This window comes from Phoenix dactylifera, chromosome 7 (assembly GCF_051530095.1).
Source record: "Phoenix dactylifera cultivar Ajwa chromosome 7, Ajwa_hap1_PhDact_Kaust_v1.1, whole genome shotgun sequence".
NCBI classification, from domain to species: domain Eukaryota; kingdom Viridiplantae; phylum Streptophyta; class Magnoliopsida; order Arecales; family Arecaceae; genus Phoenix; species Phoenix dactylifera.
Window position 1 is genome coordinate 20,387,131 of NC_143196.1, and position 144,179 is coordinate 20,531,309.

General features: G+C 40.5%; 5 protein-coding genes across 5 annotated transcripts in view; 3 read left to right on the forward strand and 2 right to left on the reverse strand.

Annotated features, from left to right (window-relative positions):
* Window positions 1-36: 36 nt before the first annotated feature.
* Window positions 37-3,035, forward strand: LOC103720270 (heat stress transcription factor B-1-like). Its single transcript, XM_008809886.6, has 2 exons — window positions 37-985; window positions 2,074-3,035. Exons 1-2 carry the CDS (start codon window positions 719-721, stop codon window positions 2,764-2,766), a joined length of 960 nt encoding a protein of 319 aa, XP_008808108.4. The 5' UTR covers window positions 37-718; the 3' UTR covers window positions 2,767-3,035.
* A 20,467-nt stretch (window positions 3,036-23,502) lies between these two features.
* LOC103719837 (glycoprotein 3-alpha-L-fucosyltransferase FUT11-like) lies at window positions 23,503-98,062 on the forward strand. Its single transcript, XM_039118463.3, has 7 exons — window positions 23,503-24,128; window positions 29,620-29,780; window positions 32,913-33,154; window positions 67,257-67,361; window positions 68,578-68,734; window positions 91,091-91,318; window positions 97,406-98,062. Exons 1-7 carry the CDS (start codon window positions 23,793-23,795, stop codon window positions 97,659-97,661), a joined length of 1,485 nt encoding a protein of 494 aa, XP_038974391.1. The 5' UTR covers window positions 23,503-23,792; the 3' UTR covers window positions 97,662-98,062.
* Window positions 39,957-43,242, reverse strand: LOC120105270 (uncharacterized). Its single transcript, XM_089924311.1, has 4 exons — window positions 41,699-43,242; window positions 41,481-41,614; window positions 41,317-41,392; window positions 39,957-41,224 (listed from the first exon to the last, which is right to left on the reverse strand). The coding sequence occupies exons 1-4, from the start codon at window positions 43,221-43,223 to the stop codon at window positions 40,200-40,202; spliced, it is 2,760 nt and encodes a 919-aa protein (XP_089780437.1). The 5' UTR covers window positions 43,224-43,242; the 3' UTR covers window positions 39,957-40,199.
* A 9,227-nt stretch (window positions 98,063-107,289) lies between the features above and the next one.
* Window positions 107,290-125,041, forward strand: NIR1 (nitrite reductase 1). Its single transcript, XM_039118464.3, has 4 exons — window positions 107,290-107,859; window positions 123,099-123,453; window positions 123,710-123,998; window positions 124,125-125,041. The coding sequence occupies exons 1-4, from the start codon at window positions 107,484-107,486 to the stop codon at window positions 124,875-124,877; spliced, it is 1,773 nt and encodes a 590-aa protein (XP_038974392.1). The 5' UTR covers window positions 107,290-107,483; the 3' UTR covers window positions 124,878-125,041.
* Window positions 125,042-133,162: 8,121 nt separating this feature from the next.
* Window positions 133,163-144,179, reverse strand: part of LOC148702956 (protein FATTY ACID EXPORT 1, chloroplastic-like) — an 11,449-nt gene continuing 432 nt past the window's right edge. The window contains 6 exon segments of the mRNA XM_088724335.2: window positions 133,163-133,199; window positions 133,201-133,248; window positions 133,332-133,372; window positions 134,941-135,068; window positions 135,071-135,103; window positions 138,486-138,665. Coding sequence (XP_088580461.2) covers window positions 133,163-133,199; window positions 133,201-133,248; window positions 133,332-133,372; window positions 134,941-135,068; window positions 135,071-135,103; window positions 138,486-138,665 — 467 coding nt within the window.

Consider the following 144,179-nt stretch of genomic DNA (forward strand, 5'->3'; position numbering starts at 1 on the left):
CGGGCGGTAGCCTCACCCTCTGCGTTATTCTCTTTTCTCCTCTGCCGCTTGAGAACGCTGGAAGCGGACAAGGTGCGGTGACGGGAGAACCCGGGACGGAAGCGTGCGGGACGGACGTTTGCCACGTGTCCATCGTTCCACCCTCGATCGGATGACCCTCGGTCTTGGAAGAAGCTTCTACTTGGAACGACCCAAGGCCCAAATCAAGAAGAGGAGAGGAGAAGAAAGCTAACGCCAAAGCTAAAGCGAAAGCGATCCCTCCCCCCCACCCACCCCAAGTTCTTAAGGCGCGTAGCCTTCCTTCTCCTGGGATCTCCTCCTATTGAGATCGCTGCTGCGCTCTGCTGTTATTGATCCTTCGATGGCCCAGGAGACGCTGGTGTTGGTGGTTTTGCCCTTCTTGTGAGACCTTGCAGGTCTCTCCTGGTTGGGTGGGAGGGAGGGGGCGGGACATGGAAGGAGAGAAGGGTGAGGAATTCGGCATCGGAATCGGAGCGAGAGGTGATGGGTGCTGCCACTGCGTGATCATCAGCGGGTTTTACTGCTGGGACTGGGAGTTCTTGACGGCTCTCCTCCTCTTCTCGCGCCACTAATCATCTTGTTTTCATCCAGTTTTCTTCTTCTTCCCTTTTTTTTCGAAGACAAAGTGAAAAAAAGGAAGAAGGAGATCTGTTAGATTTTGTTTGTTTGTTTAGTGGGGGATTAAGAAAACGAGGGGATGGCTGCACCAAAAAATGGTCAACAGAATAATAGTAGTAGTAGTAGTAATAATGGGGGGAAGGATAGGAGTCCGGGAGGGCCGGCGCCGTTCTTGACGAAGACGCACGAGATGGTCGAGGACAGGAGGACGGACGAGGTGATATCGTGGGGGGAGAACGGAAGGTCGTTCGTGGTGTGGAGGCCGGTGGAGTTCGCAAGGGATCTCCTTCCGGTCCAGTTCAAGCACAACAACTTCTCCAGCTTCGTCCGCCAGCTCAACACCTACGTACGTTCTCTCTCTCCATCCTCCTCCCCCTCTTAGTTTCTGTGCTATGTTAGCCGTTAAATGTGTGCATGCATGATCTGGTGGTACATAAGAAGTGCGTGATCCGTTTGATGGATCTAGAAATTTGATGATAGAGGAATATGGATCGTTCTACTTTTAATACGAATCTTGAAGATTAGGTTTTTGTTGAATTAATCTAAGCTGAGAACCAGTTATCGCTAGACTTGAAGCATAAGGGTTAGGATTGGTGGATGCAGTGGCATCTTATTGCGTTTGTTCGGCGTCATACTCTGGGCCGGGTTGTTTGTCCGGTACCACCCGCAGGTATTTGTTTGGCACGGATTTATCGGGTACGATTAGTTGTTGGCTGGGCGTACATACTGGCTTTTTTACGTAATTTATTCCCTCGATCACTGCCACATAACCCAAGTATTAAATGAGAACCCTCGATAATAATATAATGTCCAAATTTGACGCACAAAGTTTTGAACGTCATAACAGCATAGAGTTCCTCTCTAAATGATTCTTTCAACTTTTTTTTGTGCTGCTGCGGTTATGAAATTCGACACGTCGACGTAACGTAGATAGATGGTAATTCATTACTTGCTATGTCAAATGGCTAAGGTGGGACCTCCACTAAAAGCCGTGATGGTGTCGTCGGTGCTTTGCAAGTCTAAGTAGGCAACCAAAATTTCTCTATTACCGCGTTTTCAGACTAAACGTAGAATAGAGTGAACACTTTTGTCTTCTTACGAGACTCGCAACCTACTAGTTAGGCACTTCCACAACGCAACGGGTAGCCGTTCTCTGTTTGGAAAGAAACAGCATTAGATGATGTCCTACTCATCTGAACCACTTTGACCCTCCAACCTCTCCAACCCCAGCTGACAAGAAACGGCCACCCATCCACGTAAGAACGGTACAATTATAGCCAACCGGCATATGACACGTATCCACTTCTGTGTTTACTAAGCACGTCAGTCGCTGATTCGATGATGTCCGTGTTCTAGGCCTTTGAGGTAGCGGACTGTTTCAATGGTGTTTTTGTTTGTAATTTGACGTAAAAATTTGGCTCCACGTCTTGCCAGGGCTTCCGCAAGGTTGTGCCGGACCGGTGGGAGTTCGCGAACGAGAATTTCCGGCAAGGGGAGCGAAGGCTTCTATGCGAGATCCGCCGAAGAAAGGCTGCGCCGCCGCAGCCCCCGCTGGCAGGAAAAACCAACGCCGGCCTCGGGCACCACCCTTGTCTAGCTTCGTCAACCTCCAACTCCGGCGAAGTCCACAGCTCCTCCTCCACCTCCTCCACTCCGCCGCCACCAACGCTTCCACCGCAACAGCTTCTGGACCTGATCAACGAGAACGAGAAGATCAAGAAGGATAATAAGATACTGAGACGTGAGCTGGCAAAATCCAGGCAGCACTGCCGAGATCTCTTTGGCTTCCTCTCGAAATTCATCCACGTCGACGAGCTCGACATTTCTCTTTTAATGCGGGAAAAGGGACTGACAGAAGCAAGGATATGTAGAGATGAAACAACGAAGAAAAAAGACGTGGAAGAGGAGGTGGGAAAGAAAGAAGAGGGTCTGAAGCTTTTCGGTGTCTTGCTGAAAGGTTTTGAGGGAAAAGAGAGAAAGAAGAGCAGGAGAGAGAAGAGGGGGCGGTGTGACGGAGTGGGAGAGGGGTATGGGGCTGCGGAGAGACCCATGAAGATGGGCTTCGTGGCGCCGTGGATGGGGCTGTCGACGCCTGTGCGTCAGGGAAGCAGCAAGGTCTGCGACTGAGAGACATTTTAGTTGATTGGTGATAATTCTATGTCTAGGCATGCCTGTAACATGTAACAAGTAAATGACTGTATAATAATGTTGAGTTGTAGAGTAATGGCATAGAAGGTAGAGCTCAAGGAATGCTCCAACATTTTCTTCTCAAAGTTAAAAGGGATGGAGTGTTTAATGTATGAGATAGGGTGTGAAGTTGCACCACATACTAGTGTTTATCAGTTGTGTTTATTGCATATATAAAATAATCTCGTTTTATTGGGTGTTTCTGAGGACATCTTAGCTTCCTATGTTTTTTATCTGAATTTTCCCCCCTTCTTTTATCTTGTAGCATGGCCACGAGGCTGTTGCCAGATTGAGATCCCCGTGCGTTATATCTTTTACTATAATCTTACTGGGGCATGTAAAGAATTTTAGGCAGCGCTGTTGGTGCTTAGAAAAGACGGCTTTGATCTCAGACACGTAGTGGGAATTGATCGAGGATTTTGCTTTTTCTTAATCAATATATATATATATATACTAGTCTCAGAACCCGGATCCTCTCCATCGCGGTATTGAACTGGGAGCCGTACTGTAGAGCAGGGCAGCTACATGATTGTTTTATGTACAGCATGGTTCCACACAGTCTTGGTTTTTTTTGCCGTGCATGAATGCCCATTATTGATTAAGTCGCTGTCACGCCCCGAACCCATCACCCGGGTCCGGCACGCGACCGGCCGCATGAGCCCTAAAACAGTGCCCTAAAGATCATGCAAGGCCTAAGATAAACAAAAATTCCAATAAATCCATAATAATGTATTTAGAACAAACCAACTAAAATGTACTGATTTATTACATAAATTTCAAATGTCCATAAATAAAAGATAGATTAACTTCTGTCTATCCAGCAATCAGACTCCATGCTGATCTTATTTCTCGTCCCACCCGATGGACTCTACAAATCCAGTGCCTCTGAAAAAGAAAGTAAGAGTAGTATGAGCTTTTCCAGCCCAGTAAGAATCCCAACAGCCATACACAGTAATAATAATAAAAAAATCAAAATATCAAATAAATGTCATTTCATCTTTTCAAAAGCTCAATAAACAACAAGTGTATATAATCAGTACATATACACAAATCCTTTTTCACATTATGTGATCCATTCCTGTATTACTCTGATTCTCAAGTTTTCAGACTTTTCACTTCTGGCTTTGGACTAACCAAGTTCATGACCCAGTCCAAGACTGCACAAATCCCACGCATAAGCTCGTGGCAGCTATCCCACGCGTAAGCCCGTGGAGGCTATCCTACGCATAAGTTCGTAGAGGCTATCCCACGCGTAAGCCCGTGGAGGCTATCCTACGCATAAGCTCGTAGAGGCTATCCCACGCATAAGCTCGTGGCAGCTATCCTACGCATAAGCTCGTAGAGGCTATCTCATGACAAGGTTAGTCCAACCCATTTTACATGTCTAGTTTTACATGTTTAATCACATTTCAATCACGTCACATATTTTTATAATTTCTTAAAAATATGTTATTCCTTCCCAATTTAATTATTCCAATACTTTCATAATAAACAAAATGCACACCTCATAGTGTCATACAAGCTCAAAAACAAATAGCAACATACTGATAAAATATATCCAACGATAAAGCCAATATATGCATAAATAAAAGTGCTCAGATGTAGGGATTCTTACAGAAATTGTAGACTGACTCAAACACGGTCCGAATCACAACCTACGCGCTGGGGTGCTGAGTCCCCTGATCAAAATCTCCTGGCACCGCCGACTCTTCCTCTACAACATCAATTATAAATCACAACTAAATTATTTAATATTTAAATATTCTAAACCATAATTCACATCTACTATGGGGTCCATCACCAGGTCCCCAAACATCTCAATCCCTCCAGATCTAGGGCAGTCGGGGTGGCCCGACTCCCACTCCGTACCACCAGCCTACGTCGTCGCCAGCCGTGGCTGCAGCCACGCCGCGACGATGATCGGTCCCGTTGAGGAGACCAAAAGAATGGATGACTCCTCTCTCTTCATGGTTGGGAATACATCTCCCCTTCCCCATTTCTTGGCCCAAGGGCAGCAGCCGCCACCTGCCCAATCCTCGGCCACCACCCTCCCGACCCTCGGCCACCACTGGCCAAACCATCGCCGGCCGCCACTTTTGCAGTCGCCGGTGATGGTGGCCGGCCAAGAGAAAGGGGAAGAAGAGGTCTCCTCTTCTTCCTCCCATGAACCCGCAAAGGGGTCCCTTTTTTTTTTCTTCTTCTTTCTTTCTTTCTTTCTTTCTTTCTTTCTTCCCTCCCCTCCATCATCAACAGATGAACCACCGAGGTAGTGGCTCAGCCTCTCTCCCCCCCACACCCGACGGCAACCCAAGCTGCCTTCCCCCCGACCGCTGTCGTCGCCGCCGGTGGCCAACCCACGCGGAGGGAGAGGAGGAAGGGACGGGATCACGAGGAGGAAGGCCTCGGATCCGCCATCCCCCATCTTCAACAGATCTCTAAAATTCTCACAAATCTCCACACAAACCCAATCCACCCCATCTGCCATGAATCCCGGCCAACCGGCGGCCGGCGGCGGCAAAAATCGGAAAGAAGAGGCCGAAACAGGGGTACCCTGTTTCGGGCTCTTCTCCGACGATTCACCGGGCAAATTCCTAACCAAAGCAGCCCTAAATCTAGCAAATGACATGCAAGGAGAGGAGCCACACTTACCTCGGTCCGACGGGGTGTTCCGGCGACTTTTCCGGCGAGGAATCGGAGGAGGAATCTTGAGTTTTCATGCATGGATCCAAGGCTTCTTCGTGTGTATTCGTTGAAGGGGGAAGCTTATGGCTTCCGCCGCCCCTTCTCCGGCGATTGCCCTCCCCCGACGATCGGCCCCTTCAGGCGATCGCCCTCTCTAGCGCCGCTGCCCCCCCCCCCCCCCCCCCCCTTTTTTTTGTGTTTCTTCTCCAACGATCGTGCCTAGGGCACGATCATATATGGTGGATGGGCCCGGTCTTTTCGGGCCGGCCCGTCCACCACTCTTTTTTTTTTCCTGGGTATTACATACTCTCCCCCTTAAAAAAAATTTCGTCCTCGAAATTAACTTACTTGAAGCCTCAAACTTTAAAAATATGCATCCGATATATCATCCCCGAGATCTCAAGTAGTCTTCTTCTCGGATTACCTACTCTCAAGATTTTAACATACACAATCACAGCATCTCAAAACTTGATCCTTTCTATTTACCACACATAGTAAGTTCTTTTGATCTTCTTCGAAAGAATTCCAAACTCCCAACTTTGGATTAAAATGCCGTAATTATATCCCAAAGAAATTAATTTCTCTTGATTCTACATAGAGATCATAATTGGGTTGACAGAAATAGGAGATATCTTTAGTATCAAATGCTCTTAATAAACTATAATCCTCCTTTTCTTAACTTTGCCTGTGATTAAATGATCAACCTTTATCCTAGGAAAACCGCAAACCTGTTCAAATAGATATATTAACAATGTCAGAGCTAGGAGTCGAAGAACTATGTTAAATCATTCCAGGCCCAAGCTTAATTACAGTGCTATCAATCCGTTAACGCTAAATTTGAGATGCCCCAAAATTCTTCTTAGAATTATCAAAAATAGGAGAGCCATAACTACTTCCAGTAGGCAAAGAATCAATGACATTCCCCTCTACTAGAAAACTAACTCAAGTCTTCCATAATAGTACCTTTCAGATCAAGGTATTATTATTATTATTATTATTTTTAATCGGTTTCAAAATAACTCAAACCACTACACTTCCGCTGCGCACTCTAATCTAACTCATCAAATTCTCTAAAGTCACAAAATAATTTCTGACCAAAGTATCACTTTGCATCGAGACTAAGAAAATTCAAATTTTAAATTTTCAAGTAGAACTAGAGCAAAACCTCTAGATCTTTTTGTTCTTGATTTATATAGAGTATACTTACCATAACTAACCCCCAATCCTTTAGTCAAGTTTAAGGTCACTACGTGATCTCCACAACCTTTTTAGAATCCAAAAATATCTAGGTTTAATTTAAAGGGGTAATTCTTGTATTCCCTTTGCAATTTAATTAAAAAAAAAATCTACATTGATTTTCCTTCCAACAGAATTTACCTCAAACTCAATGGGTTAGAACTATTGAGCCAATATCACTATGAGTAGGAATTAACTCTATCAACCTCCAAATCCTTCTTTACCAAAATCCTTAATGTCTATGATCAATGCTACACATAATAACTCACATGAGCATCTCAAAATCGAAATTTCTACTCAATTTTGTATTTTACAATGACAAAGATTTCTAGTTAGATCATAAACCGAGACTTGAGTTCAAATTAACACATCCAATAGTCTCCAACAATTATAAGAAAAATTCAGTAGCCCAATCTGAATATACAAATTCAAATAATTAGAATTCTCCCATCAATATACGTACTCTATGGTCTCAAAATAATCAAATACATCCATAGGAAATAGACCTATTTGCAATATCCAACATGCCAATACCAGATATAATCCACATACATTTTCAACTTCGAAGAACGTTCCTTTCAATATTATGAAATCTCCTTAGCTTACTCCAATACTAAATCAACGTACAAATCTCACTCTAATAATTAGTAGCAAAACCAAAAGTACGATCATATCACAACCCATATCAAGTTTGAACTTCCAAGTCGTTTAAATAATATCTGAACATGGTATAACCGGTATGCCATTGTTAATTTTTCTACACTTATCTTAGGTCAAACCTCTCTTATCATGATCAAAGATAATTTATACTTTCCTTCCACACTCATCGAAAACCAAATCCGATGCAATGCCCATTGATCTTACACCTTAAGAACTGAATTTAATTGTCATGTCCAAAGTGATCATAACCTTAAGCTATGATATATTTCTGTCACGATCCCTAGTGATCTTAAACATATGCTCAGATTCCAACTGGTCACATTTTTCAATAATCTTAAACCTCAAACTTTAATGCCACTAAGGCCACAGTCCCTAGTGGTCTTAAACCTTAGATTATAATATCATTCTTGTTACAATCTCAAGTGATTATAAACCAAATCTCTGATAGTTTTTCTATCATAATTCTCCACTAATACTCACCTGAACATAAACCCTAGGATACCTTAACCTTAAACTCTGATACCACTCTGTCACGCCCCGAACCCATCACCCGGGTTCGGCACGCGACCGGCCGCATGAGCCCTAGAGCAGTGCCCTAAAGATCATGCAAGGCCTAAGATAAACAAAAATTCCAATAAATCCATAATTAATGTATTTAAAACAAACCAACTAAAATGTACTGATTTATTACATAAATTTTAAATATCCATAAATAAAAGATAGATTAACTTCTATCTATCCAGCAATCAGACTCAATGCTGATCTTATTTCTCGTCCCACCCGATGGACTCTACAAATCCAGTGCCTCTGAAAAAGAAAGTAAGAGTAGTATGAGCTTTTCCAGCCCAGTAAGAATCCCAACAGCCATACACAGTAATAATAATAAAAAAATCAAAACATCAAATAAATGCCATTTCATCTTTTCAAAAGCTCAATAAACAACAAGTGTATATAATCAGTACATATACACAAATCCTTTTTCACATTATGTGATCCATTCCCGTATTACTCTGATTCTCAAGTTTTCAGACTTTTCACTTCTGGCTTTGGACTAACCAAGTTCATGACCCAGTCCAAGACTGCACAAATCCCACGCATAAGCTCGTGGCAGCTATCCCACGCGTAAGCCCGTGGAGGCTATCCTACGCATAAGTTCGTAGAGGCTATCCCACGCGTAAGCCCGTGGAGGCTATCCTACGCATAAGCTCGTAGAGGCTATCCCACGCATAAGCTCGTGGCAGCTATCCTACGCATAAGCTCGTAGAGGCTATCTCATGACAAGGTTAGTCCAACCCATTTTACATGTCTAGTTTTACATGTTTAATCACATTTCAATCACGTCACATATTTTTATAATTTCTTAAAAATATGTTATTCCTTCCCAATTTAATTATTCCAATACTTTCATAATAAACAAAATGCACACCTCATAGTGTCATACAAGCTCAAAAACAAATAGCAACATACTGATAAAATATATCCAACGATAAAGCCAATATATGCATAAATAAAAGTGCTCAGATGTAGGGATTCTTACAGAAATTGTAGACTGACTCAAACACGGTCCGAATCACAACCTACGCGCTGGGGTGCTGAGTCCCCTGATCAAAATCTCCTGGCACCGCCGACTCTTCCTCTACAACATCAATTATAAATCACAACTAAATTATTTAATATTTAAATATTCTAAACCATAATTCACATCTACTATGGGGTCCATCACCAGGTCCCCAAACATCTCAATCCCTCCAGATCTAGGGCAGTCGGGGTGGCCCGACTCCCACTCCGTACCACCAGCCTACGTCGTCGCCAGCCGTGGCTGCAGCCACGCCGCGACGATGATCGGTCCCGTTGAGGAGACCAAAAGAATGGATGACTCCTCTCTCTTCATGGTTGGGAATACATCTCCCCTTCCCCATTTCTTGGCCCAAGGGCAGCAGCCGCCACCTGCCCAATCCTCGGCCACCACCCTCCCGACCCTCGGCCACCACTGGCCGAACCATCGCCGGCCGCCACTTTTGCAGTCGCCGGTGATGGTGGCCGGCCAAGAGAAAGGGGAAGAAGAGGTCTCCTCTTCTTCCTCCCATGAACCCGCAAAGGGGTCCCTTTTTTTTTTCTTCTTCTTTCTTTCTTTCTTTCTTTCTTTCTTTCTTCCCTCCCCTCCATCATCAACAGATGAACCACCGAGGTAGTGGCTCAGCCTCTCTCCCCCCCACACCCGACGGCAACCCAAGCTGCCTTCCCCCCGACCGCTGTCGTCGCCGCCGGTGGCCAACCCACGCGGAGGGAGAGGAGGAAGGGACGGGATCACGAGGAGGAAGGCCTCGGATCCGCCATCCCCCATCTTCAACAGAGCTCTAAAATTCTCACAAATCTCCACACAAACCCAATCCACCCCATCTGCCATGAATCCCGGCCAACCGGCGGCCGGCGGCGGCAAAAATCGGAAAGAAGAGGCCGAAACAGGGGTACCCTGTTTCGGGCTCTTCTCCGACGATTCACCGGGCAAATTCCTAACCAAAGCAGCCCTAAATCTAGCAAATGACATGCAAGGAGAGGAGCCACACTTACCTCGGTCCGACGGGGTGTTCCGGCGACTTTTCCGGCGAGGAATCGGAGGAGGAATCTTGAGTTTTCATGCATGGATCCAAGGCTTCTTTGTGTGTATTCGTTGAAGGGGGAAGCTTATGGCTTCCGCCGCCCCTTCTCCGGCGATTGCCCTCCCCCGACGATCGGCCCCTTCCGGCGATCGCCCTCTCTAGCGCCACTGCCCCCCCCCCCCCCCTTTTTTTTGTGTTTCTTCTCCAACGATCGTGCCTAGGGCACGATCATATATGGTGGATGGGCCCGGTCTTTTCGGGCCGGCCCATCCACCACTCTTTTTTTTTTTTTTCCTGGGTATTACAGTCGCCCAGTATGATTTAATGCCGAACTGAAGAGGTTCGGAATTCAAAGTTTCGAAATCTATATGGCCGCTGTTGAATTGGATAGGCTAGCCTCACAATCAAAGACTTGCATTATATAAGATACAAATTCTCTAATGAGTTCACCAAAGTCAATCGTACGGAGACCTACACTACAAAAAAAAGATTTATGATGTCGGTCACAACAGTGGCTGAAAACAAAGGAAGTACTTGGCAAATTCTTTTACTAACTGTGGGTACACCGTGGCAACAAGTGGCATTGCTACAACTGTTGTATAGGCAACTCCAAAGCCATGGTAGTGAAATATCCTATAACAACAGTCTAGAACTGTTGATATAGTTTGTTGTAGCAATTACAACTGTTGCTATACTTGCTAAATAAAGTGTAATGGAAATAGACAATCTCTCGCAATGATAAGGTAATTATTGGGATTCTATTATGTTTTGATAGTGACGACCACTAATATAAGTTTAGCTCGTTGCAACAGTTTTACCTGTTAATATAGACAAGTTACAAGTTGTAGCTAAATTTAATTCAAACTGTGTAGCGATCATTGCAAAGCGTAACTATTTGAAATTTATCATAGTGATACTGATTGCCCGTATGTATGTATATTTTACTAGTGGTTCCAGCCATTGCCATAAAGTCAAATAAATAGATATATTTTTGCTCGCCACTCGTATCATCATCAATGCAAGGGTTGTACTTAGAGGTGGGCATTGGGCCGGCCGCCCATGGCCCGGCACGAAGCGAGCCGTGCCTTTTGCTACAGTAACGGGCCGTACTAGGCACGGCTAATAAAAGGGGGCCGAGCTGGATTAAGGATTTCTGGCCCGTGGGCCGAGCCCGGCACGGCCCATAAAGGTCTGGCCTGGCACGATTCGTGGGCTAAGCACAGCATGACCCGCGGGCCAGCCTGAAAGAGTTGGTTTGGTGTGGTGACAATGAGGGAGGAAAGGGGTATTTATAGGACTCCATTTTTTTCACAAAATATCCCTCAAATTAGCCGTTTTATGCCTGTTGGGAGGGGCAAAATGGGTAAAAAGCCACAAATAGCTGTTATGAGCCCAAAAAATAGCCGTTATGGGCCACCCATAATGGCTATTTTTTTTTGCCCACAACAGCTATTTTTTTTGGACAGACGGGCCGTGCCGGGCACGGCCCGTCTTGTGCCTGGCATGGCCCGCCACCCCACGGGCCTAGGGCCATGCCGGATTTAGCCTTTAGGTTAAGCGTTGGTCTGTGGCCCGGTGGGCCTGAGCCGGGCCAGGCCCGGCACAGCCTGATGCCCATCTCTAGTCGTACTCGCCATATATGGTGACCTAAACCCATTACCAAATAAATACATAAATGACATTCCATTAGCATCCATATTGTTTGCTAAAAAAAAATAACGATAGTTTTCAAATTGTATATATTATATACTTATATTTCACTGAACAATAAAAAATAAATAAATCTATCTCAAATGCATACTCATTCAATTTTCATATGATCCAAACCTATAAAAAATTGTATACAAAACACATCCTATTTTGCTCGATTAATATAAAAGGCATAACAACCCAGAATTGGGTAAAATTCAGCACTAATTAAATTACATAGTAGAAAAGGAATAAAGGTACTAATCCCAAGTCTAACATACAACAGGCCACATGACAATTCATACCCAAACCAAATATTCGTCTCTGTTCTACAAAAAAGAGTAAAATTATAAAAGTATACAACACTAACAAAAAGAGAGGAACTCCATCCCGACTAGTCTGATATTGTGCATTTATCTGCAGAAAAAAATCAAAATAAATAGTTAATGAGGTCATAACTAAGAAAAATCTCTTTAATTGATATAATGCTATTAGTTACCTATATCTCTGCCATGCTAAGCATTATGACATGATTAATAAATAGAGAATTAGAGTTAAATTGAATAAAATATAATTTTTCATCCTCGAAATCTACTACCACACCTTAACAAAGTGACCTTGGATAATAAATGAAGAGTTACATTTTCCTTTTGAAAACTTGTTTTCTTCACCAGCAGAAGCAGAACAGGTGTGATCCAGGGGAATGAAAATTGATGTTATTAAATTTTTGCTTGACTGAACTAGATGACCAAAGCGTTTTCCTATGGAGTTTTTAGGGACTTATGTTTCCCTCTTGGTAAATGTTCAGTCCTCTATCTAAAATAGAGATACAACGGAGAATTCAACTTATTGAGCATGACTATCGGCCTAATCTAGAAAGATCACCAGACTTGATGTGAACCATTTTAGCCACTACTAATATTTAGGAGGATCACCAGACTTAATATAGGCTATTTTGAGCATTAAGAGTATGTAGGAGGATCACTATACTCGATTTAGATTATTTTAGCCACTATGAGTAATGCTGAATAGGATCCCGGAGCAAAAACCACCATATCAAGAAGCTGTATTGCACGTCAAACTTTTGGAGGATATAACATAGTCGTATGATGCTCGATTGAGATGATCTTTTTTTTCGATCGGATAACTTTTCGAGATCTATAATTAGGGTAAATCTCCGAAAGGGTTTAAACAAACTAAAATTTTATTATTTGGACCCCAAAATAGGTTGGTCAAACTTTTTTTTTTTTTTTTTTTTGGGGGGGGGGGGGGGGGGGGAGGGGGTGTTATTTTTCAATCTAAGCGAAAATAGGTAAAATTGATGTAGAAGATAAGATTACATCCTATACATCCTATAGGATTTTTTTTTAATGATTATTTCTATTAGTAATATTTACTTTTAAAATTTTAGTCCTAGTCGAACTAAGAGAAGAATCCTACCTGACTTATGCAAGGGAAGACCTCACTACGATTATAAATAGGAGCTATGTATATTAGTTTATAGTATCGATCATCAATGAAAAAAAAGAGGGACTTAATCCCTACTTTTACAATTCTTTTATGTTTTTCTAAAAAAAATTTTGAGAGATTTGAGTTGAGCAGGTTGAGAAAATTCTTCCTTCTTCCTAATCATATCAAGTTGGTATCGGAGAATCGTTCTTCCAGATATATAGGATCAAGTTGGTATCAGAGTCATACTCTTATATAGTAGAAATCAACTTGATCTGATCATATCAAGTTAGTATTAGATCTTCGGTCCTCTGCATATATGAAAGCCTTAGTTTGTGGTCTAGATATACGACTAATATAAGCAGACAAGATAAGAGCTATTCATGATTAAAGTATATTGAAGAATAAATGTAAGTATAGTTGCTAGTTTTACCTGGATGGATGATGAGATAAAATAACGCCTCACAAAATTGGAGGAAAAGATGGCCCAACTTACTAAGACCGTCTTGAGATTGGTATGCCTTCAACATAATCACCGACAACTCATGTAGCGAAGCTGCACCCACGTCTAGAGACCAAAATCTACCATATAACAAAAAAGACCAAAGATGGAAACAATCTCCAAGCAAAAATCGATTCAGCCATGAGATAGGGAAGCAAGCATTTCTGCATCTTTAATTTTGATTTAGTAGAAGTTCATCTCCTAAAAGAGAGCTTCGATCTAGAAGAATCATCAAACTTGATATGGATAATTTTGGCCACTACAAGCATTCAAAAGAATCACCAGTATAATAATGATTTTATCCTTTCAAAATCTAAATTATGAACTGTGATTTTCTTGGAGATGTTTGATTGGTGATGAGAAACATGAAAAGTCTTATCAAAGTTGAACTTTCCAATTGTATAATTTCAGTTATTATATGAAATTTCATTACACAGCCAAGCACCGAAATGTATAAAATCATAACATGTAATTTCAAAAACAAAAGTAACAAAATCATGATTTTGTTATACGTCCTACCCCACCTGACATGATCTAAAGACCCGGCATAGAATATGAGCGGCAGAATTAAGAAAGATTCAGTATCATGTAATCTTGCATGTGTGCAGAAGTGCCTGATTTTGCTGGCTGGAGTGGTGGAGGTGATGCTGATGGCCAAGCATTTCAGTGCAGTAAATTAGAATGTAATAACACCATTGAATGTAGCCGATGATCCTACCACTCTGCAGCAATTTCAGTGCAATCCCAAATCCATCTCAAGCCATGTCTGTGATCATGAGGCTACGCTTACACCTTTGCCTAGTTTGATTTCAATTATGCTGGCAGCTTTCAAATCTAACCATCTGAATCCTGGATTTGCTGAGATTTGCAATGCAAGATTCAAGTGAACATAAAGTGCGGAATTATAAGAGCATGAAAAGAGGCACGGATGGATTGGAGGGCTTGAATTTGCAAGCAGTTGAAATGATATATGCAACTACAACTGAGTCGAACAAAAAAATGTAATTTCAGATGAGCTGAGTTTGGTGTGACAATTACATCCTTGTTTTGAAGTGTTTCAGCAGATGAAAGAAACAGCAGGGGACTGTTCAGAGCCATTGAAATCAGAATAAGGATTTGATCTGATTATTCTGGCGTAGTTTCTCGTCTTCTGTAAGAGAATTGCTTTATGGCTACCTTGCTAAGTTTTGCTCCTTAAGTTTCATTAACAATCAGATGGATGATTTTGAAATCTTTGCATTGTCCCAAACCTGGGAGTTAAGCAAATGGACACCTGCCTCAAAAATCATTCATCTCAGCCATTACTAAATTGCTGATTAGGATTTTATTACTTGCATCCAAAAGCATTACAATATTCTTATCTTGTTTAGCAACTTAACTGAGTAGCCATCTTGACAGCACGAGTTGGGACCTGCTTTAGATAAAATTCTTTCGTAACATCACTCTAATCGATCCTTTTAGAGACAGTTGTGTTCCCATAGTGCTATATTCTCTTGGTCAGTGCCCAGATATTAGAGTAGATCAATGGCTTGTTTTATATGTATTCATTCATGCACATTTATTTTGAAAAAATCATTAAAGACCACCCAAAACTGCTTTAGTCCACCAAGAATCCAAGTTATATCTTTTGGCTTTATTGCTTAAGATGTAATCTCCTAATTATATTTGCCTAGTTTTTCTCTGGAGTGACAGTCTCCTGCCGTTTTTGACATGTATAGAGTTGCAAGTGAGCATGCTTGGATGTATTCATACTTTAGCGGTCAACAGATGAAGGGATCAAGAAAATACTTACTGCAGGGTGGTGTTGTAGCTTCCTTATTTGCAGGTTAAAAGTAGATAAGTGTGATAAACATCTCTATACAAGCCTGGTAAGACAGATGGGTCGTCTGTGGTCATATCTTATGTTTACTACCATACCTAAGAGCCATAAATATTTCTAGCTTGATCTTCTTATGTGAGGAGCCAGTCCATTGACCGGCCCGCACATGATTTGGGCCAGTGGGCTGGCGCTGAGTGGTCAACCTAACTCCTCACATGCACTGCACGTGAGGAAAAAGGGAGAGGAAGACTATGGTTTGGGAGTCTTCTTTCTCCCTCATCCGATCGCGATCCTTTCTTCTCCTCGACGACTCCAACTAGAAATCAGAGACCTAGGACCAGCAGAGCCTAAGGTCTCTTCTATATAAACATCCCCACCTCTCTTGGCCCTCTACCAAACGGCCAGCGAGCTCCCTTCTCTCTCTCTCTTCTCTTGAACTTGTGGTTGTCCATCTTTGTGTTCGCCATAAATCGGGGCCATCGGATGCCACCGAAGCCAAGGTAACACCCTGTCCTTCCTTCCCTTTCCTTTCTTTTCTTCCCATGACTTGGAATCATGGCCGCCAGCCGAGAAATCGGCCAGAAATCGCTCAGAAAAAAGGATCCCCTGTTTTGCTCTATTCTGTTTTCTTCTCTCTTTTTTTGACCGCTATCACCACTTGCGATTGTCGTCAAAGGCCTCAACCTGTATCAGCCTCAGGCTGGAGCCGGAGCCCCAACCATCGGCGAATGGGTTAGGACTTAACAGTGATCTAGCCAAGTCCTTGCCCCCTATTTGGCCCTATTTTGGGCTGATTTCAGCCAGCTGCTGGTGGCCGCCTCTACTGCCCTCCACCGCCCACTGTAGCTACTTTGTCGGACCACCGTGATCACAGTCACCAATCCGCCTCCTCCTTCTCATGTTTTGACAAAGAGAAAAGAGTGAAAAGAAAGAAGAAAAGTTAGAAAAGAAAAGAAGAAGAGAGTGAATCTCTCTCTCTCTCTCTTGTTTCTTCTCTTTCTACCTTCTCTCTGTTCTTTCTCTCTCTAAATAGACCCATGAATTCTAGTACAAGGTCCCATCCACCTATTCTACGGACTTGAATTGACCCCTGCAAAAAGGCCCTGAACCGCTTTGGTATTCGGGCTCCCTACCGAATCGATCATTCCAATCTTGCTGAATGTCCCTAAAACCATCATTGATGAATCCTATCAAACAATTGTGGCCCTAATTGAGTCCATACTCTATGATTCATTGATTGAGCTGCTTAGACATGACCTACCCGAAACCGCCGAACACTGTCACCCGACTAACCATCTCTATTTTTTATTATTTTAATTTAACAAAAATTATCGAATATAAATTAATATATCTTCTAATGTTTGTATATAGGTTTAGCAGATTTATCTAGTGAAGTTTGACGATCTAAGATGGTAGAGGTAAGTAGATCTTATACTTCTTATTATTTTTCAAATTATCATATTTTTCATGAATATGATTTGCTAGTAAAAATATCATATTTTTTATATAATTAAAGATTAGCATATGTATTACAAAAATTATATTTTATTATAAAAATAGTTCCATAAATATTTTTAATGAAATAGCTAGTTCATGAAATATAAATTTTATCATGCCATTTAGTATTTTTCCATCTACTTTTGTATATGTTTTACGAAAAAAATATGAATATTTCAAAGGCTCTGAGATAGCTATGTATAATCTCTAGAATTAAAAAAAATAACTTCCGGATCTAGCATCCATATGAGCACAGATCCCACCAACGGGTATAAAGTTAGCATACGAAAAATTTTTTTGTCGATTATGAATACGGGTTCTATTATGGGTATAAAGTAACTATAGTACGAATATCTGTGAATAATATTTTGAACTATGATATAGCTAAATGATAAAAGAATAATTTATAAATTTATTTACAATATGAATTTGTAACATGTTTATCAAATATGAATGATTTATGCATGCATGATTGGCTTTATGACTTGTTTTAATATATTATACTATAAAATGCTTTATTCTATAATATCTATTATTTTTTAAAAATAATACATTGGTATAAAAAAACTTATGCTTGTATCGTACATTTTTCTCTACATTTTTTTCTCCAAACGAATAGGATTGATAAGAATGACGGATGGTCCAAGCTTGGAACTCACTCTAGCAAGTTTGGCGATTTTTTATAGAAAAATTTTAGAATTTTAATTTACTACAAATTTATAGTTAATGACTTTCTGAATATTAAGTATTATGGGTTTGGAATTTATGTTTGGATTTAGATACTCTGAACCAACATTACTTCTACTTAATTGGTGATAAATTTGGATTCTATTTACTATATTTTGTTTGAAATAGATTTGAAAGCTAAATATAATGTTGAGTTCGTATTATCATGGATTATATCCCTCGATAGCATGGCCATGTCATGCTCCAAATTTGGGGCGTGACATCTTATGTTTGTTCTTGTAAAATTACAGGCTTGTTTCCGGTATGCTTTCAAACTTGCATGTCATGTTCCTCATTTTTATCGACAAATTTTGGCAGTATGTCTTTAATTTGATTCTTATTCAATTCTTATTCATATAAGGATTTAGTCTTCAAAAATATGTTAATTGATCTGATCAACTTGTGCATTTGTCTAGCATAAGTTCTGTAACAACCCAGGATCTCACCCAAAATGGTTAGCCGAAAGTTATTATTTGGGTTCCTTGATCCTGTATAAGTACCCAAGATTTACCCAGCGAATAACCGATGTGGGACTAAACACACGCCCGCACGAGTCCTCACATACTCCCCTCGTTCAAGCCCTGACGTCCTCGTCAGGCTAAGGGTTCAGATTTATTCAAATCTAATCACAACACCATGATTGGCCCGTAGTCAGCCCCAATGGATCTGTGCTGCAGTGTTTCCTAGTCCACATAGGTTATGGGCCGGATCCGCTCTGATACCATTTGTAACAATCCAGGATCTCACCCAAAATGGCTAGCCGAAAGTTATTATTTGGGTTCCTTGATCCTGTATAAGTACCCAAGATCTACCCAGCGAATAACCGATGTGGGACTAAACACATGCCCGCACGAGTCCTCACATACTCCCCCCATTCAAGCCCTGACGTCCTCGTCAGGCTAAGGGTTCAAATCTATTCAAATCTAATCACAACACTATAATTGGCCCGTGGTCAGCCCCAATAGATCTGTGCTGCAGTGTTCCCAAATGTCATGCTCCTGCCTATGCGGAGCACGTGAGGCATCTAATGCCACATGAGGGGGAAAAAAATACGGGGCTCCCCTGCCAGATATTGTCCGATTCTGAAGATTCACGCAAGCGTCCTTCACCCCTCTCCGATTTTGTTTTCCTCCCAAAATGCGTCTGCAGAATTTGGAGACACCCGCCTCATATGCCCAAGCTCTGGAATGAATCTTTCCGATGTGGGACTATTGGGCTTCACACCCTTCTCACCATTGGACAAGAGCCGTCCTCGGCTCTGATACCAAATATCACACCCCCGCCTCCGAGGGGCACGTGAGGCACCCAGTGCCCACGTGGGGGCCACATGAGGGAAGAAACACGGGGCTCCCCTGCCAGATATTGTACGGTTCCGGGGTTTCACGCCAGCATCCTTCACCTCTTCTCGATTTTGTTTTTCCTCCCGAAACGCGTCTACAGAATTTGGAGACACCCGCCTCATATGCCCAGGCTCTGGAACGAGTTTTTCCGATGTGGGACTATTGGGCCTCACACCCTTCCCACCATCGAACAAGAGTCGTCCTCGGCTCTGATACCAAATGTCACGTCCCTGCCTCCGCGGGGCACGTGAGGCACCCAGTGCCCACGTGGGGGCCATATGAGGGGGGAAACACGGGGCTCCCCTGCCAGATATTGTCCGGTTCCGGGGCTTCACGCAAGCATCCTTCACCCCTCCCCGATTTTGTTTTCCACCCAAAACGTGTCTGCTGGAATTGGAGACACCCGTCTCATATGCCCAGACTCTGGAACGAGTCTTTCCGATGTGGGACTATTGGGCCTCACACCTTTCCCACCATCAGACAAGAGCCGTCCTCGGCTCTGATACCAAATGTCACGCCCCCGCCTCCACGGAGTACGTGCGGCACCCAGTGCCCACATGGGGGCCACATGAGGGGGAACACGGGGCTCCCCTGCTAGATATTGTCCGGTTTCGGGGCTTCACGCAAGCGTCCTTTATCCCTTTTTGTTTTTGTTTTCCACCCAAAACACATCTGCAGGATTAGGAGACACCCGCCTCATATGCCCAGGCTCTGAAACGAGTCTTTCCGATGTGGGACTATTGGGCCTCACACCAATGTCATGCCCCCACCTCCGAGGGGCACGTGAGGCACCCAGTGCCCACGTGGGGGCCACATGAGGGGGGAAACACGGGGCTCCCCTACCAGATATTGTCCGGTTCCGGAGCTTCATGCAAGCGTCCTTCACCTCTCCTCGATTTTGTTTTTCCTTCCAAAATGCGTCTGCAGGATTTGGAGACACCCGCCTCATATGCCCAGGCTCTGGAACGAATTTTTTCGATGTGAGACTATTGGGCCTCACACCCTTTCCACAATCGGAAAAGAGCCGTCTTCTGTTTTGATACCAAATGTCACGTTCCTGCCTCCACGGGGCACGTGAGGCACCCAATGCCCACGTGGGGGCCACATGAGGGGAGAAACATGGGGCTCCCCTGCCAGATATTGTCCGGTTCTGGGGCTTCACGCAAGCGTCCTTCATCCCTCCCCGGTCTTGTTTTCCACCCAAAATGCGTCTGTAGGATTTGGAGACACCCGCCTCATATGCCCAGGTTCTGGAACGAGTCTTTCCGATGGGGGACTATTGGGCCTCACATCCTTTCCATCATCGGACAAGAGCCGTCCTCGACTCTGATACCAAATGTCACGCCCCTGCCTCCGCGGTGCACGTGGGCACTGGGTGCCTCACGTGCCCCGCGGAGGCAGGGGCATGATAAGTTCTACCTAGGATCATATCCTATGAACTATTGGTCAATTTGTAGGTTTGAATATGCAATAGTTTGCAACCCCCCCCCCCCAATATGCAATTTTGCATAAAAAAGTGTGAAAACATCATATTTTGTTTTTCCCTAAGATACTAAGCAATGCTCATGCCACCTTCTAGGTGTCAAAAAATAATATAAATGTTATATGAATATTTAAGTAATTGATTGTTTATAGTTTAAAAATATATGCTTATGCTACATTTTGAACTAGTAAGGTGTGGCATACATATATTTTGAAATCATAATTGTCCATTTATGCAGAAAGATATATGATAATGGATAAAAGTTGGATGCACATTTTTGATAGACGACTTCCTCAATAGGAGAAAGGAGTTCATGAATTTCTTAAATTTGCATTTAGCAATTTAGATGAAGGGACTATTGAGTCCTAACCAAATTGTTGTTGCATTTTTTACATGGACAAGGGACCAATAGTTCATTTATGAACACTTGATCAAAAATGGGATAAATAAGAATTATAGGCGATGGTTTCATCATGGAGAGCAAATGTATGAATCTGATGGAGAGAGTGATGTTGATATTAACAAGCATTGTTATGATGGAGTGCATGATATGGTGTATGACTTTGGACGTGCTAATGTTGACAATATCGAAAACCTCAATCTCAAATTGGGGGGACAGGAATCTATCAAAGTTAGCTCAGAAAGACCAAATAAAGAAGTTGATAAAATTTAGAGATTGTTGCGGGAATTGGAACAGGAGTTATATCTTAATTGTGAAAGTTTCTCGAAGCTATCATTTATTATGCAGTTGTTGAATATTATCTTTTTGGCTTGCGTGGCAAATCAATTGATGCTTTTCTTGCATTATTAACAAAAGCTTTTCCAAGTGGTAATAAGGTTCCTATGTCTTACTCTGAGGCTAAGAAAGTTATTCGGGATTTGGGGTTAGACAATGTGAAAATAGATGCTTGTGTAAATGACTATTGCATCCTCTATCGGGGGGGAATATGCTGAGGCTCGATTATGTCTAGTATGTGGTGCTTCTAAGTGGAAAAGTAATGAAGCATATGAAAATGTGGCCCCCAATCATGATAAAGGTAAAATATTTTCCAAAAAGTTTCTACATTATTTTCCTTCAACACCAAGGCTGCAAAGATTGTACATGTCCTCAAAGATTGCTTCAAAGATGAGGTGGCACAAGAAAAAACTTCATAATAATAGGTATATGAGGCATCCGGCTGATTCTATAGCTTGGAAAAGCTTTGTCTCACAATATCTTTTTTTTGTAGCGGATCCATGCAATGTTAGGCTAGGCCTAGCAAGCAATAGTTTCAACCCATTTGGAATATGATCACTTCCGACAATGCATGACCAGTTGTTCTCATTCTTTATAATTTACCATCTTAGATGTGCATAAAAGATCCTTATTGTATGATGCCATTACTTATCCTTGGTCCTAAATCTTCTGGTAATGGCATTGATGTGTTCTTACAATCACTAATAGATGAGTTGAAGGAGTTGTGGGAAAAAGAAGTGAAGACACATGATGCATCATCAGACTGCACTTTTCAGTTATATGGAGATGTGATATAGACCATTAATGATTTTCCTACTTACGCTAACCTATCAATTCTCTTGCGGACCATCTATGCAGTTGTAGTCCCCTACCACTAGGAGAAGATGACCTTGCTGAGTGATTTTGGTTAACTCCTCCTGATCATCCTTTCCTTATAATCCGTACTTGCATAAACAGCAGCAAGCATCCATGGTCTAGTCATACCATCTGATATCACCATCACTACCTCCTGGTCACACACATAGAAAATATCTAACTCGCCAATCTCCAATCTCCAATCTCCATGCAGCAATGATTCCTCCCGACAAACCTCGGAATTCCACAGCATATAACTCCTGGGATTTAGGAAGGGCTCTCCTTGCCCGTAGCAAACTTCTACCAAATAGCCGGATTTCGAATAGAAGACACACATTTGGACTGTGGACTTGCACCAGTCTACGAAAGGCCGGGCAAAAGAGGGCTTCCATGCCCCTCGACAATTTCATGGTAAGACTTTCATTGGATAACTAGAGAGGTACCCAGGATCCCCTCCCCATACCTTGCTTCCACTATAGCACTGATCTCCCTCCAATCCTCCTCATTCAAATTCTTGTCCCCCTAAACTCCCTGCAGAGCCCTCTTCAGGAGGCCAAAGAGCCTCACATGAGGGGAAGAGGCTCTCCCCTCCTGACGGGCCCTTGACTTCTAGGACGGGTGGTTGTGCCGGCACGCATGAACAGGCCCCGGCACGCTTGAAATTCCCCCATTCCTGCTAGTTTTCCGGAGAACGCCTCGGAGGGCGCCCCCAAACCTCCCCCTGTTAGCCCCGTGCCCTCCGTTGGGAGAAGGGAGGGATACTTACCGGACGGCAGGGAGTGTGTTGGCGCCGGCAGCGAGCCGAACCCATCCGGTTGAGGTTCTTGGCGGAACCGACTTGCCTTCACCGTCGTCTCTCCCCGTTGGAGGCGTCTGCCAGCCCCATCCTCATCGGACTCGGGAACGGCCTCCAGCTGTTCCGAGCTCCTCCGAATGCTCCACAACTCGCTGGCCTCCACGGAGTTACTAGGGTGAACAAAGTTAACCTTGGACCTCACAGGCTCAGAGCACCGTTTAGCCGCCCAACTCGGACGGCTTCGGCTTGCACCCAAGTCTGGTGAAGCCCCGCCAACCTCCAGTGATGTCGGGCCCATACGAAGCCCGCAGCCCATGCCAAAGTCGTGGACCAGAGCTTTCCCGCGTTGGCCCGCCCGACGCGGGCTCAAACTGCCCACAGATGCCGGGCCCGACTCAATCTGCCGCCCGCCCAGGCCTCCAATTCATCCTGGGCCTTCGGTAGGAGGGCTGGTGGCCCATGGCCCACTGTCCAAAGCCGGGCCCTCCTTCCGGCCCAAGAATGGTCCATAAAACGACAAGAAATAATAGTTACACATGAATGGCACGTGTAGAGGTCCAGCGAACTGCTTCTATAGTCCTCTCAGATTGGTGGACGGAGTAGCAATCCATCCATTAGTTTAAACTCGGTGACGATGGAGCAGCCATCCGGAGTTCCATGGGAGCTGTCTTGTGTTTTGCACGTGAAGCGCGGACTTGGCCGAGAATTGTCTACCGAAAGCGCTGGCTTCCGGTTTAGTTGGTAAAACAAGACCGGAGACCGACCAACCTCACCTGGCTTGAAGGAGGCCACAACAGCTCCGTTCGTCACCTGCCTTCTCCGCCATTTCGCTCCGGTAGAGGAGAAGGGCGCAAAGGAGAGAAGCCGCTACGGGCCGAACAAGCGGCGATCGATCCATGGGCGTCTCTTCTCCGAACCAGAAAAAGAGATGGCCGAGCCTGCTTCCCCTCTTCGTCGCCCTCGTCGTCGTGCTCGAGATCGCCTTCTTGGGTCGCCTTGACATGGCCAAGAACGCCGCCATGGTCCATCAGTGGACCACCTCCTTCTATTTCCCTTCCACCCCCACCACCGCCGGCTCCACTGCCACCAACACCTCCACCTCCTCCTCTTCTCCTCCCGAATTTCTAGATGATGACTACCGCCGCTGCCAGGATTGGTTGGAGAAGGAGGACGCCGTTCCGTACTCTCGGGATTTCCAGAAAGATCCGATCTTTGTGTCGGGCATCGAACAGGTTAGCTTTGCTTGTCAAACCTTTCAAAAATGTTCTCTATCATATATTTCAGTTAGTTGACTTTTATTTTTGAGCTTCTTTACAGTTAGTCATCCTTTAATGTTTATTGTTATTGTTGATTTGGGTGTGATTGGTGTCATTTGAATGGGGCGAATGAGGTTTTCTCGAAACTTGTATGTAGTTGGTTGGTAAGAATGTTGGATTCAGAGGGGAAACTTTTGTGAGACATTAGTGACTACGGTAAGGCTTGCATCGCAGCCTTGATAAATTTGTGGGGCATTGAGAGGGTTTATGGAAGCGAAAGATTGGGGTGGAAAATAGAAAGAAGAGTGCGGTAGGGGACATGAAAGATGACCTGTCGCAAATTGTTCTGGTTCATGTCATGTGCATATGTCAGGATCTGTGGTGAATTGCTTTTCTGATTTTGTAGAGAAGAAGTAGCTGGGAAGAAGAAGAGCGTGCACATATAAGAGGGAGAAAGCGTAGAAAATAACTTTTATTAATCTTTTCTTCTAAAAGACATGACACAATCTCTCTACAAACTCACTTGCTACTCACAGCTAGTAAGTGACATTCTCCCTAGATCCCTCTGTAGCTCTCTCTTAACCTAAGGGATTCTGTGTTCTAACTCCAAGTTCAAAGACACTCTCCAAAAGTGCTATGTGACCATGATATATAGCCATGCGTCAACTCATAGTCCTTTTTCCATGCATCAACTCATATTCCTTTGTCCTCTCATATTTAAACTCCTAACCACTATCTCACAGCTGCTCCATAGACTGGTCGATTATTCTGTAATTCCTTGGTATTTGAAAAAAGAATTCCTAGTGCAAGTTGAACTTTCACAGGCTAAACTCTATTCTAATCCTATTTGCGTTTAGTACTCATTTAAAGTAGATGATATTGAATACGAGGAATAGGAAATAAAACCTTTTACATCAACTGGTTCACACATAGACCTCACATTAACAACGCTGACTGATGCGCTCCTTAACTAACATATTCCATAATTACATAAATTAAGACCTCACATTGCATCACAGCCTTGATAAATTTGTGGGGCATTGAGAGGGTTTATGGAAGCGAAAGATTGGGGTGGAAAATAGAAAGAAGAGTGCGGTAGGGGACATGAAAGATGACCTGTCGCAAATTGTTCTGGGTTCATGTCATGTGCATATGTCAGGATCTGTGGTGAATTGCTTTTCTGATTTTGTAGAGAAGAAGTAGCTGGGAAGAAGAAGAAGAGCATGCACATATAAGAGGGAGAAAGCATAGAAAATAACTTTTATTAATCTTTTCTTCTAAAAGACATGACACAATCTCTCAACAAACTCACTTGCTACTCACAGCTAGTAAGTGACATTCTCCCTAGATCCCTCTGTAGCTCTCTCTTAACCTAAGGGATTCTGTGTTCTAACTCCAAGTTCAAAGACACTCTCCAAAAGTGCTATGTGACCATGATATATAGCCATGCGTCAACTCATAGTCCTTTTTCCATGCATCAACTCATACTCCTTTGTCCTCTCATATTTAAACTCCTAACCACTATCTCACAGCTGCTCCATAGACTGGTCGATTATTCTGTAATTCCTTGGTATTTGAAAAAAGAATTCCTAGTGCAAGTTGAACTTTCACAGGCTAAACTCTATTCTAATCCTATTTGCGTTTAGTACTGATTTAAAGTAGATGATATTGAATACGAGGAATAGGAAATAAAACCTTTTACATCAACTGGTTCACACATAGACCTCACATTAACAACGCTGACTGATGCGCTCCTTAAATAACATATTCCATAATTACATAAATTAAGACAAATAAAGAACACTAATTAGAACCGCCCCCCCCCTCCCCCCCCGAATAAAAGGAAAAAAAAGAAACAAACTTCCCTCCTCTGAACAGAAAATCAAACCTAGTCATTTTATAATTTGGCAACTCTGCCATTGGTCTACCCCCTCAAATGCCCATGCAAGGAGTTAGTGACGACTACCAACCTTCTCCCTTAGCACCTCACTCCTTTCTCATCGTGCTAAATTGCTATTTTAGCATCCAACTGCAACTGTTGTATATCTAGCTACCAAAGCTTCGAAACCTTGTGGCGATATTGGAGCATAATACCACCTTTATTTGCAGAATTTTACTATTGGGTGGGTAAAATCTTTGGTTGGACATACCCTGAAACTTTAGGCCAAATTCATTTTTGGGTCACTTCTTTCGGGGTTAATCCGACCCTCTTTCCCATGCATTTCTTAGGGCTTTTAGGTATACCATGTCGCATTCCAAATTATCCAGATGCTTATGCTGGAGGGAATGCTCTGAGCAGTTTAGGCTCTTATATATCCGTAATTGGGATTTGTCATTTCTTCTTGGTCGTAACAATGACTTCAAGCAATGGAAAGAACAAAAGATGTGCTCCAAGTCCTTGGACTGTTGAACAGAATCTAACTACACCAGAATGGATGGTACAAAGTCCTCTAGTCATTCATACTTTTGGAGAATTTTTTACTACCAAGGAGACGGAAAGCTATGTGAAGTAAAAGAAGAGAACGTTGCCGACTGCTACTAAGATAAGAACCTTATAGAATTTTTCAAAATGTGAGTTCTAAAACCACTTGTGTAGTCGGAGTTGAGAATTAGAGGGACGTGCCAATAATCATGCTTTGCAATAATCAATTGACCTATTTGACTTCTTTTTCACCTTTTAACCCCACTTCCTTATAACTAGTTTCACTCCCCTGAAAGCAGAACCGTTCCCTTGTTTTGTTCTTATTCAAAAAGTAGACCATTAGCTTCACTCCAATAGTTTTTCCCTGACTTCATAAACTCTTAAGCCACATCAAAACTAACATGGATCTTACGGTTTTTGGGTTACCAATCCATCGTATAAAATGTTCATGCCCTGTATGCCCTTTTATATTAGAGCCATTTGCATGCTTTGGCTCATCAATCTCAATCCCTTCAAGACTTGATCTAACCTTGAATTGATTAAGCTCCCATTGCTTTTGATCTTTCTCTGGATTTGATTCATCCTCTTTCCAATCAAACCCTCTTTGCATCAAATATTCTTCTTCAAAATATTCCTGCACTATATCTTCTATTTCCTAGGAATCTGGCAACATGAACTTATTGCTTCTCAAAGCTTCAATCATGGAGGTCATACAAAATCGTTGCGAACATTAGTTCCTCAATTGCTTTTAAGCCCGAACAAGATCACTATCTTTGCTACATTTTGTGCCACCATATAATTCGCCTATTGGTTCATAATCTCCTTCATTGACTCCTCCCTCACTTGTAAGCTCCATTACCATATGAGTAAATAAAAGCTGAATAACCTTGTTTGGGAGCAACCTTCACTTGATAATCAAGCTTCAGTTGGTTTTACTTCTCACAGAAACAGTGAATTGCTTGTCCACTAATGTGTGCGCTTTTATCACCCATATCACTATCACCTTCATCATATGATTTACCTTTGTTCTGCTTCTGTGTTCTTTTTCTTCCTTTTTTCTTCTTAGAGAATAGTTGTCCTCTCCATCCTAAACCTTCAATGTTCCTATCGTGGAAAGCACCATTTTATGGCTAATGAGAAAACTCTCTAGCTCATTGACAAAATGCTGCATCTCCCTCCTTGCAACACCTACCACGTACTTAGCCCACTCTAGGTGTAGGTCGATAGATAGAAGTTTCCCTGTCTTGTCATTTGAAGTTTTATTATTTAGATCCAACAATGACAACTCCCTATATGCCATTTTCATATCCAATAATGACAACTTCCAACTCTAAAATAGATAACTTACCTTGCTTTAGATTTTCTGCCTCCTTCAAGAGTTGAATTTGGTGGGTCTTGATTTTCTATGGAAAGCTTGAAAAGATGTCCCAAGTTTGTTTCAATTGTCTTTGCATCAACTATCCAAACAAATATGTCATCTTCTACTATTTGCTCCCTAATGACATGATTTCCAAAAATTATAGTTGGAGTAGTTAAGCTTTCATAAAAACCTGAAACCCTTGTAAGCAGCCATATTCTTCAATAAAATCTCTTTTGCTTCCAACATTGGTCTAAAATTTGTTCCCAACACCGCCATAGAGACGCATATTGAAGTTGCTTGTCACACACTGAACTTGTTGCAGATTACTGTCTCCATCATATCTGGGCTTTGGGATAAATGTTGAGTTATGTTTGTGACATTCCCTTATTGTGGAAATGTAGTAGAGAGGAAGAGAGAGAATGAAACATATGTTTACGAAACTTTGAGTATTGAACATAAAGCACTCTCTCCCGAAACTGACTGCCTACTCACAATAAATGCCTAAAGCTTTGTTTCTCTCTTGACCTAAGGGACACTGTTCTCTTAAGTCCAAGAAATGAGGGCTACTCTCTAAAGAGGCTACACGACCATTATATATAGCCATTCTCCAATTGATAATCCTTTTCCTTCTCATATTCAAACTTTTAATTACTGCCTGACGGCTACTACATAGGCAGCCTAAATATTCTCTATTCGTTGATCTATAAATCAAACTTTGACAAACTAAACCTGGCCCCTAATCCTATTATGCTCATGCTGCCACATACATGATATTAAAATAATTGGCTTTGCTGCAGAGTTGGAGATAAAACCTTCCATGCTACTTCAACTCATGCTCCAGTTAACTAACAAACTCATTCTATAACTGCTTAAACTATTACTTAAATAATGAATCCTAATTATGTCCCCAAATAAACCCTACTAATCTTACTTAAAGTAGAAGAGGAAACCAAATTTTAATGCGATAGACAACTCTGCCACTGGCCCTTCTCCTTCGATACCCATGCAAGGAGACAGGATAACTCCCAGCAAATAATGCTCACATTTTAGCCTTCATATTGGAAGGGTTCATGGACACATCAGATTGGTGTCGAAAATAAAAAAATGCTGTAATAATGTGATACAACTTCTAGGAGGATGGAGTTTGCAGTGAGTGAGTTTTTTGTAATATAGTAATTGACATATTGAGGATGTATTAGTGGAGACTGAGCTGAGATGCTATATACTTAATGAAAGATATTGGGAATCTTGAACAAAAAGGTTCTCTTGTGTTTGTGTTTTGGGATTGATATTGAAGAGGAGTGATGTTTAATAAAGAGGAAGGTATTTGCTAGAAGGGCATCATTCTTTAATTATATACTGGTAGCAAAACCTAATACACCAAACTAAATTGAAACAGGGATTATAATTATTATACTAAAATTTCCTCGTTAGTTCCACCTCCACCTATACTTTCCCCCTCATTTAACTGTAATAGATGGAAGTTGAAATTCACAGTTAGATAAAACTCAAGTGGCCCAATCTCATGTCAAGATGTTGTATTCTTGAGTTCTATTTTTTTATTGAAAGAAACTTGGCATTTTAATATTGATCATCAAATTTAAGCAATGCCCCTTTGCTGTGCTTATAAGGTCTTCTTCCATGCTTATAATTTGATAATATATATTACTGATGTTCTGTTTCAGGATTGGAGTGCATGCTCTGTGGGATGTAAGTTTGGGTTTGCAGCTGACCGGAAACCGGATGCTGCCTTCGGGTTACATCAAGATCCTGCAATAGCTAGTGTTCTCCGATCCATGGAATCATCCCACTACTATGCAGACAATAATATTAATTTGGCACGAGGGTGGGTAAGCACAATATGATTTGTTGAATAGCATTTGTCTATAGTGTTGATTGGAAAAATAGAAATGTGCATTATCTTTTGTTTGTCTTTTGTTTAATGTCACAGAATCAAATGCAACTCAGAGGTCAGCTTTGCAACATATATTGATCTGCAATATACATTAATTTTCACAAACAAAAATTATCCTTATTTTTGACTCAAGCTAGGCAATCATTTTAGTTAATTTTTGAAGACAGTTTTCTGGTATAATTTACTAGAAGAAACTAAGCAAGTATCAGGTAACACTCAAACACACACACTCTGGTATAATTTACTAGAAGAAACTAAGCAAGTATCAGGTAACTCTCAAACACGCGCGCGTGCGCGCGCAGAGAAAGAGAGATTTCAACAGATAAAATTAATTGCTAGCGAAATTAGTGCCACAAAAAGTATATCACTCAAATTGATAGGAATGCTTCCGCATTGTTTAGTAGGTAGCTCCAAAATCTGCTTTTAGCAGGCATTCATGTACTGGTTGGTATGGCGCTGTATTTTAATTTTTTTCAGAGAAAAGGTTTTAGGCATGAATTCATGTACCTGTTTTGTACAATCTATACAGGCCGGTATGTACACTAATGCTGGCCTGCATTGCTATAGGTTACTGGCTGTGCTAACCATTAGCTTATGTCTGCATGAGGGCATAATGTGATACATATTGTATTGGTCGGTGACTGTTATGAGCCCATACCTTGGTAGTTTTGATTTTCAGCTTAAATTGATCCTGTCTGGCTGAAATGTCTTGGTATTGACATGATCAATAACAAGGGATCCTCATACTTGTGTTCAAGCTAAAAGCTGATCAGTTTTGGTCTGTTTCAATGGTTTTGGGCCTTTTGGCTAGTTAGCTGAATCTGATCGAAATTGATTACGAATGATACATTTATTGATCATTTAGCTTTTTAGTGTCACTCTGAATTATCGTTTCAAGTGTGTTGAACAATTGATGCTGAATCTTGGCAATTTTTCAACCTTCTTGAGTTAAAAAAGTTGTTTTGACTGACATAGTGATATTCCTTGTCTATGTGCATTGGATGTTTTATAGCTTACCAGAGCTTCCCAAGGCTAATCATTCATCGTTTAGGAAATTACTAAGCTGAAGGGAATCATGTATCACACTTTGTCCACTTTTTGCAAGGGTATACATCCAACTTGTGAAGGAGTCTCACATCCACATTGAACCTCCTGGCTCTTTGATTGTAAAGTGAAGGACGATGGCCATACCAACATACTCATTACAGCATGGTGACTACGTGATATATATTTACCCATCAAAGACCTATATCCTAAGAAGCTGAAGCAGACTGTTGAGCTTTAGTTTGCAATGAGTTGGGTCAAGAAGAGTTGGCTTGTCGGGTTCCTTCCTAATGAGAAAAAGTTGAACTCTCCAAAGTTGAGGGGAACTGATGCAGTGATGGAGGGCTCCATTCACTCAATCAAGAATGTCTTTTTTGAGAGAAAAAGGCTAGTTTAGGCTTTATCCTATTGTATGGATCAAGGTTTGCCAGGTTGGTACTAGAGCTTATACTGGTCAGCAATAGGGTTGTTATGGTGTGGGTCTGTATTGTGCCGTGCTGGAGCATACCAAAATAATGAGAGGGAGAAGGAGATGGCGGGAGGGGGAGATGGTGGAGAGGAAGGAGAGGGAGGGTGAGAGAGAGAGGGGGGGGGGAAGAAAGGCCTCATTGAATGGGAGCTTTGAGAAGAGAGAGAGGGAGAGGGAGAGGGGGGGGAAGGAAGAGGGAGAGAGGCCGAGGCCTCGTCGACGGAGCTTTGAGAGCTCCGAACGGGGACCTCAACAGAGAGGGAGAAAGGACAAGAGAGGGAGAGAGGGGATGAGAAAGGGACAGAGAGAGAGGAGAGAGAGACTTACCAGATCCGTCGATAAGGATGAGGGCTTCGAAGGGGGACGACAACTTCGACGGGGATGAGAGCTTCGAACGAGAGAGAGAGAGAGAGAGAGAGAGAGAGAGAGAGAGATAATGTTTATAGGCTATTTTGAAGGGGGTGTGCCGTGCCAGTAATTGACTAGTTTGGTTTGGTACACTCTGAATAGCTGGTTACCTTGATATGGATTTTCTAATGAGTTAATCTCAAGGCCTGAAGTATGCAAATATGTTCTTAAGGTCCTCAAGTTACCAAGAGACTAAACCTAACTGTTGTAAAGGATTGTTGTCCAATAACTTTTGCTTAAAGTACTTTATCATATACTGTGGTTAATTTCGTGATTTAGTCTTGAAGTGATGAATATTTTATTGAATGAAAAAAGTTGTTGGATGAAAGAAATAAAACATATGCACATGAGAATCAATAATACCCTGGGTAGGTTGTATCCCTAAATGATGAATATTCTTTTGAATGGAGATGACCATAAATGAAAAGACTACAGTATACGTGCATGAGAACCCATACCACCTTGATAATGTGTGTCAGCTACATGGATTCTGGAGTTGCATAATTTAAAGTACACTGATATGGCTATGTGAAGCATGAATTTGATGGCTTAATGACTATAATGGCCTTAGAAACTTTATATCATCATAACTATAGTAAGTGAGATACCCAGCCTTGCAACCGCAAAAGTTTCAGATGTTTGAGAACTACATAACCAATGAAATGATACTCAGAAGCTGATCACCTTATATAATAATTCGACCTCAGGACACTGGCAACATCTCGATCAATTTAGAAGCAATCAGGAGAGCGGATAAACAAAGTACCTTATGAAAAATTGCTCTACTACTTTTGATTAAGTCAATGAATTATTTGGGACATTTCAACAATTAGCCTCATTTCTAATAATCAATCTTGGATACAGTACACTTTTGTTTAGAAATCCACAATCAATGTACATTATTCTAACTGATTCATGAAAGCATCACTTTAGAGCACTTCTATTGCAGCTCTGCATATTTGTTTTGGAGTCTCTGAAATTAAACAGACTGTTACTACTAATAAAAATTGTTCCTTCATTTCAGGCTTTTTCTGGGAAAGAATGCTTTTTCAATTCTGTAACTTTTAATACAGATTCTGCTGATATATAATGATTCTTTCAAAATTTAATTTGGATATTGATCATTCTGCTTTGGTTGATAGGAGAGGATACAAAATTGTAATGACAACTAGCCTGTCCTCTGATGTACCTGTTGGCTATTTCTCATGGGCTGAATATGACATTATGGCACCTATCCAACAAAAGAGTGAAGAAGCCCTTGCAGCTGCTTTTATTTCTAATTGTGGGGCACGCAATTTCCGTTTGCAGGCCCTTGAAATGCTTGAAAAGTTGAATATCAAAATAGATTCATATGGGAGTTGTCATCGAAACCGTGATGGTAGAGGTACACTCGAAATGCTGTGTTCTGATTCTTGCAGTGCTCTACATGAAAATTCATATTCAATACAATAATAGCAGATGATGGTTGATTTCTCTTTGCAGCATAGCATAGAGGCTAGATTGTTAAAATTTCAATTTGCAATTTTGATGCAATTGCTTCTGAACATTCAACAAGATGAATCATGAATGTGTTTTTCTATACCTTTAGCTATTGGTTGCTCCATTGTGGAGATTAATATAGGGTTATTTTTAATATATAACCTTTTAACTACTGACTTAAATCTTAAGAAATTGATTCAGTGAAGACATATGCATTAATAGTTGACTGGTAATAGAAATGGAATTTTCAATTCAATATGCATGTATGTTTTGTATATGTGTAACATTCCCTTTAGATTCTTTTTGTAAAAATGACTTTTTTCTGGATTCACCTTAGCAAAGCTATTCTAACTTCATAAAAGTATTTGTGTTTTATCTCCAACTACAGCCACAGTTATTTTCAAGAAGCTTTGTAGTTCATGTTTCTAAGCCTCAACTAGACAACAAGTGTACTATATAAGATTTTATCGCAATCTTCTTTATCTCTGTGATAATACATCTTTATTGCGATTCTCTTAGTTGTTGGAGCCTAGAATTGCTACATTGGAGTCAATCTTCAATATTCTTATTGAGGTTGACATTTATGTTCTTCTTTATCTGCAATGTTGTTCATATGGCTTCTTTGCATATATATATTGTGCATTCGAGTTTTTCAATCAGAGGCAGCCACGAGCTTAGAGTGATTTTTAACCCAGTATTTAGAGTCAGAGGCGTAAGTTAGGAGTTTAGATTCTTAAGTGAGGCATCAGCCTCAACATATATGGCATATGCATCATAAATTTTCTGTCCTATAAGAGAAATTTTGATAATTAATCAAACTTATGTAAATAAGTAAGTTGTACAACGTGACTTTTACACTTGCTTATTTGTTGAGCTTTGGTAAGAACACAAATGAGTGACCACCAGCAGTTCATTGCCGCTAATGCTGTGTGAAGCTTTAAGTGTAAAGTGACAACTTATGGCACCAATAATGTGTCATGTAAATCTGTATACAACATAGTCTGTTACTGTGTATAATGTAAAATCCCATATTCCAGGCACATGAAGCTGTCCTGAAGCTTTTTGTCAAGTGGGGCTGACCATTTTGTATATCTTTGCTACGTGTTATATGTAAAAGGAATTGGAAATTTGGAATTGGAGGTCTTTTCTCTCATTCATGAAACTCGATGTAGTCAAAGATAATATTCTATAATAGAATATAGGGAAGGTTGCAAGTTACAGAAACATCTTATTGTTACAAGTCAAGAGTTTGAAAAGTATTTATCTTTTCTAAACTATTGATGCTCATCTTTATTACCCTCCCTCAAGGTGAATGACTGCAGTTGGAAGGTCAACATGGATCATAGGTACTGGTATGTAGTCCTTGCATTGTCACAATGGACAATATGACCAGTTTGAAGTTTAATGCTGAGTTCATGTAGGATAAATGAAGCCATTCAATGCCTGAAGCTAATGATGATAAAGATAGATATTCTGTCTTGGTGTTAGATTTGAAAATTGTAGATTGCTTTTTAGCAAACCATGATATAATGCTGCATCCAAGAAATATATTAGAACCCGATCTAGATCAACATTAATGTGGATCCCTAGCCCAATTAGCATCATAATAGGCAATAAAATGGAGTGACTTGGATCCCTGAGTGTTTTGAACATAGTCTATAATATTCTTTTGATTTATTTTTATGTGCATAACAGTTTATAATTAGTTAACAAGGAAAGGAATAAATTGACGAAGCTAAATAATGGCATACTAGCATATGGACAAGAGTTCAACATTCACTAACATTAGGCAGTGGATCGCCTTCATATAAACAGGGTTTACTATTAGAAGCACTCGCATACTGATCAGTTTAGATCCATCCATTTTGAAGCAAGATAAGAGATCCACGGAATATTTCATTTAATTAAGAAATCACTTTAAGTTCGAAATCTTGCATGCCTAGAAAAATAATGATGATTACCCAAATTTTTCATGTCAAAGCGAGAAATCAAAGCATTGATTAACCACTCGATATGCTCACTATTACTCCGGACAATAATGATGTCATGCACATATATTAGGAGAATAATACGAGAGGTTTTAGTTCTTCAAATAAAGGAGGGTTGTAGTAGGTTGATGATAATAGGTTTGTGGGCAAGCCTAGATAACTCTGCCTTTGTTTTGCTTAATATATAATACTTTGTACATAAGCTGTCCCAAGCCCATATAAAGGAGGGTTGTGTTAGGTTGACAGCCAGCATAAAGCTATAGTTACAACCTATGAACATGAATCCTAAAGAGAAAATTTGTTGGGCTTTCCCTTCTAGCGACATGCTGTTTTCGAGTTTGAATGTATTAAGAAGTCGGCAAAGGTTAACTAGGCTGTTCCCCAAAAGCAACGTATCAGATTGGTGCCTGGATGTGGTGAGAAGTAGGCAAGGATTCTCACAAATTAATGGATGAATGCAAGTAAAGAAGATAGTCAAGGAATGTTGGATATGTTTGGCAACTTGGAATATATAGTAATTGATAGGGAAATTGATGTAACTAGTAGATACAATGGATAGGAGAATTAACATATGTTGCCTGCAAGAGACTAAGTGGATAGGAGAAAACCAAAAGAAGTTGGTAAGATAGGTTATAAATGGAGTAGGAATTCTTGTATATAAGAGTTCAAAAAATGAAGTTGTAGACATTTAGAGGGTAGAGATAGGATAATCTTGATAAAATTGGTTTTAGAAGAGAAGTCTATTAATATAATTAGTGCTTATGCTCCTCAAGTACAATTAGATGATGCTATAAAGCAATACTTGTAGAAGGCATGGAATGACTAATTTAAGAGATTCCTATTAGAGAAAGATTAATTTATTTGAGGAGTTTTATGGGGACCTTGCGGGTATGTATTAAGTCCCACATCTGTTACGGACTGGGTAGATCTTTGGTACTTATATAGGGCGAGGGAGCCCACATATTAACTTCTAGCTAGCCTTTTTTAGGCGAGGTCCTAGATTATTACAAATGGTATCAGCATGGAGCCGATCCATGGGCATGCATGACTAGGAGAAATTGGAGCATGGGTCTTTTGCGGTTGTCTCAGGCTGATCATAAATCGTGTGATTGGATTTGACTAGATTTAGATGCTTAGCCTGACAAGGATGGTAGGACTTAAATGGGAGAGTATGTCAGAACCAATCTGGGCATGTGTTGTGTTTAGTCCCACACTAGTTATGCATTAGCTGGATCTTGGGTACTTATATAGGGCTAAGGAATGCAAAATAGTACCTTCCTACTAGCTTTTTTGGGTAAGATCCTCGGATATTATAAGTTTTAATGAACACATCTAGAAATATAGTGTAGATTTCTTCTTTATTGGAAAGACTAATTGAATTTTGCGTAAAGATTGTAAGGTTATACTAGTGAGAGTTTAATCACCTAATATAGGTTGGTGGTTTTGAATGTATGTATTAGAAAATGGAAGAGAAAAACTAAAAATATGAACTTGAGGACTAGGTGGTGGAATTTGCGAGGAGACATAGATTAAGTTGGGACACAAAAGTAGTAGAGAACTACTTTGGTTTTATGCTAGGAAGGTCGACTATAGAAGTTATTTTTTTCTTTTGGATATTAATGGAAAAGTATAGAGAAAAGGGATGATATTTTAATATGGTTTTTATTATTTTGGAGAAGTATATGATAGAGTCCCTAGAAAACTCTTATTGTGGGTGTTAGAAAATAAGGAGTTTTCATTAGATCAAAGTTCGCTGTCTCGGTACCGGTGCCACACTAGCACAATGTCAGTACGGTACGATATGATTTTTTTTGGCGTATCAAGTATCGGTACGCCACCCATACCAAGTACCGGTACCGGTACCAAATGGGTATGGTACGATATGCTCCGTACCGTTCGGTTTTGGCCAGTACAACATACCATGCATTAGATCTATTAATGTGACAAAGGACATGAATGATGGAGTGGTTACTAATGTGAGAACTATTGGCGACGATATTGGTAAAATTTCATTTGTAATAGATTTACACCAAAGATATACTCTAAGTCCTTACTTTTTTGTGCTAGTTATATATGAGCATACTAAAAATATGTAAGTATGATGCTTTGGTACATGCTATCTACAGATGATATAATCTGAATGGATGAAACTAAGGTTTCTAGTATAATTTGAGAAAGTAGGTCTAAGATAATTAATGGAATGCAATTTTAATAAAATTAAAAATAGAGATGAAGGTGGAATGAAAATAGAGTCATGAAGTTATTCATAGTGATGTTTTTCGGTATTCAAAATCGATTATTTATGAGGAAGGGGGATCAAAGAGGATGGTATCAATATGATTAAAACAAGTTGGTAAAATGGAGAAAGGCTACTAGGATATTATGTGTTTGTATTACACTGCCAAGTTGAAAGAAGAATTTATGGTAAAGTGTATGACTAGCTTTGCTGTATGCTACAGAACGGTGAAAAGTTAGAAAATAATTATGCACAAGATGAGTATGGCTTAAATGAGTATTTTGAGATAGATGTCTAGTAATACAAAAGAAAGATAGTATAAGAAATAAATTTACTCGTAAAAAGGTAAAAATAATACTAGTTGAACAACTAGAAGATCGGATAATGAACAACTATTTCAATGTATATTTTTATTTGCTAGATGTAGCTCCCTACCCATCTGATAGTTTTACCTTTGCTCAATGATATTTATGTACTAATAGGCATTTGCTAGATCTGCTTGCTTGATCTGTTTCTAGGCAACCATCATCATGTGATAAAGGAAGCTCATCTATAGGTACCTTTCATGGTCCATGGTTCGAAGCATGGAGTATAAAGGCTTGATAGCCTTTACAGCCCTCTCAACCTACATCCAAAACTACTGGCTTGTCACCAAGCCCTCCACGTGGCTCCTCTCAGTGCCAGACCTTGCATATTTGCTCTTTTGCCACTCGTCACTAACAAACATCTGGTGCAAGCCTGCCTTTCTCTTAAGAAGGCTATCAAGTGTAATATTATTTGTTGCAAATCATGTAACATCTGGCCTCAATATTTCTCCTGTAGTGAGCTTCGTTATTAGAGCTTGAATCCATATGTGATTGTAGATAAATTTGGTGATGGACTGGGTTGTCTCGACGACCTGCCTGACCTAGTGAGTCATCCCAATATCCATCAGCATGAGGTCGATGCATTGTGCAACACATGGTGTTAAGAAAATGTGGGGCCGCCACTCCATCAACAACTCCCCAACAGCCTTATCCTATGGGCCATTATTAGTGACCACCTGCACGATGTTCTACTCTCCCAATGTGATCTATCAATAAGGTCTTTAGGAGCCATGCAACATTATCTCCTTGAAGAAGAGGTTTTTGGATGGCTTCTAGTTCATCCTAGATTCCTTTAAACTTCTTAATATAAGTGGACATAAAAGAGGGCAACAATCAAATAGCAAAATCTTAGCCACAAATCTGTCATTACTCTAAAATATATTTCACCAATATTTTTAAATATAAAATTATCAAATTCCTCATTATCATTGAAATGGAAAGCCTTTAGGGCAACTAAGTTTTCAATTTATGGACAATCACTAAAACCATATTAGATAAGAAATCTCTATCCCAAACTCTAAGAAGAATGCTAATTTAACATCTAGGAAAAGCAATTTATCTATCCATGTTCACAAAAAGACAAGTTTAAAAGAAATATTCTCATGTTGTGAATGATTCAATAGAAATACAAAAGTAAATCTTGCTCCAAGCAGCTTTCCTTTGCTTGATCATCTATCCATCTGAAGAAGCTACAAGAAGCCCTACCTCTATTCAATCTGTAATGGTAAGGAATAGGTAAGCTTTGTTGCCCAGTAGTAAGTAAACTGTCATAGCAAACCAAATAAAATAATGGTAGAAGATAGAAATTTTAATACTAAAATAGTTTATTTTCAAGAAGATTGTCATAGATGGCAAATTCTGTTACAAGAGATGCCGATTCTGATGAAAAGGTAAAGGGGTGAGCAAAATCTTAGACAAATTCCGCTGGTTGAGGAGCGAGGAGTTTATTCACGACGATCCGCTTGAGCTGGAACTGTTCTCTTTGATCTACCTTAAAAGCTTACAGAACGTCGACTTACATACAAAAAGTACTTGCTTTCCCGTAACGCAAACAAGGAGTTTCTTCTGAGACCCCTTGAACTGGACTGCCCCAAAATGGTACGGAGAAAAACATTCCTAGTCGGAGTGATAGTGGCAGTTATAGTTTCAGAAATGCTGATTATTTATTTGATATCAGGGATATTTGGAGTTTGATCTCTGATGACACTTTTTTAGTTAGGGATAGTAATGGTGACAGTTTTTCTGTATGTTTTGATATTGAAAATCTGATTTTTTAGATTGACAATGATAGTTCTTTTCTGAGTGAACTAGAAAGTTTTTTTTCTAGTTATTTAAATATAACAAAGAAAGTATTGGATTCACCTCAACCCTTTGAAAAGAAAACTCAATCTCAAAGAGTTTCCACAAAACTTACAAAACGTATTCTCTCTCGACGTCTATAAAATGGTTCTCAATGTTGTTCATGATCCATATTTCATAAGTAAATCAAGATGTTGTTGATAAACACAACCAACTTGTCTAAGAATGATTTGAAGCAAGGTCCGCCGTACCGGTCCGGTCCGGCGTACCGGTCGCCGGCCGGACCGGTACGGTACCGGCCGGGCTCCACGAGTCAGACTTTTTTTTTTTTAATGTTGTCTCTGTTGGATCTTAAATTAAATGAAAATTGATGTTTTTTTATTACTTTTTTCATGATTTTTGATATTTTCATATTTAAATTTAGGGTTGAAATTTGAAACATATATGATGCATGATTGCATGTTACGTTTTCCTCCCGTTCGAAATGATAAAATCATACACATAAAATATCTTCGAATTAAGATACAATCATTTACATACATTTAAAGTACTCTAGGATATCTAAAATCGGGACGAGTGCCGATGGCTCTCGTAGATATCTGGATCATAAGTATAATCAGGAGGAGGCAAATCAACCCAATCAGAAGGAACACGCGCCAGGTTATAAGAACTGTCGGATCTCTCGCTCACGCTCTGGCTCTGAGAGGTGTCCTCTGATTGTGTAGGGGCCCATCCAAATATGGCGGAAGCAAAATCCAATGCACCATATCCGTATTCGTCAGGCTGAGGCTGTGGATAATAGAATCCGTATCCGTATGTCCTCGGATCTGCAGTCGTATCCTGTCTTCCTGAACGACCTCGAGGAGCCCGTCTTCTATATCCAATAATATCCTCACGATCTCTATCAGGTGGTCGACCGTGGTCCGTATCCTGTGTAGCACCCATAAATTGGGACTCACCGGTGAAATAAAGACCACCCTCCGGCTGTGTCTCATGAGTACCATACTGTCCTCCGCTCCCTCCATGGCTAGAAGATCCATCACCACCAGAACCTTCATCGCTACTAGTCCAAGTCTCTTCCTCGACACTCTCCATTGGGATTCTTTGTTTTCCTTTCCTGGCCCTCTCTGTCTGGCTCCCCTGTGCCTGCGGCTGATCAGCTCTGGGAGTGCGTGGAATATTGCGCTCAGCCCATTGCTCTGGATCGACCCCAGCTTCGGTGGCTATGAAGGTAGCTGGTCGTGGAGGCGATCCTGGCTCGTCAAGCTCGGGCTCCTGCTGCTGGCCTACAAGCCAGCCGAGTAGTGGATCATCGTCATCAGCGGTGAAGGACCCGTAAATCGGATCTGTATACTTGAGCTCCACTTCCTCCTGGATGCACTTTAGCCTCAACCGCAAATTGTAATGCACATAAACAAGGTCGTTGAGGCGCTTTTGCGTCAAACGGTTTCTTTGTTTGCTGTGGATAAGGGCGAAGGTGGACCAATTGCGCTCACATCCACTAGAGGAGACTGTTTGGGAGAGGATCCGGATAGCTATCCGCTTTAGATTTCTCGCGGATCCGCCAAAATGCACCCACCATTCAGCTGCAAAAATATTTATGAAGATTACATATATGATAGTTCCATAATAGTAACTAAGTAACACCAGGTGAATGTTTTGCTGATGTGTCACGTACCTGGATTCATATTGTGTTTGCTGACGACAGCCGCTCGTTGGCCAAAACTGTAGCTGCCCTCTCTAAATAATTTGCTCTGTGAAAAATAAGCATAAGAAAACCATGTTAATAATTGAAGATGCTGATATACTTACACATGCTAGTAATTACTAAATCATAATTACCTCTTCAAGACATAGGGCCGCTTTTTCTGGATCTGCCTCCATCTTGTAAATCACATTACGCAAAGCATCCAGAAGTGTTTCATCCATACCAATTCCATCTATGCTGTACTGAAACCGGGGGTTTAGGTAGTATGCTGCACATATACGAGACTATCTTAGCATAATTATATAATTATATCCATCACTATAATTGTCACTATAATTATATCTTAGTTTACCTGCTAGATGTAATTCCGTACCCATTTGCGCTCCCCACCGTTGCTCAATGATGTTGATGTATGACCGGCCATGTGCTGGATCTGCCTCCATAATCTGATCCTTTGCCTTGACCATCATGTGATACAAAAATCCCATCTGGGGGTAGATCTCGCTATCTACGGCCCGCAGCACTTCATATAATGGTTTGATAGCCTTGACTATTGTAGTAGCCCGCTGCCAGAATGGTTGTCTCGTCACCAAGTCTTCTATCTTGCTCCCTTCAGAGCCGGCATAAGAATATCTACTATCATACCACTCCGGACTGGCAAACATCTGACGTAAGGCTCCTCTCTTCTCGAGTATGCTATCAAGTGCGATGAAGTTGGTAGCAAACCGTGTGACTCCTGGTCTCAGAATCTCTCCCCCTGCATACTTTCTCATCAATGAAAGAACCCAGTTATGGTTATAAATATACCTCGTAATGCGTTGGGCTGTCTCCACCGTTTGTTGCACCCTACGGATCTTTCCAATGTCCATCAACATAAGATCGATACAATGTGCAGCACATGGGGTCCAGAAAATATGTGGCCGCCGCTCCATCAAGACTTGCCCGGCAGCCTTATATTGCGGCCCATTATCAGTGACGACCTGCACGACATTCTCCTCTCCTACCAGATCAATCACATCCTCCATAAGTTTCAGCATGTACGAGGTGTTGTGCACAGAAGCCGAAGCATCAATCGACTTGTGGAAGAAGGTCTTAGCATCACAGTATGTCAGGAAGTTGATGATGCTCCGCCTGGTCGGACCGGTCCAACCATCGCACATGATGGTTAGTCCATATATGGGCCACTTGCTCTTGTAGGAGTCAATCCAATTCTCCAGCTCCTCCTTATTGTTGTCAAGAAGCTCACCGTATATATCCTTCGGGCCTGGAGGAGCTACACCGGGACCGGCAGCTTGTATGGCGGCAATGGCAGACCTGTAGTATGTATTGTCTGCCACATTCGCTGGGATGTGGCTGAAGTGAAACCAGGATCCAATAGCTCGCCACATAGTTTTCTTCTTATCCTTCATCCACATTGTGTCTACCCTCTGCTGCCTTGAATCTCTACTGGGGAGAGCATGCGGATCTACATCATGAATTGTCGCTCCTTCTGCAACTCCTCTAGATGACTTCTTTCGGCTACCAAAACCACCCAGCATAGATGCAATCCGGCCACGTTCTTTGCCGACGCCCTCCCTTACTGAAGTTGTCCTCAAGAACTCTGGATCTTGTCTAGTGCTTCGAGAACCGCCGCCCGACTCGTATGCAGAGGGCCCAAATCGAGCCCTATGCCTGGCCACCTCCTCTTGCTGCCACTGATCATCCAGGCTTGCATGCATGGCCGCCTGAATATCTGCCTCCTCCTCATCTAGATCCTCGACCTCCTCTGGCTCCCTAGAGTGATAGGAAGGTGGCTCTGCCGCTTGGCGATCGACCTCCGCCCTCTTCTTGGAAGCCACCTCCTTCGCTTCTTTGGCCTCAGCAAGATTCTGCCTCATCAGCACACGAATCTCGTTAGGACAAAATTAATATAGATTTTGTTCATTAACAAAATTAATGAAATAATATAGGATAAAAAAACCGCACCTTAAATAGTCTCCGCTGGATTTTTTGGGCAGGACCTCCTCCTCGCTATCTCTCAAATCTTTCCGTCTCCGCACCTTAAATAGAACCCATTTCTATCATAAAAGGACAACTTATCAAAAAATTAAGCTAATAAAGTAAATTTTTGCATTATCTTATTATTTAAGTAATTTATAAACTATTTTTTTTAAATAAATTATTAACAAAATTAATGAAATAATATAGGATAAAAAAACCGCACCTTAAATAGTCTCCGCTGGATTTTTTGGGCAGGACCTCCTCCTCGCTATCTCTCAAATCTTTCCGTCTCCGCACCTTAAATAGAACCCATTTCTATCATAAAAGGACAACTTATCAAAAAATTAAGCTAATAAAGTAAATTTTTGCATTATCTTATTATTTAAGTAATTTATAAACTATTTTTTTTAAATAAATTATTAACAAAATTAATGAAATAATATAGGATAAAAAAACCGCACCTTAAATAGTCTCCGCTGGATTTTTTGGGCAGGACCTCCTCCTCGCTATCTCTCAAATCTTTCCGTCTCCGCACCTTAACTAGAACCTCTCAAGTCTCAACCTCAAATTGTTTGGGAAAGAAGTGAGCCTCGTTCGGTTTTTATAACCGAACGAGAGGCTTAAGTTAATCCCAGATTAACAGAAAATCCCAGCTTAGTAATGTTAAATTCGTACGGAAAGAAGTGGCCGGTCGGCCGCTTCTTGGTTTTTAATGGGAAGGAGTGGCCTCCGGCCACTCCTTTTCCTATTAAAAAAAGGGAGAAAGCTGTGGCCTGTCGGCCACAGCAATTTTTTATTTTTTTTTTTTTCATTGAAAGAAGTGGCCGGTTGGCCACTTCCTTTACAAAACCACGAGCGGCGCGTGGTTTTTGAAACCACGCGCCGCGGTGGTTTTGGGAACCACAGCGCCTCGCTGTGGTTCCCCGAAAAAAAAAAAAAATTGAAAGAAGTGGCCCCGTGGGCCACTTCTCCCTAAAACCACGCGCGGCGCGTGGTTTTTGAAACCACGCGCGCGCGTGGTTTTTGAAACCACAGCGCGAAGCTGTGGTTTCGTTAAAAAAAAAAAAAACCACCCGTACCGGTGCGAACCGGCCGGTTCGCACCGGTACGAGTCCCGTACCGGCCGGTACGGGGTCCGTACCGGCCGGTACACAGATGAAAACCGGATATACCGGTTTTCATCGCTCTCCGGTACCGGTCAAGCACCGGACCGGTTCGTACCGGCCCGTACCGGCCGGTACGGACCGGTACGGCTTTCCTTGATTTGAAGACTCGACTCATTAAATACTTGAATGATGTTGGGGGTGTTAATCCATCCATAAGGCACAACTAAAAACTCATAATGGCCATATCAGGTTCATTAGGTTGTTTTAAGGACATCTTTGCATTTGGTCATGCAATACTAGTGCAAAGCCTTTTGCATAATGCTCAAACTGTGGCCAACATGTGATAAGCATGCTACTCTATAATATGTGTTACAGTGTCCAATGCTTGTAGAAATAAAGACAAGTTTCTCTTCTTTTGCACTTTTGGTGAACTATATTTCAAACTTAATGCACTTATGATGAGAGTCATAAAATAACGTACAAGGCTTCCTATATGTGATTTAATGCCTCATATAGCTTGACCATTGAGTCCGAAGGTGTATTTGGATGTTGGAGAGCCTTGCTTGAGGTGTGAAACAGGGAGAGCCTTAAATAAGAGCTTTTATTAATGGTCGCGCATCTAGGATATGGATTTGGTGTAAATGTTGCTTAATTGGACCTAAGAAATAATAGTTTCTAGCTGTTGTACTCTGTTGCCTAGTTTATGCTATCCCCTTTAGATTTAGACGAATATTTGAATTAAGTTATTGTTGGGTTGGGTTGTAAAAGAATGTTGTTAATGTACTTATGAAACATTTGATGGCCTAGATATGATAACTGATGACTATTTGAATTCTGAAATGTCATCGTTTGGACAATGTGAAGAACGAGATTATAAAATTGACTAACCACTTCATGAGAACCCTCGTATAAATAGAATTTCAACAGATAAAAGAAAAGAAAACATCTACAACAGCATGGCGCTTTCCTGGGTTAGAAGTTTCCTTCCTTAAGTATGAACCCAGATTGGGAAAGCAAAGAGATTATCTTCCCACAATTTCATGTCATTTGGGCCCCACAACCTAGTTTTGTTTGTAAAGTTGTTTCTTTTTTGTTATTTTATTCTATGGTATTTTTGAAGAGAAGTTTGAGTAGGATTTTTATTTTAGGAATTCTAGGAATCTGTAAGTATGGAATTTTTTCTGAGTGTGGTGGTAGAATTAAGAGTGCGAGGCTATATCAAATTGCCATTCGCATTTAATGTGTGCTTTCCTGCAGAATTGAAATTCACAACTTCTTTCTTTTAAGAGGATTTGTTGGTCGGCCAAAGACTGATACTGATTTGAAGATACCATTGTAAGAATTTATTACTAGTTCGTGACTGCTGAAGTGATTAAGGATGATCTTCATCTCTCTCTCTCTCTCTCTGTGTGTATGTGTCTTTTCCTAGGCCCTTCCATCTCTTCAGTTTATCACTTTTTTTCGTGGTTATTTTGGCTGAGATTAAGATTTCAGAGGGAATTTGGTTCTATATGACACAGTTTTGTTAGTTGATTTTACTGATTCAGCAAACCATTTGATGTGAGTTCAGAATGGATTGTTTTAGTTTTGATATTATTATTTATTAGTCAAGTGACGAAGGTACTTTCTGGAATTAAATTTAAATTTCTAATTCTGCTTTTATTAAGGGATAAAGAACTCTGAAATGCTTATTAAAAAGGAAAAAAAACCCTCTGAAATTAGTTGCTTTATTTTTGTTCAGAAATCATTTTCAAACAATCAGCATCATTTTTGTGTTAGGGTTTCCCAGTGCCCTAGGGCGCAGCGGAAGATACGGGATTATAAAATTTTCTTATAAAACCCATTATATGAAACCCTAATAAGCCAAGATCACCTTAATAGTATAACCAAATAATGTAGAAAATATAATCTTGGTATAGAAGAATACCTATCACGCTATATCCAATATGTCTGAAGATGTCCTAAGGTGCCCAAATGTTCACCCTCCGATGTTGATCCACACAGGAATGGGTTCAAGACTCTAGCTCCACCAAAACTTGATTCTAATTGTTCAATCCTTCCAAAGGATTTAATTGGCTGATTTTCCTTCACTTCTTCCTTTCTACCTCTAAAACATTCACTAGCCTTTTTGTCCTAAAGAAGACCCTCTTGTCTTGGGTTAGGACAAAAGAGAGAGGCTTGTAAGAAAGAAGGGATAAGGGAGAGAGAAGGAGAGGCTTTTTCTTGGATGATCTTTAGAACCCCAAGGCACCTCCTATTTATAAGAGATGGAGGGATGCATCATAAAGGGATGCATCCCATCCACACACCTCATCATGATGAGGCATGTGCCAAGAGATGCATCCCATCATGATGGGGTGCTAAGGAGAAGGGTGTATCAACTTCTTTCTCACATCTCCCTCTTAAATCCTGATGATCCAAGGGCCCAAATGCAGTGAACCAAAGCCAATGGTCCAGATCTAGGTGCCATCTAATGGTCCAGATCAAGACATCATCATCCAGGGTGCCATCCAATGGTCCAGAAGTAAGATGCCATCACCGATGGTCCAGATTCAGGCGCTGAGCAACGGTCCAGATCTTTCATCCAGAGAGCCATCCAGTGGTCCAGATTCAGGCGCTAACCAGTGGACCAGATCCTTCATCCAGGAAGCCATCCAATGGTCCAGAAGTGAAGGCCCTATCAAACCCAATCCAATTGGGTTTAACCAACTTAAAGAAAACATTAAACCTAATCAAATCAGGTCTAATTAAAGCCAAATGGGTTTCAACTCTTGGCTAACCCATATTAGGTCATGATCTAATCATATTAGATCAACCAAATCTAAGAATCATATTCGAATTTAATTTGAATCAGGAGCTAGGGTTTGCAACACGTGCTAGCATGTTCATCTTGCAAACATGATCTAATCCAATTAGACCCTTGATCAATTCCCTTGTGTGTGACCCATTGGGTTCCTTATCTTAGCCAGCAGTAGGTGCAGGTGCAAGTTGACCTAACCTGATTAGAATACCTCTAATCCAATTTAGGTTCAATTTAGTGCTAAACCTGACTTAGCAATCAGAACCTTTCTGATGCTTTGATCTAATCAAACTCTTTGATCCGATCAACCCACAAGACATGATTGACGTCTAGCAACGTATCATGTCTACCCGGAAGATGAGGAATGTATTGGACAAATCCAAACATACCCTTCAGTGGAAAGTTACTGTGCAATTCAATCCCTCAGTCATACTACATCCTGAATAAGTGCTCGAGCATGGATCAATATCAAACTCAATCACTTATTCATGTCTCTCTCAATCTTTTATATGATAATTCAAACAATGAAACATTAGAAACTCTTTCTAATATTCATTTTGCTTTGATCAAAGGCTTCGTGAATCATCATAAGATTAGAGTAAGTAGGATGTTACCTTCTCTTACTAGAAGTGACTGATTCCTTGTTGACCTACTCACAACCTTCGTACAAAATCCACCATATCCAGAATACCCCGTACACAACGCAATGTCGTGAATGAGGGTAAACCAAAATATAGCTTCAAGTGCACAAGGTACCATGGTGATCTCAGGTCTAAGGATCACTTGCACAACTCCCACTATGAGAACCATCTTTTGATAATTAAGTAAGAATCCATAAGATGTTCTCATGGCTGGTCATTTCAGTGAACTCATTCCTCTAATGAGCACCCACATCTTTGTATTAGTGTCTCACACAAGTGATTGTGAGATCAATCACCCTCTACATTGAGCATACATAAGATGTGCCAGTCTTTCCGGTAATATTGATCCCCGACTCAATATACCAATTTGACTGGGAATATTCTAAATTAGGATTTTAGGATTTTAGGTCTCACTGGTATAATCTCATCATAACCCTAAAATCAATGTCCTAATTTATGGGGTTCATCATCCAATAATAAAATAGATAAGCAGCAAATGATGAAACACAATGCCTTTATTGATATATATCGAGTGTCAAAGTACATGATTTGGAGGATTACAAAGAGAAACCCATCAAATGATTGGCTTATAGGGCATCTACTCTTTCAATCTCCCACTTGCACTAAAGCCAATCGCCCTTATATTTTAACCCCATACAATCGAGGTGACGATTGAATTGCTGCTGTGGTAGAGCTTTAGTAAATGGGTCTGCTATATTGTTCTTTGTGTCTACTCGTTCAATCTTGACGTCTTGTCTTTCGATTATCTCTCGAACAAGGTGGAAGCGTCTCAAAATGTGCTTGGATCTATGATGAGACCTTGGTTCCTTAGCCTGTGCAACTGCTCCAGTGTTATCGCAATAAACTGGGACTGGTCCGACAATCTCAGGAACTACACCCAGCTCTGTGATGAACTTCTTCATCCAGACTGCTTCCTTAGCAGCTTCACTAACAGCTATGTATTCTGCCTCAGTAGTTGAGTCAGCTACAGTTTGCTGTTTGGAACTTTTCCAACTCACAGCTCCACCATTCAAAGTGAAGATATATCCAGAGATTGACTTGCTATCATCTGGATCAGATTGAAAGCTAGAATCTGAATAGCCTTCTAGTTTCAATTCTGATCCTCCATAAATCAGAAAAACATCTCTAGTCCTTCTCAAGTATTTGAGAATGCTTTTCACAATTTTCCAATGATCCTCCCCGGGATCTGCCTGAAATCTACTTACCATACCTAAGGCATAAGCTACATCAGGCCTGGTACATAATATAGCATACATGATCGACCCTACTGCTGAAGCATAGGGAATAGAACTCATTCTATTCCTCTCTTCAGATGTCTTAGGAGACATCTTCCTAGAGAGTTGTATGCCATGTCCTATGGGTAAGAAACCTTTCTTACTTCCATCCATGCTGAACCTCTTCAGCACATTATCAATGTACCTAGACTGGGACAAACCTAGCATCCTTTTAGATCTATCTCTATAGATCCTTATACCAAGTATATAGGATGCTTCACCCAAGTCTTTCATGGAAAATTTCTTTGATAACCAAGTCTTGACCGATTGCATCATTGGAACATCATTTCCAATGACCAATATATCGTCCACATATAATATCAAGAAGACAATAGCACTCCCATTAGTCTTCTTGTACACACAAGGTTCATCTATATTTTTAATGAAGCCAAACTCTTTGACTATCATATCAAAATGGATGTTCCAACTCCTAGATGCCTGCTTTAATCCATAAATGGATTTCTTAAGCCTACATACTTGATTTGCTCTCCCTTTTGAGACAAATCTCTCTGGCTGTGTCATATAAACCTCTTCCTCAAGGTGACCATTAAGAAAGGCGGTTTTGACATCCATCTGCCATATCTCATAATCATAGTATGCAGCTATAGCAAGGATAATCCGAATAGATTTGAGCATAGCTACTGGCGAAAAAGTTTCATCATAATCAATGCCTTGTTTTTGCCTGAAACCTTTTGCCACTAGCCTGGCCTTGTAGGTTTCTACTTGGCCATCAGCTCCTATCTTCTTCTTGTATACCCATTTGCACCCTATTGGAATCACTCCCTCAGGTGCATCAACCAAAGTCCACACTTGGTTTGTATACATAGAATCTATCTCGGATTTCATGGCGTCTAGCCATCTGTCAGAGTCCCTACTCTTGACAGCTTCCGAATAGGTCAGAGGGTCATCGTTATCAATGATGTGGGCTTCATCATTCTCAATGATAAATCCATACCTCTTAGGTGCATTTCGCACTCTTTCTAACCTTCGGAGAGGAGTAGTGTGTAGTGGTTGTACCTCTTCCATGGGTACATCTGGTTGAGGATTATTATGTGTCTCACCTTGTAGGTCTTGAACTTCATCAAGTTCAATTCTTCTATCCTTGCCTTTTTCTAAGAAAAACTCTTTTTCCAAGAAAGTGGCATGCCTAGCAACAAATACCTTTTGTTCGGTAGGATCATAGAAGATATATCCTAAACTGTCTTTAGGATAACCTACAAATATACATTTGTCCGATCTAGCACTTAGCTTATGTCCAAAATTTCTTTTGACATAAGCATGACAACCCCATATCTTAAGATACTTAAGATTAGGTTTCTTTCCTTTCCATATCTCATATGGAGTGCTAGATACAGACTTAGATGGTACTCTATTTAATACTAATGCAGCAGTTTCTAGGGCATGTCCCCAAAAGGAAATTGGAAGATTTGTGAAGCACATCATGGACCGTACCATATCTAATAAGGTACGATTCCTTCTTTCAGCTACACCATTTAATTGTGGCGTATATGGAGGTGTCCATTCAGAGAGTATACCCTTTAATTTAAGATAGTCTAAAAATTCACTAGAAAGGTATTCTCCTCCTCGATCAGATCGAAGGATTTTAATACACTTTCCAGTTTGTTTTTCGACCATACTTTGATACTCTTTAAATTTATCAAAGGCTTCGGATTTATGTTTCATTAGATACACAAAACCGAACCTTGATAAGTCATCAGTAAATGTGATGAAGTAAGAGTATCCATCTCTAGCTTGAGTTGACATAGGACCGCACACATCAGTGTGTACGAGTTCTAACAACTCACTTGCCCTTTCTCCATGTCCCGAGAATGGAGACTTGGTCATTTTACCCATAAGACAAGATTCACAAGTTCCTAATGATTCAAAATCATAAGGGTCAAAGAATTTATCTTTATACAACTTATGTAACCTTGTCTCACTAATATGACCTAATCGGTAATGCCAGAGGAGGGTATTATTAATATTTTCTCTTTTTCTTTTATTATCTTTGCCAATATGAAACATAACATTATTAAGACATAATACTAAAAGACCATTTTCCATAGTGCCATGACAATAATACTCATTAGATAAAGAAATAGAGCAACCATTGCTCTTTCCATTTATTTCGAATCCTTTCTTAAGCAACAAAGGAATTGAAATTACATTTCTAATGATTTTTGGCATAAAATAACAGTCTTCTAGCTTCAAGAACTTTCCGGAGGGTAGCTCCAGTATGTAGGTGCCAACAGCTTCAGCCTGGATGGATTCTCCTCCAGCGCCATATAGCTCGAAGTCACCTTTCTTCAGACTTCTAATTTTCTGCAGTCCATACAAAGATTTGCATATGTGAGAACCACAACCGGTATCCAATACCCATGAATTAGAATCAGAAGAACTTAATGTCATATTGGCATGTAATAAAAACATACCTTTTGATGCAACACTTGCATCAGGCTTCACACTTGCAAGAAAGCTCTTGCAGTTCCTTTTCCAATGCCCCGTCTTGCCACAGTGGAAACAGGTACCGGGTCCAGAGATTTTCTTTCCCTTCTTCTTTTTGATGCGACTCTTAGGGTTTAGTTTTTTCTTTGAACCCTTGTTGCCCGACTTCTTCTTTGAGCTCTCACCAACAAGAAGGATCGGACCCTTGTCCTTCTTGATGTGAGACTCTGCTGTTTTCAGCATATTTAGAAGCTCAGGCAGGGAGGAATTCAGTTTGTTCATGTGATAATTCACGACAAACTGCGAGAATGAGTCGGGTAGTGATTGCAGGATCAAATCCTGACTGAGCTCACTGTCCATAGCAAAACCAAGTTGACTTAATCGAGTGATTAAGTCTATAACCTTTAAACAGTGGTCTTGCACAGATGATCCCTCGATCATTCTAGCACGGAACAACTGTTTAGATATCTCATATCTAGCAGTTCTGCTCTGCTCACCATATAACTCCTTTAAGTTAAGGAGTATGGAGTGAGTATCCATGCTATCATGCTGCCTCTGCAATTCATTATTCATAAAAGCAAGCATGATACATTTGACAGTCAAACTATCATTTTTCCACATACGATATGTGGCCAATTCCTCCTCAGTTGCATCTTCCCCTGCTGACCCTAGGTCAGGGGTTTCAAGAATGTAGGAAAGTTTTTCTTGTGTGAGAACAATCTTTAAATTTCTCAACCAATCCACATAGTTGGGACCAGTCAATTTGTTTGTATCTAAGATACCTCTAAGTGAGAGTGAAGATGCCATTTTTGCAGAATTAATCTATAATTACAAAGAACACTAATATAAGCAGACCAATCATGATGACATGTATTCAATCAGACAAGGACTTCTATCTAATTGTTACTCCCACTATTTTTATCGAATGTCATAACCCTCAAATATGATGAACGAGAAAATACTAATTTTCTTAGTGGGGTTGAGATCCAAATTCCTTATAAAAGACCTTGTGGGAATCACAACAAGCCCTTATAAGTTCAAAGGTAGGAAACTCTTTCCAATTGTATCCCATGCAATTCCCAACTTTATTCTGTCCTCTAGCACACATATAGTCTTGTGGGAATCACAACAAACTATTGTGTCTAGTTAAGTCAAACCCTTCATTTTTATACAGTCATATTTGAATAATGCTGCCCTTGTGGGAATCACAACAAGGCAGCATATTAAAATATGCCATATGCATCATATGCACCAAGATATTACAATATCAATCCCTAATACTAGCCTTGTGGGAATCACAACAAGCTAGCGTAGATATTGACATAATAATATCTAAGCATGAAGGAAGGACCTTTATAGTGTTATATCAGCAATTAGCTTTTCCATGAAGGTCAATCAAATAGTTGGCCAGGTAAGCAGATGGGAGGCTCTCCTTACTTAGTAAGGTCCTAATTAAATAACCACCTGTAGCCTCTTTCCTAGACACCAACTTAGTCAATTGATTCAGAATGGCTCAGCTTAAAGCAATTAACACTACGACTTAATTATGAATTTAGTGAGGGCTTTCAAATAATAGTATCTTACTAACATTAAGCTCAACCATAAAGGACAATCAAATAATTGGCCAGGAAAGCAGGTGGGAGGCACCCCTCACTCAGAGAGTGAGGTCCTAATTAAGTAACCACCTGTGGCTTCCTTCCTAGACACCAACTGAGTCGATTGTTCCAGAATGGGTCAGCCCAAAGTTTTCATACTACTATATTGGTCTCATTGCATATTCTATAATTTAGTACTAGCAATTATACTGTGCTACAACATGAATATAACACTATCTCATAGCATAAACTAATCATGCATACAAACAACCTAGCTATCTCATAGCATCAAGATAATAGCATGTATTATCATTTGGTTAAACTGATTAAGGGTGGCTCTGATACCACTGTTAGGGTTTCCCAGTGCCCTAGGGCGCAGCGGAAGATACGGGATTATAAAATTTTCTTATAAAACCCATTATATGAAACCCTAATAAGCCAAGATCACCTTAATAGTATAACCAAATAATGTAGAAAATATAATCTTGGTATAGAAGAATACCTATCACGCTATATCCAATATGTCTGAAGATGTCCTAAGGTGCCCAAATGTTCACCCTCCGATGTTGATCCACACAGGAATGGGTTCAAGACTCTAGCTCCACCAAAACTTGATTCTAATTGTTCAATCCTTCCAAAGGATTTAATTGGCTGATTTTCCTTCACTTCTTCCTTTCTACCTCTAAAACATTCACTAGCCTTTTTGTCCTAAAGAAGACCCTCTTGTCTTGGGTTAGGACAAAAGAGAGAGGCTTGTAAGAAAGAAGGGATAAGGGAGAGAGAAGGAGAGGCTTTTTCTTGGATGATCTTTAGAACCCCAAGGCACCTCCTATTTATAAGAGATGGAGGGATGCATCATAAAGGGATGCATCCCATCCACACACCTCATCATGATGAGGCATGTGCCAAGAGATGCATCCCATCATGATGGGGTGCTAAGGAGAAGGGTGTATCAACTTCTTTCTCACATCTCCCTCTTAAATCCTGATGATCCAAGGGCCCAAATGCAGTGAACCAAAGCCAATGGTCCAGATCTAGGTGCCATCTAATGGTCCAGATCAAGACATCATCATCCAGGGTGCCATCCAATGGTCCAGAAGTAAGATGCCATCACCGATGGTCCAGATTCAGGCGCTGAGCAACGGTCCAGATCTTTCATCCAGAGAGCCATCCAGTGGTCCAGATTCAGGCGCTGAGCAACGGTCCAGATCTTTCATCCAGAGAGCCATCCAGTGGTCCAGATTCAGGCGCTAACCAGTGAAGTGAAGGCCCTATCAAACCCAATCCAATTGGGTTTAACCAACTTAAAGAAAACATTAAACCTAATCAAATCAGGTCTAATTAAAGCCAAATGGGTTTCAACTCTTGGCTAACCCATATTAGGTCATGATCTAATCATATTAGATCAACCAAATCTAAGAATCATATTCGAATTTAATTTGAATCAGGAGCTAGGGTTTGCAACACGTGCTAGCATGTTCATCTTGCAAACATGATCTAATCCAATTAGACCCTTGATCAATTCCCTTGTGTGTGACCCATTGGGTTCCTTATCTTAGCCAGCAGTAGGTGCAGGTGCAAGTTGACCTAACCTGATTAGAATACCTCTAATCCAATTTAGGTTCAATTTAGTGCTAAACCTGACTTAGCAATCAGAACCTTTCTGATGCTTTGATCTAATCAAACTCTTTGATCCGATCAACCCACAAGACATGATTGACGTCTAGCAACGTATCATGTCTACCCGGAAGATGAGGAATGTATTGGACAAATCCAAACATACCCTTCAGTGGAAAGTTACTGTGCAATTCAATCCCTCAGTCATACTACATCCTGAATAAGTGCTCGAGCATGGATCAATATCAAACTCAATCACTTATTCATGTCTCTCTCAATCTTTTATATGATAATTCAAACAATGAAACATTAGAAACTCTTTCTAATATTCATTTTGCTTTGATCAAAGGCTTCGTGAATCATCATAAGATTAGAGTAAGTAGGATGTTACCTTCTCTTACTAGAAGTGACTGATTCCTTGTTGACCTACTCACAACCTTCGTACAAAATCCACCATATCCAGAATACCCCGTACACAACGCAATGTCGTGAATGAGGGTAAACCAAAATATAGCTTCAAGTGCACAAGGTACCATGGTGATCTCAGGTCTAAGGATCACTTGCACAACTCCCACTATGAGAACCATCTTTTGATAATTAAGTAAGAATCCATAAGGTGTTCTCATGGCTGGTCATTTCAGTGAACTCATTCCTCTAATGAGCACCCACATCTTTGTATTAGTGTCTCACACAAGTGATTGTGAGATCAATCACCCTCTACATTGAGCATACATAAGATGTGCCAGTCTTTCCGGTAATATTGATCCCCGACTCAATATACCAATTTGACTGGGAATATTCTAAATTAGGATTTTAGGATTTTAGGTCTCACTGGTATAATCTCATCATAACCCTAAAATCAATGTCCTAATTTATGGGGTTCATCATCCAATAATAAAATAGATAAGCAGCAAATGATGAAACACAATGCCTTTATTGATATATATCGAGTGTCAAAGTACATGATTTGGAGGATTACAAAGAGAAACCCATCAAATGATTGGCTTATAGGGCATCTACTCTTTCATTTTGTACCCAAGTTTATATATTTCTCTGTCTTATGTAGAGGATAAGGATTGATTCGTGACAAGAAAACATCTAGTTTTAACATTCTTATGCTAAAATAAGTGTATAAATACGAACAACCACTCAAGGTTTCGGGGTTTCCCCTTCTTCTATCTATTCAATTCATTTGAAGACTTTTTTCTTTCTGTTTCTTTTTCGATGGAGGAAACTTCAATGCCTTAATTTTGAGAGTTTCTCATCTAGTTCTTAAATGGAAAGTAAGTATAGTTTTCATCATTTCCTGCTTGTGACATCAGTTAGCAAAGATATCTGACATGCTACAAGGATTGCAGATGGCTAAGATAAGAAGGTGTATAATCCTTAGTGTGAGAAAAATTGGTATTTCTCATTTATATCTACTACATCACCACTGTCATCATCAATAGTCATGCAGTTATCATTTTGGCAACATGAGTTTGGATACTTTCTATAATTAGCATAAAAAGAGTGCTGTGTGATAGTCAACTTTAAAGACCACGCAATAGCACGTATCTGGTAGGATAGTGATTACGGGTATCGATCCACAGGGATTGGGGTACAGTTGTTTTTTCTTTTAAAAAAAATAAAATATTTAAAAAGGAAAAGTTGGTGAAGAAAATTAAACTAAGGAATTTTAATAAAGCAAAATGCAATTAAAAAGATATCAGTTTGGGAGAACCTAGGGCAAGGAATTCACCACTAACATCGGAACAAGGATTAATTATATTTTATTTTATTCTTGGATAAACATGCAAATTGGCTACAAGCCTAATAAGCATTTAACTAAAAATTCACAAAAGTAATTTGGGCATAATCCATCTTCGGTTGGCATGAAATGTCTACCCTAATCTAAGGTGGCAGCACATCGCATCTTCCCTAAGCATGGACTATCTTATATTTACTTAGTGATCATGAAGAACAGTTGTATAAACATCATATTTAAAATCACAGAAATTAAATATGAGATGAAATAAAATATTCATTAGAAGCAGAATAAAGTTTATACAACTCCAAGAATAGAAATCAAAATATAAAAACCCTTGGCCCTTTGTTAGGGCTACATCCAGCCCTAGTGAAGAAATCAGCCTTCCATGAAGTTGTGGGCGGCAGCAGCAGCACAGCAGCGGGCTCCCGTCTCTTCCTTCATGATCAGCTCCCTTTCTTTCTCCCTCAGCACTTCAATCTTATATTTTTATATACATGGGAAGTTATTCCCAAAATAACCAAACTACTCTCTCCCTTTACTTTTTCTTTCTTCCCGTGGGATTAGCCTCTGAGGGAGATGATCCGAAGGAGGAAAGCTCTCCTCCTTTTATAGCTTCACCAGCACCCCGGTTGACGATGAATCACGGAAAAGACGCAGGAGTGGTTGCCGTGAAGCTCGCAAGGATGAAGCTCGATCCGGTTGAATGCTGTTGGGATGAGGTGGTTCCGGAAACAGGGGAAGCGGAACGGCTTGAATGCTCATCCTTGGAGCTCGGGGATGGCGAGGACGTGGAGCAAGGATCTCGGTTGGGAGCTGACGACGTGGTTTGAATGGAGTTGATCCGAGAGTTGGGAAGAAGATAAGCTGGGAACGGATCACTTTGAACAGATGGCTTGATCGTTGGATGCAGGGGATTTGATGCTCATGGCTGAGATGAAGTTGGAGTGTGAATGCCGTTGGGAAGAAGCTGATTTGATTTGCTGGAGACTCGGACTCTGTTCGGCAGATGGGAGCTTGGATGAACTTTGTTCCGTTGGGAGGAAATGAACACTGGGAAGATCTCGTAACAGGGGAGTTATCCGTGGGTGGTTGTGAACGGGATCTAGCGGAAGCTGGGTTTTGGTTGAAGTTTCCGGTTGGATGCGGGATCACAAATGTGATGCAGAGGGAAGTTGGAAACCAATCCGAACGGGAGGAAGAAACCAATGGATTCGTGAGCTGGGGTTGGTTGGCAGATGGGTCTCGGAAGGGCCTTGAATCGCGGACGGCTTCTAGTTTGTAGGGAAGATCGGTTGCTCTGTTTTGAGGCTGGGAAGCTAGATCAATGCATGGGTTTAATCCGCACGCGGCTGGGAATGGATAAGGATGATTACTAACGGGATGATGGCTGAGAAGAAATGAGATGAGCCGTTGCTACTGATCCGCGGATGCACTGGAAACAGGGGATAAACTTGGATTCGGCTGGCAGTTTAGATGAAGAAGGGGAGTACATGCGGACGCTGGGAGGTGCGTGGACGGCTGCATCGCGGGATGTTGGGCTGAACTCGATTGAAACCGGAGAAAGAGGATGCTGTTCACGGTTGGTTGTGAAGTGATCGTGATGCTCGGGAGAATTTGTTGAGAGCTGGGAGGAAGTTGTTGGGAGATTTGGTGGTCGTTCGCAGCATACATCCCGGACGCGTGAAGGAAACTGAATTTGGTGAAGTTGGGAAGTGATGTGGAGGCTTTGAACGCGATGGAATGAAGGCTGATGGTCCATGATATTAGGAAGGAGGGATGTTCGGTTGGGAGGAAATTGGATATAGGGACGGCTTGGTTCTGGCTAGGACACGCATATGACTGAGATGTGAATGGATGTCTGAAACTTGAGGGAACTCTAATACGTGGAAGGATTAGATGGATAATTTATTTGCAGAATAATCCCACCATCCAAGTATTCATAATCTCCCTTTTTAAATCCCATGTACTTCGGCATATAGGCATGTGTCACTCGGGATAGCTGCCACGTATGCTCTAGTGTGATCAGTCTTCATGGTTATGAGCCAGACAAATGATGGGTTCGTCCTGACCTGCACACATTAATTTTGACCAGTAAATAAATAAGTAAAACACTAATTACCTTTAATTTATTAAAATGTAATGATGAAGGTAACACAATATTTTAGTTGAATATTTAAAATATGTGAATTAAAATGATGATAAGTGCTATGAATAAGATATTAATTTATGCATTATTTAGCACTTATCACACCCCCCAACCTACATTTTGCTAGTCCTCGAGCAAAATAAAAACTAACTCACTTTCGCAGGAATCGCGATTGCATTTACCGTATGCAATAAGGCTTTAAACCCCTAGGTGGCCCTAGTGGACGAGTTTTGTCTCGTGAGGGTTTCCGGCTCAGATACCCACAAACTGCAGTCGAAAGAATTTTATTTTATTGATTTATAAAATCTAATTTCAAATGCATAAGTGCCAAGAATTTCAAAAGCACACAAAGTTTTATTACTAAGTCAGCCCAAATCCTAGGTCAAGATGCAACTTAAGTTGAAGTCATTAAGTTTCCGTTAGAGAGTTGTAAGGCTAATTTATACTTGGGTGCTCGGTGATATTTGGACCATACACAAGCTAAGGCTTTAGATTCTCCAAAATACTGCTAAAACTAGTAGTTTCCAAGAATTGATCAGATAAGACCTAATCACTGATTCAAAATCATTCTATCTTGCAGGATTTCGAGAGTTGTGGATATTTACTTTAATACCTCATGGGCTTTATCTGTAATATTCCAGTTTACTCGAATTTTTACAACGATAGCTTTCATACTATCATCTTTTTTTCAAGGTCAATATTAAAAATTTTTTCTTTCATTTTTTTTTTTTTTTTTTTTTGAGATTTATAAATTACGCACTTTTACTTTTGTAATGATTCCTCCGTGTAGCGAGCACTCAGTCAACACTCCCACACCAGATGGCGTAAGGTGTTAGGCATCAAGACTCCCCTACGGACCTATGCTCGGGTTCATCATCACAAGCCCGCTGACCTTTGACAATAGGTAGCCCTTTTCGATGTACCTGACTAAATTCACTCTCTTTTTTTTTTAACATAAATACGGGATAATAGTGAATTAGATAGGAATGATTCATCAGGACTCAAGGTTGCTACTAAACTTAGTAACATAATGTTGAACCTAATCCTTAGAAGTGCAGGCCATGTGTGTTGTGAAATTCCAAAGTAAAAATTATCTTACAACTTGCTAAAAGAATTTTTAATGAAAAGAACTCAAATTGACTTACTCCTGACTAGTTATTGGGCCTTTTAGATTTTATATACTTTGTGTGTTTATCATTTCAGCACTAAAGCATAGAAATTAGGTTTTTTTTTTTTTGTTTTTTTGTTTTTGTTTTTTTTTTTTAAAATTCATTTTTTTTTTTGAGATGAAATACTTATTCACAAAATCAAAAATTTCGAAAAATTTCTTCAAAAATTCGAATCTATACCCCCCAACCTAGATCAGACATTGTCCTCAATGTTTTTTTTTTTTTTTTTTGCTTTTTTTTTGAATATTATATTATTATTTTTATTGTTTTATTTTTTTTTTTTGGACGAAAATATGATGCATATGGAGGATAGAAGCGTTTTACCGTAGTTGCATCAGTAATATGAGGGATCCTGTTAAGAAAATAATAAAAAAAAATGCGACAAGAAAAAAATGCAAAAATAACCTATGAAAATTGGGTTGCCTCCCAACAAGCGCTAAGTTTAACGTCTTCAGCCAGACGCAGTGCATCCTTAATCATATCATACCAGGTTCATGTCGAGTTCTCCAAGGAAGACAATTTGTGGAAAACTGATTGTCGGACACAAAGTTAACTGCTTCTATGGCCTTGTCTATATTAAAGTCAGAATGGGCCAAGCATGTTTTCAAAGGTTCATCTGCCAAAATATAGGGAAGGGCTTCTTCTAAAAGATCGTCCATTTTATCTATTAGGAAGCACTCAACTTCCTTTGCGGGTTGATCAGAGGCATGAAATATATTTAACTTGACCTTCATATTCCCAAAAGATAAATTCATCACCCCAGTTCTACAATTTATACTTGCATTGGCTGTAGCTAAAAAGGGACGACCTAGAATCATAGGGATCTGTTTCTTAAGATTAGGCACAGGTTCCATATCAAGGACGATAAAATCGACTGGGAAATAGAATTTGTCTACCTTGACTAGGACGTCTTCAATTGTTCCTCGTGGTATTTTTACAGATCGATCAGCCAATTGAAGGGATACCGAGGTTGGTTTTAACTCACCTAACCCAAGTTTCTCGTAAACTGAGTAAGGTAAAATGTTGACACTTGCCCCTAGATCTAAGAGTGCTCGATCAATGAAATTATTTCCTAAGACACAGGAGATGGTGGGAGCACCGGGATCTTTGAATTTTGGAGGGGTGTTGTGTTGGAGGATGGAGCTCACTTGTTCAGTTAGGAAGACCTTTTTAGGCACATGTGTCCTAGATTTTCGTTTTTGGGTACAAAGGTCTTTGAGAAATTTGGCATAGGAGGGAACTTGTCGAATAGCATCAAGAAGCGGAAGGTTAATTTTAACTTGTTTGAAAATCTCCATCATCTCCTCTAGTGAAGTTTCCTTTTTGCCAAAGGGAGAGGGTGAATTAAGAGCTTCAGGAAATGGGACTTTTGGAATATGAGTTTGGGCAGAAGCTGGAAGAGCTGAAGAAGAAGAAGGTTTTGGATTGTCATGTGATACATTTTGCTCTTCCTTTTTACCTTCTTTATTGTTACCCTCCCCAATCTTATTGTCTACTACACGTCCACTCCTTAGGGTAGTCAAAGCATTGGCCTGTTCATGATGAATTGTATTCGGTTGATTTTCTTGAGCCATGTATTGTCCCCTAGGATTACTCACTGGTTGGCTTGGAAGCTTTCCTTCCTCTCGCTTGTTCAGTGCATTAGCTAGTTGCCCCATTTGGGATTCTAGCTTGGCGATAGATTGCGTGTGAGAGTGCACCAATTGTGTAATGGTTTCCAAACCTTGAAGGGAGGTCAACACTTTCTCCTCAAAGGCTGTGTTTCTTTGGGGTGCTGGGGGAATGTGTTGAAATTGAGTCGAAGGACGGTAGGGATTAACAGTCTGGTATGGTTGAAAGTTTTGGGAATAAGGCTGGGAAGTACTGGAAGTCTGCTGCTTCCAAGAAAAATTCGGATGGTTGCGCCACCCCGGGTTATAAGTGTTAGAATATGGATCATTACCCGGTCGGGACTGTGTTTGGGCAGCATTTACTTGTTCTTGCACGAATTCGGGGAATTGTGCTGCCGAAGGACACTCAAAAACAGTGTGAGATGGGCTAGAACAGAGAGTACATACTTGTACTTGATGAAAGTTTACAAGCTGTTCTCTAGACATTAGCTGGTCCAATTTGTGGGATAATGCATCCACTTTCTCAGATAGACCTATGGACTGGCTAACTTCAAATATGGTTCCTTTTCTTTGAGAACTCGGGGGTGCTTGACGAGCGGAGGAGGCATGGTGAAGGGAATTTTCATTAAGGTTCTCAAACAATTGCCATGCCTCATGTTCACTTTTGAGCATGAAAGTACCCCCACAAGAAGCATCAACCATTTGACGATTTCGTTCGGATAGTCCGTCATAAAAGCATTGCACTAATTGCCATTTGGGTATTTGATGATGCGGGCATTTTCGGAGTAAATCTCTAAATTTTTCCCAAGTTTCATGAAATTCTTCTCCGTCAGATTGGGAGAAGCTCGTGATCGCACGCCTAAATTGGTTCGTTCTTCCTATGGGAAAATATTTTTTCAAAAATTCATGTTGCATTTGAGCCCATGAAAGAATTGAATTGGCTTCTAATGAGTGGAGCCATTGTTTAGCTCTATCCTTAAGGGAAAAAGGAAACAGCCTAAGTTTCAGAGCATCATCAGTGAAGTTCTGAATTTTGACAGTAGTGCAGATCTCAAGGAACTCATCCAAATGTTTATATGGGTCTTCATTGTTAAGTCCATAAAAAGAGGGAAGCATTTGGATGACACTAGACTTAATTTCAAAATGTGCAGCAGCGGTGGTATCAGGTAGTCGGATACAAGATGGAGAGGTATAAATGGAAGGAGTGAAGTACTCCTTTAGGAGTTTGGGTTGTTCTTCAGCCATCTTGATAGGTGAAGCAGATCCTAGGGTTTTATAAGTGCGGATTTTAGCTCGAAGGGTCCTAATAGAACGCTCTATTTCAGGGTCAAAAGGTATTAATTCAGGAGACCTGGAACGACACCCTAGCATACACTAAGACTCCTCTGATTAGTCAAATTCAGTCAAGCATGCACTAAAAAGAAAAACACATCAATTCCTTAAGTTCACCTTAAAACCACTAGACAGCTCCTAACTGGTTTGAAGAGGGCACCTAAGCCTCCAATCCGGTCTAATGACTAAGCTGACCAGGTAAGCTCCCAGGTAAGTGGGGGGGTCACGATGCTTTGCAAAGGTCCCACTTAAAAACCACTTGCCTCGAACAGATGAACTGTCTCCCTTAAAGGGACAAAGCTTGCCTAGACATCAACTAAGCCACAGAGCGAAATTGGTGCAACTTTCGGTGATCTTCGTCCTATTGAGCTCGAATGTCCCTAGGGGCCAACGTCTAATTGATTTTAATTAATGTGATAGCTATGTGAGAATTAATTCACCTAATTTGGGCAAGAATCTGGTGATGAAATCCAGTTCTTATCTTGTTGGGGTGATTGCCCTTACTATGTGCTGATTAATTGGTGTATGTGTATCAAGCATGCATTCACACTTTTGCTGAATTTAAAATCAAACAATCACCACACAAGAAAATTTAAATAAGAATGGTTTAGATGTTACCAAAGGGAATTTCCCCAGCAAAATTTTTTTATTTCAAAGCAAACCTCTACAGCCTCCCTTTTTCAATAGTTCCTATTTCTGATTGTCCCAAACTTCCTCTTTGGTTCCTGATCAAATAAAAATCAAAAATTAGTAAAGGAGAGAAAAGAGATAAGAGAGATAACAAAAATAGAAAATATTTTTATTTTTTTTATTTTTTTTATTTTTCGAATTTTTTTTTTTTTTTTTGAAAAATTTTTTTTAATAAAAAGAAAAACAACTATGCTACCAATCCCCGGCAACGGCGCCAAAAATTGATAGTCAACTTTAAAGACCACGCAATAGCACATATCTGGTAGGATAGTGATTACGGGTATCGATCCACAGGGATTGGGGTACAGTTGTTTTTTCTTTTAAAAAAAATAAAATATTTAAAAAGGAAAAGTTGGTGAAGAAAATTAAACTAAGGAATTTTAATAAAGCAAAATGCAATTAAAAAGATATCAGTTTGGGAGAACCTAGGGCAAGGAATTCACCACTAACATCGGAACAAGGATTAATTATATTTTATTTTATTCTTGGATAAACATGCAAATTGGCTACAAGCCTAATAAGCATTTAACTAAAAATTCACAAAAGTAATTTGGGCATAATCCATCTTCGGTTGGCATGAAATGTCTACCCTAATCTAAGGTGGCAGCACATCGCATCTTCCCTAAGCATGGACTATCTTATATTTACTTAGTGATCATGAAGAACAGTTGTATAAACATCATATTTAAAATCACAGAAATTAAATATGAGATGAAATAAAATATTCATTAGAAGCAGAATAAAGTTTATACAACTCCAAGAATAGAAATCAAAATATAAAAACCCTTGGCCCTTTGTTAGGGCTACATCCAGCCCTAGTGAAGAAATCAGCCTTCCATGAAGTTGTGGGCGGCAGCAGCAGCACAGCAGCGGGCTCCCGTCTCTTCCTTCATGATCAGCTCCCTTTCTTTCTCCCTCAGCACTTCAATCTTATATTTTTATATACATGGGAAGTTATTCCCAAAATAACCAAACTACTCTCTCCCTTTACTTTTTCTTTCTTCCCGTGGGATTAGCCTCTGAGGGAGATGATCCGAAGGAGGAAAGCTCTCCTCCTTTTATAGCTTCACCAGCACCCCGGTTGACGATGAATCACGGAAAAGACGCAGGAGTGGTTGCCGTGAAGCTCGCAAGGATGAAGCTCGATCCGGTTGAATGCTGTTGGGATGAGGTGGTTCCGGAAACAGGGGAAGCGGAACGGCTTGAATGCTCATCCTTGGAGCTCGGGGATGGCGAGGACGTGGAGCAAGGATCTCGGTTGGGAGCTGACGACGTGGTTTGAATGGAGTTGATCCGAGAGTTGGGAAGAAGATAAGCTGGGAACGGATCACTTTGAACAGATGGCTTGATCGTTGGATGCAGGGGATTTGATGCTCATGGCTGAGATGAAGTTGGAGTGTGAATGCCGTTGGGAAGAAGCTGATTTGATTTGCTGGAGACTCGGACTCTGTTCGGCAGATGGGAGCTTGGATGAACTTTGTTCCGTTGGGAGGAAATGAACACTGGGAAGATCTCGTAACAGGGGAGTTATCCGTGGGTGGTTGTGAACGGGATCTAGCGGAAGCTGGGTTTTGGTTGAAGTTTCCGGTTGGATGCGGGATCACAAATGTGATGCAGAGGGAAGTTGGAAACCAATCCGAACGGGAGGAAGAAACCAATGGATTCGTGAGCTGGGGTTGGTTGGCAGATGGGTCTCGGAAGGGCCTTGAATCGCGGACGGCTTCTAGTTTGTAGGGAAGATCGGTTGCTCTGTTTTGAGGCTGGGAAGCTAGATCAATGCATGGGTTTAATCCGCACGCGGCTGGGAATGGATAAGGATGATTACTAACGGGATGATGGCTGAGAAGAAATGAGATGAGCCGTTGCTACTGATCCGCGGATGCACTGGAAACAGGGGATAAACTTGGATTCGGCTGGCAGTTTAGATGAAGAAGGGGAGTACATGCGGACGCTGGGAGGTGCGTGGACGGCTGCATCGCGGGATGTTGGGCTGAACTCGATTGAAACCGGAGAAAGAGGATGCTGTTCACGGTTGGTTGTGAAGTGATCGTGATGCTCGGGAGAATTTGTTGAGAGCTGGGAGGAAGTTGTTGGGAGATTTGGTGGTCGTTCGCAGCATACATCCCGGACGCGTGAAGGAAACTGAATTTGGTGAAGTTGGGAAGTGATGTGGAGGCTTTGAACGCGATGGAATGAAGGCTGATGGTCCATGATATTAGGAAGGAGGGATGTTCGGTTGGGAGGAAATTGGATATAGGGACGGCTTGGTTCTGGCTAGGACACGCATATGACTGAGATGTGAATGGATGTCTGAAACTTGAGGGAACTCTAATACGTGGAAGGATTAGATGGATAATTTATTTGCAGAATAATCCCACCATCCAAGTATTCATAATCTCCCTTTTTAAATCCCATGTACTTCGGCATATAGGCATGTGTCACTCGGGATAGCTGCCACGTATGCTCTAGTGTGATCAGTCTTCATGGTTATGAGCCAGACAAATGATGGGTTCGTCCTGACCTGCACACATTAATTTTGACCAGTAAATAAATAAGTAAAACACTAATTACCTTTAATTTATTAAAATGTAATGATGAAGGTAACACAATATTTTAGTTGAATATTTAAAATATGTGAATTAAAATGATGATAAGTGCTATGAATAAGATATTAATTTATGCATTATTTAGCACTTATCACTGTGTGTGTACTTGTGGATCCAAAATATTTTGTACAATATATTTTAGCAAACTAAATTGGTGTCTTCCTAAATCAAACACATATTTTTGCTCAATATTTTTTACTTTATAGTTGATAGAAGTTATTACATAGTTGGTAGTTGGTTTTTTGATACTTAATACTGTTGCTTGTTTGTTGTTCGTTTATCTTGGTTATTGATTGGTAACTTAATGATTTAGTGGCAATGGTTTCAAGCATGGTCTGACGAACCCGCCCGTACCCGGTACGCCGGAGCCGTGGAAACCGGTACGGGCCGAACCCAGCCGAAGCTGGGGAAGACGAAGAGAAGAAGAGAGAGAGAGGGAGGAGAGGCCTCTATTGCCCGCAGAGGGTCGCGGGGGGCCGGCGGAGGCCGGGGGGCGGCGGAGCCCGTGGGGGCCCGGCAGAGGCCGAGGCCGCGGCCGCGTCCCCTAAGAAATAGGGGACGCGGACGCGGCCTTGGCCTCCGCTGGCCCCTCGCGGCCCTCCGCAGGCGGCCTCTCCTCTCCTCCCTTCTTCCCTCTCCCGCTCGCTCTCTCGTTCTCTTTTTCTCCGGCTCGGGCGGAGAAGAGTATTTCGGTTCGATACTGGTTTAAACCGGAACCGTACCGGTCTAGTAGACGACCAGTACGCCTACCGGTATCGGTACGGCGAACCTTGGTTTCAAGATTCAAGCAAATGTGAAATAAAGTTTTTGAGCATTACTGGCAGTTATATCATCTTCAAATATTAAATAATAGTAATAGTACACTTTGCCATTGATTTTTTTTGCTTGACTCATTTATTTTTCTATTGTTTTCTCATTGTTTTCTGTTTCTTAATTCTTCATATAAATAAGTTTCCAATCCAAAAGTTGTTGAAATGTTTCATTTTGGTCATCAACCAAAAGTGATTTAGCAAATAAGTGTTTGAAGTTCGAATTGTCATCTCATTAGGCAAAATTTGTACTTTCTTGTGATTCCAGTTATATTGAAATGGTGCACCTACATGTAATGATATTGTTTTCTTAATGCAGTCGACAAAGTGGAAGCTTTAAAGCGGTATAAATTCAGCTTAGCTTTTGAAAATTCTAACGAGGAGGATTATGTTACAGAAAAATTCTTTCAGTCCCTTGTTGCAGGTATGCTTATTTGACTGGTGTAGTATTAGATTTACATAATACTCTTTTATCTATTTAATATTTCTGAATTTTATCTATTTAATATTTCTGAACTTGTGATAGTGAGTTGGATACTCTTTTATCTATTTAATATTTCTGAATTTTAATTGTGATTATTTTCCTAATACTCATAGCTATATGACCATATAATACTTAAGTATGACAATATGATACTTCTGTTCATGGTTGTAATTTTAGTGGTATGATTTGCATTTCCAAACAATTGAACTTAATATAAACTATTTTAAAACATATACTATCAAATTTTAGCTAAATTAGATGCTTCTAGACTATAGATCAAACAAAACACAATATGATACCACTAAAATTGTATATTTTGTATTGGGGTGGCAATGCGTTGGGTCCGGTCGAGTGCAAGTGGGGTCAAATAGCTATCACCTCGAAACCAACCTATTTATTGAACGAGTCAAAACTCTAAACCCAAACCCGACCTTTTTATTAAACAGGTAACATGACTGACCTGCATAAATTGTTTAATAAAAATGTCAGATCAGGTTAAGTAGGTAAAATATGTTTTAAATTGGTTAAACAAGTCTTAAATGATTTAAATGGGTTAAACAGGTCCGAAATTGGTGGGTCGTAATCATGTTGACCTGACTCAATTATTAAACAGGTTGGAGTGGGTTGACAGGTGAGGATTCTAAACTTGAACTTGAACCATTTGATAAAAGGGATAAGTTGGGTCGACCCGTTTACAACTTGGACCTATTTATGTTATCACCTTTGGCATTCGCCTTTCGCCTTGGGCTTGAAGACAATACTCTACGAGTTGTCCAAATCTTGCTTTTGCAGCCAGCCAGCCACCCCTGGTTTTGCATCCATTTGATGCATTGGTAAAAGACCTTAAAAATGCTTGTTTTTAGGTATTTTATATATCGTAGATTTTGATCAATGGTGTGGATATCCATTTTGAGAGTTTTATTACTTTTCTTCATTGGGAAGCATTTGATGCTAAATTCTCTCAAGAGCATTCTGCCCCAACTTTATCTTCATGTGTCTATTTTGTACGAATCACTTGAAAGTTGAGATTTTATTCAGTGTGCATAAACTAAATTGCTATTTTGGAATAATCTTGTGGGTGATTTTCCTGATTTTGCAAATTTATAGCTCAAATATTGCATTCACAAAATGTTGTATCCATGTTAACAATTTGCAGGAGCTGTTCCAGTTGTCGTTGGTGCTCCAAATATCCAGGATTTTGCTCCTTCCCCTGGTTCAATTTTGCATATTAGAGAACTCAATGATGTTGCTTCAGTTGCCCAAACAATGATACACCTTGCAACACATCCTGTTGCTTATAACCAAACTCTGAGGTAATCTCCTCAAATCTTTTCAAAATTACTACCTCTATCTCTAATATCCTGAGATAATAATTTTGCTCACCATTTTAAAGCGCTGGAAATACTTTCGAGCACATTTGCAATTTTTTATGCAGGGGCAGCTGATATTTTCTAGTGTTACATCCTTTTTTGCTTTTCTTTTTAAATAATTTACGAGAACTAAAGTAGATCATTTGAAAACACAAAATTCAAATGATATGTGAGTTTGTACTTGTATTATCAATGAAGTGATACTACCAAGATCCAATGGAATGGTGGAAGAATTAAAACTTGGGCAAAGAATTAAAATTCTGGAATTAGTATCTGAACAACATGAAAAATAATGATCTGGCTTATTAATATGGTAATGTATGTATATTAACTTCTATAAAGGGTTAAACATTTCAAGAGTCTAATTCTTCTTTATCTATTGGATTTAAATGGTAACTATCATTATATGCCTGTACTTTCTTATGTGCTGTATGTGCACGTGCGCACCACATGCATGTTAATTGTGTTGTTATTTGTGTATGTGTCTGCATGCTTATGTGTGTGAAGCATGCGCGTGTGTGTCTCACTTCAATATCTGAGGGTAAAGATAAAGCAAACAACCAGATGTTGCTTCTCTTTGTGCTATGTCGTTTTCTGTTAGTTATTGGTTGTCTCCATAAGAATTATAGTTATGATAAAGACCAGGAGAAAATTACATAACTTGTAATATATTTATGATGGATTGGTTCCAAATTTTGTCATAGATTTTTCATGATAAGGATTATTGCTTATTTGGCACAATTAATGACACATCCATATGACCCTATATTGTCTTATTCCTTCATCAGAATTTTTCTGTTTTTGCTCCCTTATTTATTTCTTGAAGAAAGAATCTGAAAACCTCTTTAGGCAATAACCTTCCTAGCACATGACCAAACTATCGCATTTGTTTTCTTGATAATGAATCTTATAAATGTGACACTTTTCTAGTGCAAAGGGTTTAGGATGCGGCTAGGTTATAGATATGGATTCAGAAATTCTGTTTTCAGATATTGATTAATAAATCCTCGAGTTGTTTGGAGTATATCTGAGTTATTGAGCGGCTTTTGCCTATTGGACTTGATGAAACATGAATTTTTGGTTGAGGATTCCCTTTGCTCTGTCTTCTTTCCTACATTTTGAAGGTGATCCTAGAAATGAGTCATGATTTTTTTCCTAAAAATTTGACTTGCTCCGTAATCCAATTTCACTAATTTCCATGCATCTTAGTTTCTGTTAGTTTTAGGGGATAGTAACTTTTTAATATTTAAGGTTAAGGAATGGGTGGGGTGGTTGTGGACTTGAATTGTTATGTTAGTGTGGCAACTGTAAAAATTATTAGGTTTCTGATGGAAATAACTCTAAGATATCCTGCTGGATTTAACAGAACCTGATCTCCTAGATGATGGAATGGACTCCTTGCACTTTTTGGATGGTATGCTCCTTATGTTGGGAACTCCTCTTCCATTCTCTCTTCTTTTTAGAAAAGGGAAGAAGTGGACAAGATCAGAATATTTTGGAATTGCAATTGCTGGCACAACATTGGAAAAAGCTAATCTCAAAGGTTCCTATCTTTTACTAGGTTATGACTCTTCTTGGTGTAATGCCTGTATATGTCTTAAAGAGCAAGTACATCATATGCAAGCTGACCTGTTTAACTTTGTCAGAATAAAAATTTAGCCTGTCATTCCAAAAATTCAGGCCACACCCAACTCCCTCCTCTCCAGTGCCCCATAAAAAAGAACAAAAGAAAAACAATGACACTGAAGAGTCAATCAGAAAGGTCTGGGATGTTTGCTTTAATGAAGCTGGAAAGTTTTGAACTTCACTAATTAACAAATGTAAAAGAGTCTCATATTAATCTTTGGGACCATGTGCTTGGAAAGGTTGTTTTTTTTCGGTCTTGTAAGGTCAATATAAAGCAGGGTTGAACTATCACATGCTGGCTTGGCGTTGGGATGATGACTATCATGCCATTACAGTCTTGCATGTCGATAAGGCACTAGTGCGGTTTGTATTTTGCATGCTATGCTGTGCTAGCCGGCAGTTAAATTCCTGATACAACGATCCGAATGTTGTCTCTGTTCAAATTGAATATTTGATTGCCCATGATTGCCTAAGTCACCATTCACCAATCTACTGTCCTAGTTTATGAAAATCAACCTCTTGCTTCCCTTAGCAGTAGAATTTAGCAAATCAATGTTTATCTAAATCAAAACTTGTCTTTGGCTGCATGTGATTAACTATCAGCTGATTTTGCTGATAATTTTCCATACAGTAGTGGCTTGTGGGGTTAATCTAGCTACCATGGATTGAGTGTCACATGTTTGTTCCTGTTAACTCAACCAAAGAAATATTGGAAGATTATCTTATTCATAATCAGATTAATCTACTAATTGAACAACTTAGATGGGAGGTTATATCATATGGATATACCGTCAATACAATGTAGAAGTCTAAGTGCACATCTTTGTCATCTTTGGAATCCATTTCTTGCTGTGACCACAGGATGACAATAGGTAGGTCATGATTGGCTTTGTAAATTTTTGAAGTTTTGGCCTTCTATATATTCAGAGGAGAGAGGACGTTTGGAATCAAAGTATTAGTTATGAGGTGAATGGATTGACAGGAGTTTAGGGGGATTTTGCAGTGAAAAATCCATTTAATTATTAAATATGCAGAAAAGGGTACCTTTTCTCTTCAGATCCTGTTTTAATTTTTGCTAGACCATTGTATCATTACTTATGTCAACATTTTGCATTGCATTATGTATGCATCAATTAATAAGATGTGTGTATTAACTAAGGCAAAATTCATATGATGATTAATGGTCCAATAATGTCCAAGACAGATCATATCTGCAAAAATAGATAAGATAAATAATTGCATTCATTTTATGCAAGTAGTCAAATAGGTTGTTTTTTTAAAATTTCCAATAGGGATTACTTTAGATACACTTCAACATAAATTGTTGGTGTGAGAAGAGAGAGCTTTTTGTGCATATGTTCATGCATTTGCATGTGTATACACTAACCATGCATGAGAGGACCATAGATCATTAGAGTCAAGGACCATGGTTGGCATAATGTTGTTTATGCCAATATATAAATTTTTAAACAATATTGTGAGTGATTAACTTAGAGGCGGGCTTCATTGCAATGGAAATAGCCTCTCCGCATGTGGGGAAGGCTATATATATCTGACCCTCCCATTTATTTGTGAGAGATTAACTTAGCCAACATCAGTGATTTATTCTCTTTCTGACACAATCACCTGCTCATGTTGCCTGATAATTGCTAGATTTTGATGACTTCGTTGCTGGTTGGTGTTGAAAAGTTCATTGGCCTTTAAAATAACCTCATTTTTGTTGGACTTCTTGGTTGTTCCAAATCTGGTGATTGATCATTAGGATCATTGGTTAGGTGCTGGTATAGCTAGATTCAAGGTAGAATGTTTATGAGCAGTAACTGGTATCTTTGTGCATCTTTAACTCCTTTCTTTTTTTGTAATTTCTCCAGCAGTGACCATCATCTTGGTTACAATTTCCCTGTTTTTATGGCGATTTCCCTTTTCTTGCTTTTATTCTGTGGGGTAGAATCTACTAACTCACCTATTATCATAAGGAAGCAGATGTACCCTCTTTCATCTAATTTGGCCTTATTTGACTTTTTTCCCCTGGATCTTCCACACTAAATGATCTTATTCCTCTAATCTGTGATCCCACTCTATCTTATAAGGTTAGAAAAACTTGATATGAGTGCAAACCTGAACCAATACATATTGGTAATTTCTGTTGTAACCTGGTTTTGGTCCAGTATTTATTAAAAGTGTTCAAACATTACCTATATTTAAGAAAATAAAAGCAAAAGAATTGGAAGAGGAAAGGAAAAAATTCAGAAACTGTACAAACAAAAAAATATGTTGCATGCTAGCTGATTACGTTTTTATGAATATATCATGTGAATTCTCTCTAAATGACAAAGTAGCATGAACCATATTTGCTGGTATGGAAAAGGTGGGACCGTTAATTGAAAATAGGTAGTGACAACTAGTTTAGTTCTCAAAATAGTGGGAATATTTGGGATTTGCAAGTAAAACTTCTGGCTTTCTATGGCGAACACAATTAAGATACTATTACTGGTGTCTTATTGATGCATGTAGCCTCTCTCGCTGCCTTGGTTTATAGCATTCTTACATCCAACTAATGTGAACTCAGCTCGTATTTTGCTTGGGGCCAATAGGGGCAGGGCCTTCATTATTGGTAAGGCGTGGTCATGCTATGTGAAGGCAATCCTTCATGTAATGTCTTTAGGTGTTTATAGATATTTGTCCTTGGTTTCTGATTTTTTTCAATTTAAAACAAATATAGTTTTTAATATGGCCTTTTTGAAAACATTGACATACACCTTCACTACTTGAGAATACTTGAGTACACTAGGATACACTTGAAAAGACTTAAATGAATTGGAATTTGAAAACAATTTGTACAATGAACTTAATATCAATTTATGTAACCAATTAATATAATTGGGCATGGACTCAATAAGCAATTAGCCCACTAGCTAAGGGTTCGCTTGGACCAACTACTATACGTGCTGGTCAAAGGTCCACTGATGTGCAAACCATTCTAGCTGTGGGCTAGAGTTCACTGAAACCAACTATTATGCCCTTGGTTAATGATTTGCTAAAACCAACTCTTATACCTGCTGATTAAGAGTTGACTAGCTGACTAGAAGGTTCAATGTCATATAATAGGCATAAGAATTTTCATTATTAAGAAACATAATAGTTAAGAACAATACTTCTGATAATAACATATAATTCAATAATATGCTTGACTGTCATAGCACTAGTTCTGGTGGAGATGACATAGCTGGAGTCTAATAAATGTAGATGTCACTAAATCATTCAAAACACATGGGAAAAGTTTCCAAAATGAAACTGAATGGATATTTAGAAGAGAATTGAAAATAATACAAGATATGAGCATTTACATATAAAAAAAAAATCAGATTTTTATTTCCCCATTATAAACAAATGTTGAAATTCAATGTCTTTAAGACGATTCATAATTCAATAGGAATGAGGATTTTAAAACTGATATTGAACAAGGGATGGGAGGAACAAAATCGAATATCCACTATGTGAGGACACTTTCTGCGGATTTCCAAGTTAGAAGCTTCACACTACAACTTTCTCCTTTTGTTCTACCTGATTGCTGCTTTTATTTTTTTATTCTTTCTTCACTCATTCTTTATTCTATAGGTGGCTAGAATTTTTAAGATTTATGAATAATAATAGGAGGCCAGCATCTATGTAGTTATAGATGTTTTGTAAACGTCTGCTGAACTAGCATCGGATGCTAGTTGGTGATTGATACAGTATGGTACTAGTTCGGTATTGTATTGAGTGTCGATACACTGTGGCGGACCAAGTCTGTACTATTATACCATTTTGTTTTTCCATTTTTCATGTTTCATTTTTTTTGTTTTTTAGTCTTAAGAGATTATGATTGTGGTTGTTTACAATTATGATGCTACTTTGGTAGTTTTTTCATGTCCTGTTAGTCTTAAAGACAATATGACTGATTAGTGAAAGCAATTGTAATATAATTGAGTGCACGTGTATATATACTTGAATATACATATATCAGATGAATTTGAAGTACAAAATACGTACTTACATCTGATTCCTTGTGAAGTGTCTATGTCACTTGAAGACATCAAGATTTTAGTCATAGTCTAGGATTGAGATCTGACTCCAACCTAGATATTTTGCCCACCCCTACATTCTATAATCTAAGCCTCCTAGACAGCCATCTTGATAATGATCCAATGTCTAGTTCTAGGTTGGCCATCCCATTCGAGAGAAGATCGAGGTAGTGAATTCTGACTCGTAATTTGGCTAAGGCCATGGAAGATAGTAGCCAATCGAATATAATACCTTAGATGAAGGATATGATATGAGTTATCCAATAGCTTACCATATATGTACTTTGGGCCAGGAGGATCTACAACCTGACCGACTTTCTAAACGGTGTTGATAATAAGCTGGTAATACGTGTCGCCCATAGCATTGGTGGGGATGTGGCTAAAATGAAAATAGGAAATAGTTGCCCATAACATGTTATTTTTCTTGTCTTTTATAAGCATAGCATCAATCCCTTGCTACTTAGAATCTCTAATAGGAAAGGCATGGAGATTTTACATCATGAATAGTGTGGCCCCTTTTGGTATATCCCTGGATTTATTCTTTTTCACTGCTGAAGGTCCCAAAAATGGATGCATTCTACTGCCATCTTTTTCTACAATCTCTTTTATCGATTGGCTCTTTCTATAGCCTAGATCTATCCTAGTAGACCTGGAACAAGGATAGAATCTGACTCAAATTATGAGGGCCCAAATTGAGCCTTATACTTGACAACCTTCCTTTTCCATCGATCATTTCGTCTCTTCCATATGGCAACTTGAATCTGCAGCTCCATGTCATCTGGATTTGACACTTCATTGCTCTCTGTATCCTTGGAGTGATATGAAGGTGGCTCAGTTGCCTGATGTTTGATTTTTGCTCTTTTCTCCACATTTTGTGCTTGCTCTCATTTAAAATCGATGAAGTATTTTTGAACGTATGGTGGATCTCTTGTGGATATTTCTACAAGCAGCCATGTTGGGAGAATTATCGGCCAAAAATTACTTCAACCACATCACCCCTCTCCCCTCCACTCCACATTGCACCACTTGCACCTCTAGTGGTGCTACCTTGGAATCATCGCCCCATGCTCTTAATCTATGTCAAGCTCCATTTTTTTCTTCTTTCTTGGATATATTTTGCAAGTTTAAGGAGCATGTCATGTATTTTTTAGTAAAATTAATAATTATTTAAAACTTCTATAATTACATTGAAATGAATAAAAGGTAGAATTATTTCAGAGAATACTTTTGTATTATCCATTCATGATACTAACTTTTCATAAATTTTAATAATTTATAAATATTTTTAATTATAAATTTACTTTTAATTATAAAATATCTAGAAAATTAATTTTAATTTGAATTAGTGTAGCACCATATTAGGGGTACTGCATATATTTTTCAGCCCATGCAAGGTATGCGGTACCGACGTACCGGTGGGCATCGGTACCGGTACGGTGCCGAACCAAACCGAACCGAACCGGTACTGTACCGATGGGGCTAAAAACCAAAAAAAATTGGAGCCGGTATGGACTGGTCGGTTCGGGCCGGTACCGAGTCGGTTTGGGTCGGTACCGGGCCGGTATGCGTCGGTACCGGTCGGTACGGGCCGGTACAGTTCGGTACCGAAATATGTAGCTGTACCGTACCGGTAGGGTCCGGTACTGGTATGTACCGGCCGGTACGGCAGACCATGAGCCCATGGGTATGCATTAATTGTCATTTATTTTAAAATTTATTTAAATTTGGGCTTAGGTATGCGTAGCCATGATCATGTCCAAATTTAAATGAATTGCTATCAAATTGAGATAGCAAGTAGCATGTATACCTCAAACATGCTATTGATGTTGAAATTTTTTGAACATTAATTTGTATATATATATATCAATCAAAAATATATTTTTTGATCTAAAAAATTATCTGATGAATGAAAAAAATATGATTTGGAATTGTGTAGATCATCCTTAAATTTACAACATTTCATGAAATCATGCGAAAATGCAAAATTTTGGTATGATCTTCCCTCATTTTCCCTTTTTTTGCCTATTTTAGGCTTCAAAAAGAAAAAAACGAAACTTAGGAGATGGAAGGGAATATGGTGTTTTACTTGCTAAGAGTTGGATTTCGGATGAAATCCATGAAGATTGGTCCTTGTCTAGCTTTAAATGGTGTGGGAGGGTTGGGAAGGTTCGGGAAACCTTCTTAGGGCGTCGCATCAATTATTAAGGGTGAACTGGTCCGAACTATTTTGAACCAAGTAGAAATGTGCAATTCTGCTTTGGGTTGGTTTAGGTTGTGTTTGAGGCCTGTCCTGACCGAGAGGCCGCCCCATCCATGATCTTGCTTGAATGGTTTGGTATGCCCTAAACTTGGCAGTTTGGGGTAGGGCGATGAACCTTGGTTTGTGAGCATCAGATGTTTAGCCAACAGGATATGGTAGTCGGATGTCAAGCTAAGGGTTCAGCTAGGTGGCTGATTGGTAAGGCATGAGGTGGCTGTTGGAAATAGTGATAATCATGATGTGCCAATCCTAGAGCAAGTATGAGGTGGCAATTTAGTGGCTAAGCATGAGGTGAAAACTAATTAGAAAAATGTATGAGATGGCTATGAGCAATGCAAGCATTAGGTGGCAGCTAATATTTCATGGTTGCTTGCTAAGAAAGCATGATGTGACAGCTCAAGAAACAAGCACAAGATGGCACAAGTCTTGGAAAACTTATAAATTTAACCTTGAACTCTTCAAGTTTATATTTAGGACCTTTTTATCAACTTTTTAGTTCTCAATATCTCCTATGTATTCCAAAGATAACCTTCATAAATCTCTTTACTTTCAAATAGGCTATATGCATGCCCATTGCTGAAAGCTATTGTTTATGTAACTCTATGATATCAATAATCATTATTAAGGTGTTACAGAATTACGTTCTTACATCTCATGTTTTTCCTTTCTCTAGTTTGTTTTTAGAATTGGAAAATGGAACTGAATTCACTTGCAAAAATGTGTTTTGTAGGAAATAATGTTTTATAAATTAAATTTTATTTCCTATTAGATACATACTAAACTTTAACTGCTGAGAACTTGTAATGTTACAAAACAATTGTTCTTTTCCTCGATTCCTTTTTCTTTCTTCTTTATTTTTCTCTTTCCAATTCTATGCGTTGGTTGTGTTCCATGATCTGCAATTACTGTTGCATGTGGCTAATTTTAGAGGAGGATGAGGACAAAGAAGAAAAATAAGAGAATTGCTGCATGTTTTGTCATAGGATCAATTTCTTTAAGGGTCAAGGCTGCTTGTGTAATGAATGAGGATTAGTTGCTGTCTTCTACTATCCAAGATAATTTGTGGGAGGTTGATAAACGTTGAATTCCTTTCTAAGTCCTCTAAGCTGACCATAATTGTCACTTAGCAACTAGTTTCCCTTCTAAAGTTGAAAAATCTGATCATATTTTTCATAAAAAAATATTCTTTTGAAGAGTACTTTCTCATGTGATTCCATCTCCTTTGCTGTGTTATAAAACATAGTGCTGCTAATGGTGGGTGCCATGCTATTTGATGCAGTTGGGGTGGGTTGCTGTAATTTTTTTTTCTCTTGATGATGGTGGCTGAATCTTTTCTTCTTTTTTTTTCTCTTTCTTTTTTGTTCTTTTTTCTCTGGTGATAGCAATGGAGGCTAGGGCTTCACATGGATGGAAGGGAGAAGGAAGATGGGATGGAAGATGGTTTAATTGGACCTAGAGATTGTTGACCAATTGGTGAATTGCGGCTTGAATTGTAGTTGGCAGCTAGACTTGGTTTGGAACCAAAATCAGATGGGGTTAGGACGTGGAAAGGGATTTATGGCTGAGGATTAGGAGTCCTAACTAGATTAGGATTTTAATCAGGCTTAGGCGTGGCAAGGGAAAGGGTTGGTGGCATGGGATTTAGGATATGGATGAGGATGTAGTGCGTGATGGAATAAGAATACCAATAAGAAGGAACTCTTGTGATGTGGCGTGATCAAAGAAGAGGATGGATGGCGTGGCTGATTAGGAGGAATCCTAGATGGACTAGGACTCTAAGGGTTATGGCAAAGTGGCATGTAATTGGTAGGGATAACTATGGAAAATTGAGGAAGAGTCTCACCTCCTCAAAACCCAAACCTAGCGGAAGAAGGAAGAGTCTCACCCCCTTCTCACGCTAACCTTGGCATCTCACCAAGCAAGAGGGATCTCTCCTCACCGTGGAAACTCACAAGAGGTTCTGAAAATTTTCTCAAAATAATTCTCTGATTATTACATTCATCAAACCTCCTATTCTATAGGGAGGGAGGTTGGCAAAGATAAGAATTACAACCAGAATTTTATTGGACTCCTAACCACATAGGGACTCTTTTAAAATTTAAATCTCCTAATTGACCTCAAACACCTTGCCACCTAAGCCTAGAAACCCATGAATTCTCATCTTGGGCATGCGGATTGGAACCTAAGAAGAGAGGTTTCAGCCGCACGCTATGATTCCTACTCTAAGTGGGAATCCCTCCATGCCGCATGAGACCAAGTCCAAATTTCTTAGGACTCTCCCATATGACATGCGGCCACTCCTAATTAATCAAAGACCCATTCAACGCCTTAGACTCAATCTAATTAGGCGCCGAAAATGCTAATCCAATGTGATTTAAATCACTTGTTACATGGACTCAATCTCACCACAACTTGGACTCTAAATTTTTCTCACAAGACTAGACTCAATATTTAAATCACTTATTACATGGACTCAATCTCACCACAACTTGGACTCTAAGTTTTTCTCAATACTCCACACACCTATTGAAGCAAATCAAAAGGTCTTTAAAGCACTCCACCGTAGGATGAACTCCATGTGATGGGTTGAGATTTCTTATTGACCATGTCAAGACTCCACAATTGGATGATATCTTCTACTATCCCTACACGTGATGCAAAGGTCTTCATGCTGAATTCTTTCACATTGGAAATCCTTCTCAAAGGGGAATCCTCAAGGGGCGCCACATCAAAAGATTAGGAAACAAGGATCCCTAAAAATCGGCAAGGGTTGATCATCACATGAAGAGTCCTTGCACCAAGACTTCTCTTCAAAAATTCTTCACGCCATCTGATTTCTTTCCTTCCTTCACGTGAAGTCCTCTTCATGGACTCTTGAGCCTCCTAATCTTTAGCCAAGGATTGCCACATGGCACTCAATTACAAAGACTCCATCTTAAACATATAGACTCAATCCTCTCACACAAGGACTCAATTGAAGACTCAGTTCAACAAACTTACAACTCATTTTAGGACTCAATTATAAACATAAATTAGCAAATTACAAACCCAAAATAAAAGGACTCAATGTGATCTAATAGATCAAAATAAAATAGACTCAATCCAATGTAATTTAGTGCTGGAAATCATGAACCCAATATGTTTCGGGCGCACCCAAGCAAGGATCCAAACTTGACGTACGTCCATCATGACTTGGGCTCGTGTTCCTGCATCACTATTCCATAAGAAGATCACAACTTGGGAAATGTCTCTTTGCCATTGTCATTTTGTCACTTCTAGATGGACGATTATCAGTGATATAATCATGTTTTCTTTAGCTTTTAAGAAAACTTCTCCAGCTTTGCCCCATTACAAATAATTTTTGGCTCCATATAGCTTCATAGATGTCATTTGCACACCAGGAATATCATTCATATAAGCTCCAAGTTTAACATCTCCAGCCATAACAATGAAAAAGGAATCAATAGTCAAAACTCGGCTGTATTTAAATCCATGGGCAATAGCTAGAATGGATTACAACTCAAGTATGACCAAAATTGAGCTCAGGAACACTTGAAACAAGGAAACAATATGCAGGTTCTCACAAGTCGATAATCAGATATAATATGCAGGTTTCTGCATTGCAAGACAGCAACATGATGTTCACATATTGGAAGGAAAACAATATATCCTTAGAATTTGACTGACCTGATATAGCATCTGAATAGTATGAGTACTCCTTAACAGAGATCGAACACCAATAATTACCTTCAGATCCTTCTTTCTACAGCATCACGTGCTTCGTATGAATAAAGAAGGCCATGATCATGATCCCGCACATTGAAAGAACTACAGCAGCAAGATCAATAAGCTCTCTTATTGCAGATATATGACTTGATACCCACTTCTGGGGATTACACAGCATGAATGAGACCGATGCTAACCTGCCTTTAGTACAATGTCACAAAATCAGAAATCGGCAAGAAGACAAGAAATCTGTAAAGAAGAGGGAGACGAAGGTAGAGAGAAGAGTTGGAAGGGAGAGACAGAAGATATGGGAGATGAAGGTGTCACGCCCGAACCCGAGGCGCGGCAGACGCCGCACGCCCGCACGGCGGGCCGCACAGGCGTGCAAGGCATCGGATCATATCAAAGCAAATACAGATGTTCAAAACTGACATAATTATTTAAATTTATTCAAAAGCAGTCTTACAAAATTTCAAAATAATATTTGCTAACATAATTCAAATGTCCAAACTAATCTAAATGAAATGCCAATAACTGATGGAATCATCGGAACATCTAACGCACTCCCCAATCCCGTGCGATCAAGCCTCTGGATCTGAAAAACAGAGAAAATAAAATAATGAGCTACACTAGCCCAGTAAGCAACAAAATACCCCAAAGTGGGGTCGGAGCATATCAGGTTAAAATACAGGATAATGACTGGAATAAATCATAAATAACATCGTTTTACTATTTTCAAAACTTATTATCATTTTTCCAAAAACTCTGATACTAGAATTTCAAAATAATAGGCTATGGCCACGTAACCCAGTGGCATGGGTTGCACAAGGTGCCAAATCCACTATTTTTATCCACCGATGGCAGCCGGTGTTGCACAAAAGTGCCAAATCCACTATTGTTATCCACCGATGGCAGCCGGTGTTGCACAAAAGTGCCAAATCTACTATATTTACCCACTGATGGCAGCCGGTGTCGAAACCGGTTCCTCACAGATTACAAGTCGACAGGTCCAACGTGTAATCCTCATTGGCGGGGCCAGAACAGATCAGATCATAGCCATGCTGGAATGCATATATATAAAAACAGATTTCATAAATTGTACAGTCATATTTCACGGCTTTCAGAGCATATAACATGATTTTCAAATAAAAGTTAACATGTCAGACCCATTTTACTAAATACAAAACATATTTTAAAATTTAATCCAGTAATAATTATTTTACCAAATAATTTAGAAAAATGCACTTTGAAGCATTAAGTTACTTACCTCTTCTCGCTTAATCCCTACTTCAGATAGGCGGATCAGGTTCACTTGTTTAAATTTAATTAATTCCTTGTTAATTTCAGAACTAAGCAAAATCCAAAAAGAATACTATTGGACACGGCCCAACAGGGCCCAGAGGTGGCCCATAATGGGCAGGGCCTGATAGGGCCCATATCGGACACGGCCCAATGGGCCCGCATAGACCCAGCTAAATAGGGCCCCCAAGGTTGGTTTCTAATTGGTTCATTTATGCAATAAAAATTTGTTGCAGAGACTAATACTTAATTACAGGGTACTGTTCTATAATAAAACTTGAGTAAAGGGACCAAACAAATATATTTGAGGGCCTTTATGTAATAAATCTTTCTTATAGGGATCAAACATAATTTACAGAAGGTTCTTTTATGCAATAATATACTATTAAGGGCTTAACTGTAAAATTGCATTTATTGGCTAAACGGGTTCGGGTTTCGGGTTTCGGGCTTCGGGTCTAAACTGGGTTTCGGATTTCGGATTTCGGGTCTGAACTGGATTTCGAGTTTCGGGTTTTCTTCTCTTTTTTTTTGTTTCGGGTTTCGGGTTCGAACCGGGCCCAAGTTGGGCCCGCAGTGAATAGGGCCCGTGAACAGGGCCCTTCTTCTTCCCCAAACCCCCACGAATAGGGAAAGAAGAAGAAGAGGAAGAAGGGACCGGCTGGGGGGGTCAGCCTAGGCGGCCAGGAGCTGTTGCCCGGTCGACGGCCGGCCGACTGCAGTAGCGGCCGGCGGCTGCTACAGCGACGGGTGTCGAAGGAAAACCGAATGATCTCGGTTTGGGGCCAAAGCAAAGGAAGAAAATCAAGCATGTTATTTGGCATGGAATCAAGGGCAAAAGAGGAGGGAAGCTCACGGCGGTCGACGGAGGTGGCGGATCTCGGCCGAGGGAGGCTCGGTCCGACGTCAAGCAGCGGCGGCGATGGCACTTTCCGAAGAGGAAGGAGATCTCGAAACAGGGGAGGCTTGAGTGGTGGTGGTGGTTGGCCGAGGCAGCTCACCGGCGACTTGGGAAGTGGGAGCAGAGGAAGGAGAGGAAGAGGAGAGGGAGAGGAAGAAAAGGGGACTCGGCGGTGGCCCTAGGGAAGGAGAGATGGGGGTTTTATCTCCCCATCATAACGGCCCTCCGCCGCGAAAATCGCGGCGGTCGAGCGCGATCCGCGGCCGTGATCGGCCGCGGTGTGACCGGAGGGGGGGTGCCGCGGGATACCCGCGGCGCCCTTGCCCCATTTGTCCCCGGAGGAGCCGGAGAGGATCGCAATCGCGATCCTCTGTTCCGGTCCTCCCAAAAATAGGAACGGGGTTGAAGTCGGCTGGGGCTGCCGACTTCAGCCCCATATCTCACATTCTCTCCCCCTTAGAAAAATTTCGTCTTATCCCCAGCTAACTTCAGCCCCATATCTCACATTCTCTCCCCCTTAGAAAAATTTCGTCTTCGAAATTTAACATACCTTAGCTTGCAAAAAGGCCCGGATATGTTTCCTTCATCTCGTCCTCCAGTTCCCATATAGCCTCACTTTCTGAGTGATTGTTCGACTAGATCTTAACATAAGGAATTATGCACCTCCTCAACACATGTTCCTTTCTATCAACCACACGTATTGGCTGCCTAACGTGCATAGCAGAGAACTCGAGGGAAAGTATAGGCACCACTACCTACGAAGCTAAATTTAATGTATCCAGGGATCTGAAATTTTATCCGCTTTTCATGGCAGTTAATAGTAGCAAAGTGTGACGCTAACCAGTCCATACCAAGAATTATGTCAAAGTCATACATATCTATAACTATCAAATCAGCAGGCAAGTCTCTACCTACTATCTGAACCGGACAAGTCTTAGCAGACCTGATTACCAATCATCCCACTTCCGGCAGGGGTGTTAACATGTAAATCATACTCTAACGGCACGCAAGGTAGGTCATGTTTTCGCACAAATATCCATGACACAATGAATGTGCAGCACTAGAATCAAACAGTATATAAGCATAAACAGAAGCAACCGGTAGTGTACTTGACACCACAGTATTGGATGCCTGAGCATCCTGCTGAGTCAGTGCATAAATACTGTGCGGTCTTCCTCCTATCTGCTGCTTAGGAGAAGAAGGCTGAGCAAACTGAACTGGAGCAGGAGAACCTTGCACTTGCTGGGTTCTTGTAGCTTGAGGCCTCTGATCTGATTGTGATACTTGCCGATTGCGAGGGCACTCTGCTATCTTATGACCCTGTTGGCCACATCTGAAACATGCGCCAGATAATCGTCTACAGAGTTTTCTGTCTTATGGGCACCACCACATGCTTCACATTTAGACTAGTCTTGTTGAATAGTCTTTCCATAAGATCCCTGCTTTTCTGATTGCCCAGACCTATTACGAGATTTTGCTGTCCTACTAGAATTCTGTCCACTATGAGTATCATCATCTCTGCTCCTCTTCTTTTGTATTCTATCTTTTGAATCTTGTATTTCCTTCCAGACAATTTCCATATTCTTGGCCCTATCTACCAGGTCATCATAGTTGGTTGAGTGCACTACGGCCAAACCCTGACGTAATTAAGGCTTCAATCCTTCTTCAAATCTCCTCATCCGGGACTCTGCATCTATGACGAGGGTGGGAGCAAACTGAGCTAACCTGTCAAACTCTGCCTCATACTCATCCACGGTCATAGTTCTTTGAGACAGATTTAGAAATTCTCTCTCTAGCTTCCTAAAGCGACTTGAAGGGAAATACTTGGAGTAGAAGGCTGTGCGAAACCTCTGCTAGGTACGTGCCTCCTGCTCGGGTGCCAATGTGCGCTCCACAGACATCCACCAATGATGAGCTCGGTCTTGAAGCATATAGGTGGCAAATCTGACCTTCTCTTTATCGGTGCACTCCATTGCTCTGAAGGCTTTCTCCATTTCATCTATCCAGGCTTCGGCCTCTTGAGGACTAGTGGTGCCTTTAAAAGCCGAAGGAGCCATTCTCTTGAATTCAGCTATACTCCTTCTTTGCTCCGGAGGATCAATGACTTGCTGGATTGGTTGCTGAGGTTGTTGCCTCTGTTGGCGTACTAACCAACGACCTCCTCAATCAGTTCGAGCACCTGGGTTTGATTTCCGGCGACAGCTTCCGGAGTCATTGTTGATTGACCCTGGGGCCCTGAGCTTTGTGAAGCCTCGTCCTCTTGGTTAGCAGGGACTCTTCTCCGAGAGCCCCTAACCATCCGATTTAGACTACGGACACGGCGAGGCGGCATTCTGATTCAGTGAAAATATATAAATGTCATTAAAATCATCGAAACAGAATAACACAAAATAATTAGCAAAAGCAAATAAACCTTATCCCGTTGTTTAGTTCCTACCCATCTCTCAACCTTTTCGACGAATCCTAGGAATCCTAAAACTTAGGCTCAAATATGACTGTTTCTCTTATGATCCCTAGTAATCTTAAACCTGAGCTCTGATACCACCAAATCTGTCACGCCCCGAGCCCGAGGCGCGGCAGACGCCGCACGCCTGCACGGTGGGCCGCACAGGCGTGCAAGGCATCGGATCATATCAAAGCAAATATAGATGTTCAAAACTGACATAATTATTTAAATTTATTCAAAAGCAGTCTTACAAAATTTCAAAATAACATTTGCTAACATAATTCAAATGTCCAAACTAATCTAACTGAAATGCCAATAATTGATGGAATCATCGGAACATCTAACGCACTTCCCAATCCCGTGCGATCAAGCCTCTGGATCTGAAAAACAGAGAAAATAAAATAATGAGCTACACTAGCCCGGTAAGCAACAAAATATCCCAAAGTAGGGTCGGAGCATATCAAGTCAAAATACAGGATAATGACTGGAATAAATCATAAATAACATCGTTTTACTATTTTCAAAACTTATTATCATTTTTCCAAAAACTATGATACTAGATTTCAACATAATAGGCTACGGCCACGTAACCCAGTGGCATGGGTTGCACAAGGTGCCAAATCCACTGTTTTTATCCACCGATGGCAGCTGATGTTGCACAAAAGTGCCAAATCTACTATTTTTATCCGCCGATGGCAGCCGGTGTTGCACAAAAGTGCCAAATCCACTATATTTACCCACCGATGGCAGCCGGTGTCGAAACCGGTTCCTCACAGATTACAAGTCGACAGGTCCAACGTATAATCCCCATTGACGGGGCTAGAACAGAACAGATCAGATCATAGCCATGCTGAGAATGCATATATAAAAACAGATTTCATAAATTGTACAGTCATATTTCACGGATTTCAGAGCGTATAACATGATTTTCAAATAAAAGTTAACATATCCGACCCATTTTACTAAATACAAAACATATTTCAAAATTTAATCCAGTAATAATTATTTTACCAAATAATTTAGAAAAATGCACTTTGAAGCATTAAGTTACTTACCTCTTCTCGCTTAATCCCTACTTCAGATAGGCGGATCAGGTTCGCTTGTTTAAATTTAATTAATTTCTTGTTAATTTCAGAACTAAGCAAAATCCAAAAAGAATACTATTGGACACGGTCCAACAGGGCCCAGAGTTGGCCCATAATGGGCATGGCCCGATAGGGCCCATATCGGACACGGCCCAATGGGCCCGCATAGACCCAGCTAAATAGGGCCCCCAAGGTTGGCTTCTAATTGGTTCATTTATGCAATAAAAATTTATTGCAGGGACTAATACTTAATTACAGGGTACTGTTCTATAATAAAACTTGAGTAAAGGGACCAAACAAATATATTTGAGGGCCTTTATGTAATAAATCTTTCTTATAGGGATCAAACATAATTTACAGAAGGTTCTTTTATGCAATAATATACTATCAAGGGCTTAACTGTAAAATTGCATTTATTGGCCAAACGGGTTTGGGTTTCGGGTTCCGGGCTTCGGGTCTAAACTGAGTTTCGGGTCTGAACTGGATTCTGGGTTTCGGGTTTTCTTCTCTTTTTTTTGTTTCGGGTTTCGGGTTCGAACCGGGCCCAAGTCGGGCCCGCAGTGAATAGGGCCCGTGAACAGGGCCCTTCTTCTTCCCCAAACCCCCACGAATAGGGAAAGAAGAAGAAGAGGAAGGAGGGACCGGCTGGGGGGGGGTCAGCCTAGGCGGCCGGGAGCTGTTGCCCGGTCGACGGCCGGCCGACTGCAGTAGCGGCCGGCGGCTGCTGCAGCGACGGGCGTCGAAGGAAAACCGAATGATCTCAGTTTGGGGCCAAAGCAAAGGAAGGAAATCAAGCATGTTATTTGGCATGGAATCAAGGGCAAAAGAGGAGGGAAGCTCACCGGCGGTCGACGGAGGTGGCGGATCTCGGCCGAGGGAGGCTCGGTCCGATGTCAAGCGGCGGCGGCGATGGCACTTTCCGAAGAGGAAGGAGATCTCGAAACAGGGGAGGCTTGAGTGGTGGTGGTGGTTGGCCGAGGCAGCTCACCGGCAACTTGGGAAGTGGAAGGAGAGGAAGAGGAGAGGGAGGAGAGGAAGAAAAGGGGACTCGGCGGTGGCCCTAGGGAAGGAGAGATGGGGGTTTTATCTCCCCATCATAACGGCCCTCCGCCGCGAAAATCGCGGCGGTCGAGCGCGATCCGCGGCCGTGATCGGCCGTGGTGTGACCGGAGGGGGGGTGCCGCGGGATGCCCGCGGCGCCCTTGCCCCATTTGTCCCCGGAGGAGCCGGAGAGGATCGCAATCGCGATCCTCTATTCCGGTCCTCCCAAAAATAGGAACGGGGCTGCAGCCCCATATCTCATAGAAGGGCTGCTGTCCTTCATTTCAGCTGGAAAATTCTCCAAGTCAGCTTCCAACCAACTTCAAGGTGAATTTGATTGCACGCCATCATGGTTTTTATCATATTGTGTTGGTGTTATTTGGTCTGAATTAGACAGCCTTTGATTATAATTTTCCCGTTAGTGATTCGTAAATCATCATGAATTAGCTAAAATGGGAAGATTAATATTTTTTGAGATTAAAAGGGCTGCAAAATATCTCTTAGAAACCCACGAGACCTTTGGAGTACATAACTTATTTAAGAAACAATAGGGACATCAATGATTTTTTAGCTATTCAGCGATTTCCATTTTGGTATGTTCTTAGGTTTGTTCCCCTTTACTAAATTAGGGCATTATTGCCTAAGTACCTATGCTTTAATCGTGTACCGCAATCATTCGCAAAAGTCCCATAAATATAGCCACCATTTGTATGGTTCAAAATATGATGTTACTACAATACCATCTATATTAGCATTTGTATCTATACTTTAATTAACAACTAAACTAAAATGCATTGTCACCAAAGAAAAGAGCAAACTAAAATGCTTTGACATGTATAAAGAAATCCATTGTAATGCTAATGAATAGGGGCAAATTGGTGTTTCCATTGGTTAGCAATCTTGATGTTCATGCATAGTTATATTAAGTAAACGCTAGATGTGGTCATTAATAGAGAAATAATTTATCATTAGCATACAAGTCTATTAGTCCTAAGGCAAGGCATTAATGTTGGTTCCACAAATAATCATTCTACTTATCTGTTTTAAAATAATTATTTCTCTAATAAATAATTTAAAATCTCAACCAAACCATAACATAGAAGTAGGTTGATGGGACCATCATTAATGGAAGGAATGGAAATATCAAATTAGAAATCAAATATAACATATCCTAATGTATATTAAAAATCTAAAATCAAAAGGGAGAACTTCCAAGAAAAACAAGTGCAACAAATACTTGGTGAAGCACCAAGGAAACACTTTAATGTGGTGCTTTGAGGCTTTGATCTTTGAGTTTTGGCAATCAATCTATATGAACTTAAGTGTGAAGAACCCAAACCGGGGTGATGAAGAAACTAGTGTATGATAGAGGGAGAGGAAATTTGATATAGGAAGAGGAACTCTATTTGAAGAAAGTTCTGAATATACAGAAGCAAGTATTAATGCCCCAGTAACAGTACCCATCTCGGTCTGGTCTGGGTTCATAACTTCATATAATATCAGTATGGGGCGGGATAGATTGAGATGGATAGGAATGACCATTAACAATGAGAATGAAGAGCAAAATTGTCCCTATCAAGCCATCCCGTGTTAGGACAATTGTCCCAATCTGTGCCAGCCAATGTCACCTAGGACGATCGGGATGCCCCATTAGCAAATTGGTGTCCTGAGGGTGTTCGGGGAACCATTCTCTTGCTAGAACGGTGTCGTACTGGCAGGATGTGCTAGGATGCACAGGGATATAGATCCTTGGAGAGAAGTTTCTTGTCCAAATATTCACAATTTCTTGAAAGAGGAGACTATATAGAGATCTAGTTTAATGCCTAAACCACATCCCACATAGCCACACACATTCATTTTGCTAGAATCATTATTTGGGGATTGTTTTTTAATCAAGCTCGAGTTCTGCCCCGTACCATGAAAAGAAATAAATGGTTGTTGCAAGGAATGGGATATGGGGTTGTGAGGGCTAGTATAGTGGGTGGGGTTGGTGGTTTTATTATGTATTGAATCTATTGTAGTGTTTCTTCTTTCCAAACTGAATGGCTCATGCCATCTAAGTTTGCGAAACTACATGAGGTGAGGGGAGCAACATTTGGAAAAGGCTCAAGTATTAGTTGGGCCACCTACGGAAACCAAGGAGCATGTCCATATAAATATGTGGAATTTTGGGGGTAAGAGGCCCTGAGGTGCTTAGCTCTGCCCTTTATTGTTATTTGCACAATGTTTCTAAATGACATAGACTATATAAAGGGCATTCTAGTGCACAAGGCTCCTGCCACTATAGGGTCTGGGGGAGTGTTAGATGTATACAGCCTTATCCAATATTTGGAGAGATTGTTTCTGTGTTTTGAACCCATAAAACCCAAATCACAAATGGAGCAAACTCACCATTGTGACAAGGCTTGCCCTCTTGAGCAACATATATTGTAGTTCCATAAAAAGCAAACCCGTTAAGGTCTGTGTTACCTATATATTTGCATCTAGCTCCTAAAATCCATATTAGATAAATTTGAGTCGAAGACGTGTTAGACGCTTGGATGCTCACAAAAGTTTTTTGGTTGCATCTTTTGGAAATTGATTGAGAGTTGGGACTTTTCCAACAATGAATTTGATACAATATAATAACATTAAAATGTACCTCTTGTTCTTTTCAAGGATTGATAATGGGTGTACATAGTAAAGTAAATTTACAAAATATCATTCCAAGTTTGTCGGCTAATCAGAAAGTTTTAAAGAGAAATATATATATTGGATGGCCTTAACAAATGATATCATTTAAATTTTTTTTTTTTATACAATGTTTAAACATATAGATTTTAGTCAAAATTATTTTCCTGCATATCTGTATATATTTTCGTTTTCCTCTTGCTGTGTCAAAAATATGGACACCTGTTCGAATCTGGTTCTCATTTACGTGCTCATGTAACATTGATTAAGGATTGTCAGTTCACAGGATGGCCTGTTAGATTATTATTCTTTATGTGTATCTCATGCTGAATTCCTCCACTGCCGATTGGAAGGCACCTTTGTCCATGCCTTGATATAAGTGTGTGCTTGCCTTTCATCATGGTATGAACACGAGGAATGGCTTGTTGGGAATAGTTTTGAGTCCATCATTCGTTGCTTTAAAGAACAATGACATCTCCAATTCTCCTTATAATGGATTACCAAATACTATAGATGTTCATTCATTCTGCTGCACTGGATGCTTCTCCAACAGAAGAAACTTTGGATCGTAGTCATGTGATCTAGTATAGAGACTCACCTTATCCCACACCAGGAAGTCCCAATTGAGGATTCACTTGCCATTATTACACCTCATAGTGGATGTTATGTACCACCCGTGCCTTCCTGATACTGAAATAGGGTACCTACCATGCTGGCTGCACCATGTATTGGTACTGATGCCATCCTGTAGTGCTAATCTAGCAGCAACCTTGGTTCCAATTACAATTTTCGTGAGGATAAAATCAAACAAATAATGCCAACTGTTTACAGTCCATTTGGTTCTTTTTGTCTTTTCAGTATAAGAAATGCTTCATAAAAGTTTTTGGATTGCTTTCTGTTATCATTCCTGACTTCTTAGAATAAGCCAATATACCAAACATCTGCTGTTTAGACAAGAGCCATCAGTTTAGCAGTAGATCTGGAACTCTCAACTTGAATTGCTCCCACCTTCTGGAAACTTTGTTTCTTCTGGAACTCTTGTGGTTTCCATGATTGCTGATAAAATCTTGTGAGAATTTGAGGGATTGGAGAGAAATATTGTAATGTTGTGTGGTAGCATTTTTTATGTTTTGCATGTTTATCAACCTAGTCACACTGTTGAATAGATTGGGGTCTTCTTGCAGGTGGAAATATGAGGGCCCATCCGATTCTTTCAAGGCCCTTGTGGACATGGCAGCAGTACATTCATCTTGTCGTCTTTGCATACATCTGGCAACAAAGATCCAAAAATTAGAGGAGAAGAGTGCTAGATTTCTGAATCGACCTTGTAATTGCACCAGCAGTACAGGAACTGTATACCATTTGTTTGTGAGAGAAAGAGGACGTTTTTATTTGGAGAGCATTTACCTCAGGTACCCTCTCTCTCTCTCTCTCTCTCTCTCTCTCTCTCTGTGTGTGTGTGTGTGTGGGTTGTGTGTGTTGAAAATAATTATGGGAACACTGCCAATAATTTTATGGACATGATTGAAAAGTTACCTGATGCAGGTGCATGAACGTCAGACAACTTGCATGCAATTTTCAGAGTATTAAATGGCCGAATTTAGAAAAGTTATTAACATAAAGGTTTCAGGTCTCTTTCTCTTCTTTCCAACAAGCCTAAGAACATTAAAATCCGAGTTATGGTTGGAAAGTTATAGGTATTTCAAGAGGCAGGTGTCTTTTGACCTTTTAAATTCCCTAAGAGAATTTAGTTGGTTTTGATGTCTTTTATTGTGTGAGTTATCCATATTAAGGTAACTTTTGACCTTTCATTTTCTTTTGTCTTTTCATGTTACCCATGACTTGCCTATAAATAGTCATCACTTGTAATGAGAAGGCATCCAAGTATTTGAATGAAAGTTATCTTCCTCCTTGCACAAGAAATTTATCTTGTCTTTTCTCCCACTTCCATTGGATTGCAAATTGATCCAAGCGGTATCAAGTGGTATCAGAGCCCGGGTTATCATCTCTTGACGTTTCGAGAGGAATCCTATCGCATTTCTCGTGGTGGTGTTGACGCAAGCTTCAACCAACCATGGCAAGCCGAGGCAACCAAAGTCTCTCGTAGAGAGCGAGATCTTCGCGACATAGAGAATGATGAGTTGCGGCGGCAAGTCCAAAATCTTACCGAAAGGTTGGCTCGTTATGAGCAAAACCCGAGTGAAGAGGAGGGCGGCACCACTGAAGAAGATCGCAACACCTTCCGTGACCAAAGTTTACGTCGTGGTAGGAGGAGCAACTCTTCATCTCACCAACATCGTCATCAATTTCGATTTCCAGACATCAGGGTAGACATTCCTGAGTTTGAAGGAAAAATGCAACCCGACATCTTTCTAGATTGGCTTAACACCGTTGAGCGGATCTTTGACTACAAAGAGGTCCCCGATGAGCTTAAAGTGAAGATTGTAGCCATCAAGCTTCGAAAGCATGCATCAATATGGTGGGAGCGCCTCAAGTTGCAAAGAGCAAAGGAGGGCAAAATCAAGATTTGTACTTGGGAGAAAATGAAGAAAGAGCTTCGCAAAAAGTACCTTCCCGAAAATTACCTTCAAGATGCATTTCTCACTATGTATCAATTCACTCAAGGGATGCGAACCGTGGAGTACACTGAAGAGTTCGACAATCTTATGGTTCGTTGTGGTGTAGCAGAGGCCGAAAAGCAAACAATAGCTCGTTACCTTAGCGGATTGAGGCGTGACATCCATGATATGGTACACCTCCATTCTTTTATTTCTCTTAATGATGTTATTAAACTTGCTACTAAGGTGGAACGCCAACTTCAACAACGGCGAGAAAAGGGTTTAACAAATGCTCCTGGAGGCCGAAATTTCAAGCGTGAGGGCATTCCTAACTGGGGGAGTGCATCGCAATCTCATTCATCTTCTACATCTAAGCCAACCACGATGGTGAAAAAAGATGCTTCATCTTCTTCTCGGCCAACATCATCTCGACCTCAATGTTTCAAGTGTTCTGGCTATGGGCACATTGCTTCTGAGTGTCCAAATAGAAGAGTGGTTTCTCTTGCCGAAGAAGGTGATAGTGAAGAAATGAGTCAGATTCTATCTATGATGAAATTGAAGGAGACATCACATATAGTGATCATGGTGAAGCTCTTGTGGTCCGTCGAACCCTGAATTCAATACGAAGCGAAGATGATCAGATGTGGCTCCGGCACAACATCTTTCATACTCGATGTACGGCTCATGGCAAAATTTGCAATGTTATTATCGATGGAGGAAGTTGCGAGAATTGCGTCTCAATGGAGATGGTGGAAAAGTTAAAACTCAAGACAAAACCTCACCACCACCCATATTCTCTTTCTTGGCTCAAGAAAGGAAATGAGGTAAAAATTTTCCAACGTTGCCTTGTTCAATTTTCAATTGGGAAAAATTACCGTGATGAAATATGGTGTGACGTGGTTCCTATGGATGCTTGCCATTTACTTTTGGGGAGGCCATGGTTATTTGATAGAAGGGTTGTTCATGATGGATACAAAAATACTTATGCATTCTTGAAGGATGGTGTCAAAATAACCCTTGGGCCTTCAAAAATGGACAACACATCCAAACCCATTAAGGGAGAGGAAAGTACCTTCTTGTCCATGGCAGAGTTTGAAGTTGAAATTCGAGAAGCCTCCCAAGCATATGCTCTTATAGTGGTGGAATCTAATCCGGAGGGCAATTTATTGCCACCCAAGATTACTTCTTTTTTGCAGGAATTCCGAGATGTGACTCCCGATGAAATTCCTTCTGGTCTTCCACCAATGAGAGAAATTCAACATTGCATTGATCTTATGCCAGGTGCAACTTTACCAAACAAGGCGGCATATAGAATGAGTCCCAAGGAGCATGAAGAATTGCAAAGACAAGTGAACGAGTTGGTGGCCAAAGGCTTGGTACGTGAAAGCATGAGTCCATGTGCGGTTCCTGCCTTGTCCCCAAAAAGGATGGAACATGGCGCATGTGTATTGATAGCCGAGCTATTAACAAGATCACCATCAAATACCGTTTTCCTATCCCTCGGCTAGACGACATGTTAGATCAACTTGCCGGCGCTTGCATCTTCTCCAAGCTTGATCTTCGAAGTGGCTATCATCAAATTTGCATGAGACCGGGTGACGAATGGAAGACGGCATTCAAGACAAGAGATGGACTATATGAATGGCTTGTGATGCCATTTGGGCTCTCTAATGCACCAAGCACATTCATGCGCCTCATGAATCAAATCTTCAAGCCTTATATAGGTAAATTTGTCGTTGTTTACTTTGACGACATTTTGGTCTATAGCAGGGATCAAGATCAACACTTGGAGCATCTTAGACAAATTTTTATGATGTTGCGAAAAGAGAAGCTCTATGTCAACCTTCGCAAATGCGACTTCTTGACCGATAGCCTAATATTTTTGGGTTATATGGTCACCGCCAACGGCATCAAAGTTGATCCTAAGAAGATTGAAGCTATCTCTAGTTGGCCGGTACCTCGTACCATTCACGAGATCCGGAGCTTTCATGGGTTGGCCACATTTTATCGAAGATTTATACGACATTTTAGTTCTATTATGGCCCCCATCACAAATTGTTTGAAAGGAGGATCCTATCAATGGACTATGGAGGCTCAAGAAAGTTTTGAGAAGCTTAAGGTATTAATGACAACGGCCCCTATCCTTGCCTTGCCAGATTTTGAAAAAAATTTCGAGGTGGATTGTGATGCCTCTAATGTGGGCATTGGCGCAGTGCTTAGTCAAGGACGCCCTATTTCCTTCTTTAGTGCCAAACTTGGAGATGGGCGAAAGAACTATTCAACATATGATAAAGAATTTTATGCTATTGTTGAGGCTCTTCGTCATTGGTGGCACTATCTTGTGACTAAGGAATTTATTCTCTACTCCGATCATGAAGCCTTGCGATTCCTCAATACTCAACACAAGCTTAGTGCAAGGCATGCCAAGTGGATTGAATTTTTGCAATCTTTTACCTTCACCATCCGTCATAAAGCCGGAAGTCTCAATCAAGTTGCGGATGCTCTTAGTCGAAGACATGCTTTGTTGTCAACCTTGGAGATTAAGGTAATCAGTTTTGATTTCATCAAAGATCTCTATTCTAATGATGATTATTTTGGTGAGATTTGGGCTCGATGCAGTGATGCTCCTCATGAAGATTATTCAATTCAAGAAGGTTACTTATTTAAAGGTAACCAATTATGTATTCCTAATTGCTCTCTTCGCCAAGCAATCATCAAAGAAGCCCATAATGGAGGACTTGGAGGACACTTTGGCCGAGACAAGACTTTAATCCTTGTCAAAGAAAATTTCTTTTGGCCGAAGATGAGAAAGGATGTAGAGAGACATGTCAACTTATGTCGAACATGCCATATTGCCAAAAGCCGAGCTCAAAACACCGGCCTTTATACTCCTCTTCCTATACCTCAAGCTCCATGGGAGGATGTAAGTATTGATTTCGTTCTTGGTCTTCCTCGCACTCAACGTGGAAACGATTCGGTCATGGTGGTTGTTGATCGATTATCTAAAATGGCACATTTTGTACCTTGCGAGAAGACCTATGATGCATCTAAAATTGCTGATCTTTATTTTCGAGAGATTGTCAAATTTCATGGCATTCCAAAGACTTTCACTTTGAACCGAGATCCAAAATTTGTAGGACACTGGGCGAAATTGGGCACCAAACTTCAGTTCAGTTCTTCTCATCATCCACAAACCGATGGTCAAACGGAAGTGGTGAATCGAAGCCTTGGCAATCTTATTCGAAGTTATTTGGGCAATAACAAGAAGCAATGGGACTTAATTCTTCCTCAAGCGGAGTTTGCATACAACCGCTCAAGTAGTTCTACTACCGGTGCTAGTCCTTTTGAGATCGTCTATGGGTGCAATTCTAATGGCCCCCTTGATCTAGCTCCCCTTTCTGATGATGTTCGATTTAGCGGTGATGCAGAAGCAAGAGCTAATGAAATCAAAAAGATGCATGAGCAAGTTCGATCCAAGATTGAGAAGAGCAATCAAAAGTTTAAGGAGAGAGCTGAAAAGTATCGACGCTCGGCATCATTTAAAGAAGGCGACCTTGTATGGATTCATCTTCGTAAAGAACGATTCCCCCATGGAAGATATAGCAAATTACAAGATCGTGCCGATGGACCATTTCGAGTTCTTAAGCGTATTGGAGAAAATGCCTATCAAATTGAACTTCCTGGTGACTATGGAGTTTCTGCTACCTTCAATATTTCTGATCTAATTCCATATCATGATAAAGAAGAGGCATTGGACAACTCGAAGACGAGTTGAGCTTCAACCGGGGGAGTATGATGCAGGTGCATGAACGTCAGACAACTTGCATACAATTTTCAGAGTATTAAATGGCCGAATTTAGAAAAGTTATTAACATAAAGGTTTCAGGTCTCTTTCTCTTCTTTCCAACAAGCCTAAGAACATTAAAATCCGAGTTATGGTTGGAAAGTTATAGGTATTTCAAGAGGCAGGTGTCTTTTGACCTTTTAAATTCCCTAAGCGAATTTATTTGGTTTTGATGTCTTTTATTGTGTGAGTTACCCATATTAAGGTGACTTTTGACCTTTCATTTTCTTTTGTCTTTTCATGTTACCCATGACTTGCCTATAAATAGTCATGAATTGTAATAAGAAGGCATCCAAGTATTTGAATGAAAGTTATCTTCCTCTTTGCACAAGAAATTTATCTTGTCTTTTCTCCCACTTCCATTGGATTGCAAATTGATCCAAGCGGTATCATTACCCATTCGGAACACATGGAGAACCACCACCCAAGGTTCACAAGTTAAAGCTCCTTCCAGAAGAAGATGAGTGCAATATGTTTTGGTCTTGATTTTTATGCTGGTCGCATGACTTCTACTGGCTTGGAGAATGGGCCACTCATCCCAAAGGGAATGACAATGGGGTATTGTCACCATGGTCAATTGGCTAATTCATGGTTTTAAATAATGGTTAGTATGATGTTATAACAGCTGTTGCAATGGTTTTGTGGAGAGTCCATTACATTTTATGAGCTAATAATGCGAACAAAAGTAATAACCTTTATGTGTCTGTTATTCCTTTATAAAGATTGATGAAAATCATGGAAGTTATTTTGTCAGCAGTAACATTTAAATTCAAATCATTATTCCAACTCACGAAAAATGATTTTTCATTGGAAAATACTTCAGGCCATTATGTGCACTAGAAAATTCCCATTTAAGCTAGAGCTCAAACAAATTACTACTGTTGTAACTATTAATGACCACAGATGGTTTCCCTAGGGTTCCATCAAAATGGACTTAGGGGTCATTGAAACATTGGGTAAGCAGTTTGAGGTCACAAGTTTCCATTTTCTCAATTATGTTTTTCGATCATTCATTGACTGGTAGTCAACAGGCAACCTGGGACTCAACCAAGTTTCCATTTTTTAATTTTATCGTTTCTTTTTGACAATTTTGGCAGATCTGGCAAGTTAACTTTAGGAGCATTGGAGTCTGCAGTACTATCAAAGTTCAGATCACTGAACCACACACCCATATGGAAGAATGAAAGACCAGAAAGTATAAGAGGAAATGATGAATTGAGAATATACAGAATGTACCCAGTTGGCATCACTCAGAGACAAGCACTTTACACTTTCAGATTTAATGATGATGCTGATCTCGAGAGATATATCAAAAGCAACCCCTGTGCTAAACTTGAAGTTATATTTGTATAGCAAAGGAATGGTCATTGTGCTAATACTACTTTACTCAAGCTTGGCCATTTCAATATTATTTATTAGACCCCACTGTAATTATCTTTGGCTGATTTGATTGATAGCCTCTTCAATTGTTATTTGGATGTCTGCAGAAGTCAACCAAATCTAATGATATATTAGAGGGTCATTCCTATCAGTTAGGAAGGCATGCTTGGATCCATTGTGATGCATTTATTCCTATGCATTTGTAACATCGATCTTTATGGGTGTTGTTTTTTTTTTTGCTCTTTGGTAAGATCTTTATGAGTGTTGTTTGATTAACTTAAAGATATACTATGTATGGCAACACTCATCAACTAGGACGGCATGCTTGGTTCCATTTTAATTCATTATATATCTCATAAGTTATGATCTCCCAATGTGGAATTTACATGGAAGCTTTATTTATGCGATAAGCTGAAGCGTACGTTTCAGTCCCTTTAACCAAAGGTTCTAATGCCACAATGTTTTCATTACAAATGTTTGATTGCCTCAACTGTCTTCTGTTTCTGTCGTCAAATATTGTGCATACCTCTGGTGATTGTAAATCTTGGCACAATAATAAGGTCGGGGAATGATATGCTTCGTTTTTTGCTTTAAGGAGATGCCCTTGGCGGTGCCCCATGTTAGTAATGAACCTATTCATAGGTGAAATATGCTCCATCGTGATCCGGAAGTTATGGGTTTAAAATGGAAAAACAATCACTTCATACGTATGAAAATGGAAGGTTTTAATGAAAAACTAAACCAAAAAAAAAAAGGTTTACAGGAAGTGGTGGGGCTTATTTATTCCTGCTCCTTGATGGACAGTGCGAATGCTTGAGCTTGCTTACACAACTTACGAGACCCAGTTAGTTTGGTTAGAGGGAGGCGAGGTGCAGGGACTTGGATTAATATCAGAGCTTTATACACTTTACATCCATGTCTTGTTAGCACCTGGGATTCGATAGGCACTCTACAGGAATTTTATTGCTCTGACATAACAAGAGGAGGCAATCAAACATCTCAGACTTGCTGATATTGCTACAAACATGTTACATAAGCAAAGCTTGAAGGTTTCCTTCCCCCTTTGAGTCCAGATACTCTACAGCATACGTTTTGCACTGTAGGGTACTGTGAATGCTTGGATAACCGTTGGGATGAGGAGGATTGAGAGATTATGTGACAGCCCTTCATTTCCATGATGAGCAAACGGTGGCTATTTGAGTACCTACAATTCTCTGCAATGCATAGAGGATCCGGAGTCAGGTTTTCTATGTATCAGCTGTTGCTGACACTGGTGTAAATTTGAGCACTATTAGGGCATGGGTTACTATCTTGTGTACAAGAAAAAGCAATGGATGACTTTATTGATTTTGCATATAGCTTGCATGATTTCTTTTCCTAAGAAAAGAAAAAAGGAAAAACTCAAACGACCTGCTTGTTGATAGAGCACATGACTAATTTATGATGCCGCTGGTTTTAGCTTGGCAGGAGATTGATAAGGAAACAGATTTATATCTCGGCAAGCACAGATTGAACCCCCCAGCAGAAAAGAGGAGTAACGGTTCCCTCCCCATTAGAGGAGATTGACAAGAAAGTTGCATTCAAACCTGGTACTCCTACACTTATGCTCCTTTGGGGCTTCAAAATAACTCTAATTTACTACTTTATCTTGGGTCGGATGGTACAACCCCTTGGCGCTTTAGAAAAGAGGCAGGGTTCAATTGAGAATGGTTTTGACCCTGTTTTAGACCCAAGTATTAAGTCCCAGTTCCACAAGCAGTGGCTTGGTGCGCCTCGGAACCTAGGCTCTGACCTTGGTGGGATGGGATTGGTATAGTATATTGTGCAAGAAATAACCCCTCCTAATCTCTTATCCGAAAGAGGGAAGCGAGGGATAAACAAACTTGGTTTAGCTCAAGCTAACCTGGTATAAGTCCGGCATGGACTTTGATGGATTCTTGACTTGGACCATTTTTTGGTCCATTACTATTTGAGCCATACCAGCTTACCCGGCTTGGCTCTTGTTGCCTCCCTCTATGTCAGCATACCTGCTTGAATGAAACATCTAATGAATTGCAGATTACAGTATGCAATCATAAAATTTGCACATCCAATATGCTTAACATTGTTCTCAGTGGCCTTCAATGCATTCAAAGACCAAAGCTGTAGGCACTTAGCAAATTGAAAAACTTGCTTCCCAACGAATGGACAACGGGAATGGACCTAAGTTAAGAATCCAGTTTAATTAAGCTTTTCCGGTCAACCTCTGTCATCAGTTATTACTGGATGAGACAACCTCCATCATATATTGCCATGAGCGTAAGTAAAGCCCATCATTCATGGATATTTGATGATATAACTCAAACTGTTTAGTGTAATCAATAGCCACAATTCAACTATTCGAATGCTTTTCATAGTGCGAAAGTCATGGTCCAAAGGAGTAAATCATAAGAGGCGGGGCGGGGTTCGTGATTAGAGGCCTGAGACTTGTTTCCATGGGTAACAGTCAGATTTTCGATATCTCAATTTTTGGAGCTAAGTTCAGAGTGGCTTAGGAGAGCATCGGCTATACGAGGCTTACTCTCAGGATAGATTATTTTCTACTGTGAGGATGACTAAGTAATAGTGATTGGGTAGATTACGAGATAGGCATTGCTGGCAGATGGACCCCTCTTGCTATAGGATATTTAGAGTATGATAGGGAAATCCGTCTTCTTTTGAGCCACACATGTCTATCAGGAGGTGAAGAATGCTGCAGATTTGGTGACCTCGTATGTGGTGGAGCACTCAGATAGAGTCCTTTAGGTGAGCCATGACACTATTCTTTCTTCTTTTGGCGACATTTTATTTGCTGAACTTGTTGGATGTATTCATACTAAGATAGTATGACTCTTACGCTTCATAAAAAAAAAAGAAGAAGTAAATCATAGAAGGAAAGTGGCACAACTCATAAATCGAATAGGTTTACGGCAGAACAAAGTCTCATTACATTTTTCATCAGTACTGATCATATTAAATGGTACCATAAAGTCATTTAGAAGATTACATTTTCGTAAACTCTTCAAATGTCATGCTAATGGAAAAAAGATTTAGCTATTGTCCCATGAAGTTGCTTCATTTTTGCATTCCACCAGCATTGCTCAAATTTTTAAAAAAATTGTCGGTTAGTGATATAATCACCTAATTGGTCCATTATCATGCTCAATGTTGGTTTTCGACTAAGTGTAAGGATACAAATGGACTGAGTTAGGATCGGGTCAAGCCATCACGGTTAGGTCAATTAGTCCCGCTAGAAACTTTGTTTATGCCCATGGTTCAGCTGGCCTATTGCAAATCCAAGCTCAGTTAGTAGCAGCAAAACTAGATCTATCCTCATGGCTCACTTCAAGCAGGTTTTGACTATTTTCCTTAGCCATGTTTAATCCAATCCCTGATGGGTCTTGGATGGCTCAACTGGCGTATTTCAAACAGTCAGAAAACAGGTCTAGAGAGCCTAGATTGTGACAAAATTTTAAAGATGAAGTGGGTTTGTATTCTTCGGAATTTGTTTGACTAGAAATCAAGATAGTTAATTGGGTAGTTAACAAAGCAGATTTCGGTCCTTGTTCGGCATTTGAACTGATGAAACTTGAGAAGTAGTGGTTGAGATGTCCATAGAAGACCTAATGATGATTGGAAAGTGAATCCTTCAAGGTTTCACTAGATTTTGAACTAAGTTTAATGTAAGATTGACCTAGGGTTTACTTGATTTTTATTATGTTTTTGGTATCCTTTGGGGTTTTGGCTTGGGGGTGTTTGGGCGATGTGGAAGTTTTGTATGTTGACAGACTTGCGGAGGTTTTTATTTTTTCAGCCATCAAAGGCAAAGGTAAAAGTGGACCAAATAATATTTATCTAGATTTGTTTTGTATTGAATCTATTTGTATATGGATACAAATTTAAGCATCCAACTAATATTCTTATCTTTATCTTTATTTGTCAAGAAAAAATAGAAAAATACATCGATAGAGAATTATCGGATTCATATCCGAGTATCTAGTCGACGTAACTTACCTTGTATTCAATGATATCTTTGATTTTATGATCATAATAAAATTTAACTATCTGACTTATTATTTATACTTATATCTACTTTCAATATCGAATACCTATCATGTTCATTTAAAACAAATATGGATATAAACTTTTGCATTTGATTAGTATCTGTGTTCACATTCAGATTCACCTATAAATGGACATGGATATGTTGATTGATTCATATTCAATTTGTTTTTAGGAGATGCTCTCTCTTTATATTTATTGTGATTCTTTCTTCATGAATATCATAATTGGAAGTCTTATTATTCTGAATAATTCTATTTTTATCTTTTCAAAAGATAATAAAATACTATTCGATTCGTGTATAATTCTTATCTATCTGAATGTAAATTTATATTAGTTTTTCTTTGTAAACTATCTTTTAATTTATGATTAACATCTTTTGGATCTATGCTTTGCCTGTGGTCTCTACAATATGTGTACTATTTGGGAATATGGAATAGGATCTAGTGGGCCCTGTGTTGCCACCTTTTTTATCTTGTCTCGGGCAATTTAGGAATTCGAAAACCCTAAAAAATCCAGTTTGTTAGGACAGAGAGTGCGTCGTTAAGCTTGCTTGAGCGAGGTTTTGATGAGTACGCAAGCATGCCACCAGTATTGTGTGAGCTGAAAAGATTTTGTTTGAAGGGATGATAGATAGTAGTATGAATCCAAGTGCTTCGACCTTTAGGGACTTTCTTCACTCTCACACCACCATTTCAAGGAGATAGAATTGGATAGGGGTGTAACATGGGCTAAGGTAGTAGGGTTTAGTGTTGGGCTAAGGTAGGGGCATAGCGTTGGGCTAAGGTAGGGGCGTAGCGTTGGGCTATGATAGAGATTCTAAGTTATGTCTATGCCTAAAATAAAAGACTATGGTAAAGTTAAAGATAAAGATAGTTTGATTGGATTTATTGTTGAAGGATCCTTTTATATAGTATAATTCTATTATTCATACTAATACATAGCAACTACCCACAAATATTATAATGGTCCACTTCAAGGGTTATTTCTCATGTTTGGCTTCCACTCTTGGTAGTTCTGGTAACTGCTGCTAACTATCTTTCCACTATGCACATATAAAAGCACGATTAGTCTTAAACTTCGAGATCGATAATTATACACTATCGGTCTTTAACTAATCTTGATGTAGTTTGTATTGGCCGTGTCTTTTTATTCAACCTACAATATGAGCATCTATTCCTGGAAATCTAGGATTAGTATGATCATGTCGATCTTTCATTGGCTATCTTTCATGGCCAAGGCGATCTTATCAGCTTCCTTATTTATATTATGACCGAAATCTATCTATTCAGCCTAGATTTCCATCCATTATGCTTTTTCATAACTGAACTCTATCTAGTCTTCACAAGAGTCACATAAGTCTCACATGCACTGATTTTATCATGCTTAATCCATGTGGTCTTTGCTCTTAGCTGCTAGCTATATTATTAAGATATGGTGTAAGCAATGCTCACAACATCTTACTGATCGGGGATCGCGAGGCTAATGGGATGTCCATCACTATCTACTTGATACCTATAGAACAAATATCATACAATTATGGTTTTGATCTACTGACTGAGGGTTGCTCTTTTACCAGAGTATTTACCTTCGATAATCCGCTTGTATCTCTTCTGATTCCACTAAGCCTTTCTCTCTTGGCATATCTCCTCATATGGAATGCTTGTAGGACCAAAACGGCTTGCATGCTATTCAAGGATCCTCCAAATTTTTAGGGATTTGGCATTATCTTCTGCATAAATGGGGCACAATTGTCCTCTAAAAATAGACCCTACATCCCTCTCTTTTGTACTCATTCTTTTTCTTGCTCTTGATTATCCTCATGCCTCCTTCTATTCTTCTTTTCCTTACATAGTGAGCGAAAAGGATAATAAGAAAGGAAGAAAGTAGATGAATTCATTGTTGTGTCATCAAAATTTACTCAAGGAACAAAAAAAGTGGATATTATACTAGGAAGATAAAAAGCTATCTTTAATAAAATTGGAATAGGATATAACACACTAAGAAAGAAAAAGTTTTCAAAAGATTTCTTTGTTAAAGCATCTGATTCAAGTAACCCTTTAGTTTCATATTTTTATTATGGCAAGAAAGGACATACAGCGCAAAACTATAGTCTTAGAAAAAAATACTTATGTAGAAATTAAGAAGAATTCAGTTTCTAAAAGGAACCAAAGTAACTAACCTACAAGGACCCAAAAAAATATGGGTACCTAAAACCAAAACTTGATCTCTCTTTTGCAGCTTTTTCTTACAGCTAGCAATAAGAAAAGAAAAGAAGATGATACTTGGATAGTGTGGGATACGTGCGCCTCTGACCACAGCACCTAGGGCGTTTCCTATACTGCAAGAAGCGTGGATCTATTGATTTAATGGTGAAGGAGAACAAGAGGGCGTTCCCTATACTGCAGGGCACTTTAATTATCGCTGTGCAGCACCACTATACTCTGCTTCACCCCCATCTCCTGAATGAGTCTCTTCAACCAAAGAGCCTCCTTGGCAGCCTCTGTAATCCCTATATACTCGGCCTTTATGGTGGATAAGGCTGTGATAGGTTGAAGGGTCCATCTCCATGAAACCGGTCTACTAAACATGCTGAACACATAACTTATAGTAGACCTCCTCGTATCCAGATCACCTGCAAAATTTGCATCCACAAGCCCTTTGAATGGACCCGAGAACTCTCTTGAGGCATTGGAGTCCTCCTATGTCTATCTTGCTGCTCAAAAGTCAGACTAAGCTTCCGAGTTCCTTGTAGATACCGAAATATCCACTTTAGTGCCTGCAGTGCTTCTTCCCCGAATTTGCCATGTACCTGCTCACTTGACTCACTGTATATGCTATGTCTGGCCTACAACACACTATAGCATACATCACGCTGCCCACGACACTAGCATATGGAACTCTATCCATGTACTCTTTCTCTTCATCTGTCTGGGGGCACTGCAACTTTGAAAAAGACATATGGCTTGCAAGTGGTGTTCCAACTGATTTGGCTTTATGCATCCCAAACCTCATTAAGACCTTCTGAATATATCTTCCCAATGACAAGTGGAGGATACCCTTACTTCTATCTCTGTTAATCTCCATTCCAAGAATTTTCTTGGAAGGATCCAAATCCTTCATCTCGAATTCTGCAGACAAAGCAGATTTTAGCCCATTCACTGCATCGACAATCCTGCTGGCAACGAGCATATCATCCACATATAAAAGCAGATATAAAGCATCCTCCTCATCCACATTCTTCACATAGACATAGCTATTATGTTCACATCTAGAAAAACCCAGGCTCAAGACAAAAGTATCAAACCTTCTGTACCACTGTCGGGGTGACTGTTTCAAACCATAGAAAGATCTCTTCAGTAGACACACCTTTTCCTTCAACCCTGATTGCCTGAAACCATCTGGTTGCTGCATATATATCCTCTCCTCTGAAGGTATCTCCTTCCTTGGGAACACCCATTTTGAACCAATGGCCCGAACATCTCTAGGTAGATCCACTAGCTGCCATGTCTTGTTCTTTTCCAATGACTGCATCTCTAGGTCGGAACAAGTTAGTTGATAGGATCCCCTTTTTTACGTCCCCATCCCGAACATCTCTAGGTAGATCCACTAGCTGCCATGTCTTGTTCTTTTCCAATGACTGTATCTCGAGGTCGGAACAAGTTAGTTGATATAGGATCCCCTTTTTTACGTCCCCATCCCTCATGGCCTGCATCCATGATTCCCGATCTAAACTCTCCATGGCCTTTTCAAATGTCTCTACATCTCCATTAGCAGTGATGAGAGTATAGGATATAGTCTCATCAATGCCACACCGAACAGCTTTGTAGATAATGCGCTTCGGCTTGTGCGGTGCAATTCCCCTAACAAGGTCTCTCAAACCAGAACTCTGTGGCTCTACCTGCACCTCCTGAATTGATTTTCCTCTTAGCTAGTCCTCCACACATGTGGAAACATGTCTACGAAACTCCATCTCTAAAGGAACACGTTTGCCACCAAGGTGGTAGCCTAGTGGTACTGGGCAGCAATTCTAACCACAAGGTCTCAAGTTCGAATCGCTGCGGCGACGATTAAATTGTGGACCGGAGCTCACTACTTTGGCCACTGCTTGGACTTGTGGTATAGGACCGCTCTTGAACCGCTAGTAGCCGGGGTGGTGCCGGGTGTGACGTACTCACACGTGGGACTCGAGCCAGAGCTCAGAGGAGTAGCTGAGCCGGGCCTACGGGTGGGGAGGGTATGAGTAAAACCGGTCGGGGTGCCCAACACACGGCCATTTCTGCCCGCATCGAACATTCTCCTGGCGGGGCGGGGGCCCAGTGGGGCTGCTACGCGGGGGTGGGCTCGTCCCTTCCTCCCCCCTACCCCTTTCTTTCATCAAAAAAAAAAAAAAAAAAAAAAAAAAAAAAAAAAGGAACACGTTTGGATGTAGAATTTGAAGGCACAACACCTACTAACAAACAACCAATCATGTTATGGCCCCAAAACCAGAGTCTCATACAAGCACACAGGCATGGAGTTTTCACACAAGACACTATGCTCGCCTCCACGTTACTCCTTCAATGATCGTCAAACAAAAACTCTAATAAGCATGTATCTCCATGCCACGCGCATGCACCATAAACATTCCCAATAACACTTTCAGCATTTGAACATATCTTACTCTTCGTAGCAGTTTCGTGGGAAAGAAGCCATTAGTTTATGCCTTATTTAACTAGAAATTCATCGAACATCCAAGGAGCATTTGAACAATCAGTTTCAGTTCTGTAGGGCCTACCTTCTATTAGTGTGTTCTCAACTGCTAATTATGCTTACATCAGTGTTCGTCTATAAATTTTCATTAATTGTTGCATCTATTATTAATCATCCTAAATACCCATTTGGCACAACCGGATTCTGAGAACCCGTCCACAGTTTTTAAGAACCAAGGCCAAAGCCCCTGCGGCGAGCCAAGCGGCGAGCACACGCAGTCAAAATAAACTATCGCCCCATGCCCTCTCAGAGGGTCGGGCAGGCGCCCCCTCGTTGGATGGCTCTTCGAAGCTCTTGCGAGCCACTTCATGTAAAAATCTGCCTCTTCTTTAGTCTAACAATCCCAACTAGAGTCAGCCTTCATCGGTGTCTTTGGTCACCCTTTTTCTGTCCATCCACAGGTACAGATCTGTCGCCGACACAGTTTGTTTAGAGCACCGTCATTGTGACGTTAAATGTATTCAGAATAAAAATTTAAATAACGGTTGTTTTATAGTCGTTATTTTATTACAAAGGCAATTATATAAGAATAATTTTACCTAAAAGTTGCACACTTCATGAATAATTTTCTTTAAATTAACATGAAGGATAATTTTTTATTCTGTGATGGTAATTTCGAAAATAACATTATTTTTAGTATAAAAGCCGTTGCTATCCCCTCACGGCGTTACGGAAACGTTGCTACCTTAATAAAGAATAAATTAACAAAGGCATCCTTCTTTGAATAAAACATAAAATAAAAAAGGGCATCGTGCTTGTAATTTAGCGGAGACAATCAGAACGCAACGCTGGCCTTTCAAAGCACCCAAGAGCCCAATCCCCAGCTCTTCCTCTCGCCCTCCCCGCTGGCTCGCTCGCTCATGGCCAAAGGGAAGCGACACTACTAAAGAAGAGCCACACGGCTTCCTCTCATGGCCAAACCACACCGAGCCACGGGACTCGATACCACCACCGCCGCTAAGAATGGCGTCTTCCACATCTCTCCAGCAGTTCCTGGCCCCGCCGGTGCGATCCCGGCGGCTGCGACAGGCCAGAGGTTGGGCGAGGGCGGCGGCGACGACAGAGACGGCGGCGGCGGGGGTGGAAGCGGAGAGGCTGGAGGCGAGGGTGGAGGAGAAGGATGGAGGTTACTGGGTGCTGAAGGGGAAGTATCGAGCGGGGATAAATCCGCAGGAGAAGATTAAGTTGGAGAAGGATCCGATGACGCTGGTGATGCAAGATGGCATCCGCGAGCTGGCAGCCACGCCGCTGGAGGATATCGAGAAGTCCAAGCTCTCCAAGGACGACATCGACGTCCGTCTAAAATGGCTCGGCCTCTTCCACCGCCGCAAGCACCAGTGTACTTTCTATCTCTCCTTTGTTTTCTTAATAACAAGAGAAGGAATGCTCGGAGTAAAACATTGGACTAATGCATGTGAGCTTGCATTAGATAACAGTTTTCCTTGTTCACGTAGTTTTTAGATCTCGTTTGGCTGCGAAATAACTCCGATAACTGACGGAATAAGGCTGTTAATTATATTTCCACGGATGATTTTATTGTAGTCAAAGGAAGGTATTGGTTGACAGACATCATTATTAGGAACAAAATTGTGAGTTTGATTTCATGAGGAGAAACAAAATATAGTTGATCCATGGATATGAGAGAGAGAGAGTTATTATTTTCTCTGTTCATCAATTAATCCTTGTTACTGTGTTCTTGTATTTTCTAACTAAACAACCAGGGCCGGCTCGGGGTCGCCTAAGGCCCCCGACCCACGGAAGGCCCCCATCCCATGGTCCCCACTGCATAGTTTTTTTTTTTATTTAATCTGTAGCCTTCTGCCTTTTTCATCCGTCTCCAATAGCTAGAGTCGTAGCTGGGCGCTGGCCTGGGCAGTGGGCCATCAGGAAGAAAGGGATTTGGTTGGCTTGATACATGCCTGAAGCCACTCTCATCTTTCATCCCTTCTCTTTTTTGGTTTTGGTCTTGGTTTTCCTTCCCTCACATTACTCCTGACCCAGCCAGGCCATCAGGAAGAAAGGGGGATTGGAAATGGACTTCTTGGAGGGTGGAGATTCTTTTAATTTTCTCCTCTCGGTTTCTTCTTCCCTCTTCCCTCTTGGGTGGTACAGAGAGAAAAGGAGGGAGGGGGTTCAATGGCTGCTGTGTGATGTTGCAGTCGCTGCTTGGGTACTCACTTGAAGGGGAGATGGTGGGATGGGACTTTTATTAATTAGATGGAGTGAATTTCCCATAATGCCCCTACTTTCTTTTATAGGGAGGCCCCTTTCTGGACAAATTCTTTTTTTTACCTTCCCATTAAGTGCCATGGGATGACCTTTTCCTATTCTGCACTTGCTTGACCGGGTAAACAGTATTGTCAAGCATTATCTCAGTTATTTAATCAGTTTCATGGCCCTCCTTTTAGGGTAATTATTTTTCTGTGCTCCCATTGAAGAATTATATTAAATTAAAAAGGTTTCTTGTCTGTTTTTGTTAGATTTATGCATCTTCATTGAAATAGTGTACTTAACAGCTATCTATTTTCATATCATTTTTTAAGTATTTTATATTTATTAAAAAATTTATTATTAAAAAAAAGGCCTCATTTATTGGATTCGCCTTAGGCCCCCAAATGTATTGGGCCGCCCTTGTAAACAACATCGCTAACTATTTGACAATCATTATAAGGAATGGTACTTGTTGCTACAAAACAAATTTTTGAGTTAGTCCATGAATAAAAAGAATTTGAAGGAATGCTGAGAAATAAGAATTGCTATTTTTCTTTTCTTGTCTTCCCACAACCGAACAGAGCGCAGTAGGAAGCATCTGTTTTAAGAATAAAAGACAAGGTTAGTACTTTTGAAATAGCTTTTCAGTTTTGCAAGCAATATTTATTTTTTCTTCACTAAAACCTTTGAAGCAAGCACTCCACGCTGGAGGTGTTTTTTCTTTTTTTTTTGTCCCTAGAAAAGGGAAAGCCAAAATAAAACATACCAAATCAACTTAGGGGTGTAGGGCTATAATAGTAAGTACAGTGGCGAGCCCCTTGACTAAAGATGCACCTCTAAATAAGTACCTAGATTTTTATAAATGCATTCAAAATAATAATAATAATAATAATAATCGACAATCTCTCGTTGCTAAGGACTTCTTTGGTTAGTGGGAATAGAAGGAAAAAATGTATGGTCAATAAAAAAATAAATAAACACTTCTTGTTTGTTGGAGTTTTCAAAAGAAAGAGATGGAAAAGTAACATTTTTATTAAAATAAAATTTTCATAATTTATTAAAAAATCTATGAGAAACATAGGAAAACTACTTTCTTACTAGTTGGAAATGTAGATTTTTTTTTTCTAAAACTCTTTTTTAAGCCTTTCAAACTCATTGATAAGTTCTTTTCTTTATTAACAATATAATAAATATTTTATTCAACTTTTCTAGAAAATTAGATACCCAATTAATCATAAGCTACTCTTAAATATACGACTTTTCATGATCAACCAAATATACCAAAATTATTTTTTTAGACATTATATTCTCAGAAATTATCTTTCTATAAAAAATATTTTGGTGAGAAAAAAATTATTTTCACAAATGAAATGAGTCCTAAATATTATTAGAGGTCCCGATCCAAAATTTTGGAATGTTATTTGTTAGTTCAGCATTATTCATATAATATAATAATCTATTGTGTTGCCCAGATAGACAACCCAAGAGGGGGGGGGGGGTGAATTGGGTTTTAAATTAATTTGGATAATTAAAACGTTATGGATGATTAATTAAAAACTATTGCAAGTTATTTAATTAATGCTAAGTGCTGTGAGTGATGTGAGAGGAAGAAGAGAAGAGACAATCCAATGCAAACAGAGAGTTTTATAGTGGTTCGGAGCTACCCCTTGCTCCTACGTCCACTCCCCAAGTCTCTCTTGGGAATTCACTATAACCCCCTTGGATTACAGCCGGTTGTTTTGCAAGCTCACAACCAAACTTGTTGTTTTACGAGCTCACAACGAACTCGGTCGGTTTTCCCAGGCTCACCGACTAGAACCAACCCCGATTGTTTTCCCGGGCTCACAATCAAACCCTTACACACGTTGGTTTTTAACTTGGCTCACCAACCAACCTTAAACCCCTTGATTCAATCCCCCGATTGAATCAAGTAAATACAAGAGATAGAAGAAAACAGAAAATAGCTTCTCAAAAAGCAGATTTAAAACAATATAATCGTAAAGGAGTTAGAAGCCCTCAAACGCTTTTAAGCTGGTGAAGAGGTATGGCTTCTGGAACTCCGGTCTCCTCTTGAAAGAGTGGTCGACTTGAATGCAGGAGGAGGAAGCTTTGATTGTTGGGAAGAAGTTGTTGGAGCAGTAAATGCAGATCTTCCCTTTTTCGTTTAAGAGCACTTGGAGAGCTTGAAAACTTGAATGCTTGGAGTGGAATGTCTATTTCTCTATCTTGCTACAGTCCTCTGTGGCTATTTAAGCCAACCCCCACGAAAACTAGCCGTTACTCTGCTTTTTCTGGCCGTTCTGCACACTCTGCGCAGCCTGACAATATGACCGTTGGTGGGTTGGAGTCGACTCGCGCGATCAGGAGTCGACTCGGCTGTAGCAGGAGTCGACTCACGCTTTTCCGGAGTCGACTCGGCAACTGTTCCAAATTTGAATTAAAGTTGCAGTCTTGACTGGGAGTCGACTCGTCTTGACCTGGAGTCGACTCGCCAACTTCTGGAGCTGACGTGGCAATTTTGGAGTCGGCTCATCCACTGAAGTCCGTGGATCCAAATTTGAATTTTGTCCACTCGAGTCGACTCGACTGTCCTGGGAGTCGACTCGAATCTCAGAGCCCGAACTCCCGATTCTCTGTCTTTTGGCTCATCCAGTCTTGGAGTCGACTCGAACTTCCTTGGAGTCGACTCGGCTCTCAGTTTCCGAAAGTTGGTCTTCTGCCTTTTGACATGAAGCTTGTCTCGGAGTCGACTCGAGCTGTCTGTGAGTCGACTCGAATCTCAGAGGCAGTAACATGGTCTTCTGTCTGTTGATGGTCGCTCAGTCTCGGAGTCGACTCGCGTACTGCGGGAGTCGACTCGAATCTCAGAGTCCGAAGATCGTTCTCTGACTTTTTCTTTGTGTTTCTCTTGGAGTCGACTCTTACTACCCTGGAGTCGACTCGTTGAACATTGGAGTCGACTCGCGCACTTCGGGAGTCGACTCGTTGACAGTTTCTGAGTTGAAGCTTTCTGTCCTTCTGTCTGTTCTCAGTCGGAGTCGACTCGTACTGATCTGGAGTCGACTCGAGCTCGTGCCAGTGAACTTGATACGCTTGGAGTCGACTCGTGATACTCGGGAGTCGACTCGAGTCTCAGACATTGGTTCATGCAGACTTCTTAACTTATCCAAAATACTATGAACCAAGTCTAGAAACACTTGGACAGGATTTTCACTGAAACACTCAATTGAATTCATTAGTAATCGCAAGATATACTCAAATGCTTTGAGCTCATCAAAATCAAATGGGGTTTTAATCAATCACTCCACAATCTCCCCCTTTTTGATGATGACAAAACTTTGAGTATATGTAAAGTGAATTGCTCATAAAACAATGAAGTAAAATCCATAAATGAATTCAAATGTCTGATAATTTAATTTATCCAAGTTTGAAAGGAGTGAAACATTAAATTTCGGAGTTAAAGCTCCCCCTTTCATTTGGAATTATATAAGCCTTCATATTATGCAATCAATTGTTCGGCTTATATGTCATTAATGATTTAGCTTGATTAAAATTCAGATTCTCCCCCTCAACATATGCATTCAACTATGTTTTGATTCTCTGAATTTTCTTTTAATGCTTTGAAGTTTTTGAACTGAATTTTATCTTTTTAGAGGGAAAATCTGTCAATTTGTTCTTGAGTAGGATTCAGCTAATCTCCGAATATCCCTTGAATAGATTCTGGAGATTACTCCATTAGGAGCCCCAAAAGAGAGATAATGAGCCTCGAGGTACCGAATCCACTTAGAACAAATTTGTGTGTGTTATTAAGAGTTTATCTTTTTATTTATTTCCATTGATTTCTTTTATATATTTTTTCATATTTCTCCCCTTTTTACATATTTTATACATATTTCTCCCCCTTTTTGTCATCATACCAAAAAGGAGGTAATCACACACAATCAATGGCACAACCAATCATCAAATGGCACATAATTGAAGATAAAATGTCTACTCATTGTATTGATATGAATGTGAATACATGTGAGAATACAATAAGTAAAGCAAAGCAAGACAAAACACAACTCAAACACATCTATGTCCTCCTCGAGGATGAAGCTCCCCCTCTCGAGGATGCATCTCCTCCTCTGGAGGGTGTGGCTCCTCCTCTCGAGGATGTGGCACCTCCTCTGGAGGATGGTGCTCCTCTCAATCGGCTCTGCTCCATGAGGAGGGTGACTGCATCTGTCACATGTCCGAGCTGCGTGATAATAGACGTGGTGGCTCTGCTATGTGTAGTGGAGAGCTCTGTCACCGACGCCTGAAGTCCAGTCACCGATGTCTGTAGTGCGTCCAGCTTGTCGATGAGTACATTCGACAAGCGCTCGGCCCCCTCGGTGGTGGTGTGCATGTCACGACCTATCTCCTCGCGCATCTGTCGAGTGGAGCTCGTGACCTCACTCATGCTATGGAACTGGGCCTGGACCAAACTCCGGATATTGTAGATCTCTTCCTGTACATGAGCCGTCATGTCAGTCACGGCTGTCAAGGAAGGGACCAGGGCAGAGGAAGTGGGCGCAGAAGAGGGAGCAGGCACCGAGCCGCGGATCTCCCGAAGCAGCTCGTCCTTCAGATCTCGGACGATCTCCTGCCGCAGCTCCCGGAGCTGCTCTGTATCAATACGGACCTCCATAGATGGTGGAACTGAGGAGGAAGGTCCGGCAGAGGTGGTAGGAGCAGGAGGAGTGGATGGGAGGTCTGGATGGTCTGGAAGGTCTGGGTAGTCTGAATCTGGCTCAGGACTGGGTGATGGTCTGGTGGTCTGAGCAGTGAGAGTGGACTTCCTAACCCAGATCCCTTCTCTCTTCCGAAACCCCATCCTGTGCATAGTCCCCGTACATAAGCGATCAGTCCATCGCAAGGCACGAGAGGGTTCCCTCTCAGGAATGGAAATCTCGTACTGCCTAAAAAGAAGAGTGAATAACATCCCGTATGGGAGTGAGAGCCTAGGTCTATCTAGGGGCTCACACATATACCTATAAATGAGCTTTGGGAAGTTGATCGGGGTGTCCTGAAGGATATAAGACATAATAGCTAAGTCCCTCTCATTCACAAAATCAAATCTCCCTGTCTTAGGGAAGATGGACCTGGACAGAATGCTCAAAAGGATTCTCACTTCAATAGGAAGTGAGCTAGCAGATACCTCATCTAGGGGGGACTGAGGTGGATGCCCTAAGACGACCGTAAGGGCCGCAACTCTATCCTCAGGGTGTATGGGAGCCACCCCTACTAATGGAAGGTGAAGGATATGGGCAATGAGGTCCTCTGTGACACGCAACGGGACACCTACTACCGTGCCCTCGATACCTCCATCTCCCCGATGGACGGTACTGTAAAACTCTTGAACTAGGCCAGGATAGGTGGGAAGGTCCAAGGTGAGGAAGTACTCTAGGCCCTGGGCTCTAAGCCTATCGCCTATGGTGAACCCCTCCCGGGAGAGATAGTCGAAATCGACAAACCTCCCGGAGGTGACGGCCTTCCCGGCCAACGGCCTAACGAGAACCACCCTAGGCGGGGAACGATCCGGAGGTGGTTGCCTCGCGGGATCGTGCCGCGCCTTGGAGCGCCGCTCGGGACCGGCCTCGGGACGGGACCTCTTCCTAACGACGGTCTTACGAGGCATCTTGACCTAAACGGGAAGAAAAATACCTAGAGGACGGTGAAGGACCGACAGAGGAAGCTCGGGATGGACCGGAAATGACCTAGGAACGGACGGAAGCTCAATGTCCGGCGAAGAATCGACGGAAAAAAGGGCTTGGAGACGATCGGGGATGACCTAGGAGTCGGCTCTAGGGCTTTGTGAACAGTGGCGGCTTGAGGAAAAGTGTTTGCGAAACGACAACCCTAGGGTTAAAAAGTCGGATCCCGACTGCGAGTTGACTCCCCTGAGTCGCGAGTCGACTCGACCTCGAGTCGACTCCAGAATATGCGCGAGTCGACTCCCGACATTGTGCGAGTCGACTCCCCCTCAGCTGCCAACTTTGCGAGTCGACTCCCGCAAATGTGCGAGTCGACTCCCCCTTAGGAGCCGGCTCTGAAACTTACTCGAGTCGTCTCTAACCTTGGTACGCACCTAAAAACCATGCCATAATCGTGCCAAATGAGGGAAAATCAGCTAATTAAGGACTGATTTGATGATCACTGTATAGAAACTCTATTTTAACCTCATTCTAATCATCAAAATCAATTAATCTAGTGAAAAACTCCCACTAGGATGGATCAATCACTCCTAATCCCCTTCTAAGCACACTAAACCTCTCTTCACTTAGGGGTTTTATAAAAATGTCTGCTAATTGATTATCAGTACACACTGTTACGGGGGAACTTAGCCACCATGCCCCACGGGACCGGCACGCGCGCCCAGGAAGACCACGGCTGCCCCCTGATCCAGCACTCCGACCCCGAGTCGGATATCTTCGGCTCCGCAGCCCGACCCCGAGTCGGCTGCCCCCTGATCCAGCACTCCGACCCCGAGTCGGATATCTTCGGCTCCGCAGCCCGACCCCGAGTCGGCTGCCCCCTGATCCAGCACTCCGACCCCGAGTCGGATATCTTTCGACAATGACAGGCTATTCTCCAGAGGCACGCCGCGGCCTCCTGCTCCACTACTCCCTGCAACGGCTGTATCCGATGCTGATCCACGATCTCCTGTATTAGCCGTACAAAACGGAACTCCACTACGCCCTGTCATGGCCGTACCCGGCGCTGCTCCACGACGCCCTGTAACGGCCATGTCAGTGGCCACTCCATCGTGCCCCACGATGACAAACCCCACTGAGAGACCCCCCAGCCAGGTATATATGCGGCTGGGGGGAGAAGGGGGGGGTAAGCAACATCTCCGAGAGCATTCTCTTATTTGCGATTATCATCTTTCCTCCTCCTCCAATCTCCTCTGACTTGATCGTCGGAGGGCCCCCACTACCCCAGTGGTGGTGCGAGGCTTGTTTGCAGGTCTCCCGGTGGAAGGTGGAGCGCAACCAACGCCAACCAAGGCAACTCAGACGGAACCCCGTTCACACCGTCGTGTCAGTCGTTCTCGGTTTGGACCACCAGCAACACACACAAATTGGAGTGACACATCACCATTCAATACATGATCTCTTATGAAGTGATGTCTTATCTCAATGTGTTTAGTTCTTGAGTGTTGAATTGGATTTTTAGTGAGATTTATGGCACTTGTGTTATCACAATTAATGGGGATTTTATCTTGTTTAATGCCATAATCTTCTAATTGTTGTTTAATCCATAAGATTTGAGCACAACAACTCCCGGCTGCAACATATTCAGCTTCTGCAGTGGATAATGCAACCGAGTTTTGTTTCTTGCTAAACCATGAGATTAGGTTTTCTCCTAGAAACTGACAGGACCCGCTGGTACTTTTTCTATCCAGCTTACATCCAGCGAAGTCTGAATCTGTGTACCCTATTAAGTTTAGGCTAGATTCTTAGAGTACCACAGCCCTATGTTCTTAGTTCCAATTAAGTATTTAAAGATTCTCTTAACTGCAGCTAGGTGTGATTCTTTAGGATTAGCCTGATATCTAGCACACATGCACACACTAAACATAATATCAGGCCTACTTGCAGTAAGATACAGTAAAGAACCTATCATACCTCTATAAAGTTTTTGATCTACAGATTTACCTGATTCATCTTGGTCTAACTTGCATGATGAGCTCATGGGGGTGCTGATTGACTTGTTTCCCTCCATATCAAACTTCTTGAGCATCTCCTTGATATATTTTGCTTGATTAATGAAGATGCCTCCTTCAGATTGTTTGATTTGAAGCCCGAGGAAGTAGTTCAGCTCTCCCATCATGCTCATCTCAAACTCACTCTGCATCAAATCAGCAAATTCCTCGCAGAGGCGATTGTTAGTAGCACCGAAAATGATATCATCAACATAAATCTGTACTAATAACATATCCTTATTTTTCTTTTTCAGAAATAATGTTGTATCTACATTTCCCCTAGAGAATTCATGTTCTAATAAGAATTTACTAAGTCTCTCATACCATGCTCTAGGTGCTTGTTTTAGTCCATAAAGTGCTTTGTTCAGTTTATACACATGATTAGGGTATTGATGATTTTCAAAACCAGGAGGTTGTTCTACATACACCTCCTCATTAATAAACCCATTTAGAAAAGCACTCTTTACATCCATTTGATATAGTTTGAAGTCCTTAGAGCATGCATATGCTAATAATAGTCTAATAGCCTCAAGTCTAGCTACGGGAGCAAAGGTTTCATCAAAATCTATGCCTTCTTCTTGATTATAACCCTTTGCCACTAGTCTAGCCTTATTCCTTATAACAATTCCATTTTCATCTAGCTTATTTTTATATATCCATTTTGTACCTATAATTGGATATTTAGAAGGTCTCTCTACTAGATCCCACACTTTGTTTCTAGTAAATTGGTTTAGTTCTTCTTGCATTGCATTTATCCAATTTACATTATTTTCGGCTTCTTCTATATGTTTGGGCTCAAAGTGTGAAACAAAAGCTAGATGGTTATTTAGATTTCTAAGTGAAGCTCTAGTCCTAACCGGTTGAGATGGATCATCTAGAATGAGTTCCTTAGGATGCCCGTGAGCATACCTCCAAGCTTTTGTTAGCCCATGATCCACAATAGCCTCTTGGCTTGATGATTCTCCTTCAATCAACTTTTGATTATCATCTTGTAATCCCATCTCATCTATCTTTTCCTCAAGTATTTCAACATCATCATCAAAATTAACTTTCTTACTAGAGGAGATGTCACTAGAGTCATCAAATACTACATGTATAGATTCTTCTATGACTAAGGTTCTTTTATTAAATACTCTATAGGCTTTACTAGTTGTAGAATAACCTAAGAATATTCCTTCATCCGATTTAGAGTCAAATTTACCTAGATTATCTTTCCCATTATTATGAACAAAACACCTACATCCAAAAACATAAAAGTAATTAACTTTTGGTTTTCTGTTTTTCCAAAGTTCATAAGGTGTTTTCTTTATAATGGGTCTTAACAAAACTCTATTTAATATATGGCAAGAAGTATTAATGGCTTCTCCCCAAAAGTACTTAGGGAGGTTACTTTCACATAACATAGTTCTAGCCATTTCTTCTAGTATTCTATTTTTCCTTTCCACAACTCCATTTTGTTGTGGTGTCCTAGGTGCTGAAAAATTATGGGTTATCCCCTTTTTACTACAAAACTCCTCAAATGACTGATTTTCGAATTCGGTACCATGGTCACTTCTAATAGCTATTACTGAGTTATCTCTAGCATTGGTTACTTCTTTATGGAATTTCTTGAAGACAGAAAATGCTTGATCCTTATGTACTAGGAACATGACCCATGTGTACCTAGAATAATCATCTACAATGACTAGACCATATTTATTTCCACCTAGGCTTGTTGTTCTAGTTGGACCGAATAGATCCATGTGTAATAATTCTAGAGGTCTAGAAGTAGAGACACATTTTATGGATTTAAATGAGTTCCTAGATTGTTTGCCAAATTGACATGCTTCACATATTTTGTTCTTTTCAAATTTTAATTTTGGCAAACCTATCACGGAGTCTCTTTTAACTAGTTTAGTTATTGTGTCCATGCTTGCATGACCTAACTTACGGTGCCATAACCAACTAGCATCATTATCTCTAGTTTCATTTACAACTAGACATTGGTTATGTTTTGCAAGATCTTCTAGGTCTACAACATATACATTTCCACGTCTAATTCCTTTAAAAACTAAACTATTATCATTAGGATTTGTTATAATGCATAGTGATGGTTTAAACATAACATCATATCCTATATCACATAATTGACTAATACTTAACAAGTTATGCTTAAGACCATCAACATATCTAACATTATCTATAAAAGTAGAAGGGGTGATTTGAACTTTACCAATACCAATGATATGACCTTGGTTGTTGTCTCCAAAAGTCACAACACCTCCCTTCTTAGCTTCAAGGGTGAAAAATTGATCTTTATCACCCGTCATGTGCCTTGAGCAGCCACTATCCAAATACCAGCAGTTTTTGTTGACCTTGGCTGCAAGACACTCCTACACAAGCAAATCATGTCATCTTAGGTACCCAAGTTTTCTTGGGTCCTTCATGGTTAGTCAAGTTGGTTCCTTTTGGAACCCATACCCTTTTAATTTTTCTTTTTGTTTTACTTTTCCTATAGTCACATGCATTTGCCTTATGTCCTATAGTTCCACAACAAAAGCAGGTTATTTTCTTAGTTTTAGTTTCTCCAGCTTTAACAAAGAAGTTACTAAGAAGTTTTTATTTATTTCTTGGTTTATACCCTAAACCCGCTTTATTAAATACTGCTCGTTGACTATTTAGTATCATATTTAACTTTTCAGAACTATACGTAAACTTTTCAACTAAAGGTTTGTATTTTCCAAGTTCTTTAGTTAATGTTTGATTTTCTGCTTTTAAATCATTTAGTTCTTTTGTGAGATCCTTGTTTAAGATTTGTTTATGGTTTTTAAGTTCTGAAAGTTCCTTAGTTAGTTTTTCATTATCTTTTGTTAAGTTGTTAGTCTTCTTAATTAAGAGTTGATTGCTTGTCTTAAGTTCTAGATTTTCTTTGGTAAGATTATCTTTATCCTTAATTAATGAATCATGTTTATGAATGTAAGTTTGGTTAGTTACTTTTAGTTCTCTGTTTTTAACATTTATATTCTTATATTCAATCATTAATTCATTAAACGCATCATAAAGTTCATCAAATGTAAAATCAAAATGCGTATCGGAAGTTACCTCGTTTTCGTTGGCCATGAAGCAGAAATTGGCCTTCTCTTCTTGTTCTTCATCCGATGATGAAGATGATGCGTCGGAGTCCGATAGGGTGGTGACAAGGGCTTTCTTCTTCTTCTTGTACTTGCTGCCCTTCTTTAGTAAGGGACACTCAGCTCTGATGTGTCCCGGTTTTTTGCACTCATAGCACCATATCCCCTCATTTTCTCTTTCCTTACCTTTGTCCTTGCGGTAGGAATTTGAGGGGCCTCTCCTTTGATGATAGGACTTCTTGTGGTTGATAAATTTCTTGAACTTGCGCACAAGAAGTGCCTCACCACCATCTTCCTCATCTTCTTCTTCTTCACTACTGCTACTGCAAGATAAATCTTTGTTAGATGAAGTAGACTTTAAAGCTATTACCTTTTTCTTATGGGAGGACTCTTCCTCGTTGTGTTGTTTCATGGTGAGCTCGTGCGTCATAAGGGATCCAAGAAGCTCCTCAAGTGGTAGCTTGTTCAGGTCCTTGGCTTCTTAGATTGCCGTCACTTTAGCTTCCCATGACCTTGGTAGACACCGAAGGATTTTCCTGACAAGCTCACTGTTAGTATAGTTCTTGCCAAGGCTTTTTAGGGCATTGACAATATCAGTAAACCTAGTGAACATGCATGTGATTGTTTCATTTGAATCCATTTTAAATAGTTCATATTTATGAACCAAGATGTTTATTTTGGATTCCTTGACTTGATTCGTTCCCTCATGGGTCACTTCAAGTCTGTCCCAAATTTCTTTTGCAGAATTACAAGTTGAAACCCTATTGAATTCATTACGGTCTAAGGCACAATAAAACACATTCATAGCTTTAGAGTTTAATTGTGCCTTCCTCATGTCATGTTCATCCCAATCCGTTTCTAGTTTGGGTACCTTGACACCATCTACATATATGGATGGGATGTATGGGCCATTCACTACAATGGTCCACATCTCATAGTCTTGGGCTTGGATGAATATTCTCATCCTAGCCTTCCAGTATGAGTAGTCGGATCCATTGAAGAAAGGAGGTCTTTGGGTGGACTGACCCTCAATGTGAGAAGATCCAAATGGGGTTGTCATTTTGATCTTTTAACTCTTGAGTGGAAGAGTTTTTGGCTCTGATACCACTTGTTGCCCAGATAGACAACCCAAGAGGGGGGGGGTGAATTGGGTTTTAAATTAATTTGGATAATTAAAACGTTATGGATGATTAATTAAAAACTATTGCAAGTTATTTAATTAATGCTAAGTGCTGTGAGTGATGTGAGAGGAAGAAGAGAAGAGACAATCCAATGCAAACACAGAGTTTTATAGTGGTTCGGAGCTACCCCTTGCTCCTACGTCCACTCCCCAAGTCTCTCTTGGGAATTCACTATAACCCCCTTGGATTACAGCCGGTTGTTTTGCAAGCTCACAACCAAACTTGTTGTTTTACGAGCTCACAACGAACTCGGTCGGTTTTCCCAGGCTCACCGACTAGAACCAACTCCGATTGTTTTCCCGGGCTCACAATCAAACCCTTACACACGTTGGTTTTTAACTTGGCTCACCAACCAACCTTAAACCCCTTGATTCAATCCTCCGATTGAATCAAGTAAATACAAGAGATAGAAGAAAACAGAAAATAGCTTCTCAAAAAGCAGATTTAAAACAATATAATCGTAAAGGAGTTAGAAGCCCTCAAACGCTTTTAAGCTGGTGAAGAGGTATGGCTTCTGGAACTCCGGTCTCCTCTTGAAAGAGTGGTCGACTTGAATGCAGGAGGAGGAAGCTTTGATTGTTGGGAAGAAGTTGTTGGAGCAGTAAATGCAGATCTTCCCTTTTTCGTTTAAGAGCACTTGGAGAGCTTGAAAACTTGAATGCTTGGAGTGGAATGTCTATCTCTCTACCTTGCTACAGTCCTCTGTGGCTATTTAAGCCAACCCCCACGGAAACTAGCCATTACTCTGCTTTTTCTGGCCGTTCTGCACACTCTGCGCAGCCTGACAATATGACCGTTGGTGGGTTGGAGTCGACTCGCGCGATCAGGAGTCGACTCGGCTGTAGCAGGAGTCGACTCACGCTTTTCCGGAGTCAACTCGGCAACTGTTCCAAATTTGAATTAAAGTTGCAGTCTTGACTGGGAGTCGACTCGTCTTGACCTGGAGTCGACTCGCCAACTTCTGGAGCTGACGTGGCAATTTTGGAGTCGGCTTATCCACTGAAGTCCGTGGATCCAAATTTGAATTTTGTCCACTCGAGTCGACTCGACTGTCCTGGGAGTCGACTCGAATCTCAGAGCCCGAACTCCCGATTCTCTGTCTTTTGGCTCATCCAGTCTTGGAGTCGACTCGAACTTCCTTGGAGTCGACTCGGCTCTCAGTTTCCGAAAGTTGGTCTTCTGCCTTTTGACGTGAAGCTTGTCTCGGAGTCGACTCGAGCTGTCTGTGAGTCGACTCGAATCTCAGAGGCAGTAACATGGTCTTCTGTCTGTTGATGGTCGCTCAGTCTCGGAGTCGACTCGCGTACTGCGGGAGTCGACTCGAATCTCAGAGTCCGAAGATCGTTCTCTGACTTTTTCTTTGTGTTTCTCTTGGAGTCGACTCTTACTACCCTGGAGTCGACTCGTTGAACATTGGAGTCGACTCGCGCACTTCGGGAGTCGACTCGTTGACAGTTTCTGAGTTGAAGCTTTCTGTCCTTCTGTCTGTTCTCAGTCGGAGTCGACTCGTACTGATCTGGAGTCGACTCGAGCTCGTGCCAGTGAACTTGATACGCTTGGAGTCGACTCGTGATACTCGGGAGTCGACTCGAGTCTCAGACATTGGTTCATGTAGACTTCTTAACTTATCCAAAATACTATGAACCAAGTCTAGAAACACTTGGACAGGATTTTCACTGAAACACTCAATTGAATTCATTAGTAATCGCAAGATATACTCAAATGCTTTGAGCTCATCAAAATCAAATGGGGTTTTAATCAATCACTCCACATATTGGATTTTTCTTTCTGGTTGAAAACTAACGTTGTCGTTGTCAATTTGCTAACCCTAACATAAAAGGATAAGTCAAGCTCTTATATTCTGTCCTACAATTACAACCACTAGAACTGGTTGACTACCAAAATTGGCTTTTCCCAAGGGGCAAATACCATCCGACCTCTTACCTCTTGCAGGAGGTCAAAAGTCGTTGATGTGACGTTCTCTGTGCTGTTCAACTATAAGAACAGTGAATTTCTCGTATTGGAAAATATTAGAATAATAAAATTTAAACTGGATCGAGCCGAAACAGGAGAAAGAAAAATTCAAGGTATACAAAATTCTCTGATGTTTCATTTAAAACATAATCGATTGCCAGGAGAATCAGTGCAGTGAATCCATTTAAAACCAAGTTGGTGAGATGATTTAATGTTTATGAATTACAAATCTTAATATGTAAAAGTAAAGCCAACTATCCAAGGTGAAACGGAGAGTAGCTCCAGAGGAGCTCTCTTTTTTATTGTGTGCGTTTGTTCATAGTAGCATAATGGAATTGCGATTTTAGGAAATGGACGTGATTTTGGCTGGCAGATGGGCGGTTCATGATGCGGCTGAAGCTGCCCAACGGGGTGACGACGAGCGAGCAGACGCGGTACCTGGCCAGCGTGGTGGAAGGATACGGCCGGGAGGGCTGCGCCGACGTGACCACCCGGCAGAACTGGCAAATCCGTGGCGTCCGGCTCCCGGACATCCCGGCCATCATGCAGGGCCTCGCCGGAGTGGGTCTCACGAGCCTCCAGAGCGGCATGGACAATGTCCGCAACCCCGTCGGCAACCCGCTCGCCGGCATTGACCCCTACGAGATCATCGACACCCGTCCCTTCACCAACCTCCTCTCCGCCTTCATCACCGCCAACTCCCGTGGCAACCCGGCAGTCACCAACCTGTAAGTAGTCCTCCCATTTTCCCCACAACCTCCTTTTGTTGTTCAACTATTCTTGCTATTAACTGACTATAAATAATGATGCCATGCATGCTAAAAGTTCTGCAATATTATCAAAGACAGAGAACCGATATTGGGGTCGGTTAACTGCCAACATGAGGCAAATTCACAACGCAAATGAAGACAAGCTATGAACTCTCGTGTGCTTTAGGAGGTCAATATTACTTGGTAGCTAAATCATTGTTTCCTTTCTGACCAGGCCAAGGAAATGGAATGTTTGTGTTGTTGGTTCTCATGAACTTTACGAGCATCCTCACATCAATGATCTTGCCTACATGCCTGCTATGAAGAATGGAAAGATTGGTTTCAATCTGCTGGTGGGTGGATTTTTTAGTCCCAAAAGATGTGCAGAGGCAGTGCCCCTTGATGCTTGGGTCCCGGCAGACGATGTGGTTCCTGTGTGTAAAGCAGTCCTGGAGGCTTACAGAGACCTCGGCAACAGAGGGAATCGACAGAAGACTCGAATGATGTGGCTCATTGATGAACTGGTGAGTTCGGTTCCTATTACTTCTCTAATTTAGATGGCCACAAGTAACTATTGAACTTGAGCAATTATGATATGTGAAATCCTTATCCATGATTCAGTGTCTATCTTTGAATTTGAAATCTTCCAGGGGATAGAAGCATTCAGGTCAGAGGTCGAGAAGAGGATGCCAATGCAAGAGCTAGAACGGGCTTCTGCAGAGGATCTAGTGCAGAAGCAATGGGAAAGGAGGAACTATCTTGGAGTCCACCCCCAGAAGCAAGCAGGCCTCTCCTTTGTGGGTCTTCACATCCCAGTTGGCAGGGTCCAGGCCTCGGACATGTTCGAGCTTGCTCGGCTGGCAGATAAGTATGGCTCCGGTGAGCTCCGCCTTACCGTCGAGCAGAACATCATCATCCCCAATGTCGAGGACTCACGAGTCGAGGCATTGCTCAATGAGCCACTTCTAAAGAAGTTCTCCCCCGAGCCTTCTCTTCTGATGCAAGGATTGGTGGCATGCACAGGCAACCAGTTTTGTGGGCAGGCTATCATTGAAACAAAGGCAAGGGCTATGAAGGTGACTGAGGAGGTGGAGAAGAGGGTGTCGGTGGGACGGACGATCAGAATGCATTGGACCGGCTGCCCGAACAGCTGTGGACAAGTGCAGGTGGCAGATATTGGCTTCATGGGGCGCTTGACAAAGGATGCAGAAGGGAAGGTGTGCGAGGGAGTGGATGTATACTTGGGTGGGAGAATTGGGAGTGATTCCCATCTGGGGGATGTGTACAAGAAAGGCGTGCCCTGCAAGGACTTGGTTCCCTTGGTTGCAGACATTCTGGTTAAGCACTTTGGGGCAGTCCCCAGGGTAAGGGAGGAAGATGAAGAAGAGCCTGCTGGAAACTGATCTTTGTTTCTACCGTGCGGTTTCTTGTTTACTTAGCAAACAAATCATTGTAAAGGTGCAATGTTTCTTATCAACCACATTTTCAGAATTTCTACAAAAGAAAAAACACATTTTCAGTAGGTCTTTCTGTTAAAAAACCAATATATATCACTTATTTTATGTAATACTTCTTTCTCCCAACCCCTTCCGTTCCCAAGCAACCAAATTTCTTCAAAATGCTGTCTAGGTTAATGCTAGATTGCATCCTGCTTGTTCTTTTCTTTCTGTTTTCTAAGAACTAGGCTCCAGCGAGAATCGAGAAGAAAAGATTTTATGCAACAACCCCCCCACCCCACCACCACCACCAGTACTGTTGTGTGGTGCCGGCTATTTCGTTACATGGCAAGACATTTCTTAATGATGCAACAGTTCAGCTTCTAATATTTTGGTTAAACTCAATCATTGTATTCTCAATATTTCCTCCTCTTCTTCAAATAATGCTGTGTAGGTTAATGTTAGATTGCATTGTGCTGGCTGACATGGCAAGACCTTTCTTAATGATGTAACAGCTCAGCTTCTAATATTTTGGCTAAACTCTATCTTTTTATTCTCTATCCTTTTACTCTTTATCTTCTTATTCTTTATCTTTTGGTTTAAACCGCATCTTTTTATTGCAAATATATGAGATCTGAATCCATATTGCTTGGTATAACAACTTCACTAACTCGATCATCAACATCCAATGACTACTAAATCAGTCACAACCCTCAGTCTTGACTTTACCTTTCACTGTTTTCTTATCAAAGAAAAATTTGATTTGCTTTTTGTGACGTTAAATATACAAATACTAACATATCACAAAAGTTATAGCTTGTTACATAAAGAATGCCTACTTACTATAGTTTTTCATCGAACATTAGTTAAAGAAGAATATTAATTAAATTCTTAGAAAGTGGAGCTACTCAATGTGATTAATAATAACTAGAAAAACAACATATTGAATTCAGCAATCTAGGTTCAAAAATATTGTACTTTTTCTGTTCAAAAGAGCCATGTATGTAAAGTCTTACGACCTTTTTGTGGGATCATTACCTTGTTCATTTGCTTGAGATATTGGATTTGTTTTTTTTAAAATAAATAATGGTTCATCTGTTTCATGTATTAAGTAATCATTAAATGTGCGTATAGACACTTGAAAGGAAAGCTGACATCGAAATGAGTATCGCATATTAGGGTACTCTGAGTCCATGCCTTCTTCAGTGATTTGAACTAGTGTCAAAACTGGAAACTAGAGAACGATATGTCAGCCACAAAAACAGATGTCTGATATAATTCGGCCACTAAGCTTTTGGAAAATCATGCAGAATAGTGGAATTCAAAGTGCCACACAATGAACAAAATGCTAAGAATCCAAGTAAAAGCCTTTAGAGCTTGTTCATGGTGCACCTGCATTGCACGTGTAACTTTTATCTGTAAATAAAAACAAAATTTATATAAATAAAATATTATATAATAGAACAAGCTCTAGAACCTTCAACTATATGGTTAAAATGTGGAATAAGGAGAGGCTAGGGAAGGAAACATGTGCAATGGGAAAAGAAGATTGGGGAAGCACGCACTTTAGGAAAGTGGAGAAACGCGGGCGCATCAACAGGAGTTCACTCACCCAACTTCATGAAAGATACATGAAGGTTTATCAGAAAGCAGCACAGGCATAACTAAAATCTTACTTTCCAACCAGCAAGTTTATCAGCTTACTCAGTCTAAAGAACTCCTCTGCCATTGCATCAATTTCTGTAATGATACTAACTTGTATATTCTTTTTAAATTTTCGTCCTACATATCTATAAACAATTGGCAGTTGTAATATCTTCCTACAAATACGTTGCTGCTACCCTGTCATAGAACCTTAGACAACTATGTTCTCCACAATTTTGTTGGAGATATCAAAGGAGAAAACAAAGAGTATTCAGAATACAGAATATTTCAGAGTTGCTACAGCAGAGCTCTCAAACAAAAATTGGAAGGGGTTTCTTTCAAAAACAGAATCTGTTTTTTTTTTTTACAACAATAGTGACTGATGGACTACTCATATCTCCCATAGAGAACTGAACAACCTTTTATAGAGAACTAAACAGACTCAACACTTACATGACACTTGTCTAAGAAATAGCTGGAGATGAGACACATACAGAGATATTTTTGATACATCAGAATGTTCATTATAGCAAAGGAGTGCATTACATTTCAACACTCCCCCTTAATGCACTTTCTTTATAACTCCAATCAACTCTCTAAGATAAAAGAACTTCTCTTTGGTGAGGGGCTTGGTAAATATATCTGCTAGTTGATCTTCAGTTCTACAATCACTACAGAAAAAGTCGGTTTTGCCGACGCTTTTTACAAACGTCGGCAATTTTTGGTCTAGCGTCAAAAGTTGCCGACGCTTGTAAAAAGCGTCGGTGTAGTCTCCGGCCTAAGACGACGCTAAGAAGCGTCGTCGGAAGCCAACGAGCTGGTGATTATCAGCATCAAGCTAAATCCCAACGAGCCCTCTCCTGACCACCACCCTCCTCTCTCTCATCCCTCCTCCCTCAACCCATTCCAGAGATCGAAGAGAAAACGGAATGCAAGCATCTCTCTCGCCCACATCACTCTCGCCCATTCCTCGTCTTCTCTCTCTCTCTCTCGAAACATCGGTAAGAAGGTAGGCGATGGAGGCGATGGCCAAGACCAAACCCATTCATAGAGATAGAGGTACAGAGAGGAAGGTAGGCGATGGCCAAGACCAAACCCGGCAAGAAGGACCTCGATTCCTACACCATTAAAGGCACCAACAAGGTCGTCAAAGATACCTTCTCATCATCATCGCCCCCCCTCCCTAACCCCCTCTAGATTCAAGAAACAGAACGGCTCCGGCGATGATGTCTTCGCCCGCCTCTTCGCCACCTCCTTGGATCCCGACTCCGCCCCCTCTCCCCCGAACCGCGGATCCTCAAGTCCCGCCTCGTCGCCGGTGAGACCCTCTACGGCCTTTTCCTCCTGCGCTCCTCTCCGACCCTCGCCGAGATCGCCGGCCTCGCCGGCTACGACTACGTGGTCATCGACAGGGAGCACGGCTGTGGCGGCATCGCCGAGGCCCTCCCCTGCCTCCGCGCCCTCGCCGCCGCCCGCACCCCGGCCATCCTCTGCCTTCCGGAGCTCTCCACCGCCTGCGCCAAGAAGGCCCTCGATCTCGGCCCCCAGGGCCTCATGTTCTCCATGATCGAGTCCCCCGGCGCCGCCGAGCTCGCCGTCTCATTCTGCCGTTTCCCGCCGCACGGCGTCCGCGGGTCCGCCCACACAGTGGTGCGCGCCTCCGCCTACGGCATCGACGACGGCTACCTGGCGCGGGTTGACGAGGAGCTGCTGGTGATGTGCCAGGTGGAGACGGTGGCAGGGCTAGCGGAGATCGAGGCGATCGCCGGCGTCGAGGGGGTCGACGTGGTGCAGATGGAGCCGCTGGATCTGAGCGCGAGCATGGGGTATCTGTGGGATCCTAGGAACCGGAAGGTGAGGGATGCGATGAAGGAGGCGGAGAGGAAGGTGCTGGGGAAAAATCCTAGGAACCAGAAGGTGAGGGATACGATGAATCGAGGAAACGAGGCTCTGATTCAAAATAATTTTTAAAATATTTTTTTAAAAAAAATATTTATAATGACGCTTTAAAGCGTCGCTAACTGGATTTTTAGCAACGCTTAAAAGCGTCGCTAAAAACCACCTTAGCGACGCTTTCTAGAAGCGTCAGCAATTCTTTTTTCCACTCTGACATAGCCGACCCTTTGGCGACACTTTTAAAAGCGTCAAAAGGAAACAGACCGATGCTTATAAGCATCGGTAAAGGCCTTAAAAACGTCGCCAAATCTTGTTTTTGTTGTAGTGAATGTTCCAGCTGAATTTCTTGTTTTTCTATTGCTTGTCTGATAAAGTGATACTTTATAGCAATATGCTTGGTGCGATCATGACTGACTGTATTTTTTGCAATGGAAATAGCTAATTTATTATCACAGTACAAAGTTGTTCCTTCTTCTTGTTTTTCTCCAATATCTTCAAGGATCCTTCGCAGCCATACTGCTTGTGCTATTGCTTTTGCTGCAGCAACATACTCTGCTTCAGCTGAAGATTGAGCCATAATTTTCTGTTTCTTAGGGACCCATGAGCATGCACATGTACCAAGAATCAAAACAAAATCAGAGGTACTCTTCATATCATCAAGACACCCAGCCCAATCACTATCTGTATACCCAAATAGCTTTGAGGTGTTTGCAATCTTGTACAATATTCCATACTCAAGTGTGCCATGCAAGTATCTTAAGACTCTTTTTGCTGCTCCAAAGTGATTCTGACTTGGACTTTGCATATATCTTGAAAGCAAACTTCCAGCAAATATAATGTCAGGTCTAGTGATGGTAAGATATAAGAGACTCCCAATCAAACTCCTATATGTAGAAGCATCAACCTTCTTGGCACCATCTTCTTTTCTGAACTTCTCATTTGCAACTAAAGGAGTATGTCCAGATTTGCAACCAGCCATGTTGAACTTCTTTAAAATACTTTCTGCATATTTCTTTTGGGAGATGAAAATTCCATCTTTCCTTTGGCATACTTCAATTCCCAAAAAATAATGTAGTAACCCCAAATCACACATCTCATAAGTTTGCATCATATCATTCTTGAAGTCTTGAATAGCCTTCTCATCATTGCCCATAATAATTAAGCCATCAACATAGACTGAAACAATGAGAATATAATTTTCTTCTTTCATAACATATAATGTGGGCTCACTCTTGCTCCTCTTAAACCCTTTCAAGGTAAAATATTTATCAATTTCACTGTACCAGGCACAGGGAGCTTGTTTCAGCCCATATAGGGCCTTTTCCAATTTATAAACTTTATTTTCTCCCCCTTCTACCAAGAACCCTTGAGGTTGCTCAACATATACTTCCTCTTCCAATACTCCATTTAAAAAAGCTGATTTAACATCTAATTGATAGATCTTCCATTTCTTTTGAGCAGCTAAAGCAATTAACATTATTATTGTTTCATGCCTTGCAACTGGAGCAAAGGTTTCAGAGAAGTCTATACCTGGCTTCTGAACAAAGCCTTTCGCCACAAGCCTTGCCTTATGCTTCTGAATGCTCCCATCTTGATTCAGCTTAGACTTGTGTATCCACTTGACACCAATAACTTTCCTTCCCTTTGGTCTATCAACTAGTTTCTAGGTGTTGTTTTTCTCTATCATGCTCATCTCATCCTCCATGGCCTTCACCCAAACCTCTTGCATCTTTGCTTCTTCAAAACTTTCTGGTTCTATGGCTAAGAAATTGCATGACTCATATAGCTCACTTAATCTTCTCATTCTCCTTGGAGGAGATTCAGGAGAGGAGAGATTTGATGAAGACAATGTATTACTTGAACTTGGGCTTGAAGGAGCTGATACTATTTGTGAAGAAGTAACCGTATCATGCATCTCTGAAACTTTGTCCTGCACTTCAAAAATTATATATGGTGTCTCTTGGACTTTCTTTTCCTTCCAATCCCAAGAGGCTTTTTCATTAAAAATGACATCTCTACTAGTAATTAACTTGTTAGTTTCAACATTATAGAGTCAATATCCTTTTGTATTGGAACTATATCCAAGAAAAATACATTTGTCACTTTTTTCATCAATTTTTTTCCTTTTGTTAGAAGGAATATGAGCATAGCAAATGCAACCAAAGACTTTGAAATAACTTACTGAAGGTTTTCTTCCACTCTAAGCCTCAAACAGAGTCTTATTTGGTACAACTTTTGTAGGACATCTTTTGGGCAAGCCTTTCTCATTTAGCATTGAGGTTTCCATCTCCACAATGGTCCTATTCCTGCGTTCTACAACACCATTTTGTTGTGGGTTGTATCCTGCTATTAATTGCTTCCAGATGCCTTCATTTTTACAATATTCTTCAAACTCTCCTGACGTATATTCATCTTCTCTATCACTTCGAATAGTTTTGATGTCACTGCTACTTTGCTTCTCCACTAGAGCTTTGAATTGCTTGAAGACTAGAAAAGTTTCTGATTTCTCCTTCAAAAAATACACCTAGGTCATCCGAGAATAGTCATCCATAAAGATGAGAAAATACCTATGCTCATTTAAGGAAGGAGTTCGCATTCGCCCACAGATGTCAGTGTGAATAAGCTCTAAGGGTGTTGTTGCTCTCCATGATGCTTGTCTTGGAAATGTTTTGCGGTGTTGCTTTCCCATTATGCATCCCTCACAAGGATCCATTCTTGTTTCAATCTCAGGAAGACCATGAACTATATTTTTGCTTTTAAGCAGCTTTAGCCCATTAAAATTCAGATGGCAAAATCTTTTGTGCCACAACCAGCTGTCGTGCAGTACTTCACTTTTCAAGGCAGAGAATGTTCCATATTGAAACTTTATGGGAAAATTTCTGTTTCATTCCATCTTAACATTTGCAATCACATGATCTTTGTTCTTTCGATCATAAATTCTGCATCCATGATTTCCAAAATGCAGATCATAGCCATGTTCAATTAGTTGTCCAACACTCAACAAATTTTGTTGTAGGTCAAGTACAAGGAGAACATCTTGAATGGATTTGCATCCTTTCTTAGTTTCAACTGCAGTTTTTCCTTTTCCTTAAGCTTGCACAACAGACCCATCTCCTAATCAAACCTTGGGTATAACTGTAGTATCCATGTCATGAAATATTTTGTCATTTCCTGTCATATGATTGCTGCAGCTACTATCAAGATACCAAGTATTACATTTTTCGGCAGAGGCTGAGTCACAGGCAAAAAATAAGTTTCCCTCATCATCTCTCTCTTCTAAGTAATTTGCCTGTACATTTGCCTTAAGTCTGCAATTTTTTTCAATATGTCCAAACTTCTTACAGTGATGACATTGAGGCTTCTCTTGGTTCCAACAATTTGCAGTAGAATGATTTGTTTTCTTGCAAATCTTGCAGGGATGCTTAGATTCATTAAAAAGCACGCCTTTGTCATTTTTTCCTTCTCCCTTTCTGCTTGTGTCATGTTTTCTCCATCTACTTGGATCTTCCTTTCTTGGCCAGCTGCTTGATTCACCTTTCTTTTGAAAATTCTGTGGTTTAATGGTCAGCTTTGACTGAAAAGCACTTTCAACAGATTGATTAGAGTGCCTCAGTTTTCATTGTTCATGAGATTGCAAAGACCCCATTAACTATTGTACCGATAAAGTGCTCAGTCTTTTGTCTCTTCAATAATAGCAACAATATCATCATATTTTTCAGGTAAGCTAATCAAAATTTTCTCAACAATCTTCTGATCTGAAATTTTCTCACCAAACAATTTCATTTGATTAACTATTTCAAAGACTCTTGAAAAATAATCCTTCATGGATTCTGAATCCTTCATTCTCAAATTTTCAAATTCTCTTTGAAGGGATTGAAGTTTGCAGGTTATTACCTTGCTGTCACCTTGAAATTCTTGCTGCAGAATGTCCCATGCCTCCTTTGCTGTCGCTGCACCAATGATCATTGGAAAGATGACTGACGAAACTCCACTTTGAATTCTTGAGAGCGCTTTGGCATCATTCATTCTAATTGCTTCCAGTTTTTCTTTCTCAGCATTTGTGAGTTGGTTTTCATTTGCTGGTTCATTGTAACCTTTTTCAACGATGCTCCAGAGTCCCTCTGAGAGAAGCAAAGTCCTCATCTTCACTTTCCAGAAATCATAGTTTTCTCCTCCAAAGACTGGAAGAATGGAGTGCAAAATGTTGGCACTTTCTCCAACCAACGAAGCCATCTTTTTCTTGCTGGATAGATTGCCCTTCTGTTGATGATAAAGAAGACGCCCCAGATGATGTCGAAACCCGCTCTGATACCACTTCTATTGGAGATATCAAAGGAGAAGACAGAGTATTCAGAATACTGAATATTTCAGAGTTGCTACAGCAGAGCTCTCAAACAAAAATTGGAAAGGGTTTCTTTAACAACAGAGTCTGTTTTTTTGTTTTACAACAGCAGTGACTGATGGACTACTCATATCTCCCATGGAGAACTGAACAGCCTTTCATAGAGAATTGAACAGACCCAACACTTACATGACACTTGTCTAAGAAACAGTTGGAGATGAGACACATACAGAGATATTTTTGATACATCAGAATGTTCATTACAGCAAAGGAGTGCATTACATTTCAACAAATTTAAACTCACACCAAATTTCTCAACTCTGACAGGTATGCCCCAGGAAAAACAAAAGAAGTAAATTGCTTACAGGAGTTATGACGGTGGAGCAACTCTCAACTTCTTTGGTGGCGTTTCCTCCAGGTATCAGCTCATATGAATAGAAACATATCATTGTAGCACTGCCACTAGGTAGAACAAATGTTCAAATTAATGAGTGATAGTCATGAAACTGCAGCTAGTCTAGAAGGTGCATGAAGAGTACCTCACGAAAACATAAAATCCTGAAGGAAAGGGTTTCTTTGTCTATAAGAAAGGCAATGAAACTATCATTAGAGCACTGAGCTATGGATAATATGCCAGTCAAAAAATGAGTAACCAGCATTTGTTACCAAGGAATACAACTGGAAATGCTTCCCAAGTAGGGCAGCAGCAATGGCTGCAACAGAAGTAGTCGAAATGAGTGATATGCTACAGCTTGTTTACAAATGATGATTGAACTCCAAGATTACTATATGAAGTTTCACCCAGATCGATACACCACTACTAAAAGAAATGCCCACATCATCCACCAGTTTTTTATGCAGGAGATGATCGCAGGCTACAACTATAGAACTGAGAACTCTCCCATTTGTAGAAGCTGTTGCAAATTCAAATAACTATCGAGTACTAGGTCACTGGTAATTTAGCTCACCTTCCAGGCAACACCAACTATGATTTTATCATCGCCAAACTCTTCATTTGCATAACTAAGTTTTGACTGACATATCTGGCGGTACTAATATGGCTGAAATAGATTGTGGATATGGATTAGATACTAGTATATCCATATCCATACTCCATAATTCTCAAAAAATATAAACTTAGATATATATATATCAAAATTAATATGTATATTTGTTCTAAATTGATAAGCATATAAGTTGGATATTAGTTGCATCCATATTTTCTATCCAAATGCTTATATAAATTAGATATTAATTCAGATATAAATCAGATTTTGAGCAAAATTTAAGAAGAGGAACCAACAGCAATGATATAATCATAAGGACGGGAATGGAATAGTAACTGAGCCTTGACCAGAGACCGATGGAGCCATGAATCTAAATTTTTAAATTCAACATCCTCTTTATATTATATGGATTTTTATTGCATACTACTTAATAGTTAATATTAATATAATATTTTTTATTGTGTAAGAAAAATTATATAATGTAAGAATATTTAGAAGTTCTTGATATTATTAATTATTTTGAGCAGTAAAATTTTGAAAATATCATAAGAATAAGATAAACAATGGATTCAAAGACTCGTAATGGAACGGTATGCCAAATAGTTTTTCATTCTTTTTTGAAGTGACAATTTTGATCCATACTGCCAATAATGATACCATACCATTCCAATAGAAAAAGGGTACAAGGTTTGGTACCAGGTTTAATATAGGTATTTAAAAACTTTAAATAAAGTATATTCATTTTTTTTCTATTTCCTATCAAAGGGTTAAGGGATTTCTTTATCAAGAAAATAATTTTGAAGCACAGCAACATACTTCAAATTACTCCATTTATGATGTGATGGGTTTTAATAAGTATAATACATCATCATATTGAGACAGTGGTCAATATTGTTTTAACGGCTAAGAAACTCTGGACCAACCAGAGTAGGGGTTTGAGCCCAACTTCTAGCTATCCAAATCTGATGTGATACAAATATGTGTCCAATTCCAACCCAAACCAGATAAGGAAATAGATAGTTCGATATTTCCAACCCTTTTTCAGCCCATGTTACTAAATTCAAGGATTTATTTTTATACTGTAATTCAATAAGGATGGATGCCTCCCAACTCTAATATAAGATATTATTTAAATACCTACTTGCCCCAGTATGAATGGAGAGCTGGATTGTCCTTTCCTCCAGACCTTTAGGCTACATGTGCTGAGGGCAAGTATAGCACCCCCAAACAGCATACCTGTAGTTAGACTGGCAGAATTTCTTGAGAAAGAAATCCAAGAAGGCCAATGCCAAATACAAAACCACCTGTTACGGAAAAAGGCCAAAAAAAGGATTGCCACACAGGAAGCTAATGGCTGAATTTCTTCACATTTACCACAGTGCAAAACATATTTTACTGACAGGATGTTGAATTGGTTTTATTAGATCTCTAAAGGCACTAACAACTTAAATTTATATCATAGTTCTTATCCTTTCTGTAGTAAAGTTAATTTAGACAACATATCCAATAACATCATTTGAAACACGAAGTTCTAAAAGTTTCAGAGAAGAAACAGCATAAACAACAAAAGAAGAAATGTTATTTAAAGAAAAAGGATGGTCCATCTCTATAAGAAAATAATAATTCATGACTAATGAGAATATGAATATGCTTTTTTAGGGGAAAGCAAAAAGCAACAAAAAAAAAAAAAACAAACAAATCTTGCCATATAAATGATTTATACAAAGGGCTCCTATAAGTTATGTTACAAAACGCAGACTGCCAAACCCATTCATCTGGACTATGTAATTGTAGCATTACCATTTGGGCAGGATATACAAAAAAACGCAGAGATCTAATGTTTGCAAGTGATAGATCATTCTACTTCAGATGGTCGTAGAAAAAAGGTAACATCCAACAAAATGGAAAGAACATCAGATTAGCTAGTACAAAGGAATATGACTTGTTCTGGAGATGCCACACACAGAAAAGAAGCCCCATCTTTTCAATAAGAGAAAAGAAGCCAGTTCAAATGTACTATACTTTTAACCAAGTACTCAATCATCAGAACTGCCATTAAAGGTTGGCATGCAGAAAATTGAGTAAGGCTACATCATACATGTTAATTAATCACCAGCACATAATCTGTATTCCTTTCTCTGACTGGGAACAGTGTATCAGAGGCAGTAAATTTAAAGAAGGGAGTAGTATAAAATGGAAAGTTTTCCCCTTGAAGAAAGGAAATCAAAGAAAAAAAAATTGAAAAAAAATTGAAACATGATGCTTCTATATAGATTATTTTAACAAACTTTAACAACTAGAAAGGCTTAAACTGAACCAAACGGAGGCCCAAGTAATGTTATATAGTGTTGTACGGACAAGGATAGGAAGGGTAAAATATAATTTAACTAATTATACATTTATACCTTTAATTATCATTTGTTCAAACATTAAAAGAAAACATTAAAAAGATATTATTTGGTCTTTAATAAACATGTTTATCATTCAAAGGATATAAGAAAAATAATGCTTCATAAAATTATTTCAATACTTATGTCCTTGACCAATATCTCAAAAAAAACCAAATACTCATTAATTTATAATGTCAAATTGGAGAGTCAAACTCATTGTTAGAAGAGTCCAACCCTCCATCAATGTCTACAAACTGCAATCAAAACTTTATAAGTACCCCAATGTCCAACACATATCTGATTTGGATATGCAGCTGACATAGATTTTTGGCTTTGGATGTGAGTGTCCAAGTAAGACGAGTTACCAACTAACAAGTCTATAAACATACGAGAGACATGTCATATTAAAGAATGGTTTTACTTCAACAAGAGGATTCAAGGTCCTTTATGTTTTCACTGCTCAAGCTTTAGTTTTACACATCTTGTACCTCCGTATATAATTAACTCCACATGTCAAGGCAAAAATTTGCACAAGTTTGCTCACAATAACTGAGAAAGAAGTGCAAACAAGTAGAATGACTAAAAGGCTTCCATTAAAGTAGTTTTAGAATATGCACTTTGCATCACCTAATAACTGGAAGAGGAGAGAGAGAGAGAGATTCCTAAATGGTGCAAAAATAGAATTAATTAAAATTTGAAAACAAACTAAAGGTATGAGGATTCAAGAAGGTGCCAATTGGCAGTGAAATCAACACCTAAGAGGGGGGGGGAATTAGGTGTCTATAAAAATAATGGCAAAATAAAATAAATACTAAACAAGCACAATAATAATAAATCTCAGCAATCAAGCCAACTAAACAAGATATATAAACACAAGTAAAGAGAGATAGGGATAGAGAGATGAAGCCAATATTATGAGGTGATTCGGCCAAATCCTTGCCTACGTCCACGTTCTCCCAAAGACAGCCCCGTCTTGAAGTTCCACTAGTTGTAAAACTTCTTACAACATGTAAGTTGGAAACCACCAACTTACAACAGCACCACAACTTGAAAACCACCAAGTTGCACTTCCCAATCTAGAACTCTACTAGATTGAATACAAAGCCCACAAGCTTGATACCTCACAAGCTTATTCTCACAATTACAAACTTTGATTCTCACAAATCTAATACACAAATAAGCTTACTACACAATTCTCTCATAATAGTAAAATAAGAGCACAATAAAAACAATATGAGAGTAAGATGAGAATTTGGTTGAGAGAGGGATGCTTTGGCCGAGTGTACTTTGAGACTTCACCAAACGTTTCTATTTATATAGGCTTGAGAGGGCAAGAGACGTTGGAGGGCATTTAAGGCTTGATTCCCATCAATCTTCAACCATAAGGCATGATTGGCTTGATTAGCTTGATTGGCTTGATTTCTTCAATCAACATATGCTCAAATTGATCTTGTTTTTCATAAGTTTATATAATTTTCTGAAATCATTTGGTCGGTCAAATGTCCAAAATACAAATAGCAGTCTTCAAGAAACTTACCAAAAATAGAATTGCACATGTGTCTCATATATGCTGTGCATGATTTGTTGTCATATTACATGTTGGATGAAAATTATTAGAAACAATCCTAATTTAATCACAACCATTAATCTTTTGATTAATCTCTTGAAACTAAGAGCATACATTAAATCAATAAAACGCAAGTACACTTTTTAGGAACCACATTATAACATAGTGGCATAGCATATTGAAGCTTACTTTACCTTAATGGGCTGGCTGAATCTCATTAGTTTGTAGGTTGACTAATACTATAAATTAGTCCAAAATTATAAGATCATTAAGCCCAAGCAACTTAAACAATTTTCCATAAGATCAAAGCTAAACACATTAGACATATAATATGCAATATTTAAACCAAATGATTTTGTGATCATTAAAATATTATAACATGCATGCATAGTCTTATTTTTCTCAACAGGCAGAGTTGCTAACGTCTGTTTGTGTTGATACATGAGACCTAGTCCAGTCCTGCCCTCACTCTGATATTCAGCCAGGCTTCCGCTCATCCTAGTTATTAGGATTCCCAAGGTAGAGGTAGTCAATAATCAGCATTGTCACAAGGTAAATTGGTGTCTTTATGACGAATCAACTGGATATGCATTCGTTAACAATTAACACATAAAGCCAAGAACTTAAAGCACACCCAGCAACTCCCACTAAATTAGGAGTGTCATTAAGATTATTACTTCAAAACATCATGCAGAGAAATTTCACTTTGATAACAACTGAGAGACTTGCCAAAAGGTATGCCCAAACAAAAGTCATGGATTTGTGCACTCTTTTTTGGTGGTAGGGATCCTTCCCTTTGTATATGCATGTCTATATCTGGTTTTTCAACCAGTTCATCAGTTGGATATGGATTCAGTTGCTCATGGTTAAGTTGCTCTTGCTGGTCGTTATTATATTTTGCAGCAGGACCTCAAAACCAGAAGTTTGTGTACTACTTCCAGTAAGGCCCATAAATATTCACAGCTGCAAATTGGGAAGGAAAAAAATACAGTAAATACATCCATACAATTGAATCAAGATATTTACACACATAAAGTATATAAAAAAACAGAAATAAATAAAATTAGAAAAGGCTACACCTTAAGAGCAAGAATTGCCAAATTATGGTGCTCAAATCCATATCCAAAGTAAGCTCCAGCTCAAATCTTAACGGCCCTTCTTATATTGTGGCCGATACAATATTCAGTGTTCCTTTGTTCAGCCTGTTCCCAGTCCGATATTATGACCCAAGCTACACCTATTCAACTTCTTGAGCTGAGTAGTTGAATGCATTTAATAAATGCTTCTACATCAATCCTTACTTAGATTGCCACAATCCATGAGTGATTTCACATCTTCGAGATATTCTAGAGAAGAAGGGAAAAGAAAGGTGTTTACAGAGATAGGACACTGGCAAGGATATTAGAAAGGGGTTCTCTCTCTCTCTCTCTCTAAAGAACTTTCTCATCTATGTAAGTCAAGTCATATCAGATTCAATTCTACCAAGCCTGTCCATTTAGAAAAGCAACTTTTAGTTTGAGATGATCCCAACGTCTATGAGGGATATACTCCACAAATTTAGATGTCGATACTCACTGTGTAATTTAAGTCTATTTATTACATTTTATGTAAATTCAATTATAAGTATTTTAATTATACTTCAAGTCCATTTGTCAATGAAAAAGATATCAAAACATCAAAATCCCAAATTAAACAGCCATCATGATTAAAATAGCAACTAAAAACAAAAATGGATTGAAAAAAATGAAAAAAGGAAAATGGAAAATGGCATACCATGTGTCAGTATATTACGAAACCGGTATTGTATCGTACTGATCACTTACCAGTACAACACGGGTTCAGTGGACCTTGCCTAAAAGCATTTGTTACTTCAAAATACTAATGATAATAGTGTGACCCAACAAGATATTATTGACACACCTATTTTAGATACTATTTATATGAAAACAAGACAATGGTGGCTTTATAAGTACAGACCATAATATTTGCTACATGGACTAACATTAGCATGTCATAAACTCTCATATGAAATGGAAGGCCCTTTAGTTGTAAATTATCAATACTAATGCCCTAGTGCACATAATCTCAGTTATAAGGCAGAACTCAATTGGAGACTACCTCAAATTTAGTTGATTTGATGGTCCCAACTAGTTTTGGCCAAAACAGATTGCTTTAAACAGTGACAACTAATACTAAAAGAAAAATCAAAGCAATTAATGGGCCCATCTATTGGTTACAGTCACAATACATCTTGGGCCATTACTACTTGCTTTATATGTACTCAAGTAATGTCATTCTTTTTATTATTTTTTGGTCTCTAAGTAATGAGAGAGAACTTACTTCAAGGTGATGAATCTAGCCCCAAAGAAGCAATTTCTTAAGATCAGACATGGATATTACAAGCTTCAAGAAAAATGGAAGAAGTGAGTGTTTTGGCTTCAGCATTGTGAAGGAAAAGGTCACCCTTCTGAGATACAAGGAATCTTAATAATTTATGATAATAAACATTGATTAAAGATTTAAGAATGAAGATAATAAAACTGAATCTAAAATCTCATAAAAATTTAATTTTAATGATTTATGTTCTCATTAAAAAAAGCATAGCTGGATTCACTAGATTATAAAAATATCATTTTTTGCTTCCTACTTAAATACCTAAAGTTTGCCCTAGTTTTGGCCCAAACCACCAGAATATGCACCTAAAGATTGAGCAATACTATATACTGTACAATAATGTTTTATTTTTAGTTTTTATTTTTTTCATTTTTTTTACTTTCATGAATTGCTTTTCAATTTGCATAACCAAAATCAGAGGCAAAACTACAAAAGCAAAGCAAAACAAAAAAACAATCCTTATTTGTTGCCCAAGAAGACAACCCAAGAGGGGGGGGGGGGGGGGGTGAATTGGGTTTGGATTAATTCTCGACCAATTAAAAACTATGATTAGTAATTAACTAATTCTATTGTAAGCAAACTAGTTAAGTTACAAGATGAAGTGAATGAAGAGAGAGAGAGGACAGCAGCCAATACAAACACAAACCAATTGTGGTTCGGAGCTAACCCTTGCTCCTACGTCCACTCCCCAAGCTTCACTTGGGAGTTCACTATAATCCCTTGGATTACAGCCGGTTGTTTTACAAGTTCACAACCCAACTTGTTGTTTTCGCGAGATCACAACGAACTCGGTCGGTTTTCACAGGCTCACCGACTAGAACCATCCGATTGTTTTTTCGGGATCACAATCGGACCCTTACACCATTGGTTTTTGTTGGCGACGCCCTGCACCGGAACCCACTCACACCGGTACAACCACCAACGTCGGACAAGCAAAGAGAGAAGCAAACGGATAAGCACTCTCTCGCTCCCTCGACATCGGACTCAAGGATCACCGCTTCGCTTCCGCTACGAAGGGCAAAAGATTCCCCCGTGGTTTCAATAGGGTAAAACACTTGAGCACCGCAGCGGATTATCAAACCAAAGGAAGAAGAAATAGGAAGAAAATAGCAAAGCAAACACAAAGATGTAACGAGGTTCGGCTACAAGTAGCCTACGTCCTCTACCGCTCCAAATCTCAATTAGGATGAACAGATTACAGAGATAGCACACACCCGAACGATCACACGCGATCGCTCTACAAGAGATTCACACAGAATTCCCCTTGCACAAGAAGTAGGATCCCAATGCTCTTCTTCTCTAGAACCCTAGCCGCACAAAACAAGAGTCTCTCTCAAAATATCCTTGAATATCTCTACTCCTAGGGTTCTCATGAGTCCTATATATAGTCTCAAGACCTTCAGATGATCATAGCCGTCGAAACGCTACCAAAAAACACCAAAAGAAAATCGTCCGTACGATTTTCCGCAAGCCCGAGTCGACTCGGCTGTGGTTCGAGTCGACTCTGGCACGTCTGGACAAAACTAGCACGATCTAGGGTCGACTCGACTGTAGCTCGAGTCGACTCGACGATGCTTCGAGTCGACTCGACTGTAGCTCGAGTCGACTCTGACAGTCCAGACAGAAACATGGTTTTCTCGGTCTTCTGGTCTTTCTCCTCCCGAGTCGACTCGACTGTTTCCGAGTCGACTCGACTGTTCCCGAGTCGACTCGACTGTAGCTCGAGTCGACTCCGACAGTCCGCCAGACAGAACTATGCAGAATTAATTCTCCTCCAATTCTCTTCATCACCAATGGTCTCCACATACCCCAACAATCTCCCACTTGGAGACCTTGGGTATATCCTCTTGTTACTTGGTTCTCCTCTGTGCTCCCACTGAAACTGGATCATCCTAGTGAAATCGATACGATGCCTCCTCAACGTCTTCAAGCATGAAGACCAGCAGAAGCTGAACAACTCCTCAGCTTCTCCACCGTGACGACCTTCGTCAACATATCTGCAGGATTCTGACTTGTATGAATCTTCTCCAACTTGACAAGTCTCTGCTCGAGCAATGACCTCACGAAGTGGTACCGTATGTCAATATGCTTCGTCCTTGAATGGAAAGCTGAATTCTTTGCCAGATGAATTGCACTTTGACTATCTGAATATAACATACAATCCTTCTGCTCCTTCCCAAGCTCCTTCATCAAGCCTTGAAGCCATATTAGTTCCTTGCACGCCTCTGTGGCTGCCACATACTCCGCCTCCGTAGTCGACAATGCAACAACTGGTTGCAACCTGGAAATCCAACTGACGGCTCCACTGCCCAAGGTGAACAAGTACCCTGTCGTGCTCCTCCTGCCGTCCAAGTCCCCTGCCATGTCTGAGTCCACAAAGCCCTGTAACCAGATCTCAGAACCTCCATAGCACAATGACATGTGCTCCGTGCCTCTCAGATACCTCAGTATCCATTTGACCGCACGCCAATGCTCCAAGCCTGGGCAGCTCATAAAGCGACTCACAACTCCCACTGCTTGAGCAATGTCAGGTCTCGTACAGACCATAGCGTACATCAAGCTCCCCATCGCCGATGCATACGGGATTTTTGACATATTGAGCTCCTCCACCCGCGTCTTCGGACTTTGTCCTTTTGAAAGCTTTAAGTGGGCACCTAGTGGTGTGCCAACAGGTTTGGCACCCTCCATGCAGAATCTCTTGAGTACTCGGCTGATGTACTCCGCCTGAGATAGTCTGAGGATATGTTTAGATCTATCTCTGCTGATCCGCATCCCAAGGATCTGTTTCGCTGCTCCTAGATCCTTCATTGCAAATTTTCTTGACAGCTTCAGCTTCAATTTTGCAATCTCATGCATGCTAGCTCCTGCAACTAACATGTCATCAACATATAATAGCAAGATAATGTAAGATGTACCAAAGTCCCGAAAATAGCAACAGTGATCCTCCTGACATCTCCTGTATCCTATCTCAAGCATGTAACTATCGAACTTGAGATACCATTGCCTGGGCGCCTGTTTCAAACCATAGAGGCTTTTCTTCAATTTGCAAACCAAGTCACCCGTGCCAGCTGCAACGTATCCCTCCGGCTGCTGCATATATATCTCCTCATCGAGATCTCCGTGAAGAAAAGCTGTCTTCACATCAAGCTGCTCTAAGTGAAGATTCTCTACTGCCACCATGCTCAGCACCGCCCGAATAGAACTCATCTTGACTACAGGAGAAAAGATCTCCGTGAAGTCGATACCTGCTCTCTGCTGAAATCCTTTTACAACCAGCCTGGCCTTGCATCGTTTCTTCCCATTCTGCTCTTCCTTCAGCCTGTAAACCCATTTGTTTGACAGTGCTTTCTTCCCCTTGGGCAGATCCACCAAATCCCACGTTTGATTCTGCTCCAATGACTCCATCTCATCATCCATGGCCAACTCCCACTCCTTCCTAGTATCAACCTCCAATGCCTCCGTGAAGCATTCAGGTTCGCCATTATCTGTGAGCAGCAAATAACTAAGAGTCCCATCATATCTTTGAGGAGGCTTCCCATGAGTACTACGAGTGGACCTTCTTAGTTGTGGAAAGGGTGCCAATACTTTAGGTTCTTGCTCTGACTGAGTCTTCTGACCAGAATTTGTAGACTCCTCTTCAGGATCCACAAAACACGGCTCAACAGGTTTTGTTTCTGATTCAGTGCTCTGCTGCATTTTCTCATTAAATACCACATCATTACTACGAATGATCTTCCTGTGTTCGGGATCCCAAAACCGATACCCAAACTGTTGACCTCCGTATCCAACGAAAATGCACTTCTTTGATTTGGCGTCTAGTTTGCTTCTTTGACTGGAATCAACATGGACATAACTGGTACAACCGAATACTCGTAAGTGCGCCAAATCAATCTTCTTCGCTGTCCATGCTTCCTCAGGAATTCCAAATTCAAGTTTCTTTGATGACCCTCTGTTGATCAAGTAGGCAGCAGTGTTAACTGCTTCCGCCCAAAACTGCTGTGGCAATCCAGCATGTATCCTCATACTCCT

Coding starts and splice junctions, on each gene's coding strand:
- LOC103719837 (XM_039118463.3), top strand. CDS start 23,793: ATGGGCGTCTCTTCTCCGAACCAGAAAAAGAGATGGCCGAGCCTGCTT. Junction 24,129..29,619: donor TTGTGTCGGGCATCGAACAG/GTTAGCTTTGCT, acceptor GTTCTGTTTCAG/GATTGGAGTGCATGCTCTGT. Junction 29,781..32,912: donor AATATTAATTTGGCACGAGG/GTGGGTAAGCAC, acceptor TTTGGTTGATAG/GAGAGGATACAAAATTGTAA.
- LOC103720270 (XM_008809886.6), top strand. CDS start 719: ATGGCTGCACCAAAAAATGGTCAACAGAATAATAGTAGTAGTAGTAGT. Junction 986..2,073: donor TCCGCCAGCTCAACACCTAC/GTACGTTCTCTC, acceptor ACGTCTTGCCAG/GGCTTCCGCAAGGTTGTGCC.
- LOC120105270 (XM_089924311.1), bottom strand. CDS start 43,223: ATGAGGCAGAATCTTGCTGAGGCCAAAGAAGCGAAGGAGGTGGCTTCC. Junction 41,615..41,698: donor TACGGAATTACATCTAGCAG/GTAAACTAAGAT, acceptor GTATATGTGCAG/CATACTACCTAAACCCCCGG. Junction 41,225..41,316: donor CAAACACAATATGAATCCAG/GTACGTGACACA, acceptor ATATTTTTGCAG/CTGAATGGTGGGTGCATTTT.
- NIR1 (XM_039118464.3), top strand. CDS start 107,484: ATGGCGTCTTCCACATCTCTCCAGCAGTTCCTGGCCCCGCCGGTGCGA. Junction 107,860..123,098: donor CCACCGCCGCAAGCACCAGT/GTACTTTCTATC, acceptor TTTGGCTGGCAG/ATGGGCGGTTCATGATGCGG. Junction 123,454..123,709: donor AACCCGGCAGTCACCAACCT/GTAAGTAGTCCT, acceptor CTTTCTGACCAG/GCCAAGGAAATGGAATGTTT.